Below are 144,179 nucleotides of genomic sequence, written 5' to 3'. Positions count from 1 at the left end.
AGAGGAGACACAGGACTGTTCCCAAGGCAAGAAGAGAGGAGATGAATTGAAGAAATTGATTTGTGACACAAAGCCAACTGACACAGTCCTGGAGCAAACGGAGCCTTACAGCTCTCCAAAAGGTGGGGAGGTGGGGGAAGGAAAGGAAAGTGTGTGCATGTCCATAAATAATGCATATACGGAAACCTCTTTTCTTTCATTGTGTGTGTGCATGTGTGTGTATATTTTAATTCCCACAGTATTGCTGTAGAACTGGTCTCAATAAAAGAAAATTCAACAGAACTTTTTCTGGTTCAATGATTAAAGAAGTAGGTGAGATGCATTTAGGTTTTTTAAAATTATTTTTTCATTTTTTATTGTTTTTGGTATCATTAATATACACTTACATGAACAACACTGTGGTTACTAGATTCCCCGCATTATCAAGTCCCCACCACATACCCCATTACAGTCACTGTCAACCATCAGTGTAGTGAGATGCTATGAATCACTACTTGTCTTCTCAGTGCTGTACTGAGATGCATTTAGTTTTGATCTTTGTCAACAATGGCTACCAACAGAATATCAAAATGAATGAAGAAATCTGGCTGAGGCAGGAAAACACACACACACACCATCACACACACACACACACCATCACACACACCTGGAATAACTCAGTTGCTGCAACACTAAAACCCAGACCCTCTCCTCATTATAAAGGAGCTTGTGTCTACAAACTAGTCCACTTGCTCCCTCCTTGTTTTATCTGGCACTGGTCCCTGAACAAAAAAAATCAATCTCCAATTCCTTTTAATGTTTCGTACTAAATCCAGAAAGCAAACCAAAACTTGGGAGTCTCACATTTATTATGGAACCTCTTTTATCTGGCTGGAGGGCAGCCTTCTAATCAAGGGAATGAATAAACAGTCACTTACTTCCTTTCAGGGAACAGAGGAAGACAGCTCAATCTTCTTGAAGCCTGGGTAAGCCAAATGGGCCTCCAATTTGTAAATCAAAACATTAGCAGCTTGTTAATCTAGCCTGGCAAGTATGAAGATGTAAAGAAGTTTGTATTACCGTGTTTATTGATGGAGGTTATAGGTAGGAGCAGAACTAATTATTTTTCTTTCTTTGTGAAAGAAAAATATCTAGTAACTCAGACTAAAAGGCCTTTTGGGGGATTTAGGGAAGCTTTTAAAAATGTTTATTTTCTTGTTTCTTAAACACAAGAAAAAAAAGGAAAAAGAAAAGTCAGCAACCTAAACAACAAAAGTATACACGATGTTGCTCCATCATTTATTCTGAGGTACGATCTGAGAAGATGGACAAAAGGTATGTTACTGGTTAAGGGTTTCACTTTCTAGCTGAGTAATGACAATGCATTGCAGTTAACAGGCACACAGACAAACACACATAGACACACACATGTGCTGTCTTGTGTTTGCATCTTCATTACAGTTATTTATTTGTCCATTTCTTTATTTCTGCACATTGAACCTTTGCCCATTTCTTTATCCACAGTAACTGCACCTGTGTGCGGTGTTTCACCTACAATTTGCATTCACCAAAGTAGAAAGAACTCTGTATGTCATACCTCCAACAGGGCAGAAAATGTAAATCTTTATGTTTCATGTGGTAGAAATTGAGAAAATAGGGTGTTTTCATACAACCAGATGGATATCCAGCATTTTAACTTAGAGGGTTTTTCTGATGAGGGTTTTATTTATGCCTCCATTTTACAAGCCTAAATCAAAATAGTCTCCCATTAATTCTTACCCTCTCACGTTTCTCAGGTTTATTTCATTCAGTGAAGCTGAAGGGGACATGCTAGTGGAATGAAGATGTCTGCTTTATGCATTATCTGGTAATAAACAAATTAAAATGTGATGGTTTAAAAAGGAACTAGGAGAAAATATTAGCAAATCCTTCAACAATTTCATGGTAGTGAAAGACCTTATAAACAGAGCTTCCATGTTAGAAGGCCAAATGGAGAAAAAAATGGGTAGATTTGATGAACTGAGGAAAAGAGTATTCCACAAATTAAAAGATAAATAAAGTCAGAAAATATGTGCAACATATATGACTGATATGCCACTGATATCCTTCATAGAATGAAAAGTCTTTAAAATTTTTTTTAAACATGGACTATTATATGTTCAATGCTATTATTATCTCTTATTCTGATATACTGTGGGGGTCCTACTGACATCACAGGGCAAAAACCACCCCCTGTAGAGTAGACAAGGATATATTTGCAGGATGAATACTGTCAGTGCTAAAGTTTAACACTCTTCTGGGTGTGATAGCTGCAGTACAGTATACATGCATATCAAATCAGCACGATGTACCACTTTAAATATCTTACAACTATATTTGCCAATTATTTGTTGATAAAGCTGAAAGTTTTACAATGTCATGTGAAATTTATACACAATATAAAAATACAGTGCATTTATGATAATCCTCCTGTTCCAGCCATTTATTTCTTTTTTTTTCCTGCTCTCACTATTAGAATATTCAAAGACCACAAATTTGTCCCACAACACAATACGAAACCAGGTCATTAAAAAATATGTGAAAATTTAAAAATTAAAAAAGAAAATAAATAGATTAAGAGATATGGACAAAAAATGAAATTAGCAAAATCATCTTGTATGTTCTATGATTGAACCTGAGAAATACTGCTTGACTTTACTTCCCCTTAACATCCAGAATCACCTTAGTTAACCCTGGAAGCGTCTCTGTGCACCCAGTGTAAAGAGTGGCCTGATGGCATTTTAAATTTGTGGAGCATGATCTTATTCTTTTCATGGAAACATTCCTTCTTAGATTATTAAACCTTAAATACTGTAGTCACCATAATTATGGAAGTAGACACCAAATATTTTATATGTTCATCATTGGGTGTATCAGTGTAGCTCGATCCTGACTTCATCTCCTGGGTTCTAGACTCACATTCTGGTTACAGCAAGAACTAGTTCAAATGTAACATATCACTTCCTGATGGGAAGTCACTTCAACTCTAAACACAGTGTTATTTTAGAGGTGACGCTATAACTACATCTTCTAAGGAACAATTCCATTCTATAAGGTCAACTGCTTCTGATAAATGGGTACATGATAAAACCCATGAATGTCACTGGCCTTGGTCCTTTGCAAAACAGGATTTGCTAACCCGAGTTCCTTGATCTCTGGTAATACTGTGTGTGACATTTCGGCAATGGCATAAGGTATTCCACAACTCTGTCAACAGTGGTGCTGGCAGAAGCAAGACAGAAGGGGGGAAAGAAAACCTGGTGAGGAAAATTACTCCCCATAATCTGTTGAAATCAGTTTGCCACCTGGTGGTTTGTTGATCATTTCTAAATAGCACACTACCTTGGGGTCTCAGAGTTGCTAATGGCACTTTTAGCACCGGGCAGTGGGACCTCTCAAGTCAGTCATAGTGAATCCATGGTTTTAAACCAACACTTAACTGCCATTGCTGCCATAAGAAATATTGTTTTCATGAGTCCTTTGAACAAGCAGTTGAGTAGCTGAAGGAAATTAGTTAATATCCATAGAGGTTCACCTTGTCTATGGGTTTATGGGAAGTACTGTCTGCAGTAAGGGTCTATGTCATATGTGAATGCATTTAGCATTCAAATGAAACACAGTTCTGAAACTCATATTCTGAGCCCATTCTCCTCAAGTTTTCTAATATATTCTGTCTTGACCTCCATATCCAGCCAATCAGCTGGTGCTAATCTGTGTACATAAATTCATACCTCAGTTTATACCTCCATGTGGAACAAATGGAAAATGAAACAATCTACTTGATCTGTCAACTGGAAGAGTCTGTCTTTCCACTCTTAGGAACAAGTTTAAAGAGAGCTGAATACTTCAGCAGTCGCCTGCACTTAGTGTCAGCATGCCACACAGTACTATCTGTGCATTGGACCCAGTTAATATTTTTTTCTGTAGTCAACAACCAAGTCAGAGCAACTTGGGGATGTCAAAAAGTTAGCAGCCGTGAGACACACAGGGAGTAGAAATTAGCTGCTCATGCATTATCCTTGCTTGTGAGCTTATCAATTTTCTGAAGAAATGCCCAGGAATGGGGGATGGGTCTCCACCATATATGAGATCTTCAAAGCTGTCTTCCTCTAGCTCAGATGGGTCTCTCTTTGTCCCTTTCCCTCTCTTTATATTTCTGTATTCTAGTTCTAAGAAACTTTGCATGATCTTCTGAATGGGTTTAAGCATTAGAAATAACACAGGTTGCCAAGGTGAAACTGTTTTAGCACACACACTTGTGCTTGCTATTAAACCACCCACCTCTCTTAAAGACCAGAAGCAAAAGTTCTTTACCTACTTAAACAGGACCAGAGAAAGGGAAAACTACAGAAAGGAAACATTTTTGAAAACTACATCATGCAATATACTAACAATTATTGGTCACATGTAGTTTTAATTTTTTAAAGTATGGCCCGTTGCAGACGGAAAAAAAGTCAGTAAGAGTCAACATTTAGATATTTTCATATTATGTCACCTTGTTATTCCATAAGCTCAGCAACATGATCCCCATGAATACTCAGCTGGGCATTGCCTCTCACATGGGGTCATGGTGCAGGTGTGCACTGTTTTGTCTTTCCACTATGAATTAGCTGTTTGCAAAACTGTGAAACACAGGAAGTGCACTTGCAGATCCACTCCTTCCTATTTCTCCATTTTAAACTCCCTTTTCCCAAACGCCTGCTCTTCTTCCCTGGTTCTGAATAAATTCACACTATACAGTATGTGAATTACTATTTATTTCTCTTCCAAGTATGCCTTCCAAGCTTAGCCGAAAGTCAGTAACATTTCACGAATGGTAGATTTCAGGCAGTGGCACTCGAGAGTGGCTTCTGAAGTTACTATTCCTGACCCTCCACAACGGGACCCACATGCATATCCGAAGGCATGATCTTTTAGAAAGATGTGTTGGAAAATCGAGTTCCTGGCAAGGAGAAAGCTCTGTCTATTAAGCAATTATTCCCAGCAAGAGTTTTCTCCAAGCTGTAAGTTGGTCTGGCTCCTTGAAAGCCCTCTTATAGTCCATTAGGCAGCATTAGAGCCCCTTGAGGAGTAATGCTCACTGATGATCACATTGCTGATGCAGTTAAGATCCCCACAACTAGGGACTTTAAACATCTATTGTTGTGTTCTTGTCATTTCCTGAAATTTTTCTTTTTTGATACTTGTCTAAGCATAAGGTTCATGAAAAGGTGAATGTTAATCGCAACATTTGAGAAAAATCCCCTAGCTCATTATGTGTGATGAATATGTGAAAATATTCTTAAACCACTGCCAAAAATACTTCTTATGACTTTTTAGTTAATTATGATAAATTATGAAAATAAAAAAAAGACAATTTTGAACTTAGTGTTTCGTGTAAGTCACCCCAAGCTAGGAAATCTTGCTTTTCTAAATTTAAACATTTTTCATTTTCCTGATTTCTATAACTATTAAATCCTAACTTTGATTCAACATTATTTTTTTTTAACATTTTGCTATTAACATAGCTGACAGTCTGGATAAATTCATCCCTCATTGAAATCAATGGAGACTTTTAATGCTGAAAGTACCTAAAGACTCAATTTGTGATTAATTAAAAATATTTTTTTCAAATAAAAGGAATGTTCAGGGCTTCTGCATTTATATAATCATTTTTTCTTTTAAAATCCATTCACAATATAAAGGACTTAGTGCAATATAAATTTAATTTTTATAAATTGTATGCCGAAGAAAATATGTCAAAAATGATCATTTTTAGACAGAAAAACACATGGTTACATTTTAAATATTGAATATTTTATTCATTCAGTAGTTTGTTTTTAAAGGATTTAAGATATTTAATTATATTTGTGAAATTACTTATATAGTAAGCATGTATCTAACGATGTTCAAAATAAAAATGATTGTATTGGGGGCTTTTCAATCTGGTAAAGAATTTATTTCTGAATTGCTTCTTGTATTTTTTAGGGAAGCTTTGCTTAATGTACAGGATGAAACTAATGTCTGCACAGTTCCAAATCAATTATAATTTTTGTTTTAAATAAGTTTGGGAGTATGTGTGTATTATCCTTAAAACTGTTCATAATTGATTTGTTTCTACTAAGGGAATAACATGATAGTAAAGACAATCTAAATATTTGTCCTTAGGCAGAAACTAATTGAATACGTAATTTTTTTTAACTTTTCATCAACTGTTCGGGTGTCATGCGATGGCTTAACAAGTGCCCAACCATCCCTGGCTTTCCAGCAGCCCTTGGCTACTTCAAGGGAAAAGCAAATACAGTAACACAATGAAGGATTACGCCTTCTAATCTATTGTTTTAGTTTTTGTTGGCTCACTCCCTTGCCAAGATAAACATAAAGGAACTTTAAGTTGCCAGTGAAGTGTTGACAGGGTACAAATGGTCATTTTAGGAACCAAGACGTATCAATGTTTATTTTATGTAAAAATAAGCTTCTTCTTATCTTTGTTACGTTGATTTTAAACCTGAGGCTGAAAATAAGATAATTCACTCTGAAGTATGACAAAATGGATTCTGTTATTTCCAACACAGTGACAGGGCACCGAGCAAGTGCTCTGCAAACACTTGCAAATGCTGTCTTTGCATTTGAGTACATAGCACTGATACATATTTTCATATGATATTTGTCATAAAAATATTAAACCATGTCACTGTTAATTATTCATAATGCACAGAAACAGCTCCTCATTCCCAAGCCGCAGCTCTCCTTTCCTAGCGTTATCTCACCCATAGAAATCCAGCATGTGATCTACTGACCTACTTTTCTGTAGCCATGTATAGAACATGCCTCTCATTGGCTCTTGCAGGAAGTTTTTGGCTTTGCTGAAAACAGCTCTGAGAGAACTGTCACTGTGATCTCTTGAGTAAGATTAATTCTAGGGCTTGCTGGCCTCTTGGCCAGGTTTATTATTAATAATAAATCACAGTTGGGCTACCCGCACCCTCTGTCTATTCTCTTTTCAGTAGTCTCCTGTAATCTTCTTTAAACCTGGCTGTCATGATGCTCAGGATTTAATAGGTCTTTCTCCGGCCTGATCCACTTTAAGAACTCTCCCATTAATTTCAATGTACAGGTTCATGCTTAAATAGAATTAGTCAACAGATTCTGAAGCATTAGCCCAGACTGTCAAATTAATCAAATTTGAGCAGATGTTGCATGAGGAGAATTAAACAATAAACAAATTCAGAAAAAAAATTGTTTATTCCTTGGAGTTATCTCCTTCACATATCTGTAAATTTTAAAGCAGAGTTATTTCATTCTGAAGCTGTCTTCTCATTAAAATTTCATTTTATATTGATGTGGAAAGGAGAGTATCTATATTTCCTGAGTTTTTTTTTTAAATAGCATTACGTCTACAAACTTCAACTGTAATGCAGATGACTTCTTTAGAGCTGCCATGGATTAGATGTGCTAGTAATCTACACAACTCTTTCTCGTCCACTTTCCTGTTTAGCAGGTTTTTAAGCCATATCTCTTTGCTAACTCTTAACATACTCTTATGGAAGGAAGTTTTGTCAACCTAGAATTACAAATATAAAGATACCATAGATGTACCTAGCTGTAAATAATATCTTTATTCTTAAATCTGGTATTTTGATTTGCCAATTCCTTTTCTTTTGTTTTAGGAAGATCAGTTAAAAGCCAAAACCTCGGTGTTCATTAATCCAAACCCTTGCTTGCCTATCCAAATGCAATTCTGCCCATCTTTCGTAAGAGCAATTGGATCTTGTTCAAACTAAACTAGCAATATATTCAAGGAAGATAGCTACTCACCTTCTCCTTCTTGCCCCTCCCTGACCATCAAAGGTCTACCTTGATTTGATGAGTGTATCCATCCAATTCTTCATTTACAGCAATTGTGAGCAGAAGATCCACTGGTGCAAATAAAATGAGGAAGCTTCCTGGAGGCTTCTGAGAAGATTTCCCTGCATTATGAGAAGACAGAGAGAGAAATATGGGAAGAAGTGACTGTCACTATCTACTTCCCCTCCTTTCTTTTTCCTCTCGCATCTTCCTCCTTGGCTGTTCTGCTGGAAGCTTCAAAGCTGTTGCAGCCATCTTCCAACCATGAATCAAAGCCATGCTAAATGGGGAAAAGTTGGCCTTGACATCATGTACCTGGTGAATTAGCTAATCCAAGGAAGCTAGTACTTTTGCATATTCTGTTATGTAGTTTTTTGGGGGTTGTTTTGCACTGTTTTGTTTTTACTGAAACCAAAAATATCATTGTTGACACCAAGACAAATCTTTAGAGATCGATCAAAAATTAAGATATTCAGTGTCTGTGTAGAAAAGCTCTCTGTGAAAAACTTAAATGTTTATGAAGCATAATGAAGGGGAACTTTCCCTACCAAGTGTGGAGGTTGTTCTCTCAGAAAACTATGTCTGTGACACAGAACTACTCAATCTACATTGATCTAAAATACAGAACCCCTCACCTCTGGTCTGATGCTCAGCATTGGACTCATACCATGTCTTGATTATAGAACTCAACTCACCATGTGTTTTTGTTAAGTGCAAGATCTGTTCATCTCTCTTACTAGTCTGTAAGCTACTTGGTATTTTAATAACTGAAGTAGCTTTCTTTTGGAATATACTCAGAAATTATTGAATGAAGCTGAAAAGCCATATATAAAAAATCTTTTCATAGTCTTTTTCCTCCCCAAGCTTAATTACTCATAAGGGGCAGAAGATAATGCTTAGAATTAACTAGGCATATATGTATACTTTTAATGTTGATGCTGAAGCCCTACTTTATCTTGTGTCAGGGTTTAGTGAGCAGGGTTGGAAATCTGAATTATTATGATGAATCATCGCAAGTATATCATTGATCAGTTTTGAAAAATGCTTAAGAATAGGAAATAGAGAAGCAATAACAAATTGTATCTGGAAGATCTAGGTTGTTGCCACTAATATAGTAATTGAAAACTAAAAGAATGGTCAATAATGAATGCCATGCTTTCTAGTATATCTGATGACTTCTAATGCAAACAACAAATTCAGCAGTTTCGGATGGCATCCAGCTGGTCTCCGGACTCACTGATTTTCTTTATTACCTTATTAGCATTCATATCATTTTCACTCATCATGTGCCTAACCTCTGTCTCAGTTTAATGGATTTCCAACTGGGAAAGTGCAATATCCCCACCTATCAAATACAGGTTTTTTCAGGGGTTTGGCTGCCGGCAGATTTCACTTATCATCCACTAATCATTGAATGTCAATGAGAGTGACTTCAAGCCCAAGTGAGTCATACTTTCAGTTACTCTAAGCCTGTGTCTATTCTGGGCAAACTGAAATCGAGCTGAAACTCCATCAGAGAAGAAAATAAGGGCTGCTGTCAGTCAGAGTTCATTATCATGATATTTTTCTGTGATGCTTCTAAATTGTCCTTGTAGATAGAGTTCTTTACACAGCTCTAGTTCACTTTAGTTGTTTGAGATTATTTCTAGAGTAAGGGTCTCAGTAAGGGCCCTCAAGATACATTCAAATGAATGGAAAGTTTTGGTTACAATATTTTATGCAAATAGACCCTTCCAGAAGACCTTAAATGAAGGTAAACCAAGGAAGGCAGCCTTGTACATGAAAAATAAGGTCACTGGAATTAGATTCCTGGCTCTGCAAATCAAGTCATTTACATTTCTCTAAGCCTCAACTTTCTAACCTGAAAAACAGGGATAATAACATTTATCTTAAATGTTCATTTTGATGGCAAAGAAAATACCTACAAAAACGTGCTTGGTATGTGGTATGTAAACATGCCATAAAAGTCAGCTAATGTCGCTGTTATTCATATTTCCTCTATTTTAGAATGATTTGGTGCAAGTACCTGGTGGATACATGACCATAGTTTTGTATGGTTTATGACAAAATTATCACAGAAACATAAATGTAAACAGGGGAAAATAACTAACATGAGATAAAAAAACAAAATAATAACATATGAACTAAGTAATTTTATTTGTTCTTAAAGAGTTCATCAAAAACTCAAACATTATTCAGGAACTGTTTTCCTGATTTGGATTCTCTGATAATCATTTTCTGGGTTAAAGCTACTTAATGAATTCATTCTTCTAAAAATTATTGTGCATATACTTAGCAAAAAGTGGTCTGTTTTGAACCATAGGGCATGGAAGTATAAAAAGCACTCTTAGCTTCACAGCTCACAAACTAATAACAAAAAACTAAATAATAGTTTTATATAATAGTAACAACATTTTTGAAAATAGGAAATATAAAGTTAGACACAATTAGACATGATGGAAGACTTAGTGGAATATATCCTATTTTTAAGGGAATCACAAAACAAAAAGTAGATGTTATTGATGAATTGATTATGAATTAGATTTTTAACAAGGGATGATCACTTAAGGGATATTGTTGAGGATCTTGAAGGCAGATTAGAATTTATACAGCTGTAGTTGAACTGTTATTACAAGTTAGAGAGACAAGTATGAAGAGAAATTAATTCTGGAGTTACAAAATTCTTTAGTATGTTTAATACTATTTTTAATAGACAAGAACAAGATAACAAGCTTGATTCAGATTTTATCATTGGAGACCTATCCAGGTAAAGGTTAATACAAGTTTATAAATAGTGATTTAAGATATTTTTTGATTTAAAAAAATGACAGTAAGTGTATATACTGATGTGCAGAAAGGGATGGATACACACAAATTAAAAATTAGGTAAATAGAACTGTATAAAATTTTTGAAAACTAAAAAGCAAATAGAGATTTGAAAAAAGATTTTAACATATATATAGACACATTTCAGAATAAGTATCCTTTAGGAATCAATAAGAATGATTGTTTTTTTTAATACTATGAAAGACAAGTGAACAAAAAGACTATATACCAAGTTTATAAATAAAAGTGCATCAAATAAGACATAAAAATCTCAAATAACCACATGAAAAATTTCAAACAATAAACAAATGAAATTGAAACAGTATATATTTATTTTACCTTTTAAGCTGATAAATATTTATTTTAATTATGTATGATATACAAGTTAAGCTACAAGAAAAAGGCAATGTCACACATATCTGGTAGGTGAGACAAATTTGTCCTTTTTGAAAAAATAATTTATTAATATTTACCAAATGACTTAATATTTCCTCCTCATCCAAGCAATACAGGACTTTGTTCTAAGCAATAATTATGAGTGTGCTGAAGGATCGTATCCTTAAAGATGTGCATTATATTGTAATTTAATAATGAAAACAGAATTATTGAAAATAGATTTGAGGCAAGGACATAAAGTACAATAGACACTTGATTACAGAGAACAGCAATTCACAAAAACTGTAATACAAACAGATAGTCCTAGAATTTTGCAAAGTGGTGGTTCTGATTCATGATACTATTTATGTAAATTTTTGAAGTATATATACACACACACAAAGGAATTATATTTATACATTAAAATTGATGAAAATGTTATCTGGAAATATGCATATATATTAAATGAAAAAAGCATCTTAGAAGATAATATATACATTATTCAAGAATAAGAATAAAGACAAATACTCATAAAGTGAACACACACTTCCAGTACAAAAGTCTTCAGACACAAATAACTTCTAAAAACATATGAATAGTATATTTGTTTCCATTTTATGTTCTTCTGCATTTTCCAAATGCATATTTAATTCATGTATGTTTTGAATTATGAAAACTAAAAATGGACAGCCTGAAGAAAAGGATAAAGCAATCTAAATATTTAAATTATTTTCCTTATTTACATAAGAGAGAATTGTGTATGGGATTAGGACAGTATCAGTTTCAAATGGAAAAAAGGATGTGGGTGGGAGAGCTTTTTATAAAATATTCTCTTCTGAACTTACAGGAGTATCTAGATTTGGAAATCTGCCTATAGACAATTTCTTGTAGCAGAAGGTTTTGAGGTTTTTCCTAAGACTTTTAGGAAATTTATTGGAATCCTATAGGAAGACATCAGTCTACAGAGGTTTTTAAAAAAATTCTGTACTTGACATGTTAGCTCAGCCTGGGTGAATATGCTATTTACATTTTAGGAAGAATTGGGAGTAGAATTTTACATTCCTGTGTTACCTGAAAGGTTACTATTCTGAGTTCACTACCTCAGCTTGCAGACAATAGAGGCTCTTGTTCAGTCCAACCAGACTGCAAATTCTAATACTTTGAAGTATTGGTGTCACTGAGGGGCAGATGCTCACTGAATAAAATTTCCTCAAGGGGATCTCAATTAGTCTTCTCAGAAAGCCCTAATAAAAGTCAAAGAAGAATTCCCTAATTGTAGATGTAAATCCCACTGACAGGCCCTTCAGATTGGAGAGGCCGGGTTTCCTAGTGTTTTAAGACCATCACAATCTCTCTGTCTTCAAGCCCCCATCTCAAAATTGCACAGTTGTCTCTTGGAGTTAGTTATTTTTAACTGGATGTTTTTATAAGGTAATTACCAAAGAATCTTACTTATCTCCAGTCAGAAACACACACACATTGTATGCATCTGAGACAGCTAAATGTTCTTAATTCTAACTTCTCTATTTCAATGGGAAAAATATGAATATTGCAGAGCAAACTCTCCTCTTATTTGCAAACATATAAAAACTATTGCAGTGAAACCCCACCTTTGATATTTCTCATCTACAGTAAGTGCTTTTTATGTATGACACAAAAGCCTTAGCTGGAGTGCCTATTAATTCTGTCATGGAGAAAATTACCTTGATACCACAGTGTCCAGGTACACTATCAGGAGAGTTGTCCTAGGGAACCGGGACAGAAACAATCAACAGACTGAATTAATAATGCTTGCACTGAATGATTTATTCAATCCATTTGAAACACAGATGACGAGAATCTAAGAAAAAAGAGATGGGGTAAGTTAGCTCACATAGGATACAGAACAGAGGAGAAGGACCACACAGATCCTGATACACACTCTTCAGCTGTCCTTCCTCTCTCAAGGTGTGGAGGGCGCTTGATGACACACACGTGTTCTCTCTGAGGGTTAGCCTGGCCGCAGCCACAGCTCAGCGAGCTGGCTGAGCCGCTCTGGATTTTATGTGCTTCCTGGAGACAGGACACTTGGCAAAAGAAAGGGTGTCACCAATGGGACACTTAATTAAGACTTCCTGATTATTATTAAGACTTCCTGATTATTGTGTGTCTCATGCATCTTATGTATATGTAGTGTCTCATACATATTGAATGCCTTAGGTACTTCATGTATATTTCATGCCTGATGAACATTAGTGTCTTTTCAAATCTCATGTATATGGAGTGTTTTTAGTGTTTCATGCATATCGGGTGTCATTTCAATCTTTCATCCCTTCCTACGCACACGGGCGCTGCTCAGTGACTCACCTATTCTAATTCATCTTGCTAGTTTCGTCAGACCCATCTGTCTTCTGCCCTCAAAAACGACTTGCACATTCTCAATGAGTACAACGTCCACACATCACAGACGACAAGTAATATTCGTATTGCTCTATGTCAAAAATATAAGACATGGTGTCTTCTTTTTCTTAAAAATGCCCTTAAAATAGAAGGAAGTCATCGTAGTCTCTAAAGCCCAATTCTTTTTTAACTACTTTCTATTAGACAACTAAGTGTGCTTTGGAAAAAAATAATGCCAGACAATATACAAATTATCATGAGTTTGGTTAGTTCATGCAGTTCATCTGTACGATTCATACATAAATATGGATATTTACACACACAGATATATATTAATGTGGAGAAGGATGTAGAGCTGCTTCCATGTTTGGTAACAATTCTTGTGGGAATGACTTCCATATGAGATGATAATTTAATCATGCCATGTTTACAGGCTTTAGAAAAAAATACAGTAAGGGCTTACATTATGCAGATCACAAACATATACCTGCAGGGTGAATTGCAGGAAATGTCAGAATATCCTGCAAGTGAGAATTTGTATTCTTGGACAAATATTCTCAGTAGCAACAATACGGTTTTAGAAGTGCTGTCTCTCAAAAAAACTAGAATTGAATGAGTGTTCTTGGAGCTAGAGAGATAATGAAGTCAGAACATGGCCCTAATGTTGATGAAGATACTGATGTCCAGGATTCACCCTGAGAAGCTGAAAAATTGTTCCATGATCCGAAATGACAGAAAAAATGATCCAAATCGTATCATGTAAAATGTGATTTTTGTGTATGTTACTGAAGAATAAATATTACAAGTAGATGTGGACTATTTCCTCTGCATTCTTAAATGTTTACATATTCAAGTTGGCCAAGAATCTCTTTTTATAGTACAGTAACAAAATGACAGATTGCCTTCTATTCTAATTCACCTTAAATCTGAAATTAAGGCCATCATAAGTGTAACATACAGTCATTATAGAACCTGAGAGTGATATGAAACATTGGGGAAAGGCTTCAAAAAAGGCCTCACCCACAAGTAACTGCCATTACTTTGTGGTATTTCCCAGACATTTTTTTCTAAACATATTTACATTTCTATAATTAGTATCAATATAATATAAATATTTATTTATGTGGTAACTTGTAACCATGTAACACAACTAGCAATTCAGTTCATTTTGTGCAAAGACAAGGTCATTTTCCTGGGGAAGGCATGTCAAAAACCAAAAAAACACCACAAAAACCATTAAACAGTGGTTTGATCTCTGCTTCAATATTGTAAAAAAAATACCCTGCTAACCTCCACTTACTCCTGTTTTTGAGCTCTTCAAAGCAGTGCTGACTTAAGTTTTATTGCTGCCAATATGATTAAATTAATAACTTCTCCGGATAACCGAAGCACAGGCATTCTTGTGTTCTAGGCGAAGAAAAGTTACCAAAATTTTACCGAGGTGCGATACTAAGTGGCATTACAGACATACTTCATTTTGTTGGACTTTTTTCTGCCATGCTTCACAGATCCTGCGTTTTTTTTTTTACAAATTGAAGGTTTGGGGCCATCCTGTGTCAGAAAATCTTTTGGTGAGATTTTTCCAACAGCATGTGCTCACTTCATGTCTCTGTATCACATTTCACTAATTCTCACACTATTTCAAGTGTTTTCATTATTATTATAATATGTTAGAGTGACCTGTGACTGGTGATTGATGCTACTATTGTAATTGTTTTGGGTGCTACAAACTGTGTCCATATAAGACTTCAAACTTGACCATGACTGTATGTTGTGACTGCTCTTCCAACTGGCTGTTCCCCAATCTCTGTCCCCGTCCTTGGGCTCCTTATTCCCTAAAACACAGCAATATTGAAATTAGCCCCTACAATGACCTGTTCAGTGTTCAACTGAAAATAAGAGTTGCTTGCTTCTCCCTTTAAATCAAAAGCTAGAAATGATGAAGTTTCATGAGGAAGGCATGTTGAAAAACAAAATTAGCTGAAACCTCATGATATCTTGAAAAAGAATCTACTCCTGGAGAAAATGCCATGGAGATTGCTGCAATGACAAAGAAGGATTTAGAATATGACATAAACTTAGCTGATAGAGCAACAGCAGGTTTGAGAGGACTGACTCCAATTTTGAAAGAAACTCTACTGTGGGTGAAATCCTATCAAACAGCATTGCATGCTACAGAGAAATTTTTCATAGAGGAAAGAATCAGTGGATGCCCCAACTTCACTAGTGACTTTCTGAAGAAATTTCCTCAGCCACCCCAGCCCTCCTGCAGCCCCCACCCTGATCAGTCAGCAGGCATCAGTGTTAACACAAGACCTTCCCACAGTAAAAAGATTATGACTCGCTGAAGGCTCATGTGATGCTGAGCATTTTTTAGCAATACACTATTTTAAACTAAGGTATGTACATTGCTTTTTAGACATACTGTTATTAAACAATAACTACAGCATAGTGTAAACATAACTTGTATATGCATTGAGAAAAGAAAAATTTCATTTGATGTGTTTTATTCAGATACTTGCTCTACTGTACTGGTCTGCAACCACAATATCTCTGAGGTATGACTGTATTTTTCTTTCAAAAATGCTATGTTAAATGACTTCAGGAAATTCCAGTAAATAAAACAGCTAACGATATTACGTGGTCAAATCTCTACATTGTACCATTCAATTTTTATATATAAAATCTCTCTCCTGAGTCACTGAATATGAAAATATTTCATCTTGTGAACAAAAACCAGTAGTTCTGTATAGACAGCAGTAAAATCATGTGTTTCAATACAAAACTCCCTTTTTGTATCTAAAACACTGTGTTCAGTAGAAGTAGGCTCTGAAATACTATTTATTAAGCAGTTTTAAACTCTGACTTAATACAAGCTGAGAATGATTAGGAGACCTGATTTCTTCCTTGGTATTTTGTCACTCTCAGAGTGAATGAGAATAATGTTCTTACCTGTAGCTAAGGCTGTTAGTCTGCGTGGTGCCAGGTAAAATTCCATCTCTGAAAGCGTTTTGTAAAGCGCAAGTTCTAGATAAACATCAGGAGTTGATCTGGGAATCAATAATTGGTAAGATTATATATTCTGTATAAATGGAAAAGGAAACCTTGATGCCGTGTCTCCCACTATGCATTGTAAAAGTCTGGCCGACTGTACTGTGAATACCCCACGCACCTCTTCCACTGTCCACAGGATGCCTAGATGAAGTTTTTAATTGGCTTCACCAGGACTTCGAGCAGAGTCTCCCAATTATCTGTGTTTCTCTATAGGGGCTAAATGGTGAATGAACACAGAAATGCTCATTTTTATGTTGTTCTTGTTTTTGGTAACAATGAATCAAGGGAAAAAAAGAGGAAAGTGAAAAGTAAACTAGATTGGAATGCTTTGTTGTTATCGTCAAATTCATTCAATAAGGCAACTTAATGTGGCAATGTAGTTGCAATAACTATTACTTTAATGTAATAGTGCCCATCCTAACTGGTGTGAGGTGATATCTCACTGTGGTTTTAATTCGCATTTCCCTGATGATTAGCAATGTGGAGCATCTATTCATGTGCCTGTTGGTGATCCGTATTTCTTCTTTGGAGAAGTGTCTGTTCAGGTCCTCAGCCCATTTTTTAACAGGGTTATTTGTTTTTGGGTGTTGAGGCATATGAGTTCTTTATGTTTTGGATGTTAAGCCCTTATTAGATGAGTGACTTATGAATATATTCTCCCATACTGTAGGATGCCTTTTTGTTCTGCTGATGGTGTCCTTTGCTGTACAGAGCTTTTTAGTTTGATGTAGTCCCACTTGTTGATTTTTTATTTTGTTTCCTTTGCCTGAGGAGATGTGTTCAGGAAAAAATTGCTCATACTTACATTCAAAAGATTTTTGGTTATGTTATCTTCTAAGAGTTTTATGGTTTCATGTGTCACATTCATGTCACATGATCCATTTCGAGTACTTTTGTGTATGGAGTTAGACAATGATCCAGTTTCACTCTCTTACATATGGCTGTCCAGTTTTCCCAATACCAGTCATTGAAAAGACTGTCTTTTCTCCATTGTATATTCATAACTCCTTTATCATATATTAATTGACCATATACGTGTGTGTCTATATCTGAGCACTCTATTCTGTTCCCCTGATCTATGGGTCTGTTCTTGTGCCAGTACCAAATTGTTTTGACTACTGTGGCTTTGTAGTAGAGCTTGAAGGTAGGGAATGTAATCTCCCAGCTTTGTTCTTCTTTTTCAGGGTTTCTTTGGCTATTTGGGGTTAACAAAGGTAACTTTTTAATTGCACTATGTTTGGGAAAGTCTTATGATTGGCTCAATTGCTCTGAGCTTCTAATTCTATTTTTAAAATATTATTTCTGGAATAATTACAATGGTTCCCTGTTGCCATGCATCAGCTATGGGACTCAGAACCCATTAAACATTCATTATTTTGGTTGTTTCAACTTATTTTCCTCCTCCTTTTTTCTTTAATCTGCTGCCTAGAACTAATTGCATAGAATATTTTTTGAAGACTTCAAACATCGCTTAATTCTCATTATTTTTGGTTTGCCAGTTTATTCATTAAACTTCATTTTACAGATTCTGGGAATGCAGTGTTGGAGACACCAGGTGAATTTATGAAGCCCCAATCCTATATAAAGAAGAATATATGAAAGGCCACTTTATTTTGACCATGCGAGATCTGAAGCAGAGGAACTGGCTGAGCCCACCCATCCTTCTGACCTACAGAACTATGAAATAATCAATTTGTATTATTGGAAATCGCTAAATTTGTGGTGACTTGTTATAGCAGCAATGGAAAACTAATACATACTATTTGTTATAATATTTTTTCCCTTTCCAGGATGATAACCTGCCCATTTTCAAGTGGGAACAGCATGAATGATTTATGTTTCTCTGCTTTGCCTTGGTTTCTGAATTCAGTTATTCAGTTGAAAGCCTTTTAGGCATGTTGTGAAAAGCTGGATTTTACTTTATAAACGGAGACTTGAAGGAAGTCTGTGGAGTGTGATTTTTATTGTCAGAGTAATGAGTATTTAAATTTATATCTTTTCTTATCACCTATATATCAAAACATACCCCAAAAAGCTTACTAAAATAAAACAATGAACACCATGACATGTAAAGCAATTAAGCTGATTTGCACGGATATTACCTTCCTCTGGAAGCCTGACAATATTCTTTCGGATGGAGTTAGTCTCTTGAGTGCAGTTGAAAATAAAAAAAGTATGTAGTTGAGCTGTATTTGAATATATAAACATGCAGACACACACACACACACACACACACACACACACATACACCGACATACAGGAACTTTGAACAAATGTAAATATCTTAATTAGTAAAGTAATGTAAAACCAAGCCTGATAGAATGAATTTATTCAAGTTGTTATTTTTTAATGAGATTGATATGTAGGAAATTAAGAAATGAATCAGACTTAACATCCTAACATTTTCTCCCTTAAATCTCACAAATCCATGTCTTTGTGAGGCAAGGCAATGGCAGTTGGCAGGGGTGGATGAAATATAAAAGAAAAATTCAAAATTTGATAGAAAAGAAAACTTGCTGAATTTTTGAAGTTTATTCAGTTAAATGTGATAAACATTAAATGAAAATATATGACTTTTTTGTTTATGTACTTTTGTATAAATCCATTCTTTACTGCATAATATAACAACAACCATATGTTTTAGGGTTGAATCCACCACTTGCTTTTTGACTTTGGGTAAGTACTTACCACCCCTGAGCCTCTTGCTCATCTGCAGTGAGACTGCACATGGATAGCATCCAGAGGGGGAGATGATGACTGCAAATGCTACAGCAGAATGTCTGGCACCTGTGCCCAGTGGGTAGTTGTTTCATTTAGTGAGAACCTGCCAGGTAACACATACTGTTTAGATGCTTGGGAGGAAAAAAGTGAAAGATGTGTCTCCAGCTTTGAAAGAAGCCACTATCTAGCCGTAAATTAGAGCATTAGAGTAAAAGAGGTCAGTGCCAGGAGGGATGTGTGTGCAAAGCTTTGTGAGGATATGAGAGTGTACATTGATTCAGGCTCATGAGAAATCAGAGGGGATTTCTGGAGTAATGATTTCTGAGTAAAATGGACTTGACATTTACCAGATGAAAAAATTTCAGCAGAACAGCACAACCAGAGATTTACAGTACTACTATTATATATAGTACTGGTCGAACAGGTGTGAATGTGGGAAGACATGAAGTGAGGAGACAGCGTCATATGGTCAGGGAATGGTAAGTATTGAGGTATCACCTTTCTGCACAAGACCTGGGGATAAAACTGCGTTCTTTGCTTTCATGGCTTTGCCTTTGGACAGATTCACCTCCATGTGTCCTCTAGAGCCAGAAGGACACATTCAGTCAGTGCACTCCTGAGTCATCTCATTAGGCAGCTGCTCTTTTTCAGAGAGCCAGGTTGTAAAGATGTGTGTGATGGTGCAGTGTAGATGGGTGACCTGATATATGCCAACCAAATCTGTGCCTGAGAAAGCAGGATGAAGACACCAGTAGAAAGGTCTGTCTTAGTGAGTGAACAGGCAGACAATGACCAATGCATATATTTAAAGCCTGGCACAAAAAGTTGTTATATTTACATGGAAACAAACTGGCTCTACACTTGTACGTCTGTGAGACTTTGACACTATATGTCCCTATGTTCCACTTTACTAATTTCCTGGTATGAATATCATATGGTAGGAGCAAAGTCAAGTTTTATCTGGAAAACAAAAAGGAATAGTTAGAAATTCATAAAAGAGGACAAAAGGCAATTTTCTATGTAGGACAGTGTTGAACAAGATTCAAAGTTATTTTGCAAGTGCAATTAGTGCTGTTTTCCTTTGACTGGATTGAATTGAATTGTAATATAGTAAGTATCCACCTGGTGCCCAGCCCAGCCCAGGCAGTGATACAAAAGGCAACCAAGTGGTTCTGGTTCAGAAGGAGGATGAGTTCATTCCAGGGAACACATGACAGTTGAACACCTGATATGACAGAATAGTACACTTTAAACTAAGGACATAACTGTTGGGATGTCTAGTGCCTTCAACTTCATGGGTATTTATTCATGTACTGCCATGAATAAAATGAACCGACAGAACAGTCTTAAAATCCCCCTCAGGCTGACTAATCTTTAGACAGCCTTCTTTGTCTCCAGCCACTGAACTCCCTTTCATTAGAGCATTTACCTTAGAAAATTCCTTCTTTGCCCCTCTAAGATATCTTTTTTAAACCTCTTGCCAGTTTTACAACCCAGGACTGTCTTACTCAAAGACCCGGAACAATCTCTTTGAAATGTAATCACCAAGGGAGATAGCACCTCTAACTTCCAATCTCTGATACAGTAGGAGCCTAGCTTTGGTGGGGTGCCTTGCCTAAGTTATAAAACTATCTGCTGTCTTGAAGATATTCAAAAGTTTTCTTTTTCTTTGGGTAAAGCCAATTAGTGGACACATATGGCCTCCCTCATCCGAGCTCTTAAAAATTTCTGTCTTTTGTTTTAGCAGAGTTAAGTGCAAACTGAATTCTGGCCTCTTTCCCATATTGCAGTAATCTTAAATGAAGTTTTCCTTGCTTTTTTAATTTTGTGAAGTTTTTGCTTTGACAGAGCCTTAAACTGAATTATCTAATAGAGTGAATTGGGGGTAACCTAGTGTGTGAGGTAGGACAAGGACAATTAAAACAGAAGTCACAATAGGGATCTGAGGGGATCTATGAGTGTGAGGTGGAGTAGATGGCTGTCAAGGAAGTGAGGAGAGATGAGAGAAGCAGAGGAGAATGGGGTGAGTATATGTATATGTGCAACAGCAAACATCCTAACTGAATACTTGCCAATCATGTATAGACTTTTTTTTTCATGCTCTCTTCTTATTTTAGGGATAATTAATAAGCAAAGTCAATTAATTTCCTTGAGACTTGCCAGCCAGATAATATAAAACAGGAAGTTGAATCCATTTCCTATTTTCAATCAGTATGCTTTCTACTCCCACACATTTTTTGTTTCAAAAGGAAGAAAATGAAAAACTGTTGGAGGAAAGGCTGTAAACAGCATATGGTAGTTCCAATTTAGAAACTTCGGTTATCAGGACCATCAGTGGTTCAGAGATAAGGGAGATATCTGAGAGCTGGGGTAAGAAAGAAGGATCCTGATTAAACAGGTAAATCTAATGAACTAACCAGGATATAGGTGCTGGTTTAGGAGGTGAGGAAGTTAATGGACGGTCCTCCAAAACACATGAAGATGTATAAAATGAATAACATGTATAAGTTGTCAGTTTTGGGGATTTATTACAAATTAGTACTGTTGGTTAAAAAATGGGCAGAAGTGATTGTGGGTAAAAATTGTAGTATTTACAGAATATCTCACCTGGCTTTAGTGTATCTGCATATCAACAGGCATTCCTCAGGGGTGGAGAGTTGCAGTTGCTCATCTCCATATCAGTGGGTAATTACCTGGGTGACAGAAGGCTTATCTGAACCTGAGAGGTTAGAGGGAGGTCTTTGTTTGCTTCTGCTGGAGCAGGAAAGAGATGGCCCTGGACTGCAGTTTGTAAGCAATAAACAGGTTTTACACTTTATTTCTCCCTGTTACTGATTTTGGTTTTAGAGATATTTTGCCCCAAGATTTCCTTTCCCCAGAGTTACATCTGGCATAGTCAGCACGACCTCTGAACCTGAAATCTCTCTATGTGGGTGAAACGCTTGGGCGAGCTGCCTCTAGAGATGGTAGGCAGGCCCCAGTGCCTGCAGCACTAGAGGGTGCAGCTTCACCCAGGAGCCCCCTGCCTGTGGGGCTTCCAGTTGGGGAGTCCCTAATGGGGAATTAGTCTAGGCTAAAGCACTTCCTAGAGGGGTGGAGCCTTCCCCAGAATTGGGGAAGTTTGGGGACTCTGGAAGCTGCAAAATTAGCCATCTATGAGACAGAGGGCTGCTTAGAGGGCCTGAGTGGCCATGTAGCAGCTGGGATTGTGGGATCTCTTTTCCTCAAGGTACTGGAAAATGTTACTGAGGAGAGAGAGAGACTTGGTCTGGAGAGAGACACACTTCAGCATCGCTTGGAGGAGCTGAGCAATGACCTATGCTATGCTCTTAAGGAAGAAAGACAGTTATTGAGAAGACAGTCATGCTCCTGGAAAATTCCTTAGCAGCAGTGAGGGGGGAGGCAGCAGGAGAAGCTGCATTGCAGGAGGCCATGAGGGAGGGAGAGGAAAGAGCGGTGCCATCAGCCCCAGAGACGGTAGAGGAGGTGTCAGGAAAGGATGAGGGCCAATCTCTTGCGGAGGCTACACCACCTGAGGCACCACCTCTCCTATATTAAAGGCCCACCTGGTTGTAATTGAAGAAATTAAAAACAACCTTGGGCTCCTCCCGGGGGGGAAGAGCCGCCACTTCCCAGGTTGTGGAGCACTCCATGCTCCACCCCTATACCCAGGATGAGCTGGTGGACATAAGCGTCCAGTATAGGAAGAAGCCATCAGAATCTCTGCCTACGTGGCATTTATGTCTTTGGGATATGGGGGAGGAAAATATTGTTATGTTGGGTTCTGAAATGAGTAGACATTTCCCTGACGACTCACCCTTCTCTCCACCAGCGATTGCAAAGTGCCCATCACACCTCAGGGAATCAGGGATTGGCTGACAGCTGCCATCAGGGAAGTTTGGTCTAATCAGGGTGATTTATCCTACTTACCCACTAGCTGGAAAACTATGCAGAGCTCCAACAGGTGTTGTGGGAATTGGGCGTGAAAAATATCATCTATAATATGGACCCCCAGGGCCCTGATAAGGAGTTGTTCAATGTAGGAATGAGAAATCTGGTGCTGCATACAGCTCTCCCATCGCTCTTTGGGTCCCTAGAGATTACTCTTGCCCCCACAGAGGGAAACCCATAAGTGAGGCTACTTGTACCTTAGCAGATCTGGGGGAGGTTGGAACAGTAAGAGCACAGAAGAAAGTATGGGCTACAACTGAAAGGAGAGGTGCAAAGGGCCCTGTGATGGTCTTGAGGACTCAGCTGTGGGTTGATTTGATAAAGGCTGGGGTAATGAAAGAAAAACTTGATTGGCAGCTCAATAGGATCCTGTTAGAATTGTGGCACCAATTAAAGCCAGAGCATCAGTTCCAGCCACTGAGGTCCCAGACACGGAAGCCATAGTCAAAGCCCCATGCCTGGCCTATGTCTCTGCAAGACTTCATGGGGGACAATATTCAGGCTCTGCCTGGGCCCTCACCCCCACAGGAGGACAACTGGGCATTGTGGTTTGACTGAGGTGGGGTCTCAAGGTCCCCACCTTGGGGGATGTGGTGGAGACCAGAAGCCACATGTAGAATTAGCAATTCATTGGTCCCCTCTGAATATACAATGTGTCCTGGCGCTGGTAGACACAGGAGCTGAATGTTCTCTCATGTATGGCAACCATGAGTATTTTCCCAGGACCCGTGCTGTGATAGATTAGGGATAAGGCAATTAGAGTGAAGAAAGCCCAAATCCCGTTGGGGATGTGCACTTACCCCCAAAGGAGTTTACCGTGTACATTTCTTCCATCCCAGAATATATTTGGGGGATAGATATCCTGCAGAATCTGTGGTTACAGACCTCTGCAGGTGAGTTCAGTCTGAGGGTGTGTGTGGTGAGGCAGTTCTGAGGGGACATGTTAAGCACCCACCTGTAGCTCTGCCTGTACCTCAGCAGATGACAAATACTAAGCAGTATAAATTGACTGGGCAGAGGGCACAAGGAAATTGGAGAAACTCTACAGGAGTTGGAGAAGATGGGCATTGTAAAGCCCACTCATAGTACTTTTAACTCCCCAGTGTGGCCAGTGAAAAAGCCAGATGGGTCCTGGAGTATGTCCATGAACTGCAAGGAACTTAATAAAGTCACACCACCTTTGCATGCTGCTGCCCCCTCTATAGCAGCCCTTACGGACACACTAAGTCATGAATTAGGGACATATCATTATGTTGTGGACCTTGCTAAAGCTCTCTTCTCTATTGACATAGCACAGGAAAGTCAGGAACAGTTTTCCTTAATGTGGGGAGGCGGGCAGAGGACTTTCACTGTCCTTCCACAGGGATACCTTCACAGTCCCACCATCTGTCATGGACTTGTAGCCTAGAACTTGGCCACGTGGAGGAAACCACAAATGGTGCGGCTGTATACACTACATTGATGATATGCTCACATATGATTCTATTGCAGATTTAGAAAGGGCAATTTCTAGACTGCTGCAACATCTACAGGAAAAAGGATGGGCTGTGAACAGCACAAAGTTTCAGAGACCTTGTTTGTAATGTTCTTGGGGGTTGTCTGGTCAGATAAAACTAGTTATTCCTGAATAAGTCATAGACAAGGTCCAGGCTTTCCCTACCCCTACCACTGTCACAGAATTACAAGAGTTTCTGGGTCCTTTGGGCTACTGGAGAGTGTTTATCCTGCACCTAGCACAAATTCTGAAGCCCTTATACCGGTTGGTATGAAAGGGCATCAGTTGAAACTAGGATGAAACATCTGCAGCTGCTTTTACTGCTGACAAGTGGGCAGTCAAGGCCATACAGGCCTTGAATGTAATGGACTCATCAAGGCCCTGTGAACTACATGTTCATGTAACCGAAGTGGTTACGGATGGGGTCTTTGGCAGCAGCTTGAACAGACACGCCAACCTATTGGATTCTGGTCACAACTATGGAAAGGAGCAAAGGTTCGATACACCTTGATAGAGAAGCAACACACCTTGCTGGCTACGGAGCCCATCACCAGAACAGCTCCGAACAAGGAAATAACCACCTATTCCATTGCAGGGTGGGTGCAAGCCTGGTTCCAAAGGCCATGGACTGGTGTGGCAGATGTCTACACTGACCAAATGGGGCACATATTTACAGCAGTGTAGCACCCTTTCTACGAGCTCCTTAAGTGCAGAACTCCAATGCTTATTAGGGCCAGTGACAATACCAGTGGAAAATAGGAAGAACTTGCTTTTGAGCCATTGGTAGCTGAGAGTCTTTATCAGGAGGGAAAAGCCCCTATACCTGAAGATGCTTGTTATACAGACAGCTCCAGTTGTGGGCATCTCCCAAAGTGGAGGGCTGTGGCTTTCCGTCCTAAGACTGAGACAATATGGATGGAGAATGGAGAGGGGAAGAGCAGCCAATGGGCTGAGTTGTGGGCAGTATGGCTTGTGATCACCCAGGAACCCTCCCCTATAGTTGTCTGCACTGATAGCTGGGCCATCTATTGGGGCTTGACCCTGTGGCTACTGACATGGTACCATGCCAACTGGACGGTTGGTCACCAGCTCCTTTAGAGGCAAGAGTTGTGGCAAGACATATGAGCCCCTGGTCAGACTAAGACTGTTACCATATATCATGTGACTGGCTATTTGCCTTTGGCATCCCCAGGGAATGATGAAGCAGATGCATTGATCCAGGTGTGTTGGATATGGCTAGAAGGAAAGCCTTCCTCTGATGTAGCCCAATGGTTACATCAGCGTTTGTTGCACACGTGGCGAAGGACAATGTGGGCTGTAGCCCGTCGGTGGGGCTTGCTGTTAACCTTTGAAGAAGTCAGCCTTGTGTGCTCTAAGAGGGAGTTATACTGAGTCCTCAAAAATATGGGACAACAGTAAAGGGGCTGAAATCCCTTGTCAGGTGGCAGATAGACTATATTGGGTCTCTGCCCATATCAGAAGGTTACTGGTATGCCATGACTGTGTGGACACAGCTACTGGCCTGCTGGTTACTTTTCCTGCACATCGTGCAAATCAGCAAACCACCAAGAGGACCTAGAGCATCTCTTTGCAGCCTATGGCCAGCAGCAGGTGATTGAGAGTGATCAAGGCACCCACTTTACTGGACATGCATTACAATAATGAGTGCAGCAATTAGGAATAAAGTGGAAGTTTCATGTACCGTATAATCCTACTGGGGCAGGCATGATAGAGAGGTACAATGGTTTGCTGAAATCTGGCCTGAAGTCAGACACCATTAGTCTTTGGGACTGGTCAGTTCACTCATGGAAACTGCTATGGTGTTTGAGTGAGAAGCACTGAAAAGGAGCCTTGAGCCCTGCAGATATGCAAACACACAAGGCTGCCTCTCCTCTAAAACTGTATGTGCAAGCCAAAGAGAAATTATTCAAGCCAGGATATGGACAGTAGAGCAACATCCTGCTGCCATCCCATACTGCATTAAACCCTGGAAACACTTGAATGGACGTGGCCCTGTACATTTTCACACATGGACTAGCGATGAATGGCCCTTCTGGCACCTTTGGGAAAAGGCCTGGAAGCTGGCCTCCTCTGTATTCCTGGAGGAACAGCAGAATGGCCCCCAACAATCAAGGTAGTGTAGCCAAAACGTCCAGGAGGTAAGAGCATTTTATGGGGAAGTTTTGTTTTATGTTTACAGCCAGTGTATGTACCTCCCATAGCCCTATGTATCCACCCATCTGTAACTCCCACAGCAGGGAGATGTAAGTCTGGTACACTAGACCAGGATGAGATCCCATTCCTGCCAGTTTTATCACAATGCCACTCTCTTGCAGGTATCCTACCTGATGGACAAGATTTGCTTATGCTGGTGTCATTAAACCATGTATCTTATCACCCTCAAGATATAGTCCCTATGCCCCGGATGCGCCCCCTGGCTGCAGCTGCCACATGATGATTGCTCTGAACTCCCTACCTCTTCAGCTACTGACTGCCTGAGGGATGGGCCAGCTATGGACTTAATCTGCATAGAAGTTTGAGCCTATTTGAATCCAGTGGCTTGAGGATTATCATGATTTTATTGCTGTTTTTATTGTATGTTATTAGTCTGGTTACAATGCACCAGTTATCTCAGAGAGGGGCCATTGTGGAAGATGGGAAACAAGTAGATAGTAAGGTGAGATTTCTGGAGGGGTGTGCTCTGGGTAAAATTGAAATATTTCCAGGATCTCTTGCCTGGCTTTAGTGCATCTCCATACAATGGGTGTTTTTAGGGGGTGGAGAGAAGTAGTCGTCTCCATATCAATGGGCAATTACAGGGGCCAGCGAGGGCTTCTCTGGACCAGAGAGGTAGGGTGAGGACTCTTCTTCTGTAGCCAGGTCACAAGAGACATGGGGGAGCAGAAGTGGATGACTGCTTATAAGAAATAAACTTTATTTCTCCTTTTGACTGACTTTGGTTTCAAAGGTATATTGCCCCGGACTTTCCCCTGAAATTACAGATGTGCATCTTGAGTTATTATACTCTCTTATATGTTTTGTAAATTGTTCTTTAATAATAGAACTAAAATATAAGAGAAGGCAAAACAAAGTAGAATGTAGAAAGACTGGGAGAGAATAATCCTTTTCTGAAGACATAAGTAGCATTTTGAAATGCATACTTTTAAACAGAAGACAGCTTAATTGCCTGAACATTCTGATTCCTTGTTTTCCGGGGCTTCTTTGTGCCTATCATCTATTGCTCCAGTAATGGAGAGTTAGGATTAAAGAAAGGCGCCCGTCCTGACAGTTCAGCTCTGGGTGTGCTCATAAATGGCAACAGCCAATTGGATTAATTTCTTTAGAATCACTAACAATCAAAGAATAGAACAGAAGATATACAAAAGAAAATGAGAAAGAAGTCAGAGCATGTCAACGGAAAATTTGATGAAACAAAGGAATGCAGCAAGAGAAGAAAAGGTGGAGAAAAGAGCAACAAGAAACAAAATAATGAAACACCAATAGTAAATCCTACACTATTGGCAATTACTTGAAATATAATTGGATTAAACTCCTCATTCAAAAGACATAGAGTGGCTGAATGGATTAAAAAACAAGATTGAACTCTATACTAACTCTAAGAGATCCACCTTAGGTGTAAAGTACACATAGGTTACAAGTGAAAGGATGGAAAAGATACTCCATCCAAACAGTAATCAAATAAAAAGCAGAGATGGTATGGTGAGGTGTGGAGAAAGTGAACCATTATGTGCTTTTGGTGGGATTATAAAATTGTGCAGCCAGTATGAAAAACTAAAAAGGTCCTCAGAAATTTAAAGATAGAATCACTATTTGAACCAGCAATTCCACTTCTGGCTATATATCCAAAAGAATTGAAAACAGGATCTTCAGGAGATATTTTCACACCCATATTCATTGTAGCATTATTCACCATAGCTAAGATGTGGAAGCAATCTGAATGTCTATCGATGGTTAAATGGAAATGTGGTATATAAACACAGAGGATATTATTTGGTCATAAAATAAGAAGAAAGTTCTGTCCCATTCTACAGCATTAATGAACCTTGAGAACATTACATTAAGTGAAACAAGGCAGTCAAATAATAATGCATGATTACATTTACATGACAGATCTGAAGTAATGAGATGTAATGAAACAGAAAGTTGAATGTTGGTTAGGTCGAACATGATGTCAGGATTAGGGGAGAGCGTTCACAGTTGTTCAATGGATGTAGAATTGTAGTCACGTAAGATGGAAGAGTTCTAGAAATCGATTGTACAACAATGTGCATGTAGTTGGCAATAGTGAGTGTATACTTGAAAATTGTCAATGAGGATATTTTTATGTCATGCATTTTTTAATCACAATAAAATTTGCTAGAACACTCATATTTGGAAAGACAGCATAGCAATTTTCATATTCTGGCTCAGCCTTAAAATTGCATTCAGGTTAAAATTCTGTAATGTCATTTTGGTTTTTTGGCTAATACCCATTAAAACATGTCATTTATCTTTTAAAACATCAGTTTGGCACTATGACAAGCTTACAAAGCTTAGGAAATTTTACTTTGTATCTTTTTTGATATTATTTTAGTGCTCACTGGCATGGCTGGATGTGTTTCACACTTCCATCTTCCAAACCTTAAATATTTTTTAATCCTTAGAACTATAGTGAGAACTCTCTTCTGCTGTTTCTGGCCTGATATAAGGATTGAAAGTTACGGCATTTCACATATGTCCTCATAGAAAGACCTTGAATGAATTGTATCTCCTTGGATCTGTATGCTTGTGTGTGTGTGTGTGTGCAGGTGCATGTTATTTTTCCAATTGGTAAGGGGGAACTATTTGGGAGGGAAAAGAACATACAAAGTTTTGTTTTTTCAGGTCACGTTAGCTGACTGATTTTCCACTGCCTTCAGTGAGAATTCCAAATCAGCCTCCCCTTGGGAAATAATTGCAGCAGGAACAATGGTACAGCAGCAGGAATTCAAGTGTGAGTTTTCCTAACAAATGTATTCCTAGCACCCCTTCTTTCCTTCTGTTCCCTCCCTCCCTTCTCCTGCCTTCCATCCCAATGCCTCAGCAAATTGGAACAGCAGAGTCTACTTTTGTAGCTAGCGACTTTCCATACCTTCCCTCTGCTGTTTGCGGGCACTGACTTGCCCTTTATTCCTTCTAAACCAGGGAGTCAGTACTCTTGTTTCTCTGCCTACACATCTAATATTTCTATTATTGCTTTTCAAGTTATATAGTGGAAAAGTGACATTGAACAAATCCCTTAAAATCATTTAAAAAAACTGTTAATTTTGAAATAATTTTAGATTTATGGAAATGTTATAGTGCAACATTCCTGTATACCTTTTGCCCAAAATCCCCTAAAACTAGTATCTTATAAATCTTATAAAATCACAGTACATCTATCAAAACTAAGAAATCAACATTGGAACAAAGCTACTAAACTACAGACTTACTCATATAGTTCATCAGGTTACCCTCTAATCTTAGTATCAGTGTTTACATCCTTAAAATGGGTGTAATATCATCTACCTTGTAAAGTATTTGTGTGGACCAGAGAGAATGTAGGTGAAATCCCTGTAGCATGCGCGCGCAGACCTGTAACTCCGGCGGGTGCGCAGTAGCTGCAGGCACCGCCCCCGCCGTATTCAGGAGTCAGTAGCGTCGCGAGCGCCGTCGGGAGTAGCTTCTCCCGCGGCTGTGTACGTGCTGCGGTCTGCGGTCCCTGTCCGGGCGCATCCTGCCCTCCGTCCCGTCCAGTTCCACCACCTCCAGCCTGGCGCCATCGGGCGGCGCGACCTGGACCCCCGCAGCCGCCGCCGCCGCCGCGGGGCAGAGGCGCAGGAGCAGCTTGTCCGCCGCCGCGCGTGGGGCCGCCTGTCCCCCACCAACCGTCTCGCCAAGGGCGTGGAGAGCTGGCCGGGAGGCGGTTTTCGCCGCCGCGGACCTGCAGCGGAGCGTCCAGAGCGGTCCCCGCTTCAGGGGTGAAGACGACAGCGACAACTCTACGGGCCGGAAGGTACGTGGCCGCGGGGCTCGGCGCGGCCCGGACGGGGCGCGGGGACCCCTGCCTCCCCCTGCGAGCGCGGCGGACCCGTGAGGGAGTCGGCTGTGCGAGTGGCTCGGCGGGCGGCCGACGCGCGTGGGGTCCTCGCGGGGCCCGGCCGAGGCCGCAGGCGGAGGGGCCGGGCCGGGCCGCGCACACGGGGAGGCCGGCGGGCGTCTTGCCGCGTGTGCCGTGTTTCGGCGGCGGCCTCGAGGGCGAGGGCCGGGCGAGCTGAGGGGCGGGTGGGACCCGTGGCGCGGCGGCGGGGGAGAGGCCGCCGGAGGCAGCAGCTTCAGAATGAACAATTTGTTTCGTGAGCCACCTGTCGTACTTTTGATTTGGGGTTACCGCTTCAATTTCCTTGCTGGTCATTGGTCTGTTCAGATTTTCTGCTTCTTCCTGGGTCAGCCTTGGAAGGTTGTATTTTTCTAAAAAGTTGACCATTTCTTCTAGGTTGTCCAGTTTGTTACCATATAATTTTTCATAGTATTCTCCAATAAATCTTCATATTTCTGTGGTGTCAGTAGTGATTTTTCCTTTCTCATTTCTGATTGTTTATGTGTGTAGACTCTCTGGATAGGGGTTTATCTATTTTGTTTATTTTCTCGAAGAACCAGCTCCTGCTTTCCTTGATTCTCTCCATTGTTTTATTCATCTCGATTTTATTTATTTCTCCTCTAATCTTTATTATGTCCCTATTTGTGCTGACTTTGGGCCTCATTTGTTCTTCTTTTTGTAGTTTAGATAATTGTGAGGTTAGACTGTTCATATGGAATTGTTCTTTCCTGAGGTTGGGCCCGTATTGCAATATACTTCCCTCCTAGCACCGCCTTTACTGTGTCCCACAGATTTTGCGTTGTCGAATTATTGTTGTCATTTGTTTCCATATATTGCTTGATCTCTTTTTATTTTGTCATTGATCTATTGGTTATTTAGGAGAATGTTGTTAAGCCTCCATGTGATTGTAGGCTTTTTTGTCATCTTGTAATTTATTTCTAGTTCTATACCCTTGTGGTCTGAGAAGCTGGTTGGTACAATTTCAATGTTTTTGAATTTACTGAAGCTCCTTTTGTGCCCTAGTATATTATCTATTCTTGAAAATGTTCCGTGTGCACTTGAGAAGAATGTGTATCCTGCTGCTTTTGAGTGGAGAGTTCTGTAGATGTCTGTAAGGTCCATCTGTTCTAATGTGTTGTTCAATGCCTCTGTCTCCTTATTTACTCTCTGGTTCATCTGTTCTTTGGAGTGAGTGGAGTGTTGAAATCTCCTAAACGAATTCATTGCATTCTATTTCCCCTTTTAATTCTGTTAGTATTTGTTTCACATATGTAGGTGCTTCTGTGTTGGGTGCATAGATATTTATAATGGTTATATCTTGTTGTTAAGTTGACGCCTTTATCATTATGTCATGTCCGTCTTTGTCTCTTGTGACTTTCTTTGCTTTAAAGGTTATTTTGTCCAATACACATACTGCAACACCTGCTTTTTTCTCCCTATTAGTTGCGTGAAATATCTTTTTCCATCTCTTCAGTTTTAGTCTGTGTATGTGTTTGGGATTGAAGTGAGTCTCTTGTACGCAGCATATAGATGGGTCTTGTTTTTTTTTCCACTCAGTGACTCTATGTCTTTTGTTTGGTGCATACAGACAATTTACATTTAGAGTGATTATCGATAGGTATGTACTTATTGCCATTGCAGCCTTTAGATCCGTGGTTACGAAAGGTTCAAGGGTACCTTCATTAGTATCTTAGAATCTAACTTAACTCACTTAAGTGTGCTATTACAAACACAATCTAAAGGTTATTGTTCTTTTCCTCCTCATTGTTTATGTATTAGGTATCATATTCTGTACTCTTTGTCTATCCCTTTTTGTTACCTCTGGTGACAGCTGTTTATTTTAACCTTAGGAACACTTCCATCTATAGCAGTCCCTGCAAAATATACTGTAGAGATGTTTGGTGGGAGCTAAATTCTCTCAGCTTTTGCTTATCTGGAAATTGTTTAATCCCTCCTTCAAATTTAAATGATAATCTTTTTCTTTAAAGTTTTTATTAAGTTATTACTACTATTATTTTTTTGTATGATTCATCTACAGTTACATGAGCAACATTATGTTTACTAGACTCCCCCCATCAATAAGTCCCCCCCCACATACCCCATTACAGTCTGTCCATCAGCATATTAAGATGGTATAGAATCACTACTTGTGTTGTACAGCCTTCCCCATATCCCCCCTACATTATGTCTGTTAATAGTAATGCCCCTTTTTTCTCCCTTATCCCTCCCTTCCCACCAATCCTCCCCAGTCCCTGTCCCTTTGGTAACTGTTAGTCCTTTCTTGGGTTCTGTGAGTGTGCTGCTGTTTTGTTCCTTCAGTTTTCTTTTTCTTTGTTCTTATACTACACAGATGAGTGAAATCATTTGGTACTTGTCTTTGTCCGCCTGGCTCATTTCAAAGAGCATAATACCCTCTAGTTCCCTCTCTGTTGTTGCAAATGGTAGGATTTGCTTTCTTCTTATGGCTGAAAAATATTGCATTGTGTATATGTACCACATCTTCTTTGTCCATTCATCTACTGGTGGACACTTAAGTTGCTTCCACTTCTTGGCTATTGTAAATAGTGCTGCAATAAACAATGGGGTGTATGTCTTTTTCAAACTCGGCTGCTGCATTCTTAGGGTAAATTCCTAGGAGTGGAATTCCTGGTTCAAATGGTATTTCTATTTTGAGCTTTTTGAGCAACCTCCATACTGCTTTCCACAATGGTTGAACTAGTTTACATTCCCGCCAGGCCCACTTGTCCATTTTTCCTTTTGTTTCCCTTGCCTGGGGAGATATGTTCATGAAGAAGTTGCTCTTGTTTATGTCCAAGAGATTTTTTCCTATGTTTTTTTCTAGAAGTTTTATGGTTTCATGACTTACATTCAGGACTTTGTTTAATGCATTTTGAGTTTATTTTGTATATGGATTAGACAATAATCCAGTTTCATTCTCTTACATGTAGGTGTCCAGCTTTGCCAACAACAGCTGTTGAAGAGGCTGTCATTTCCCCATTGTGTATCCATGTCTCCTTTATCATATATAGATTGACCGTATCTGCTTTGGTTAAAATCTGGAATCTCAATTCTGTTCCTCTGGTCTATGGCTCTGTTCCTGTGCCAGTACCAAATTGTCCTGATTACTGTGGCTTTGTAGTAGAGCTTGAATTTGGGAAGGGAGATCCCCCGCTTTATTCTTCCTTCTCAGGATTGCTTTGGCTAGTCTGGGTCTTTTGGTGGTTCCATATGAATTTTTGAACTATTTGTTCCAGTTTGTTGAGTAATGGTGTTGGTATTTTGAAAGTGATTTCATTGAATCTGTAGATTGTTTTAGGCAGGATGGCCATTATGACAATATTAATTCTTCCTACCCAAGAGTATGGGATGAGTTTCCATATATTAGGGTCCTCTTTAATTTCTTGTAAGAGTGTCTTGTAGTTTTCAGGGTACAGGTCTTTCACTTCCTTGGTTAGGTTTATTCCTATGTAGTTTATTATTTGTCATGCAATTGTGTATGGAATTGTTTTCCTGATTTCTCTTTCTTCTAGTTCATCGTTAGTGTACAGGAATGCAACAGATTTCTGTGTATTCATATTGTTTCCTGCAACTTTGGTGAATTCAGATATCAGTTCTTGTAGCTTTGGAGTGGATCCGTTTGGGTTTTTTATGTACAATATCATGTCATCTGTAAACAGGAAGAGTTTGACTTCTTTCTTGCCAATCTGGATGCCTTTTATTTCTTTGTGTTGTCTGATTGCCATGGCTAGGACCTCCCAAACTGTGTTGAATAAAAGTGGGGAGAGTGGCCATCCTTGTCTTGTTACCGATCTTGGAGGAAATGCTTTCAGCTTCTCACTGTCAAGTATGATGTTGGCTGTGGGTTTGTCATAAATGGCCTGTATTATGTTGAGGTACTTGCCCTCTATACCCATTTTGTTGAGAGTTTTTATCATGAATGAATGTTGAATTTTGTTGAATGTTTTTTCAGCATTTGTGGAGATGATCATGTGGTTTTTGTCCTCCTTTTTGTTGATGTGGTGGGTGATGTTTATGGATTTTCTAATACTGTACCATCCTTGCATCCCTTGAATAAATCCTAGTTGTTCATGATGAATGACCTTTTTTATGTATTTTTGAATTCTGTTTGCTAATATTTTGTTGAGTATTTTTGCATGTATGTTCGTCAGGGATATTGGTCGTTAATTTTCTTTGTTTGTGGTATATTAGGGTGATGCCAGCATTATCGAATGAGTTTGGAAGTATTCCTTCCTCTTCTACTTTTTGGAAAAGTTTAAGGGGGATGGGAATTAGATCTTCACTAAATGTTTGATAAAATTCAGAGGTGAAGCCATCTGGTTCAGGGATTTTGTTCTTAGGTAGTTTTTTGATTACCAGTTCAATTTTGTTTCTAGTAATTGGTCTGTTCAGATTTTCTGTTCTTTCTGGGATAGCCTTGGATGGTTGTATTTTTCTAGAAAGTTGTTCATTTCTTCTAGGTTATCCAGTTTGTTAGCATATAATTTTTCAAAGTGTTCTCTAATAATTCTTTGTATTTCTGTGATGTCCATAGTGATTTTTTCTTCTCATTTCTGCTTCTGTTTTCTGTGTGCAGACTCTCTTTTTTTCTTGATTAGTCTGGCTAGGGGTTTATCTACTTTGTTTATTTTCTCAAAGAACCAGCTCCTGCTTTCATTGATTCTTTGTGTTGTTTTATTCTTCTCGATTGTATTTATTCCTGCTCTCATCTTTATTATGTTCGTTCCTTCTTCTGCTGACTTTGGGCCTCATTTGTTCTTCTTTTTCTAGATTTGTTAACTGTGAGTTTAGACTGCTCATATGGGATTGTTGTTCTTTCCTCAGGTAGGCCTGTATTGCAATATACCTCCCTCTTAGCACCGGCTTGTCTGTGTCCCACAGATTTTGCGTTGTTGAATTATTGTTGTTATTTGTCTCCATATATTGCTTGATCTCTGTTTTTATTTGCACATTGATCCATTGGTTATTAGGAGCATGTTGTTAAGCCTCCATGTGATGGTAGGCTTTTTCATGTTATTTGCATAATGTATTTCTTGTTTCATACCCTTGTGGTGTGAGAAGCTGCATCATTTTCGGGAGCTCGTCCGGGATAACTTTGGAGGTGAGTATCACCATCCAAGCGTACCTTTTCTTTCACTGTCCTTATAGAAGGAAGCCGTCTAAGGCACACAACATCGGGCACTCGTCAGCCACTTAAATGGGACTAGCCCGGCTGCCGATCTCAAAGTCTCGAGTGACAGGTTCCCCTGCGTCTCCCTCAGTGGATCCCCCATCTCCCTTGGGAGCCAGGAAAGTCACCTGAGTTGAGGCCAGGATTCCCCGTCAGAGGCATCTCCTTGGATGTGAGGGACTGAGGAAGGCTGTGGGCAACTGAGAGAGCCTAGGCTCAGGCTACACTTCAGCAGCTTCACAAAGGTCCGCGTGTCTGGAATCAGACCCTGACAGCCCGACTGGGTATCCATGAGGAGTGTATTACTTTCTGTCTCCCTCTGACTTCCAGCCTGCTATTTCAGGGTGCCCTGCCTCTAATTGAGGCAGGGGGCATTCCTGACTCTCTTCTAATTTCATCAATTTTACGGAACCCGATGCCGACCACCACAAGGTAGGAGATGTATTCTTCACTTTTATTCTTGTCTAAATGCTGTTCTTTTTCTCTCAGAAAAATGTATCTGGGCACCCGTTAGCCACCTAAAAGACAATTATCGTCGGTTACCAGTCTTAACTCTCATATGAAAGGTTTCCTGGTGTCTGCTGCTCCTTGATCTCCCGCCTCTGGATGGATGGAAATGTTGGGGAGTGGCTGAGCTGATCTCCTACTTTCCTGTCCTAATCTGCAGACTGCGAGGGCAGACTGGACTGGTAGATAGTGGTCCTTGGACCTTGGCTCTGACTCATCGATCCAGTGAGCTAGGCTAGGCTGCTGCCTATGTGAGAGTCGCAGATGACTCCTGAAGTCTTTTTTCACAGATCAGATTTCTTACAGTGGTTGAATAGCACGATGATTCCCAGGCAGTGGCAGAAACTGGTGTTTGAAGAGGATAGACCCCCCTGCCCCCATAAATGTCTGTGGCAGCCTGTGAATTTTATCTCTGGCTTTGGAGAAAGTTCCCCTGCCCCTCATTCAAAGCAGTCCTCCTAGGACTAAGCCACTTTCTCCTGTATAATGTAAATGAAGTTTGTGAAATAGTCAAGCTGAAATCTTGAGTCCAACTAGTAAATGGGTCTATTCTATTGATCTCCCTTCCTTAGAGACAGCCATCCTGGGACTATGGCATTTCCTTACCTGCAGCCCCAGGGAAGCGAAACAGGCTTGTGACTCTGACCAAGGCTCTGGCAGCGAGAGGTCACAGGATCCCTGCACTTTTTGGACCGGCAGGGGGCACTCAAGGAATGATCCCGAGTGTACTTGCTAAAGCTTGTGCGGAGAAAACTAGAGTCTAGGTTAAAACTCCCAAAAGTTGTAAAGTAGGATCACACTGGTAAGGTCCCACTAAAAGTCCAGAGCTCTGTGGTGACTCTTACTTAGTGGGAAGGCAAGAGGGAAATCAAGGCAAGGAGCAGGCCACGGTGGTAAGGAGTGGTGAAATCCATTAGGCCTGGCAGAGGAGGTGATTGACTACTGTTACCCAGGCTCCAAGGTGAGGGGACCCCCTTCACAGAGAGAGAGGCTGACCAGGTGCTAGATGTGGGGCCCCACACAGGGAGCACCCTGGCTGGCCTGAGGGGTCGAGGCAGGTGCAGGCCCAATAGGTCTTTGTGCCTGTGCGCTGATGTCACCCCCGTGGCCCTGCCTGGTTTGCCCATCTCCAGAGAGCATGGGTAGTCACAGGTAAGGGAGCCACCTTTTGGGGACACCAGTTGCTGGTGTCGTTTAGTGGCCCTTGGACTTGCTGAGGTGGCAGCCAGTTAGCTTGCTGGGAAACTGCTCCCCTCTCTGCTGTCAAGGTGGAGGTGGTGCTTCACTGAATTTAGGCATTTAGAGGTGAGTGAGGTGTATTTGAAATGGAATAGTAGCCTTTAGAGCTCTGTTTATTTCTGTTTGTATGAAAAAGGTGCTGAGCCTAAAGACGTGAGTGAAGGTGGCAGGAATTCTAAGAATATTTATGTCCTTGCATTGATGTTCAGAGAAGTGATTCTGAAGTAATTTTTTACTCATGTATGAAGTTGTTGAGTAAGTCACATCAGTTGTGTCGAGATGAAGTGACGTAGTAGAAATAAAGACCCTACACCTTGGCCTGATACATAGGAGACACACCATTGGTGCTCCTTGCTCTCCTGTCCTAGTTTATTACCTTAACTACCTCTGTGGTTCAGAGTGGTCCCAACCACATTTCAAGCAAAATCTTTCTAAAACTGCATAGAAACACTTGGCAGGATATCCCCAGAGGCTAGTGGAAAAATTATTCTTTCTGATCACTGCTTGCCAGTTGTCTTCTCTATGCCATGTTCCTTTCCTATTTTTGCACTGCCTGTGATTGTAGACAGATAGGGGCGATGGTGTGCGTCTCTGCTAGATGAGCCTCTGGGGCTGTTTGGGGGCTGTGCTGCTGTGGTGATGGCAGTTTTTTACCTTAGACATAGCTTGTCCTCTGACGTATTCACACGGGGTTACTTCTCTTATGCAGTCAAAATTGTAGGAAACCCCTTAGTTTTTTATGTTCTCGGTTTTACTTGAGATCTAACCCTATTTCTTAGGCATGTTATATATTCCTTTTGCATTGTAAGCATAAGGCGGCAGATCATTTTTCATGTTCACCTACATCATTAGCTATAAAGAATTACATCAACATGTAAGTTTTATCAAATTGTGGAGCATACCAGTGTTGTAGCTTTGAATGATTCTGTGTAATCGCTTAAGAATCACTTACGTCTGGCACACAGTGTACCAACACCTACCATCATTTGCAGGAATGTTTGTCAGTTCTAATTTGATTTTTTTTCACTGTTTGCTCACTTTCACCTACGAGCTGATGTTTGAATATATTTTAGACACTTTGTGATTAGAAAATATCGAGATGAAACATAGAATCTCTTTATGGTCACACATTCTGTTCTCGTTATTGTAATCTGAGTATTTGACTTACAGAGACTCGATGTTGTTTCAATACTGCTGAAATATAGAAGTATTCTTGGAGTTTGTGAGCCTTCACACTAGACCATTTTATTTTATGTTCTTATAAGCAGTCTTTTAAATATGTTCTGCCATGAAGTGAAATACACACCATAGTACCTGAATCTCTACATGTATTTATGAAGACATTTTTTCAGAGGGACCCCAGGGCACAGCCATACCAGTGAAACAATGACTTAGAAAAGACCCTGCCAAATAAAATTATGTATAATAAGTAAATATGTACATGCATTCTCCATTAAATGTGAATACTGTAACATAGTTTGGAAATTATGTATATTCCCGGGTTAAATATTTCTCTGTGACATAAAAAGTATCTTTAAAAAACAAAGCAGTAGAACTTGTTGACAATCAAAATTAATAGTAATTTCTAGCAGATAGTTTGATGATAATAAGTGTTAAGCTATAAAAAGTGTTTTAGTACGTTTTTATTTTAAGATAGTTCTAGATTTACAGAAAATTTGAGTTACAGGGTTGGGTTTTCCAGTTTGCTCATATCACTTCCCCTCTTACTACCGTCATTATAGTTCATTGTTACAGTTACAAGCAGTGATGGCGTACTGTCACCATCCACCATCCATTCTTTCCCTCAGATTTCCATAGTTGGACCCTTTCTCGACGATCCAGTTCAGGATACCTCATTACATTCAGTGATCTCGTCTCCTTAGCGTGTTGTTGTTGTTTGTTTCTGAGACATTTTTTGCTTTGGATGATCTTTTCCATTTTCAAGATTCTTTGACATTAATATTGTAGAGTTTTCCCCAGTTGCATTTAACATGACATTTTCTTGTAATTACTTGGAGTTGTGTTTTATGGGGAGGAAGGTCACAGAGCGCAAGTACAGTGCACAGCACCTCATGTCAAGGGCAAGTGCTCCGAAGGAGAGTTGATATTGCTGATGTTGTCCCAGATGGCAGGATTTTTTTTTCTTTCTTAAAGCTGAGTGATATGCCACTGTGTGTGTGTGTGTGTTTCACTGTTTATCCATTCATGTATCTACGGACATTTAGGCTGCTTCTGTATATTGCCTGTTGTAAATAATGCTGCAGTGAACATAGAGATGCATATGTCTTTTCAAATTAGTGTTTTCACTTTCTTGGGGTAGATACATAAAGCCAAACTGCTGGGATATATGGGAGTTTTATTTTGAATTGTTTGAGGAGCCTCCATAGTGTTCTTCACATTGGATATGCCAATTCCCATTCCCAACAATCAGGGGCTTCTTTTTCTCCACATCCCTGTCTAGTTACTTTTTGTCTCCAATTTGAGCTTCCATTCTAACAGATTTGAATTGAGATCTCATTGTGGTTTTGATTTGCATTTCCCGAATGGTTAGTGATACTGAGATTTTTTCCATGTGTCAGTTGGCCATCTATATGTCTTCCTTGGAAAAATGCCTGTTTAGGTCCTCTGCCCATTTTTTTAATTGGATTGTCTTTTCAATAGTAGTTGGAGGAGTACTTTATATGTTTTGTATGTTAACCCCAAATTGAATATTTCATGGGCGAACATCTTCTATCATCCAGTACATTATTCTTCTGTATGGTTGATGGTGTCCTTCACAGTACAGAGCATTTTAGTTGGATGTAGTCCCATTTGTTTATTTTAGCTTTTATTGTCATCGACTCGGGAGAGAGATTAAAAAAAAATGTTGCTGAGAGCAGAGTCAAAGAGTTTGCTTCCCCTATATTCTTCTTGGAGTTTTGTGGGATCAGGTGTTACATTTAAGTTTTAAATTCATTTTGAGTTTCTTTTTGGATGTGTTTTAGGAAAGTAGTCCTCCTTTTATGTAGCTGTCCAATATAACCCACACCATTTATTGAAGAGACTTTTACAAAACCATTATATATTCTTACCTCCTTTGTCATAGACTAACTGACCATGTAAGTGTGGATTTAATTCTGGCTCTATATTTTGTTCCATTGATGTAAGGATCTGTTTTTGTGCCAGTACCATAATGTTTAGGGAATTTTTTTCTTCAGGATTATTACCTTCTTTATATTCTCTTTTTGTTGGTGAAGGGGATAACTTGGTACATTCTTCAAATTATAAAATAATTTAGTCACAAGAATGGAAATATAGCATAGGTAATGTAGCTCATAGCATTGTAATATCTTCTTGTGCTATGAGTACTTTGACAGAGATTGCATTGAATCTGTAGTTTGTTTTCCATAGTGTGGACGTTTTCACAATACTAATTCTTCCAATCCATGAGCGTGGTTTATCTTTCCACTTATTTTTGTACTTCTGTTTCTTTCATTGGTGTTTTATGGTTTTGAGCATATAGTTATTTTACTTCTGCGGTTAAATAGATTCCTAGATATTTTATTCTTTCTGCTGCATTTGTAAGTAGGAATGATTTTATAATTTCTTTTTCTTGCACTCATTCTTAGTGTATAGAAACACAACAGACTTTTGAATATTGATTTTGTATCCTGCACCTTGATTGAATTCATCTATTACTTCTAATAGATTTTTGATGAATGCTTTGGAGTTTTCTACATATAGCATGAAGCCATCTGCAGACAGTGACAGATTTACTACTTCCTTTCCAATTTGGATATCTTTTATTTTTCTTGGCTAATTGCTATGGGTAGGACTTTGAGTATAATGCTGAACAAAAGTGGCAAGAGAGGGCATCCTTGACTTGTTCCTGTTCTCAGAGAAAAGCCTTCAACTTTGCACTGTCGAGTATGATAGCTCTGGGTTTGTCATATATATCTGTTTTTATGTTTAGGTGTGTTCTCTTTATACCCACTTTGTTTCAAATTTTTATCATAAATGGATGTTGAATTTTGTCAAAAGTTTTTCTGCATCTGTTGAGATGATCATATTTTCATCCTTCATTTTGTTACTGTGATGTGTCAAATTCATTAGTTGTGGATATTGAACTATCCTTGCATCCCCAGAGTAAATCCTACTTGATCATGACGCATGACCTTTTTATTGTATTGTTGAAATTCCCCTTTCTGGTCCCAGCCTATATGTGACCTCCTGGAAATGACTTCCTTTTGCCTGGTTCTCCTTCCCATCAGGAACTGCTACCTCAGTGCCCTGTTTAGTGACTTAATGAAACTGGTTACAATTGGATCTTTTCTTGTTTGTTTATCTTTTTTCTCACTTTGTTAACTTTGGTCTTCCTTGCATGCTGAAGACTGGTCTTGTGTGATTGTACTCCCAGGGCCTGGCACAGTGAGCATAGCACAAGTAATGAACATTATTTTGAATATTGTGATATAATGACTTATACAACATACATACTTGGTCATTCAGTAACCCAAATATATAATTGCTGGGTATATTTCTTCCTCTTACACACTTCCTGAAAACACTGCAGAGCCTTAAAGGAGAAGTGGGTGTCTTGTCATGTTAATGAGAGACTTTTGGACCCCATCTGATGGCAGAGGCCGGAGGTTGAATCAGCCAATGATAGAGTCAAACATGACTATACAGTGAAGCCCTCAGCAACATCAGGGAGATGAGTATGTCTCTCTGTCGGAGAGAGCTTCCACTCTGTGGAGCCAACAAGATTCCATGTGTAACAGAGCTAGTCCCGAAGCCACACCCCAGCCTGTCCCTGAGACCATTCGGGTATGTGTGAGAAAAGTGGCCAGGGGGAGGAGTAAAATGGCCCTGGGAGTCCTTGGTTCAGGAGCCCAATGCACTGTAAATCCAAAACCTCTTGGTGAAGTCTTAGCAGGGGCTAAGGTTAGATTGGGAGGATATGGAGATGCAGTGGCTGATGGTATTGAAGTGGAAGTTTGGATGTAAATTGGGTGTTTGAGCAGGTGTTGCTTGAGGTGGCTGCATCCCCTTTACGTGAAAATATTATTGGGGTGGATATTATGTGTGACTGGGGTTGGCTTCCCCTGCCTAATACAGTAAAACAGAAGGTATGTAAGCCCGTCCTCAGGCCTGTTTAGTTGGACATTCTAAATGGGGAATGGCTGGAACTGTGCGAACCCACAGAGGCAGATAACTTGACAAACATATCACCGTTCATAGGAGTGACATGCTGGAAGCTGGAGTGGTGGTATCCACAGATTTGCTGTACAGTAGTCCTGTGTGGCCTGTGCAAAGGTGGATGGGACATAGAAACTCTTCAAGCTCAGGTAATGTGGGTACTGCCCATAGTCCCAGCAGTTCCAGGCATGATATCAGCCATACAAAATGTATAGCAGGTTGAACGTGGCTGGTACTCCTGGATGGACCTTGCAAATGCTCTCTTCTCTGTCTCAATTCCTGAAAAGAGCCAAGCCCAGTTTGCCTTCAGGTGGGAAGGACCCCACTTTGCCTCTGCTGTGCTAGGCGGGGATCTGAGCTCCCTGGCTTATTGTCACTATGTGGTCAGGAAGGATTTGAACTCGGTGCAATGCTTGAGTGTAATAATACATGATGTTGGTGACATTATTAATACCAGAAACAGAGGAGCTGGCCAGGAATGATTTGAATGCAACAAGGACATATGTGACCAACCAGGGCTGGTTAATAAATCTAGTGAAGGTCCAAGGTCCTGCTCAGTGAAATTTGTAGGAATAATGCGGGCAGAAACCACCCGGGATATTCCACAAGTGTGACTATCAGTAAACTGCTGTCACTCTCCCACCAGGTCCAAACAAGAAGCCGAGCACTTTTTTGGTTTATTTGGATTTTGGAGGACTCGTATTCCACACCAGGAACTATTTGTAGCTCCTGTCTGTAAGACTCCATGAAAGAAAGCTGCATCTGAGTGGGGTCCTGAACAGAAGCGGGCCACATCAGAATTACACATGGCAGCTGTGCGCTTGACAGCATCCGGCCCTTGTGACCCCCACTCAGACATGATTTTGGAAGTGTCTGTCCCCCACACCCATGCAGACTGGAGCTTGTGGCAAAAAAAAGAAAATGAGCACCTCCCAGCTGTGACCCTTGGGATTTTGGACCAGAAAATTCCCCCATGCTGCTGCCTGGTACACACCACTTGAAAGAAAATTATTAACATACTTTTGGTAATTATTCAAGACTGCCTCAGTGACCGAAGTACATAAAATAATTTTGAAACCTGAGATACCCATAATGTGTTGGGTGATGTCAGAGAAACACCCTAATAGGGAAGGCAGAGCCCCGAAGAGTCCCCTAATCAAACGGATATGGTTCATACAGTGGCAGGCTGCCAGGGGGTTGCAAGGAGGCCTACACGAATCCCTGAGCAGGCAGCCTCATTTCCTCTGGGACCGATGCTGGAGCCCCTGGGGAGCTGCATGGACAGTGTCCTAGGAACAGCTCTCAGCTGAACAACAAAGAGCTGCTTGGTTACAGGTGACAGTTCCAGGAGGCATGGACAGTATCCTGGTTGGGGAGCTGCTGCAGTAATACCAGAGGATGACAAGACTGGCCTGGAGGAAGGAGAAACAAATGATTTCAGTGGGCTGAATTCCATGCCCTTTTCTGGGCAGTGACGGCAGAATGGAGCAGTGAGGAAAGCCCCTCATGCTGGGTTTCTTATGACCTGGTACTGTGGCCACTGGCCTGGCTGTGTGGTCAGGAAGATGGGAAATGTGAAACTGGACTATGAAAAGAATGCCCGTGTGGGCGACGGCCTTATGGATTTTGATTGCCCTGGGAATTTGAGGGGCACGTTAATGCAGGCCATGTTGGTTTGCATCAGAAGAAGCCTGTCGAGGAATGGGAGGTGATTCAAGCCACCAGGTGGGCCTGCTGGTGCTGCCCTTGGAGATGGCTTCCGGGGTCCATGGGAAACTGCAGCAGCGCACACACAGGCTGAGTCTACACATGCTCCTCTTGCACCCTGTGAGGCACAGAATGCCAGCAAAACCTGTTCTGACTGTCAGCTAAAGAACAGAGACTGCATTTGGCTGTGGGGAAAGTTCTCCAGTGGCCACGCCCTCCACATAGCTGGCCAGTGGGTTACATTGGATCAACACTAGTACCTCTTGGAGGCTGTACGTGGGTCGTTAGCAGAATAGACACTTCTTCTGGACTCCGCTTCGCATACCCAGTGGTACATGCAAATGCTGAAGATACCATTTAAGGTTTGGAACTGAAGACTCTGTACCAGTTAGGACAACCAAGTTACATCTCTGACCAGCGGACACCCTTTACAGACCATGGTGTTCCACGGAAGGCCAAGAAACATCCCATCAGACGGATGTACACGGTTACATGTCACTCTCAGAGCAATGGTTTAATAGAAAATTGGAGTGGGCTGTGGAAACATTGGCTGCCTAAAATGGGAGGTAAAGGTGCGAGGGGCTGGCTTACATGCCTTCGAGAGTGGGTGCTCACACTCAACATGAGGCGGGCAAGGGAGGGTAGATTCCTCTGCTTCTCCAGGGGATCTGGGAAAGGGGGTTTGGGAGAGGTTGCTAGGGCACTATTCCTTTCTTCCCCACATTATCACAACTGTGTTTTTTCCTAACCGATTCAGTGGTTCCAGGAACACAGCTGCTTCTGAGGGTGCCAGAAGCAGTGAACTTTACCAAGCAAGAGAATGTAACCACACCCTTAAATCTTTATGCCATAATTCCTAAGCGCCTGCTGAGGTGAATGGTGCCTTGACCCCAGGTATCGAGGTCAGAGCTGACAGCACAGCTGTGCTTCCCAGTGGCCGGAAAAGTCCCCCAGCTCTGCTTGTGGGTAACCCTAACTTCCGTGGGTGGGTGGGGCTGAGGGGAGGCACTTGTGAGACTGGTATTGCTGCCAGCCATCTGGACCAGCACAGAAGCCAGACCTGATGTCCCCTCCACAGGCGGAAAAATCTGGGTAAAGATAAACGGCAAATGAAGAGAGGAAGAAATTACAGTTGTGGGTACAGGGATGAATAAGTCTGTTATGCCTTGAGAGAAATCCAACATTTTACTAATACCTCAATAGAACATCAGACCAAGAAAACTGTACCTGTCAGTCAAAACACACCAGATGTCCCGAAGGGTGAAGCTCTGTGTTTGCCAAGGCCACCACTGTGTTTGCAGCCTGGCAAGGTTGAATGGCAGCCTGCACACGGAGTTGCATCACTCTGGGAGAAACTCTTGTCATGAGATAACATTGACAAACTGAACCAATATAAAATGCTTATAAGGAGTTTATAGGTCATGTGAGTTATCACTGTAAATCTGCCCCAAACCCACACTGGCATCTCCAAATGTCTGGCCTATTTGCACTGGTACTATTGTTCTATCTGTTGTATGAATGCTATGCCACATGTAAGGGCTGCGACAGGCATGATGGCTTTGCTGTGAGGAATCCGTGTTTTAGACCAAGGAGCGCGCTGCACGAAAATGCCCTCCTATTACTCTGCTGTGTTCTGCACGTACTGCCATCTGCCCTGAATTCTCGCTTCCCTGGAATCATCCTCACCACTGCAACAACAGCGCAGAAGGTGTTTAGCTCCATCCTGCACCTGAGCTGAGAGGCAGGCGAGGAGGCAGAGGGAGCTGGCATTGCTGTGGGGCTGGGTAGCTGAGGACTGGTCCAGGGAGGGGGTGGCTCATCCTCTGAGGCCAGAAGGTGGGTCAGATTGAAAAGGAACAGCTGGGGCAGGGCCAGAGCCTGGAGGAGTCCCGTGTGACTGCTGCAGAGGGGGCTCGGGCAGTGACCACCTTCACCTGCACCTGTGCCTGCCAGCACACCTCTGGGCCCCATCATGTGGCCTGTCTGACAAGTTGTTTTCAGAGGCTTTAAAAGAAGGAAAGAAAATGCTGTTGTAATTCTCTTCCTGGTTTACTAAAGAACCTGCATGTAAACCACAGAGCATAATAACAAAGCAAACCCATTTCTCCCTCTCCCTGAATTGGGTGGGGACTTGGCCCGGCCCCACTGCTGTGTAGTTACTGCTTGTCTTACGGCTCCCCCGATGCTCCGTGGGAGAGATGGACTTCAGTCTAAGCTGTTCCTTCTCTCCTGCCTGGCTTCTGGGAGGGTGTGTGGCTGCCCTCCTGATCACAGCTGGGTTGGGCTGGGGCTTCTGGATACAGGGACAGGGATGTCTGTCCCCAGTCCTGGCCAGGACCCAGGCACAGCTCTCTTAACTTCACCTGCCAGGCCTGCACAGCCCTGAGGTGACCCAGCTTCCAGTTCCACTGACCAGCTTGAGGTTTCCGTATCGTATCTTCTTTTGCCCTCTACTTGCCTCCTGGAACAGCTCCACTTAAAACTTGAGGGTATCTGAAAATGCAGGGTTTAATCCATCCAGGTTATAGCAAAGGATCACTGGTATTTTGTGATTTTGTGTGTGTGTGTGTGTGTGTGTGTGTGTGTGTGAGAGAGAGAGAGAGAGAGAGCCGGGGGTGGCAGAGAGAGGGAGAGGAGAGCATAGCTAGCAGGAGAGCTATTTAACGGGTTTATCCAGTTTTCCCAGCATAATTTGTCAAAGATCCTATCCTTTCCCCATTCCTATTTACACTTGGTTCCTTAGTAGTTGATTGTGTATGTTTATTTCTGGGCTCTCTCTCTTGTGTTCCGTTGAGTTACATGTGCATCATTATGCCAGTACCATACTGATTTAATTACTGTGACTTGTAATATAGTTTGCAGCCAGGAAGTGTGATTCCCGCCATTTTGTTCTTTCTCAAGATTGGTTAGCTCTTTGTTGTTCCATATGAATCTTAGGTTTTTAAAAAATATTTTTGTAAAATAATCATTGTGGTATTTATGGGGACAACATTACATCTGCTGATCACTGTAGGTCAGATGCCCCAAAGCGCAAGTCACAAACATAAACAAACAAGAGGGGCTGCATAAAACTTAAAAGCTCTGTACTGCAAAAGAATTAATCAAATGGAAAGGCAGCCTACAGATTGGGGGAAATTCTTGAAAATCGTGTATCTGATAAGGGGTTAATATTCAGAATATGTAGGTAATTTCTACAACTCAGGAGGGAAAATAATTGGAACTTGCATAGATACTTCTTTAAAGAAAGAGAAATGGGAAAGATTCACATGAAGAGGTGTTCAACATTACTAATAATCAGAGAAATGTAAATCAAAATCAAAATATAATTACTCCTCATTTAGAATGGCTATTATAAAAAGAAGTGTTGGCAAGGATGTAGAAAAATCGGAATCCTTATACATCCTTGGGCTATGTCTGCATCTGTCTGTGTCTCAACAATTGATGTGGGAGATTCTTCCTCTGTCAGTAATTATTTGTAAATCCTGATTGCTGTGTGGGGTTCCATGGGGTGCAGAGAGCACTGTGTATAACCATTCCCTGTGCATGAGCATTTGGTTAGTTTCTCGAACAGTGATTTTGACTCAGGTTGTTGGGACCAAACAGGTGCACAATATTGGGGATATTTGTATGCAGGGACCACCGTAGGTGTGTATACAGCCTTAGTAGATCCTGGCTGTTTTCCAAAGAGGTTCTACCAATTTAAATTCTCACTAGCCCTACATGAATGATCTGATTGTTCTAGAACCTGGGGAGAATGTATTCCTGGTATTTTTTAATTCATCTCATCTGATTTGTGTCCTAAAACAGCTGATTGCAACTTTTATTAGCGTTTCCCTGAAATTAAACAGGGTAAAGCTTTTAAAAAAAAATTTAGTTATTTGCTTATCCTCTTTTATCTAATGTCTTTTCTACCTTTGGCCGTATTTTTCTAGTGGGCTTTCAGCACTTTGTATTATTGGATGGTATATTTACATAATTTGGCTTGATGTCCTTTACCAGATGCAGGTAATCTGAGTCTCTCCCACCCAGGCTTTCCACTGCTCTATCTCACTGGTGAATTTTGATAAAAGCCAGCTCATAATATATCTTAATATGATCCAGGTTGTCATTTTCTTCTCTCTGTGTTTCTCTGAATGAGAAGGAAAATTTTTTTTCTCCTCATTGTGAAATGAAAGAGCTCTGCTGTGTTCCAAATTAAGGCTATGGTTTGTGTTTATGTTAGAACTTAAGTTAAGAAATTAAATTAAGAAGTGATTGATTCCAGCAAAGGCTGGATTCCTGAATGGCAAGACAGTTGAAGAACAAGTATCTCAACAAAAGTGCAGTGTCAGGACAGAGTGGAAGGAGAAGTGGGATATGATTGAAAGAGGAGCAGAGGGAATGAGGGGTAAGGAATTGATACCACAAGTGAAAATACACAGCACACTCCCCACCGATGAAGGACAGCAATCCACAGATGCAGTTTACATTCAATAAGCACAATATTTACACTCTAAACCATAGGGGGTTACAGTATGATCGAAAAACCAGAAATACATACAGACTGTAGGGAAATCAGAGTTGAAATAAGCAAGAAAAAGGCTGATAGGTGATGTCTAAACATATATACACACGCCAAATAGATATTAACACAGCACCATTTTTAAAATGCTAAAAGAAATTTTCATGTCAAACCAGAATTCTACACCCATCAGCAGTATCAACCACAAAGATATTCTAAGAAAAAGTTAAAGTGAGACACTTCATAGTTGGTAGCCTTGAATTAGAAGAACTACTAGAGGGAGTTCTCAAGTTCAAAGGAAAGTAATCCCAAGTTGAAAACCGACAATGCAGGGATAAATGAAGAAGAAAGGACCAGGCAATTTATGAACAGAGGTGAATTTTCATCTATGAGTTCTAGAATGAACTCTTGTGGAGATTAAACTATGTAGAATTAAAATGCCTGATAACAGTAATAAAAGTCAGGAAGGTTAGGAGAATTGAAAGTGTTCTAAGGTATTAGTTGGCATTTGGGAAAGTGGTAAAGTAATAGACTGTCTTCATTTTTTTAAGTTTATTATTTTTATTTTGGTGTCGTTAATGTACAATTATTTGAACAACATGGTTACTAGACTCCCCCTGTCACCAAGTCCCCACCACATACCCCATGACAGTCACTGTCAATCCGCGTAGTAAGATGCCATAGAATCATTACTTGCCTTCTCTGTGTTATTCCCATGTACCCACCTTCCAACCCGCTACATTATCTTTGCTAATCATAATGCCCTTTTCCCCCTTATCCCTTCCCACCCATCCTCCCCTCCCACCCATCCTCCCCACTCCCTTTCCCTTTGGTAACTGTTAGTCCATTCTTGGGTTCTGTGAGTCTGCTGCTGTTTTGGTCCTTCAGTTTTAGCTTTGTTTTTATATTCCACAGATGAGTGAAATCATTTCACACTGTCTTTCTCTGCCTGGCTTATTTCACTGCCCATAATACCCTCTAGCTCCATCCATGTGGTTGCAAATGTTTGGATTTGTATGATATAATTTTTCATAGTATTTTATAAGAATGATTTGTATCTCTGTGTTGTCTGTAGTGATTTTTCCGTTCTTATTTTTGATTCTATTTATGTGTGTGTACTCCTTTTTCTGATAAGTCTGACTAGGGGCTTATCTATTTTGTTCATTTTCTCAAAGAACCAGCTCCTGCTTTCACTGATTCTATTATTTTATTCTTGTCCGTTTCATTTAATTCTGCTCCAATTTTTATTATGTCCCTCCTTCTGCTGACTTTGGGCCTCATTTGTTTTTCTTTTTCTCTTTTTTTAGTTTCATTAATATGGGTTTAGACTGTTCATATGGAATTGTTCTTTCCTAAGGTAGGCCTGTATTGCAATATACTTCCCTGTTAGCATCGCCTTCGCTGCGTCCCACAAATATTGCAGTGTTGAATTATTGTTGTCATTTGTCTCCCTATATTGCTTGATCTCTCTTTTTATTTGGTGTTTGATCCCTTGGTTATTTAGGAGCATGTTATTAAGTCTCCATGTGATGATAGGCTTTTTCATTTTCCTTGTGTATTTTATTTCTAGTTTCATAGCTTTGTGGTCTGAGAAGCTGGTTGGTACAATTTCCATCTTTTTAAATTTACTGAGGTTCTTTTTGTGGCCTAGTGTATGATCTATTCTTGAAAATGTTCCATGTGCAGTTGAAAAGAATGTGTGTCCTGCTGCTTTAGGGTAGAGAGTTCTGTAGGTGTCTGTAGGTCCATCTGTTCTAATGTGTTGTTCAGTGCCTCTGTGTCCTTATTTTCTGTCTGGTTGATCTGTCCTTTTCGAGTGGGTGGAGTGTTGACATCTACTAGAATGAATGCATTGCATTCTATTTCCCCTTTTAATTCTGTTAGTATTTGTTTCACATATATGTAGGTGCTCCTGTGTTGGGTGCATAGATATTCATAATGGTTATATCCTCTTGTTGGATTGACCCCTTTATCATTATGTAATGTCCGTCTTTGTCTCTTGTGACTTTCTTTGCTTTAAAATCTATTTTGTTTGATACAAGTACTGCAACACCTCCTTTTTTTCTCCCTATTAGTTGCATGAAATATCTTTTTCCATCCCTTAACTTTTAGTCTGTGTATGTCTTTGGGTTTGAAGTGAATCTCTTGTAGGCAGCATATAATTGGGTCTTGTTTTTTTATCCATTCAGTGACTCCCATGTCTTTTGATTGGTGCATTCAGACCATTTACATTAAGGTTGATTTATTGGTATGTATGTACTTATTGCCATTGCAGTCTTTAGATGTGTGGTTACCAAAGGTTCAAGGGTAATAACTTCCTTATTAACTAAGAGTCTAACTTAACTCACTTAGTATGCTATTCCCAACAGAATCTAAAGGGTTTTTTTTTCTCTTCTCCATTCTTTATATATTAAGTATTATATTCTGAACTCTTTGTCTCTTTTTATTACCTCTGGTGACAGTTATTTAATCTTGGGAACACTTCCATCTATAGCAATCCCTCCATAATATACTGTAGAGATGTTTTGTGAGAGGTAAATTCTCTCAGCTTTTGCTTATCTGGAAATTGTTTAATCCTGCCTTCAAATTTAAATGATAATCTTGGCAGTTAACGTATTCTTGGTTCGAGGCCCTTCTGCTGAGAAGTCTGATGGTAGCCTTTGGTTTTTCCTTTGTATGTGATCCAATTTCTCTCTCTGGCTGCTTTTAATATTCTGTCTTTATCCTTAGTCTTTGCCATTTTAATTATTACATGTCTTGGTGTTGTCCTCTTTGGGTCCCTTGTGTTGGGAGATCTGTGAACTACCATTGCCTGAGAAACCATCCTCTCCATATTGAGGATGTTTTCAGCAATTACTTCTTCAAAGACACTTTCTGTCCCTTATTCTCTCTCCTTCCTCTTCTGGTACCCCTATAACATGAATATTGTTGTCTTTGGATTGGTCCCATATTTCTCTCAGTATTCTTTCATTCCTAGAGATCCATTTTTCTCTCTGTTCCTCACCTTCTTTGTATTCCTCTTCCCTAACTCCTATTTCATTTATCATCTCTTCCACTGTAGGTAACCTGATTTTAATACCTTCTTTTGTTATGTTCAGCAATTGGATCTCTCTCCTAAATTTGTTCCTGAGTTCTTGAATATTTTTGTGTACCTCCATGAGCATGTTTATGATTTTTATTTTGTAATCTCTTTCAGGAAGACTTATTAATTCAGTGTCACTCAATCCTTTCTCTGGCATTGACATTTGGCTTTGTTCCAGGTTCCTTTGACATTTCATATTAGTATGTGGCGTCCTCTAATGCCCTGCAGCTGCTCATCTGCTGGAGTGATGTCGAGCATCAAAGGGGAGTGGTGCTGGTGCCTGGGGGGAGGAAAGGGCTGGTTCCACTTCCTGGCTGCTGTGCCTTGCTCAACTACCAGAACCAGTGGCCGAACACACAGGTGTGAAGCCTCTATGCTTTGTGTTTGTAGATACTGTAGGTGGGGTTTCCCTCTGACTGGCCTGCTGGTTTGCAAGACAGGTGCAGGCTAGCTGGGAGGAAGACACAGCAGGCTGCATGTCACAGTGGGGGGCCTTGGAGCTGCATCCAGTAGGATGTAGCAGTGAAGATCATTTAAGTTCCCAACCTGCTGGGCAGAGTGCACCTGCACAATTTTGTCTACCTGTCCTTTGTCCTGAGCAGGAAGCTCTGTGCAATCCTTGCTGCTTTATCAGCCCTCTTGCTTTTAGGAAATCTTTCAGACTGCCCATCCAGATCAGCCGGATATGAATCCCTGTTTTCCACAAGCAACTGGACTCTCCATCTCTCCAGATATTCCACCCGTCTTAGCTTTCCAACCCCACTAATCACCAGAGCACCATGCAATGTAGGTTCGTGCTCCCAAGCCAGATCTCCAGGGTGATCTCCAGCAGTCCCAGGCCTCCACTCCCTCCCTGGTCTGTGTCTCTTCCTCCCGCTGATGGGCTGGGGTGGGGGAAGGGTTGCGTCCCGCCCCATCATATCTTTAGTACATTACCCTGTTCCGTGAGGGCTGCTCTTACTCTCCAGATGTATTCAGTCTGGTGTGGCCATCTTTCCTGGTACTCTTTCATAATGAGTTATATTAATTATATTTTTGTATCATATGTGGTTTTAGGAGGAGATCTCTGTCTTGGCTGTCACACCGTATGTTTAATCCCTAGCTTGGCAATTTTTCAGGGATGAGCGAAGGAAGTTGCCCAGGGGGCTCCCCTGGGAGCATGCGCTGGAAACCTGCGGTGGCCAGCCACCCCTGCATCCTCACATGCCTCTGCTGGGCACCTTGGTGGCGGTGGTTCCATGCAGCACTGTACCGTGTCCGTATCCGTCCCCATCCCGAGAAAGGCTGGGCCCGGTGAGGACAGCCCCACCTCTTCCTGGAACCCTGTGGCTACAACTCTGTGGCCGACAACACCCAGGCAGCAGGTGGCATCAACAGTGCGGGAGGCCACCTGCAGAAAGGGGAACATCCTCCACCTGGAGGGGCAGCTCGCCTCTGTCCAGCAGGCCCCAAGCAGAGGGGTTGACACATTACGAAGGTGGCCACATTGGCTGCAGCTAGGTGCTGGTCCTTGAGGATGCAGCGCAGTGTGGGGAGCTGCCCACGTCTGCTGACGGATTAGGTGCCACAGCACCTACCCCAACAGAGGCTCAGGATGAGCAGGAGAGGGAGGGGAGCAGGAAGCACACTAGGGTCCTGGGGCGCAGGGTGCCGCCTGCCCGAAGGGGAAGGTCTCGTCCACACGCAGCTAGGATACCAGCAGGGTCATGGGCCCAATGACAGCAGCTACAGGGCCACACAGGTGAACAGAAGAGGTAGGTTATCCCGGGTTCCCCCCATTATCCTGCTTCCACCCCATCCGCATTGTCCTCTGTCCTCTGGTCCCTGTGTGGAAGGTCCTGTCAGTCACCGATACCTGTTGTGTCCCTGTCATGGGAAAGCTCATGGGCATCACCTACTCACAAAGGAGGTGGCTGGGTCCCAGAGGGGGAGAGGAACCACCCTTCAGTCTGACACAACTCGTGGGCAGTGAACCTGGGGTCCCATTCCCACCCATCTTTAGTACACCCCCACACCCAACACGGCCCAGAGCTTCCCTGAGGCTGAGCAGCTGCCCACCCCTTGCTGATCATGCCAGCCCAGAAACTCACCTGGCCCTGGTCAGTAAGTTTAAACGTGCGACCTGGAGAACTACAGTCCCTTTCCCCCGGCCTCCTGGCCTGGGGGCTCCAGCTGGCAGGACAGGGCGTAGCTGCAGGACAGAGGGCCACCTGTGAGCCCCTGGAGCCACACATCAGGGGGCCCTTCTCCCAGAGCCTGCTGGCAGCTGCAGGCCTCACCTCTGCTCCTCATGCAGGGGCTCCCCAGCGTGGAGAAAGGATACAAAGCGCTCCTCAGGCTCCAGGTCATACAGCACAGCCAGCTCCCTCTGCATCATGATCTCACTTTGGATGATAGCGACCTGGGGCAGAGCAAGGACAGGGTACAGAGAAGGAGGGGTGTGAGGAGTGGGGCCCTAGGATGGTCCCTGATCTTTGCTCACGGGAACCCGCCTTCCTTCCGATGTCATCCAGCCCTGCCAGTTCCCACTGTTGTGTCTCCAGCTCCTCCTCCAGGAAGGGGGCCTTGATCCCACACCCCATCCCCCACCTGACAAAGCCTTGAGTGTCCTCAGCTCTGCATGTCTTAACTCTCTCAAGACTCATTAGGCCCAGGGGATGCGCTGGACAGGGTCCTGCCCAGGGGATCTTGACGGTAGGAAAGAAACCTACTTTTCAGAAAAGTGCATCAGAAACAGCCCCCAGATCCCAGAACAAGGCCAGAACATCCCCACCCTTTCTCAAGTTGAAGGACCACCAGGGCCCTGCAAGGGGCAGGCCTGCCCAGAAACAGCACCCGGCCCTGGCCTAGTCTCAGGCCTACCGAGAAGCGGGGACTGGACTGGGGAGCTGACGCCTCAGGCGGAAAGGCACTGCCAGTCCCTGATGTGCTTTCTACCCTGAAAGAGCAACATCCCTCCCCCTGGGCAGGTCCTGAGGGGGAGGCCAGTCCTGCTCAGAAGCTGGCCTCTGTAGCCCTCAGCCCCACCTGCCCTGGGGCCAGGACCAGGGCTTAAGTGGGTCCTTCTGGCACTCCTCTCCAAGAAGCGCAGCTACTGGGGTGGAGGGGAGACTCTCAGGAATGGGGGCCAGCCTGGTGCTGGAAGGTCCGGGCTCACTGGGGGCTCTCTCCTCTGTAAATCTCACCATCCTGCCCCCCTGTGCCCCTCTGGGCTCACTCACGTCCTCATGGTGTTCCAGGAGTTTGTCTACAGGCACATCGTCCGGAAACATTCCGAGGAAGGGGACCATGTCCTGTGCCACCAGGGTGGGGAAGTGATGAGTCCCCGCCTGCCTCAGGATCACCCACAGCACCTCCCCTGAACCCCACACCTGCTGTCCCCAGCTCCCTTGGACCACCCTGTGCTGTGTTCCTCTCCTCCCTTCGCTCTGCGCTCCTCTTTCCAGGGCTTGCTTTTGGCCAGTCTCAGGACCTGTGGTCCCTGCACCTGTCCTCCAACTTCTCCCTGTACCCAGCTGCTCTCGCCCTCCTGCTGGTCACCCCAGTGCTGGCAGCTCAGGACTGGTGGCACCAGGAGCAGGTGGAGCGTCACCCCCACTGCCCCGACCCTATCCGCGCCACTCTCAACTTCCTCTTCCTCTCCTGGGGTCCCATCCCACGTGGCCTCCCACAGCCAGACCTTGGTTGATGGATGCCTTGCTTGAGTCCCCTGGCCCCTGTGCTGTCCCCACCTCCACCAGGTTCTCAGCCTAGAGTGACCCCAGCTCCAGCACACACAAACCCATTGGTGTCCTTGGGCCGTGGCCCACCGCCCTGAGAGGGTCAGGGGAGATCCCTCTACTTCCCAGGGTGCTGTGAGGTCTCACTGTCATCTGGCTATCAACACGGCTCCCCTCACATGACCAGGTGGGGTGGGCAGAAAGTTGAAGCCCATCTTGTGCTGCCTTGACCCTGCTCACCAGGGAGGCCCAAACCCCAGGGTGAGAACAACCCTCCACGTCCAGATGAGGAGCCCGAGGCCACAGAGGGGGCGGTGACAGGCTGAGGGTATCCAGGGGAGAGGCTGAGCTTGCTCAGTGACAGGCCTCACCCCTGCTGCCGACCCCATGCCAGCGCCAGTCCTGTCTGGGGTCTGTCCTCTGGGTCCTCACTGGATGCCAGGCCCCCAGTCATGTGGAGCCAGGGAGGGAGACAGAAAAGGCCCTCGGGGGCCTGGGCAAATCTACCTCCCCCATCAGCTTCCCCTCTCACCCCGCAAACCTCGAGTCTGCCCCAAGGTTGAGCCACAGTGCGTCAGAGGTCTTGCCCCACGGACTGCCTCCCTTGCAGACCTCTATCCTCCACTTACCTCGAAGAGCTGCTTCCTATGAACCCACTTGTCCTCCGTTTGCAGGTTTTCATATAAAATCAAGCTGGTGCTAAGGGGAGGGGACAGGAGGAGGGAGACATGTGGCCAGCAGGTGGAGAGTTTGGGGGCAGACCCCTTTTCCTGGAGATCCTAGAAAGTCCACTAGCCTGCATGAGGCTTTCCACCACGGCCCTGAGCCCTTGGGAATCTATGGCCTGCGGAGGGCACTCCCATGTTTCTGCCCTGGGCCTCCATTTCCCAGTTCTCTCAGGGCCGAATCTGCTTTGGGCCAGGTCGCCGTCCCTGGGGCAGAGACCACCTGCTGCAGAGCACATGCTCAAAATCTCCAATTAGCTTCAACCCACACCTGACATTGTAGGGAACTGATTCCTGCAGGGGAACCCATGGCCTAAACCACAGGGGCTCAAGAGCCCGCCATCCCTGTCCTTAGGCTCTGCAGCCTCCCAGGGAAGTTCCAGCAGGCTGAAGGGACACTGCCAGATGTAGGTGTGTCCCTGTCCACTCAGGGGCCCTGGTCCCAAGGACAGGACTACCCACCAGGCAATATATCCCCAGGTGCTTTCCAGGCAACATACGGCAGGACTCTGCAGGGCCGAGAGAATGGCATGGAGGGCAGCATAGTTCTTGAGTGGCCGACACTCCTGGGAGAGAAGACAGAGCTGAGAGTGTGGCCTGCTTCTCTGCTGTGTCCCCCCATGAACTCCTGTTCTTGACACAGAAACCCAGAGAGCCCAGCACACCTGGTACCTGGTGAGCATCCCTCCTGGGTAGAGGACTGTAGCTCAACACAAGGAAGGGGCCGGGGGTGGCTGTCCCACCCCTGGGGCCTGCCAGTCCAGGTGTGCACTCCCCTGGCAGGAGGGGCCCAGGAACCATGCAGGGCAGACCGCAGCACCCATCCTGAGAGCTGGCCAAGGAGAGGAGCAGGTCCCAAGATGGCAGGATGGACCCAGGGGGCCATCCCATGACATACCATGGCCACCTGGATCCAGAACTCCATGACTCGGGCCCTGTCCTGGGCCATCATGCTCGGGGTCCCGAGGCAGGTGGTGGTGACCAACTTAAGCAAGGTGTCAAATTCCCCGAGGAACCCATGCACGGTGGGAGCCAGGCGCTCAGTGTCCATCCTGACATACAGCCCCTGGGGATCACAAGGGAGGGTCATGGCAGCCTTGCCCCTGGTGCCCCTGTGCCCAGGCAGAGTCACCGGTCAGAGCTGGAGCCCAGGCAGCTGAGGATGTGCTGTGAGCCTTGTGGCCATCCGGGATTCAGACCCCGTCCACTGAGGTGCCCAGGACCGAATGCACAGGACCCCACAGTGGTGGGGAACAGAGGGGCTCTGCTCATAGGTAACCTCACTCACCTCCTCCCTGCCGCACAAGGCAGCTCACTCTACCCATCCTGGGGCATCTGCCTCCCATTCTGCTACCTCGTGGATCCCACTACCCACTCAGTCACAGTTTCCCCTGAAACAAGTCCACCCAGGGCCTTTGTTGGTGTCTGTGTCTCCCACACAGTCAGGTACATAGCAGGGGATTCTGACGTGTGGAGGCTGTGGAGGCCTGACGGGCCAATGATGACCCAAGAACCTAAGGACCTGGCATCATCTCCCTGAGCACCTCTCCCCTCCTCCCCTTCCCCTCCAAGCCAGGCCAGGCCCTGCCCACGTTCCCTCCACTCCACCTCATTGATCTGCAAAGATCCCTAAGTGCCAGCCCTACTGTCCTGTGCGTCAGTGAAGGTTTGGGGATAAGGAGAATCTCTCAGGGCACATGGTGAGTCCGTGGGGAAGCTGGGACGTGGGCCCAGATCACAGGAGTCCATGTCAGGGATGGCAGATCTGGGGCAGCACATGACACAGGGAAGGCCCACCCCTGACCCCCAGAGCCCGCTCCGCTCACCACAAAGACAAGAGTCAGCTGCTCGGCCACCAGGCAGGGGCAAAATGCCAGGATGGCTGGCTCCTCCTTGCTCGTCACGTTCTGTGTGCTCACAACACCGGGGTGGGCAGGCTCCGATCCTGGCTCTGGCTCTGCTAGGCCTGGTGCCATTCCTGCAGGTGTCACGGGCCCCGGGCCCAAGGGCTCATGGGGCTTCAGCTCAGGGCCTGGCACCAGGGCTGAGGCCACTGCTGGGATATCCCCTGGGTCTGCAGGGACTGAAGCAGGTGACGCCGGCTGTAGCTCCAACACAGGGGGCTCAGGGAGCTCCTGAATTGGCTCTAGCTGTAGCTGGTATGAGAGATACCGGTTGTGCCAATTCTGCTTCCTGCGACCTAGTGCTGGAGGAGGACACAGAGACAGGGTCACCCCGGGGCTGATTCCCCATGCCTTACCAAGGACAGAAAAGACCTCACGTCCTTGAAGTGAACCCCAGTCCAGGAAGCCTACCCTAGACGGTCCCCTGGCTGCAGCCCGTCACCTTTCAGCTTTGCCTCCAATTGCCTCAGGTTCTCCTTCTGGGCCAAGTGGTGGAGGATTTGGCCCCTCAGGGTGGATGAAGTCTGGCTTCCATGGAGGACACTGGGCACACGCTTGGGCTTCCAGGCGTGGTGCCTAGCCCGTCCCGTCCTTGGGCTTGGGGATGACCTTGGGGTGGCAGAGTGAGAAGCCTGTTTTTTCCAGCCACACTGCCCTCCCGGCACACCCTTGTGTGGGCCTGGCCGCTCTGCATTCCCCTGCCTGTCCAGGCGTCTGCCCCTCGCCCTTCCTGACCCTGTTTGTCTGTCCTGGGACCTCATCCTCTCCCTTACTCCCAGATAGGATGTCCCCAGTCATCAGCCCTCCCATTGGACCCCACCCACCACCAAACATGGGTTACCTGCTGGGTTCTGCTCTGCGCTCCCTGCCCCAAGCCCCAAACTCCGCCTCCCCCCATTCTGTGAGATGGGCAGCACACCCTCTGGGCCCAGTGAGAACTCATATTATCTGATCCTCAGGCCCCTCGTCATGCCCCCTGTTCCTTGAAGAGGCCGTGAGGGCATCGCCCGTGATGCTCCCTGGCCGTGTCCTGCGGATGACGCCTGAAGTGACTGCCCGACTCCACCCGGGACGGGGTCTTAGTATTGTGTCTGCTTCCTTCACTCACTTATGCTGAGTGTCCCCAAAGGGCCTGCACAAAGTCTCTGTTGCCCCCAGAGGTCCATCATGTGACCTCAGTGAGTACAAGGACCGGGCCCAGCCCCAGGGATCTCATGCCTCCGTTGCAAAGGCTGCTTTCCATGTGCTTTTCCAAATTGAGGCCCCTGACACGTTTTTCATCGGGTACAGAGAAGTAATATCCCCAAAGTGGCCCAGCATGGACGGCAGGCCTTTCTGTAGCACCCAGTGCCAGGGGAGCGCCTGTAAGCCTCCTCCCGTATTCCCCATGGGCACCCTAACGGGCTGATCCCCAGCCACCCTGCCTATCACAGGAGCACACTGTGGCTCCTACACATGTGGGGACACTCAAGACACACAGCGGGCTGTGGGCAGAGACCCGACTGTGTCAAGGTGGGGGTGGATGCTCACCTGGGAAGCCGCTGGCTCTTGGCCGGCTGGTCAGCGTCCGTTGCAGGGAGTAGGGACAAAGAAGCGTTCAGGCTGAGAGATGCACCTGAAGACGACCTTCTTGCCCTGAACCGTCCCTGCTTCTCCTTCGCACCTGCCAACTGGTGAGCATCCTCGGGAGGGAGTGTGGACTCAGGAGTGCTCCGGCTGATGTTTCTAGCTGCCTCCACTCGTGAGGTGCACTTTCTCCCCTTCCTCATCACGCCTGTCTGGGGAGCCCTGCGCTGGGGGACCTTAGTCCCATGGGTAGTTGACTCATGTTCAGGCTGAGGGGGCAGCGAGGATATAGTCAGTGGGAAAACCAGGAACCACCAGGACGAGGGAGGTTTGCAACTCCCCCGAGCACCTCCAGCCCCCTGGGGTGCGAGCAAGGAGAGGGACGGGGTGCCCTCAGGGAATGAGGTTCCAGGCCCCCTGGAGTGGGACTGTCAGCCACTCTCGTGGGGAAGCCCTGGAAAGGCCCTGGCAGGTTGCCAGGTTTGGAATGGGTGGGTTCTGGGTGTAGACAACCTGCCCCAGGTCCAGGAGCTGGTGAATCTATCCACCAGGTCCTGCATGCTCTCCAGAGTGGAGCTGTGCAAAGCCAGATCCTAGTAGCTGGGTAGGAGGCACCCAAGGCTTCCTGGACCTCCCCGCAGGGGGCAATGTGGACCCCAAACCCTGCCCCCGAGATCAGGCACACAGGGCCATCTGCATAGACATCCAGTCCCTCGGGGAAGGAGAGGACACCCCCCGGGCTCAGGATCACCATGTGGGTGGAAGTACCTGGTCCCAATACTCACCTCCACATCCTGAATGATGAGACCAGAGCTGTAACACTCATCGTGCCAGGGGACCACCACCTCATAACATGCTACCACCCAGGAACGGTCCCCCTCCTCCCCAGCATTCAGTCCCACCCATGACATGAACAATTTGTTTCGTGAGCCACCTGTCGTACTTTTGATTTGGGGTTACCGTTTCAATTTCCTTGCTGGTCATTGGTCTGTTCAGATGTTTTGCTTCTTCCTGGGTCAGCCTTGGAAGGTTGTATTTTTCTAAAAAGTTGACCATTTCTTCTAGGTTGTCCAGTTTGTTACCATATAATTTTTCATAGTATTCTCCAATAAATCTTCATATTTCTGTGGTGTCAGTAGTGATTTTTCCTTTCTAATTTCTGATTCTGTTTATGTGTGTAGACTCTCTGGATAGGGATTTATCTCTTTTGTTTATTTTCTCGAAGAACCAGCTCCTGCTTTCATTGATTCTCTCTATTGTTTTATTCTTCTCGATTTTATTTATTTCTGCTCTAATCTTTATTATGTCCCTCTTTCTGCTGACTTTGGGCCTCATTTGTTCTTCTTTTTGTAGTTTAGATAATTGTGAGGTTAGACTGTTCATATGGGATTGTTGTTCTTTCCTGAGGTAGGGCCCGTATTGCAATATACTTCCCTCTTAGCACCGCCTTTACTGCGTCCCACAGATTTTGCGTTGTCGAATTATTGTTGTCATTTGTTTCCATATATTGCTTGATCTCTTTTTATTTGATCATTGATCTATTGGTTATTTATTAGAATGTTGTTAAGCCTCCATGTGATTGTAGACTTTTTTGTCATCTTTGTGTAATTTCTTTCTAGTTCCATAGCCTTGTGGTCTGAGAAGCTGGTTGGTACAATTTCAATGTTTTTGAATTTACTGAGGCTCTTTTTGTGCCCTAGTATATGATCTGTTCTTGAAAATGTTCCATGTGCACTTGAGAAGAATGTGTATCCTGCTGCTTTTGAGTGGAGAGTTCTGTAGATGTCTGTAAGGTCCATCTGTTCTAACGTGTTGTTCAATGCCTCTGTCTCCTTACTTATTTTCTGTCTGGTTCATCTGTTCTTTGGAGTGAGAGAAGTGTTTAAGTCTTCTAAACGAATGCATTGCAGTCTATTTCACCTTTTAATTCTGTTAGTATTTGTTTCACATATGTAGGTACTCGGGTGTTGGGTGCATAGATATTTATAATGGTTATATCCTGTTGTCAGGTTGACCCCTTTATCATTATATCATGTCTGTCTTTGTCTCTTGTGACTTTCTTTGCTTTAAAGTCTATTTTGTCCAAGACAAGTACTGCCACACCTGCTTTTTTCTCCCTATTAGTTGCGTGAAATATCTTTTTCCATCCCTTCAGTTTTAGTCTGTGTATGTGTTTGGGTTTGAAGTGAGTCTCTTGTAGGCAGCCTACAGATGGGTCTTGTTCTTTTATCCATTCAGTGACTCTATGTCTATTCATTGGTGCATTCAGACCATTTACATTTAGGGTGATTATCGATAGGTATGTACTTATTGCCATTGCAGGCTTTAGATGCGTGGTTGCGAAAGGTTCAAGGGTACCTTCCTTACTAAGAATCTAACTTAACTCACTTATGTGTGCTATTACAAACACAATCTAAAGGTTGTTGTTCTTTTCCTCCTCATTCTTTATATATTATGATATTCTCTACTCTTTATCCCTTTTTGTTACCTCTGGTGACAGCTGTTTAACCTTAGAAACATTTCCTTCTATAGCAGTCCCTCCAAAATACACTGTAGAGATGGTTGGTGGGAGCTAAATTCTCTCAGCTTTTGCTTATCTGGAAATTGTTTAATCCCTCCTTCAAATTTAAATGATAATCTTTTTCTTTAAAGGTTTTATTAAGTTATTACTATTATTATTTTTTGTATGATTAATCTACAATTACATGCGCAACATTATGTTTACTAGACTCCCCCCATCAGCAAGTCCCCCCCCACATACCCTATTACAGTCAGTGTCCATCAGCGTAATAAATGCTATAGAATCACTACTTGTCTTGTGTTGTCAGCCTTCCCCATATTCCCCCTACATTATGTCTGTTAATAGTAATGCCCCCTTTTTTCCCCCTATCCCTCCCTTCCCACCAATCCTCCCCAGTTCCCATCCCTTTGGTAACTGTTAGCCCATTCTTGGGTTCTGTGAGTGTGCTGCTGTTTTGCTCCTTCAGTTTTCTTTTTCTTTGTTCTTATACTCCACAGATGAGTGAAATCATTTGGTACTTGTCTTTGTCTGCCTGGCTCATTTCACTGAGCATAATACCCTCTAGTTCCATCTATGTTGTTGCAAATGGTAGGATTTGTTTTCTTCTTATGGCTGAAAAATATTGCATTGTGTATATGTACCACATCTTCTTTGTCCATTCATCTATGGATGGACACTTGGCTATTGTAAATAGTGCTGCAATAAACAATGGGGTGCATATGTCTTTTTCAAACTCGGCTGCTGCATTCCTAGGGTAAATTCCTAGGAGTGGAATTCCTGGTTCAAATGGTATTTCTATTTTGAGCTTTTTGAGGAACCTCCATACTGCTTTCCACAATGGTTGAACTAGTTTACATTCTCCCCAGGCTCATTTGTTCATTTTTCCTTTTGTTTCCCTTGCTTGGGGAGATATGTTCATGAAAAAGTTGCTCTTGTTTATGTCCAAGAGATTTTTTCCTATGTTTTGTTCTAAGAGTTTTATGGTTTCATGACTTACATTCAGGTCTTTCTTTAATCCATTTTGAGTTTACTTTTGTATATGGGTTAGACAATAATCCAGTTTCATTCTCTTACATGTAGGTGTCCAGTTTGCCAACAGTAGCTGTTGAAGAGGCTGTCATTTCCCCATTGTGTATCCATGGCTCCTTTCTCATATATAGATTGACCGTATATGCTTCAGTTAATATCTGGAATCTCAATTCTGTTCCTCTGGTCTATGGGTCTGTTCCTGGGCCAGTACAAAATTGTCTTGATTACTGTGGTTTGTAGTAGAGCTTGAAGTTGGGAAGGGAGATCCCCCGCTTTATTCTTCCTTCTCAGGATTGCTTTGGCTAGTCTGGGTCTTTTGGTGGTTCCATATGAATTTTTGAACTATTTGTTCCAGTTTGTTGAGTAATGGTGTTGGTATTTTGAAAGTGATTTCATTGAATCTGTAGATTATTTTAGGCAGGATGGCCATTATGACAATATTAATTCTTCCTACCCAAGAGTATGGGATGAGTTTCCATTTATTAGGGTCCTCTTTAATTTCTTGCAAGAGTGTCTTGTAGTTTTCAGGGTACAGGTCTTTCACTTCCATGGTTAGGTTTATTCCTATGTAGTTTATTATTTGTCATGCAATTGTGTATGGAATTGTTTTCCTGATTTCTCTTCCTCCTAGTTCATCGTTAGTGTACAGGAATGCAACAGATTTCTGTGTATTAATATTGTTTCCTGCAACTTTGGTGAATTCAGATATCAGTTCTAGTAGTTTTGGAGTGGATCCGTTTGGGTTTTTTATATACAGTATCATGTCATCTGTAAACAGGAAGAGTTTGACTTCTTTCTTGCCCATCTGGATGCCTTTTATTTCTTTGTGTTCTCTGATTGCCGTGGCTAGGACCTCCCAAACTGTGTTGAATAAAAGTGGGGAGAGTGGCCAACCTTGTTTTGTTACCGATCTTGGAGGAAATGCTTTCAGCTTCTCACTGTCAAGTATGATGTTGGCTGTGGGTTTGTCATAAATGGCCTGTATTATGTTGAGGTACTTGCCCTCTATACCCATTTTGTTGAGAGTTTTTATCATGAATGAATGTTGAATTTTGTTGAATGTTTTTTCAGCATTTGTGAAGATGATCATGTGGTTTTTGTCCTCCTTTTTGTTGATGTGGTGAGTGATGTTTATGAATTTTCTAATACTGTACCATCCTTGCATCCCTTGAATAAATCCTAGTTGTTCATGATGAATGACCTTTTTGATGTATTTTTGAATTCTCTTTGCTAATATTTTGTTGAGTATTTTTGCATGTATGTTCGTCAGGGATATTGGTCGTTAATTTTCTTTTTTTGTGGTATATTAGGGTGATGCCAGCATTATCGAATGAGTTTGGAAGTATTCCTTCCTCTTCTACTTTTTGGAAAAGTTTAAGGGGGATGGGAATTAGATCTTCACTAAATGTTTGATAAAATTCAGAGGTGAAGCCATCTGGTTCAGGGATTTTGTTCTTAGGTAGTTTTTTGATTACCAGTTCAATTTTGTTTCTAGTAATTGGTCTTTTCAGATTTTCTGTTCTTTCTGGGATAGCCTTGGATGGTTGTATTTTTCTAGAAAGTTGTTCATTTCTTCTAGGTTATCCAGTTTGTTAGCATATAATTTTTCAAAGTATTCTCTAATAATTCTTTGTATTTCTGTGATGTCCATAGTGATTTTTTCTTTTCATTTCTGCTTCTGTTTTCTGTGTGCAGACTCTCTTTTTTTCTTGATTAGTTTGGCTAGGGGTTTATCTACTTTGTTTATTTTCTCAAAGAACCAGCTCCTGCTTTCATTGATTCTTTGTATTGTTTTATTCTTCTCGATTGTATTTATTCCTGCTCTCATCTTTCTTATGTTCCTCCTTCTGCTGACTTTGGGCCTCATTTGTTCTTCTTTTTCTAGATTTGTTAACTGTGAGTTTAGACTGCTCATATGGGATTGTTGTTCTTTCCTCAGGTAGGCCTGTATTGCGATATACCTCCCTCTTAGCACCGGCTTGTCTGTGTCCCACAGATTTTGCGTTGTTGAATTATTGTTGTTATTTGTCTCCATATATTGCTTGATCTCTGTTTTTATTTGCACATTGATCCATTGGTTATTAGGAGCATGTTGTTAAGCCTCCATGTGATGGTAGGCTTTTTCATGTTATTTGCATAATGTATTTCTAGTTTCATACCCTTGTAGTGTGAGAAGCTGCATCATTTTTGGGAGCTCGTCCGGGATAACTTTGGAGGTGAGTATCACCATCCAAGCGTACCTTTTCTTTCACTGTCCTTATAGAAGGAAGCCGTCTAAGGCACACAACATCGGGCACTCGTCAGCCACTTAAATGGGACTAGCCCGGCTGCCGATCTCAAAGTCTCGAGTGACAGGTTCCCCTGCGTCTCCCTCAGTGGATCCCCCATCTCCCTTGGGAGCCGGGAAAGTCACCTGAGTTGAGGCCAGGATTCCCCTTCAGAGGCATCTCCTTGGATGCGAGGGACTGAGGAAGGCTGTGGGCAAATGAGAGAGCCTAGGCTCAGGCTACACTTCAGCGGCTTCACAAAGGTCCGTGTGCCTGGAATCAGACCCCGACAGCCCGACTGGGTATCCATGAGGAGTGTCTTTCTTTCTGTCTCTCTCTGACTTCCAGCCTGCTATTTCAGGGTGCCCTGCCTCTGAGTGAGGCAGGGGGCATTCCTGACTCTCTTCTAACTTCATCAATTTTACAGAACCCGATGCCGACCACCACAAGGTAGGAGATGTATTCTTCACTTTTATTCTTGTCTAAATGCTGTTCTTTTTCTCTCAGAAAAATGTATCTGGGCACCCGTTAGCCACCTAAAAGACAATTATTGTCGGCTACCAGTCTTAAGTCTCATGTGAAAGGTTTCCTGGTGTCTGCTGCTCCTTGATCCCCCGCCTCTGGATGGATGGGAATGTTGGGGAGTGGCTGAGCTGATCTCCTACTTTCCTGTCCTAATCTGCAGACTGCGAGGGCAGACTGCACTGGTAGATAGTGGTCCTTGGATCTTGGCTCTGACTCATCGATCCAGTGAGCTAGGCTAGGCTGCTGTCTATGTGAGAGTCGCAGATGACTCCTGAAGTCTTTTTTCACAGATCAGATTTCTTACAGTGGTTGACTAGCATGATGATTCCCAGGCAGTGGCAGAAACTGGTGTTTGAAGAGGATAGACCGCCCCCCCCCCATAAATGTCTGTGGCAGCCTGTGAATTTTATCTCTGGCTTTGGAGAAAGTTTCCCTGCCCCTCATTCAAAGCAGTCCTCTTAGGACTAAGCCACTTTCTCCTGTATAATGTAAATGAAGTTTGTGAAATAGTCAAGCTGAAGTCTGAGTCCAACTAGTAAATGGCTCTATTCTATTGATCTCCCTTCCTTAGAGACAGCCATCCTAGGGCTATGGCATTTCCTTACCTGCAGCCCCAGGGAAGCGAAACAGGCTTGTGACTCCGACCAAGGCTCTGGCAGCGAGAGGTCACAGGATCCCTGCACTTTTCGGACCGGCAGGGGGCTCTCAAGGAATGATCCCGAGTGTACTTGCTAAAGCTTGTGCAGAGAAAACTAGAGTCTAGGTTAAAACTCCCAAAAGGCGTAAAGTAGGAGCACACTGGTAAGGTCCCACTAAAAGTCCAGAGCTCTGTGGCGACTCTTACTTAGTGGGAAGGCAAGAGGGAAATCAAGGCAAGGTGCAGGCCACGGTGGTAAGGAGTGGTGAAATCCATTAGGCCTGGCAGAGGAGGTGATTGACTACTGTTACCCAGGCTCCAAGGTGAGGGGACCCCCTTCACAGAGAGAGAGGCTGACCAGGTGCTAGATGTGGGGCCCCACACAGGGAGCACCCTGGCTGGCCTGAGGGGGCCGAGGCAGGTGCAGGCCCAATAGGTCTTTGTGCCTGTGCGCTGATGTCACCCCTGTGGCCCTGCCTGGTTGCCCATCTCCAGAGAGTAAGGGAGCCACCTTTTGGGGACACCAGTTGCTGGTGTCGTTTAGTGGCCCTTGGACTTGCTGAGGTGGCAGCCAGTTAGCTTGCTGGGAAACTGCTCCCCTCTCTGCTGTCAAGGTGGAGGTGGTGCTTCACTGAATTTAGGCATTTAGAGGTGAGTGAGGTGTATTTGAAATGGAATAGTAGCTTTTAGTGCTCTGTTTATTTCTGTTCGTATGAAAAAGGTGCTGAGCCTAAAGACTTGAGTGAAGATGGCAGGAATTCTAAGAATATTTATATCCTTCCATTTATGTTCAGGGAAGTGATTCTGAAGTAATTTTTTACTCATATATGAAGTTGTTGAGTAAGTCACATCAGTCATGTCGAGATGAAGTGATGTAGTAGAAATAAAGACCCTGCACCTTGGCCTGATACATAGGAGACACACCATTGGTGCTCTTTGCTCTCCTGTCCTAGTTTATTACCTTAACTACCTCTGTGGTTCAGAGTGGTCCCAACCACATTTCAAGCAAAATCTTTTCTAAAACTGCATAGAAACACTTGGCAGGATATCCCCAGAGGCTAGTGGAAAAATTATTCTTTCTGATCACTGCTTGCCAGTTGTCTTCTCTATGCCATGTTCCTTTCCTATTTTTGCATTGCCTGTGATTGTAGACCGAGAGGGGTGATGGTGTGCGTCTCTGCTAGACGAGCCTCTGGGGCTGTTCGGGGGCTGTGCTGCTGTGGTGATGGCAGTGTTTTTACCTTAGACATAGCTTGTCCTCTGACGTATTCACATGGGGTTACTTCTCTTACGCAGTCAAAATTGTAGGAAACCCCTTAGGGTTTTATGTTCTCGGTTTTACTTGAGATCTAACCCTATTTCTTAGGCATGTTATATATTCCTTTTGCATTGTAAGCATAAAGCGGCAGATCGCTTTTCATGTTGACCTACATCATTAGCTATAAAGAATTACATCACCATGTAAGTTTTATCAAATTGTGGAGCATACCAGTGTTGTAGCTTTGAATGATTCTGTGTAATCGCTTAAGAATCACTTACGTCTGGCACACAGTGTACCAACACCTACCATCATTTGCAGGAATGTTTGTCAGTTCTAATTTGATTTTTTTTTCACTGTTTGCTCACTTTCACCTACGAGCTGATGTTTGAATATATTTTAGACACTTTGTGATTAGAAAATATCGAGATGAAACATAGAATCTCTTCATGGTCACACATTCTGTTCTCGTTATTGTAATCTGAGTATTTGAGTTACAGACACTCGATTTTGTTTCAATACTGCTGAAATATAGAAGTATTCTTGGAGTTTGTGAGCCTTCACACTAGACCATTTTATTTTATGTTCTTATAAGCAGTCTTTTGAATATGTTCAGCCATGAAGTGAAATACACACCATAGTACCTGAATCTCTACATATATTTATGAAGACATTTTTTCAGAGGGACCCCAGGGCACAGCCATACCAGTGAAACAATGACTTAAAAAAGACCCTGCCAAATAAAATTATGTATAATAAGTAAATATGTACATGCATTCTCCATTAAACGTGAAAACTGTAACATAGTTTGGAAATTATGTATCTTCCGGGGTTAAATATTTCTCTGTGACATAAAAAGTATCTTTAAAAAACAAAGCAGTAGAACTAGTTGACAATCAAAATTAATAGTAATTTCTAGCAGATAGTTTGATGATAATAAGTGTTAAGCTATAAAAAGTGTTTTAGTACGTTTTTATTTTAAGATAGTTTTAGATTTACAGAAAATTTGAGTTACACAGTTGGGTTTTGCAGTTTGCTCAGATCACTTCCCCTCTTACTACCGTCATTATAGTTCGTTGTTACAGTTACAAGCAGTGATGGTGTACTGTCACCATCCACCATCCATTCTCTCCCTCAGATTTCCATAGTTGGACCCTTTCTCGAAGATCCAGTTCAGGATACCTCATTATATCCAGTGATCTCGTCTCCTTAGCGTTTTGTTGTTGTTTGTTTCTGAGACATTCTTTGCTTTGGATGATCTTTTCCATTTTCAAGATTCTTTGCCATTAATATTGTAGAGTTTTCCCCAGTCGCATTTAACGTGACATTTTCTTGTAATTACTTGGAGTTGTGTTTTATGGGGAGGAAGATCACAGAGCGCAAGAACAGTGCACAGCACCTCATGTCAAGGGCAAGTGCTCTGAAGGAGACTTGATATTGTTGATGTTGTCCCAGATGGCAGGATTTTTTTTTCGTTCTTAAAGCTGAGTGATGTGCCACTGTGTGTGTGTGTATTTGTGTGTGTGTGTGTTTCACTGTTTATCCATTCATGTATCTACGGACATTTAGGCTGCTTCTGTATCTTGTCTGTTGTAAATAATGCTGCAGTGAACATAGAGATGCATATGTCTTTTCAAATTAGTGTTTTCACTTTCTTGGGATAGATACATAAAGCCAAATTGCTGGGATATATGGGAGTTTTATTTTGAATTGTTTGAGGAACCTCCATAGTGTTCTTCACATTGGATATGCCAATTCCCATTCCCAACAATCAGGGCTTCTTTTTCTCCACATCCCTGTCTAGTTACTTTTTGTCTCCAATTTGAGCTTCCATTCTAACAGATTTGAATTGAGATCTCATTGTGGTTTTGATTTGCAATTCAAACGGTTAGTGATACTGAGATTTTTTCCATGTGTCAGTTGGCCATCTATATTTCTTCCTTGGAAAAATGCCTGTTTACGTCCTCTGCCCATTTTTTTAATTGGATTGTCTTTTCAATAGTAGTTGGAGGAGTACTTTATATGTTTTGTATGTTAACCCCAAATTGAATATTTCATGGGCGAACATCTTCTACCATCCAGTACATTATTCTTCTGTATGGTTGATGGTGTCCTTCACAGTACAGAGCATTTTAGTTGGATGTAGTCCCATTTGTTTATTTTAGCTTTTATTGTCATCGACTCGGGAGAGAGATTAAAAAAAAATGTTGCTGAGAGCAGAGTCAAAGAGTTTGCTTCCCCTATATTCTTCTTGGAGTTTTGTGGGATCAGGTGTTACATTTAAGTCTTAAATTCATTTTGAGTTTCTTTTTGGATGTGTTTTAGGAAAGTGGTCCTCCTTTTATGTAGCTGTCCAACATAACCACACCATTTATTGAAGAGACTTTTTCAAAACCATTATATATTCTTACCTCCTTTGTCGTAGACTAACTGACCATGTAAGTGTGAATTTAATTCTGTGCTCTATATTTTGTTCCATTGATGTAAGGATCTGTTTTTGTGCCAGTACCATAATGTTTAGGGATTTTTTTTCTTCAGGATTATTACCTTCTTTATATTCTCTTTTTGTTGGTGAAGGGGATAACTTGGTACATTCTTCAAATTATAAAATAATTTAGTCACAAGAATGGAAATATAGCATAGGTAATGTAGCTCATAGCATTGTAATATCTTCTTGTGCTATGAGTACTTTGACAGAGATTGCATTGAATCTGTAGTTTGTTTTCTATAGTGTGGACGTTTTCACAATACTAATTCTTCCAATCCATGAGCATGGTTTATCTTTCCACTTATTTTTGTACTTCTGTTTCTTTCATCGGTGCTTTATGGTTTTGAGCATATAGTTATTTTACTTCTGTGGTTAAATAGATTCCTAGGTATTTTATTCTTTCTGCTGCATTTGTAAGTAGGAATGATTTTATAATTTCTTTTTCTTGCATTCATTCTTAGTGTATAGAAACACAACAGACTTTTGAATATTGATTTTGTATCCTGCACCTTGATTGAATTCATCTATTACTTCTAATAGATTTTTGATGAATGCTTTGGAGTTTTCTACATATAGCATGAAGCCATCTGCAGACAGTGACAGATTTACTACTTCCTTTCCAATTTGGATATCTTTTATTTTTCTTGGCTAATTGCTATGGGTAGGACTTTGAGTATAATGCTGAACAAAAGTGGCAAGAGAGGGCATCCTTGACTTGTTCCTGTTCTCAGAGAAAAGCCTTCAATTTTGCACTGTCGAGTATGATAGCTCTGGGTTTGTCATATATGTCTGTTTTTATGTTTAGGTGTGTTCTCTTTATACCCACTTTGTTTCAAATTTTTATCAAATGGATGTTGAATTTTGTCAAAAGTTTTTCTGCATCTGTTGAGGTGATCATATTTTCATCCTTCATTTTGTTACTGTGATGTGTCAAATTCATTAGTTGTGGATATTGAACTATCCTTGCATCCCCAGAGTAAATCCTACTTGATCATGATGCATGACCTTTTTATTGTATTGTTGAAATTCCCCTTTCTGGTCCCAGCCTATATGTGACCTCCTGGAAATGACTTCCTTTTGCCTGGTCCTCCTTCCCGTCAGGAACTGCTACCTCAGTGCCCTGTTTAGTGACTTAATGAAACTGGTTACAATTGGATCTTTTCTTGTTTGTTTATCTTTTTTCTCACTTTGTTAACTTTGGTCTTCCTTGCATGCTGAAGACTGGTCTTGCGTGATTGTACTCCCAGGGCCTGGCACAGCAGTGAGCATAGCACAAGTAATGAACATTATTTTGAATTTTGTGATATAGTGAACTATACAACATACATACTTGGACATTCAGTAACCCAAATATATAATTGCTGGGTATATTTCTTCCTCTTACACAATTCCTGAAAACACTGCAGAGCCTTAAAGGAGAAGTGGGTGTCTTGTCATGTTAATGAGAGAGTTTTGGACCCCATCTGATGGCAGAGGCCGGAGGTTGAATCAGCCAATGATAGAGTCAAACATGACTATACAGTGAAGTCCTCAGCAACATCAGGGAGATGAGTATGTCTCTCTGTCGGAGAGAGCTTCCACTCTGTGGAGCCAACAGGATTCTATGTGTAACAGAGCTCGTCCCGAAGCCACACCCCAGCCTGTCCCTGAGACCATTCGGGTATGTGTGAGAAAAGTGGCCAGGGGGAGGAGTAAAATGGCCCTGGGAGTCCTTGGTTCAGTAGCCCAATGTACTGTAAATCCAAAACCTCTTGGTGAAGTCTTAGCAGGGGCTAAGGTTAGATTGGGAGTATATGGAGATGCAGTGGCTGATGGTATTGAGGTGGAAGTTTGGATGAAAATTGGGTGTTTGAGCAGGTGTTGCTTGAGGTGGCTGCATCCCCTTTACGTGAAAATATTATTGGGGTGGATATTATGTGTGACTGGGGTTGGCTTCCCCTGCCAAATACAGTAAAACAGAAGGTATGTAAGCCCGTCCTCAGGCCTGTTTAGTTGGACATTCTAAATGGGGAATGGCTGGAACTGTGCGAACCCACAGAGGCAGATAACTTGACAAACATATCACCGTTGTTAGGAGTGACATGCTGGAAGCTGGAGTGCTGGTGTCCACAGATTTGCTGTACAGTAGTCCTGTGTGGCCTGTGCAAAGGTGGATGGGACATAGAGACTCTTCAAGCTTAGGTAATGTGGGTACTACCCATAGTCCCAGCAGTTCCAGGCATGATATCAGCCATATAGAACGTATAGCAGGTTGAAGGAGGCTGGTACTCCTGGATGGACCTTGCAAATGCTCTCTTCTCTGTCTCAATTCCTGAAAAGAGCCAAGCCCAGTTTGCCTTCAGGTGGGAAGGACCCCACTTTGCATCTGCTGGGCTAGGCGGGGATCTGAGCTCCCCGGCTTATTGTCACTATGTGGTCAGGAAGGATTTGGACTCGGTGCAATGCTCGAGTGTAATAATACACGATGTTGGTGACATTATTAATACCAGAAACAGAGGAGCTGGCCAGGAATGATTTGAATGCAACAAGGACATATGTGACCAACCAGGGCTGGTTAATAAATCTAGTGAAGGTCCAAGGTCCTGTTCAGTGAAATTTGTAGGAATAATGCGGGCAGAAACCACCCGGGGTATTCCACAAGTGTGACTATCAGTAAACTGCTGTCACTCTCCCACCAGGTCCAAACAAGAAGCCCAGCACTTTTTTGGTTTATTTGAATTTTGGAGGACTCATATTCCACACCAGGAACCATTTGTAGCTCCTGTCTGTAAGACTGCATGAAAGAAAGCTGCATCTGAGTGGGGTCCTGAACAGAAGCGGGCCACATCAGAATTACACACGGCAGCTGTGCGCTTGACAGCATCTGGCCATTGTGACCCCCACTCAGACATGATTTTGGAAGTGTCTGTCCCCCACACCCATGCAGACTGGAGCTTGTGGCAAAAAAAAGAAAATGAGCACCTCCCAGCTGTGACCCTTGGGATTTTGGACCAGAAAATTCCCCCATGCTGCTGCCTGGTGCACACCACTTGAAAGACAATTATTAACATACTGTTGGGAATTAATCAAGACTGCCTCAGTGACCGAAGTACATAAAATAATTTTGAAACCTGAGATACCCATAATGTGTTGGGTGATGTCAGAGAAACACCGTAATAGGGAAGGCAGAACCCCGAAGAGTCCCCTAATCAAATGGATATGGTTCATACAGGGGCAGGCTGCCGGGGGGATGCAAGGAGGCCTACACGAATCCGTGAGCAGGCAGCCTCATTTCCTCTGGGACCGATGCTGGAGCCCCTGGGGAGCTGCATGGACAGTGTCCTAGGAACAGCTCTCAGCTAACGACAAAGAGCTGCTTGGTTACAGTTGGCAGTTCCAGGAGGCATGGACAGTATCCTGGTTGGGGAGCTGCTGCAGTAATACCAGAGGATGGCAAGACTGGCCTGGAGGAAGGAGAAACAAATGATTTCAGTGGGCTGAATTCCATGCCCTTTTCTGGGCAGTGACGGCAGAATGGAGCAGTGAGGAAAGCCCCTCGTGCTGGGGTTCTTATGACCTGGGACTGCGGCCACTGGCCTGGCTGTGTGGTCAGGAAGATGGGAAATGGGAAACTGGACTATGAAAAGAATGCCCGTGTGGGCGACGGCCTTATGGATTTTGATTGCCCTGGGAATGTGAGGGGCACGTTAATGCAGGCCATGTTGGTTTGCATCAGAAGAAGCCTGTCGAGGAATGGGAGGTGATTCAAGCCACCAGGTGGGCCTGCTGGTGCTGCCCTTGGAGATGGCTTCCGGGGTCCATGGGAAACTGCAGCAGCGCACACACAGGCTGAGTCTACACATGCTCCTCTTGCACCCTGTGAGGCACAGAATGCCAGAAAATCCTGTTCTGACTGTCAGCTAAAGAACAGAGACTGCATTTGGCTGTGGGGAAAGTTCTCCAGTGGCCACGCCCTCCACATAGCTGGCCAGTGGGTTACATTGGATCAACACTAGTACCTCTTGGAGGCTGTACGTGGGTCGTTAGCAGAATAGACACTTCTTCTGGACTCCGCTTTGCATACCCAGTGGTAGATGCAAATGCTGAAGATACCATTTAAGGTTTGGAACTGAAGACTCTGTACCAGTTAGGACAACCAAGTTACATCTCTGACCAGCGGACACCCTTTACAGACCATGGTGTTCCACGGAAGGCCAAGAAACATCCCATCAGACGGATGTACAGTGTTGCATGTCACTCTCAGAGCAATGGTTTAATAGAAAATTGGAGTGGGCTGTGGAAACATTGGCTGCCTAAAATGGGAGGTAAAGGCACGAAGGCTTACATGCCTTCAAGAGTGGGTGCTCACACTCAACATGAGGCGGGCAAGGGAGGGTAGATTCCTCTGCTTCTCCAGGGGATCTGGGAAAGGGGGTTTGGGAGAGGTTGCTAGAGCACTATTCCTTTCTTCCCCACATTATCACAACTGTGTTTTTTCCTAACCGATTCAGTGGTTCCAGGAACACAGCTGCTTCTGAGGGTGCCAGAAGCAGTGAATAAGTCTGTTATGCCTTGAGAGAAATCGAACATTTTACTAATACCTCAATAGAACGTCAGACCAAGAAAAATGTACCTGTCAGTCAAAACACACCAGATGTCCCAAAGGGTGAAGCTCTGTGTTTGCCAAGGCCACCACTGTGTTTGCAGCCTGGCAAGGTTGAATGGCAGCCTGCACACGGAGTTGCATCACTCTGGGAGAAACTCTTGTCATGAGATAACATTGACAAACTGAACCAATATAAAATGCTTAAAAGGAGTTTATAGGTCATGTGAGTTATCACTGTAAATCTGCCCCAAACCCACACTGGCATCTCCAAATGTCTGGCCTATTTGCACTGGTACTATTGTTCTATCTGTTGTATGAATGCTATGCCACATGTAAGGGCTGCGACAGGCATGATGGCTTTGCTGTGAGGAATCCGTGTTTTAGACCAAGGAGCGCGCTGCACGAAAATGCCCTCCTATTACTCTGCTGTGTTCTGCACGTACTGCCATCTGCCCTGAATTCTCGCTTCCCTGGAATCATCCTCACCACTGCAACAACAGCGCAGAAGGTGTTTAGCTCCATCCTGCACCTGAGCTGAGAAGCAGGCGAGGAGGCAGAGGGAGCTGGCATTGCTGTGGGGCTGGGTAGCTGAGGACTGGTCCGGGGAGGGGGTGGCTCATCCTCTGAGGCCAGAAGGTGGGTCAGATTGAAAAGGAACAGCAGGGGCAGGGCCAGAGCCTGGAGGAGTCCCGTGTGACTGCTGCAGAGGGGGCTCGGGCAGTGACCACCTTCACCTGCACCTGTGCCTGCCAGCACACCTCTGGGCCCCATCATGTGGCCTGTCTGACAAGTTGTTTTCAGAGGCTTTAAAAGAAGGAAAGAAAATGCTGTTGTAATTCTCTTCCTGGTTTACTAAATAACCTGCATGTAAACCACAGAGCGTAATAACAAAGCAAACCCATTTTTCCCTCTCCCTGAATTGGGTGGGGACTTGGCCCAGCCCCACTGCTGTGTAGTTACTGCTTGTCTTACGGCTCCCCCGATGCTCCGTGGGAGAGATGGACTTCAGTCTAGGCTGTTCCCTCTCTCCTGCCTGGCTTCTGGGAGGGTGTGTGGCTGCCCTCCTGATCACAGCTGGGTTGGGCTGGGGCTTCTGGATACAGGGACAGGGATGTCTGTCCCTAGTCCTGGCCAGGACCCAGGCACAGCTCTCTTAACTTCACCTGCCAGGCCTGCACAGCCCTGAGGTGACCCAGCTTCCAGTTCCACTGACCAGCTTGAGGTTTCCGTATCGTATTTTCTTTTGCCCTCTACTTGCCTCCTGGAACAGCTCCACTTAAAACTTGAGGGTATCTGAAAATGCAGGGTTTAATCCATCCAGGTTATAGCAAAATATCACTGGTATTTTGTGATTTTGTGTGTGTGTGTGTGTGTGTGTGTGTGTGTGTGAGAGAGAGAGAGACAGAGAGAGAGAGAGAGAGAGAGGTGGGGGTGGCAGAGAGAGGGAGAGGAGAGCATAAGCTAGCAGGAGAGCTCCAGTTTTCCAGCCATAATTTGTCAAAGATCCTATCCTTTCCCCATTCCTATTTACACTTGGTTCCTTAGTAGTTGATTGTATATGTTTATTTCTGGACTCTCTCTCTTCTGTTCCATTGAGTTACATGCGCATCATTATGCCAGTACCATACTGATTTAATTACCGTTACTTGTAATATAGTTTGCAGAATCAGGAAGTGTGATTCCCACCATTTTGTTCTTTCTCAAGATTGGTTAGCTCTTTGTTGTTCCATATGAATCTTAGGTTTTTAAAAAATATTTTTGTAAAATAATCATTGTGGTATTTATGGGGACAACATTACATCTGCTGATCACTGTAGGTCAGATGCCCCAAAGCGCAAGTCACAAACATATACAAACAAGAGGGGCTGCATAAAACTTAAAAGCTCTGTACTGCAAAAGAATTAATCAAATGGAAAGGCAACCTACAGATTGGGGGAAATTCTTGAAAATCGTGTATCTGATAAGGGGTTAATATTCAGAATATGTAGGTAATTTCTACAACTCAGGAGGGAAAAGAATTGGAACTTGCATAGATAGTTCTTTAAAGACAGAGAAATGGGAAAGATTCACATGAAGAGGTGTTCAACATTACTAATAATCAGAGAAATGTAAATCAAAATCAAAATATAATTACTCCTCATTTAGAATGGCTATTATAAAAAGAAGTGTTGGCAAGGATGTAGAAAAATCGGAATCCTTGTACATCCTTGGGCTATGTCTGCATCTGTCTGTGTCTCAACAATTGATGTGGGAGATTCTTCCTCTGTCAGTAATTATTTGTAAATCCTGATTGCTGTGTGGGGTTCCATGGGGTGCAGAGAGCACTGTGTATAACCATTCCCTGTGCATGAGCATTTGGTTAGTTTCTCGAACAGTGATTTTGACTCAGGTTGTTGGGACCAAACAGGTGCACAATATTGGGGATATTTGTATGCAGGGACCACCGTAGGTGTGTATACAGCCTTAGTAGATCCTGGCTGTTTTCCAAAGAGGTTCTACCAATTTAAATTCTCACTAGCCCTACATGAATGATCTGATTGTTCTAGAACCTGGGGAGAATGTATTCCTGGTATTTTTTAATTCATCTCATCTGATTTCTGTCCTAAAACAGCAGATTGCAACTTTTATTAGCGTTTCCCTGAAATTAAACAGGGTAAAGCTTTTAAAAAAAACTTTAGTTATTTGCTTATCCTCTTTTATCTAATGTCTTTTCTACCTTTGGCCGTATTTTTCTAGTGGGCTTTCAGTACTTTGTTTTATTGGATGGTATATTTACATAATTTGGCTTGATGTCCTTTACCAGATGCAGGTAATCTGAGTCTCTCCCACCCAGGCTTTCCACTGCTCTATCTCACTGGTGAATTTTGATAAAAGCCAGCTCATAATATATCTTAATATGATCCAGGTTGTCATTTTCTTCTCTCTGTGTTTCTCTGAATGAGAAGGAAAATTTTTTTCTCCTCATTGTGAAATGAAAGAGCTCTGCTGTGTTCCAAATTAAGGCTATGGTTTGTGTTTATGTTAGAACTTAAGTTAAGAAATTAAATTAAGAAGTGATTGATTCCAGCAAAGGCTGGATTCCTGAATGGCAAGACAGTTGAAGAACAAGTATCTCAACAAAAGTGCAGTGTGAACAATATTGGAGATGTCAGGACAGAGTGGAAGGAGAAGTGGGATATGATTGAAAGAGGAGCAGAGGGAATGAGGGGTAAGGAATTGATACCACAGGTGAAAATACACAGCACACTCCCCACTGATGAAGGACAGCAATCCACAGATGCAGTTTACATTCAATAAGCACAATATTTACACTCTAAACCATAGGGGGTTACAGTATGATCGAAAAACCAGAAATACATACAGACTGTAGGGAAATCAGAGTTGAAATAAGCAAGAAAAAGGCTGATAGGTGATGTCTAAACATATATACACACGCCAAATAGATATTAACACAGCACCATTTTTAAAATGCTAAAAGAAATTTTCATGTCAAACCAGAATTCTACACCCATCAGCAGTATCAACCACAAAGATGTTCTAAGAAAAAGTTAAAGTGAGACACTTCATAGTTGGCAGCCTTGAATTAGAAGAACTACTAGAGGGAGTTCTCAAGTTCAAAGGAAAGTAATCCCAAGTTGAAAACCGACAATGCAGGGATAAATGAAGAAGAAAGGACCAGGCAATTTATGAACAGAGGTGAATTTTCATCTATGAGTTCTAGAATGAACTCTTGTGGAGATTAAACTATGTAGAATTAAAATGCATGATAACAGTAATAAAAGTCAGGAAGGTTAGGAGAATTGAAAGTGTTCTAAGGTATTAGTTAGCATTTGGGAAAATGGTAAAGTAATTTTATTAGACTGTCTTCATTTTTTTAAGTTTATTGTTTTTATTTTGGTATCATTAATGTACAATATTTGAACAACAACATGGTTACTAGACTCCCCCTGTCACCAAGTCCCCACCACATACCCCATGACAGTCACTGTCAATCCGCGTAGTAAGATGCCATAGAATCATTACTTGTCTTCTCTGTGTTATACTGCCTTTCCCATGTACCCACCTTCCAACCCGTTACATTATCTGTGCTAATCATAATGCCCTTTTCCCCCTTATCCCTTCCCACCCATCCTCCCCTCCCACCCATCCTCCCCACTCCCTTTCCCTTTGGTAACTGTTAGTCCATTCTTGGGTTCTGTGAGTCTGCTGGTGTTTTGGTCCTTCAGTTTTAGCTTTGTTCTTATATTCCACAGATGAGTGAAATCATTTCACACTGTCTTTCTCCGCCTGGCTTATTTCACTGCCCATAATACCCTCTAGCTCCATCCATGTGGTTGCAAATGTTTGGATTTGTATGATATAATTTTTCATAGTATTTTATAAGAATTATTTGTATCTCTGTGTTGTCTGTAGTGATTTTTCCGTTCTTATTTTTGATTCTATTTGTGTGTGTGTACTCCTTTTCCTGATAAGTCTGACTAGGGGCTTATCTATTTTGTTCATTTTCTCAAAGAACCAGCTCCTGCTTTCACTGATTCTATTATTTTATTCTTGTCCGTTTCATTTACTTCTGCTCCAATTTTTATTATGTCCCTCCTTCTGCTGACTTTGGGCCTCACTTGTTTTTCTTTTTCTCTTTTTTTAGTTTCATTAATATGGGTTTAGACTGTTCATATGGGATTGTTGTTCTTTCCTAAGGTAGGCCTGTATTGCAATATACTTTCCTTTTAGCATCGCCTTCGCTGCGTCCCACAAATATTGCAGTGTTGAATTATTGTTGTCATTTGTCTCCCTATATTGCTTGATCTCTCTTTTTATTTGGTGTTTGATCCCTTGGTTATTTAGGAGCATGTTATTAAGTCTCCATGTGATGATAGGCTTTTTCATTTTCTTTGTGTATTTTATTTCTAGTTTCATAGCTTTGTGGTCTGAGAAGCTGGTTGGTACAATTTCCATCTTTTTAAATTTACTGAGGCTCTTTTTGTGGCCTAGTGTATGATCTATTCTTGAAAATGTTCCATGTGCAGTTGAGAAGAATGTGTGTCCTGCTGCTTTAGGGTAGAGAGCTCTGTAGGTGTCTGTAGGCCCATCTGTTCTAATGTGTTGTTCAGTGCCTCTGTGTCCTTATTTTCTGTCTGGTTGATCTGTCCTTTTCGAGTGGGTGGAGTGTTGACATCTACTAGGATGAATGCATTGCATTCTATTTCCCCTTTTAATTCTGTTAGTATTTGTTTCACATATATGTAGGTGCTCCTGTGTTGGGTGCATAGATATTCATAATGGTTATATCCTCTTGTTGGATTGACCCCTTTATCATTATGTAATGTCCGTCTTTGTCTCTTGTGACTTTCTTTGCTTTAAAATCTATATTGTTTGATACAAGTACTGCAACACCTCCTTTTTTTCTCCCTATTAGTTGCGTGAAATATCTTTTTCCATCCCTTAACTTTTAGTCTGTGTATGTCTTTGGGTTTGAAGTGAATCTCTTGTAGGCAGCATATAATTGGGTCTTGTTTTTTTATCCATTCAGTGACTCCCATGTCTTTTGATTGTGCATTCAGACCATTTACATTAAGGTTGATTTATTGGTATGTATGTACTTATTGCCATTGCAGTCTTTAGATGTGTGGTTACCAAAGGTTCAAGGGTAATAACTTCCTTATTAACTAAGAGTCTAACTTAACTCACTTAGTATGCTATTCCCAACAGAATCTAAAGGGTTTTTTTTCCTCTTCTCCATTCTTTATATATTAGGTATTATATTCTGAACTCTTTGTCTGTCTCTTTTTATTACCTCTGGTGACAGTTATTTAATCTTGGGAACACTTCCATCTATAGCAATCCCTCCATAATATACTGTACAGATGTTTTGTGAGAGGTAAATTCTCTCAGCTTTTGCTTATCTGGAAAGTGTTTAATCCTGCCTTCAAATTTAAATGATAATCTTGGCAGTTAACGTATTCTTGGTTCGAGGCCCTTCTGCTGAGAAGTCTGATGGTAGCCTTTGGTTTTTCCTTTGTATGTGATCCAATTTCTCTCTCTGGCTGCTTTTAATATTCTGTCTTTATCCTTAGTCTTTGCCATTTTAATTATTATATGTCTTGGTGTTGTCCTCTTTGGGTCCCTTGTGTTGGGAGATCTGTGAACTACCATTGCCTGAGAAACCATCCTCTCCATATTGAGGATGTTTTCAGCAATTACTTCTTCAAAGACACTTTCTGTCCCTTATTCTCTCTCCTTCCTCTTCTGGTACCCCTATAACACGAATATTGTTGTGTTTGGATTGGTCCCATATTTCTCTCAGTATTCTTTCATTCCTAGAGATCCATTTTCCTCTCTGTTCCTCACCTTCTTTGTATTCCTCTTCCCTAACTCCTATTTCATTTATCATCTCTTCCACTGTAGGTAACCTGATTTTAATACCTTCTGATGTTATGTTCAGCAATTGGATCTCTGTCCTAAATTTGTTCCTGAGTTCTTGAATATTTTTCTGTACCTACATGAGCATGTTTATGATTTTTATTTTGTAATCTCTTTCAGGAAGACTTATTAATTCAGTGTCACTTGATCCTTTCTCTGGCATTGACATTTGGCTTTGTTCCAGGTTCCTTTGACATTTCATATTAGTATGTGGCGTCCTCTAATGCCCTGCAGCTGCTCATCTGCTGGAGTGATGTCGAGCATCAAAGGGGAGTGGTGCTGGTGCCTGGGGGGAGGAAAGGGCAGGTTCCACTTTCCTGGCTGCTGTGCCTTGCTCAACTACCAGAATCAGTGGCCGAACACACAGGTGTGAAGCCTCTATGCTTTGTGTTTGTAGATACTGTAGGTGGGGCTTCCCTCTGACTGGCCTGCTGGTTTGCAAGACAGGTGCAGGCTAGCTGGGAGGAAGACACAGCAGGCTGCATGTCACAGTGGGGGGCCTTGGAGCTGCATCCAGTAGGATGTAGCAGTGAAGATCGTTTAAGTTCCCAACCTGCTGGGCAGAGTGCACCTGCACAATTTTGTCTACCTGTCCTTTGTCCTGAGCAGGAAGCTCTGTGCAATCCTTGCCGCTTTAGCAGCCCTCTCGCTTTTAGGAAATCTTTCAGACTGCCCATCCAGATCAGCCGGATATGAATCCCTGTTTTCCACAAGCAGCTGGACTCTCCATCTCTCCATATATTCCACCTGTCTTAGCTTTCCAACCCCGCTAATCACCAGAGCACCATGCAATGTAGGTTCGTGCTCCCAGACCAGATCTCCAGGGTGATCTCCAGCAGTCCCAGGCCTCCACTCCATCCCTGGTCTGTGTCTCTTCCTCCTGCTGATGGGCTGGGGTGGGGGAAGGGTTGCGTCCCGCCGCATCATAGCTTTGGTACATTACTCTGTTCCGTGAGGGCTGCTCTTATTCTCCAGATGTATTCAGTCTGGTGTGGCCATCTTTCCTGGTACTCTTTCATAATGAGTTATATTAATTATATTTTTGTATCAGATGTGGTTTTAGGAGGAGGTCTCTGTCTTGCCTGTCACACCGCCATGTTTAATCCCTAGCTAGGCAATTTTTCAGGGATGAGGGGAGGAAGTTGCCCAGGGGGCTCCCCTGGGAGCATGCACTGGAAACCTGCAGTGGCCAGCCACCCCTGCATCCTCAGATGCCTCCGCTGGGCACCTAGGTGGCGGTGGTTCCATGCAGCACTGTACTGTGTCCGTATCCGTCCCCGTCCCGAGAAAGGCTGGGCCCGGTGAGGATAGCCCCGCCTCTTCCTGGAACCCTGTGGCTACAACTCTGTGGCCGACAACACCCAGGCAGCAGGTGGCATCAACAGAGCGGGAGGCCACCTGCAGAAAGGGGAACATCCTCCACATGGAGGGGCAGCTTGCCTCTGTCCAGCAGGCCCCAAGCAGAGGGGTTGACACATTACGAAGGTGGCCACATTGGCTGCAGCTACGTACTGGTCCTTGAGGATGCAGCGCAGCGTGGGGAGCTGCCCATGTCTGCCGACAGATTAGGTGCCACAGCACCTATCCCAACAGAGGCTCAGGATGAGCAGGGGAGGAAGGGGAGCAGGAAGCACACTAGGGTCCTGGGGCGCAGGGTGCCGCCTGCCCGAAGGGGAAGGTCTTGTCCACATGCAGCCAGGATACCAGCAGGGCCACGGGCCCGATGACAGCAGCTACAGGGCCACACAGGTGAACAGAAGAGGCAGGTTATCCCGGGTTCCCCCCATTATCCTGCTTCCACCCCGTCCGCATTGTCCTCTGTCCTCTGGTCCCTGTGCGGAGGGTCCTGTCAGTCACCGGTACCTGGGGTGTCCCTGTCATGGGAAAGCTCATGGGCATCACCTACTCACAAAGGAGGTGGCTGGGTCCCAGAGGGGGAGGGGAACCACCCTTCAGTCTGACACAACTTGTGGGCAGTGAACCTGGGGTCCCATTCCCACCCATCTTTAGTACACCCCCACACCCAACACAGCCCGCAGCTTCCCTGAGGCTGAGCAGCTGCCCACCCCTTGGTGATCATGCCAGCCCAGAAACTCACCTGGCCCTGGTCAGTAAGTTTAAACGTGCGACCTGAAGAACTACAGTCCCTTTCCCCCGGGCTCCTGGCCTGGGGGCTCCAGCTGGCAGGACAGGGCGTAGCTGCAGGACAGAGGGCCACCTGTGAGCCCCTGGAGCCACACGTCAGGGGGCCCTTCTCCCAGAGCCTGCTGGCAGCTGCAGCCCACACCTGACTCCTGCCGGCCTCACCTCTGCTCCTCATGCAGGGGCTCCCCAGCGTGGAGAAAGGATATGAAGCTCTCCTCAGGCTCCAGGTCATACAGCACAGCCAGCTCCCTCTGCATCATGATCTCACTTTGGATGATAGCGACCTGGGGCAGAGCAAGGACAGGGTACAGAGAAGGAGGGGTGTGAGGAGTGGGGCCCTAGGATGGTCCCTGATCTTTGCTCACGGGAACCCGCCTTCCTTCCGATATCATCCAGCCCTGCCAGTTCCCACTGTTGTGTCTCCAGCTCCTCCTCCAGGAAGGGGGCCTTGATGCCACACCCCATCCCCCACCTGACAAAGCCTTGAGTGTCCTCAGCTCTGCATGTCTTAACTCTCTCAAGACACGTTTGACGCAGGGGATGGGCTGGACAGAGTCCTGCCCAGGGGGTCTTGACGGTAGGAAGAAACCTACTTTTCAGAAAAGTGCATCAGAAACAGCCCCCTGATCTCAGAACAAGGCCAGAACATCCCCACCCTTTCTTAAGTTGAAGGACCGCCAGGGCCCTCCAAGGGGCAGGCCAGCCCAGAAACACCACCCGGATGTGGCTCAGGCTCAGGCTTACTGAGAATCGGGGACTGGACTGGGGAGCTGAGGCCTCAGGTGGAAAGGCACTGCCAGCACCCTGATGTGCTTTCTGCCCTGAAGGAGTAACATCCCTCCCCCTGGGCAGGGCCTGAGGAGGAGGCCAGTCCTGCTCAGAAGCTGGCCCCTGTAGCCCTCAGCCCCACCTGCCCTGGGACCAGGACCGGGGCTTAAGTGGGTCCTTCTGGCACTCCTCTCCAAGAAGCGCAGCTACTGGGGTGGAGGGGAGACTCTCAGGAATGGGGGCCAGCCTGGTGCTGGGAGGTCCGGGCTCACTGGGGGCTCTCTCCTCTGTAAAGCTCACCATCCTGCCCCCCTGTGCCCCTCTGGGCTCACTCACGTCCTCATGGTGTTCCAGGAGTTTGTCTACAGGCACATCGTCCGGAAACATTCCGAGGAAGGGGACCATGTCCTGTGCCACCAGGGTGGGGAAGTGATGAGTCCCCGCCTGCCTCAGGATCGCCCACAGCACCTCCCCTGAACCCCACACCTGCTGCCCCCAGCTCCCTTGGACCACCCTGTGCTGTGTTCCTCTCCTCCCTTCGCTCTGCGCTCCTCTTTCCAGGGCTTGCTTTTGGCCAGTCTCAGGACCTGTGGTCCCTGCACCTGTCCTCCATCTTCTCCCTGTACCCAGCTGCTCTCGCCCTCCTCCTGGTCACCCCAGTGCTGGCAGCTCAGGGCTGGTGGCACCAGGAGCAGGTGGAGCGTCACCCCCACTGCCCCGACCCTATCCGCGCCACTCTCAACTTCCTCTTCCTCTCCTGGGGTCCCATCCCACGTGGCCTCCCACAGCCAGACCTTGGTTGATGGATGCCTTGCTTGAGTCCCCTGGCCCCTGTGCTGTCCCCACCTCCACCAGGTTCTCAGCCTAGAGTGACCCCAGCTCCAGCACACACAAACCCATTGGTGTCCTTGGGCCGTGGCCCACCGCCCTGAGAGGGTCAGGGGAGATCCCTCTACCTCCCAGGGTGCCGTGAGGTCTCACTGTCATCTGGCTATCAACACGGCTCCCCTCACATGACCAGGTGGGATGGGCAGAAAGTTGAAGCCCATCTTGTGCTGCCTTGACCCTGCTCACCAGGGAGGCCCACACCCCAGGGTGAGAACAACCCTCCATGTCCAGATGAGGAGCCTGAGGCCACAGAGGGGGCGGTGACAGGCTGAGGGTATTCAGGGGAGAGGCTGAGCTTGCTCAGTGACAGGCCTCACCCCTGCTGCCGACCCCATGCCAGCGCCAGTCCCATCTGGGGTCTGTCCTCTGGGTCCTCACTGGATGCCCGGCCCCCAGTCAAGTGAAGCCAGGGAGGGAGACAGACAAGGCCCTCAGCGGCCTGGGCGAATCTACTTCCCCCATCAGCTTCCCCCTTTCACCCCGCAAACCTCGAGTCTGCCCCAAGGCTGGGCCACAGCGCGTCAGAGGTCTTGCCCCACGGACTGCCTCCCTTGCAGACCTCTAGCCTCCACTTACCTCGAAGAGCTGCTTCCTATGAACCCACTTGTCCTCCATTTGCAGGTTTTCATATAAAATCAAGCTGGTGCTAAGGGGGGAGGGGACAGGAGGAGGGAGACATGTGGCCAGCAGGTGGAGAGTTTGGGGGTAGACCCCTTTTCCTGTAGATCCTAGAAGGTCCACTAGCCTGCATGAGGCTTTCCACCACGGCCCTGAGCCCTGGGGAATCCATGGCCTGCGGAGGGCACTCCCATGTTTCCGCCCTGGGCCTCCATTTCCCAGTTCTCCCAGGGCCGAATCTGCTTTGGGCCAGGTCGCTGTCCCTGGGGCAGAGACCACCTGCTGCAGAGCACATGCTCAAAATCTCCAATTAGCTTCAACCCACACCTGACATTGTAGGGAACTGATTCCTGCAGGGGAACCCGTGGCCTAACCCACAGGGGCTCAAGAGCCCGCCATCCCTGTCCTTAGGCTCTGCCGCCTCCCAGGGAAGTCCCAGCGGACTGAAGAGACACTGCCAGATGTAGGTGTGTCCCTGTCCACTCAGGTGCCCTGGTCCCAAGGACAGGACTACCCACCAGGCAATATGTCCCCAGGTGCTTTCCAGGCAACATACAGCAGGACTCTGCAGGGCCGAGAGAATGGCATGGAGGGCAGCATAGTTCTTGAGGGGCCGACACTCCTGGGAGGGAAGACAGAGCTGAGAGTGTGGCCTGCTTCTCTGCTGTGTCCCCCTATGAACTCCTGTTCTTGACACAGAAACCCAGAGAGCCCAGCACACCTGGTACCTGGTGAGCATCCCTCCTTGGTAGAGGATTGTAGCTCAATACAAGGAAGGGGCCGGGGGTGGCTGTCCCACCCCTGGGGCCTGCGAGTCCAGGTGCGCACTCCCCTGGCAGGAGGGGCCCAGGGACCGTGCAGGGCAGACTGCAGCACCCATCCTGAGAGCTGGCCAAGGAGAGGAGCAGGTCCCAAGATGGCAGGATGGACCCAGGGGGCCATCCCATGACATACCATGGCCACCTGGATCCAGAACTCCATGACTCGGGCCCTGTCCTGGGCCATCATGCTCGGGGTCCCGAGGCAGGTGGTGGTGACCAACTTAAGCAAGGTGTCAAATTCCCCGAGGAACCCATGCATGGTGGGAGCCAGGCGCTCAGTGTCCATCCTGACATACAGCCCCTGGGGATCACAAGGGAGGGTCATGCAGCCTTGCCCCTGGTGCCCCTGTGCCCAGGCAGAGTCACCGGTCAGAGCTGGAGCCCAGGCAGCTGAGGATGTGCTGTGAGCCTTGTGGCCATCCGGGATTCAGACCCCGTCCACTGAGGTGCCCAGGACCGAATGCACAGGACCCCACAGTGGTGGGGAACAGAGGGGCTCTGCTCGTAGGTAACCTCACTCACCTCCTCCCTGCCACACAAGGCAGCTCACTCTACCCATCCTGGGGCATCTGCCTCCCATTCTGCTATCCCGTGGATCCCACTACCCACTCAGTCACAGTTTCTCCTGAAACAAGTCCACCCAGGGCCTTTGTTGGTGTCTGTGTCTCCCACACAGTCAGGTACATGGCAGGGGCTTCTGACGTGTGGAGGCTGTGGAGGCCTGTCGGGCCAATGATGACCCAAGAACCTAAGGCCCTGGCATCATCTCCCTGAGCACCTCTCCCCTCCTCCCCTTCCCCTCCAAGCCCGGCCAGGCCCTGCCCACTTTACCTCCGCTCCACCTCATTGATCTGCAAGGACCCCTAAGTGCCAGCCCTACTGTCCTGTGCGTCAGTGAAGGTTTGGGGTGAGGAGAATCAGGGCACATGGTGAGTCCGTGGGGAAGCTGGGACGTGGGCCCAGATCACAGGAGTCCACGTCAGGGATGGCAGATCTGGGGCAGCCCATGACACAGGGAAGGCCCACCCCTGACTCCCAGAGCCCGCTCCGCTCACCGCAAAGACAAGGGTCAGCTGCTCGGCCACCAGGCAGGGGCAAAATGCCAGGATGGCTGGCTCCTCCTTGCTCGTCATGTTCTGTGTGCTCACAACACCGGGGTGGGCAGGCTCCAGTCTTGGCTCTGGCTCTGCTAGGCCTGGTGCCATTCCTGCAGGTGTCACGGGCCCCGGGCCCAAGGACTCATGGGGCTTCAGCTCAGGGCCTGGCACCAGGGCTGAGGCCACTGCTGGGACATCCCCTGGGTCTGCAGGGACTGAAGCAGGTGACGCCGGCTGTAGCTCCAACACAGGGGGCTCAGGGAGCTCCTGAATTGGCTCTAGATGTAGCTGGTATGAGAGATACCGGTTGTGCCATTTCTGCTTCTTGCGACCTAGTGCTGGAGGGGGACACAGAGACAGGGTCACCCCGGGGCTGATTCCCCATGCCTTACCAAGGACAGAAAAGACCTCATGTCCTTGAAGTGAACCCCAGTCCAGGAAGCCTACCCTAGACGGTCCCCTGGCTGCAGCCCCTCACCTTCCAGCTTTGCCTCCAATTGCCTCAGGTTCTCCTTCTGGGCCAAGTGGTGGAGGATTTGGCCCCTCAGGGTGGATGAAGCCTGGCTTCCATGGAGGATACTGGGCACACGCTTGGGCTCCCAGGCATGGTGCCTAGCCCGTCCCGTCCTTGGGCTGGGGGATGACCTTGGGGTGGCAGAGTGAGAAGCCTGTTCTTTCCAGCCACACTGCCCTCCCGGCACCCCCTTGTGTGGGTCTGGCCGCTCTGCATTCCCCTGCCTGTCCAGGCATCTGCCCCTCGCCCTTCCTGACCCTGTTTGTCTGTCCTGGGACCCCATCCTCTCCCTTACTCCCAGATAGGATGTCCCTAGTCGTCAGCCCTCCGGTTGGACCCCACCCACCACCAAACATGGGTTACCTGCTGGGTTCTGCTGTGCGCTCGCTGCCCCTAGCCCCAAACTCCGCCTCCCCCCATTCTGTAAGATGGGCAGCACACCCTCTGGGCCCAGTGAGAACTCATATTATCTGGTCCTCCTCAGGCCCCTCGTCATGCCCCCTGTTCCTTGAAGAGGCTGTGAGGGCATCGCCCGTGATGCTCCCTGGCCATGTCCTGCGGATGACGCCTGAAGTGACTGCCCGACTCCACCCGGGATGGGGTCTTAGTATTGTGTCTGCTTCCTTCACTCACTTATGCTGAGTGTCCCCAAAGGGCCTGTACAAATTCTCTGTTGCCCCCAGAGGTCCACCATGTGACCTCAGTGAGTAAAAGGACCGGGCCCAGCCCCAGGAATCGCATGCCTCCGTTGCAAAGGCTGCTTTCCATGTGCTTTTCCAAATTGAGGCCCCTGACACGTTTTTCATTGGGTACAGAGAAGTAATATCCCCAAAGTGACCCAGCATGGACGGCAGGCCTTTCTCTAGCACCCAGTGCCAGGGGAGCCCCTATAAGGCTCCTCCCGTATTCCCCATGGGCACCCTAACGGGCTGATCCCCAGCCACCCTGCCTATCAGAGTAGCACACTGTGGCTCCTACACATGTGGGGACACTCAAGACACACAGCGGGCTGTGGGCAGAGACCCGACTGTGTCAAGGTGGGGGTGGATGCTCACCTGGGGAGCCGCTGGCTCTTGGCCGGCTGGTCAGCGTCCGTTGCAGGGAGTAGGGACGAAGAAGCGTTCAGGCTGAGAGATGCACCTGAAGACGACCTTCTTGCCCTGAACCATCCCTGCTTCTCCTTCGCACCTGCCAACTGGTGAGCATCCTCAGGAGGGAGTGTGGACTCAGGAGTGCTCCGGCTGATGTTTCTAGCTACCTCCACTCGTGAGGTGCACTTTCTCCCCTTCCTCATCACGCCTGTCCGGGGAGCCCTGCGCTGGGGGACCTTAGTCCCATGGGTAGTTGACTCATGTTCAGGCTGAGGGGGCAGCGAGGATATAGTCAGTGGGAAAACCAGGAACCACCAGGACGAGGGAGGTTTGCAACTCCCCTGAGCACCTCCAGCCCCCTGAGGTGCGAGCAAGGAGAGGGACGGGGTGCCCCCAGGGAATGAGGTTCCAGGCCCCCTGGAGTGGGACTGTCGGCCACTCTCGTGGGGAAGCCCTGGGAAGGCCCTGGCAGGTTGCCAGGTATGGAACGGGTGGGTCCTGGGTGTAGACAACCTGCCCCAGGTCCAGGAGCTGGTGAATCTATCCACCAGGTCCTGCACGCTCTCCAGAGTGGAGCTGTGCAAAGCCAGATCCTAGTAGCTGAGTAGGAGGCACCCAAGGCTTCCTGGACCTCCCCGCAGGGGGCAATGTGGACCCCAAACCCTGCCCCCAAGATCAGGCACATAGGGCCATCTGCATAGACATCCAGTCCCTCGGGGAAGGAGAGGACACCCCCTGGGCTCAGGATCACCATGTGGGTGGAAGTACCTGGTCCCAATACTCACCTCCACATCCTGAATGATGAGACCAGAGCTGTAACACTCATCGTGCCAGGGGACCACCACCTCACAACATGCTACCACCCAGAAATGGTCCCCCTCCTCCCCAGCCTTCAGTCCCACCCATGACCCACACCCACCGCGCACACACAGCAGGGTCCAGCGGGAAGGTCAGCCCGAGATGGGTCACCCTTGTGGTCTGGCCCTGCTGTGGCCCGCTCTGGGCCGCCATGTGTTACCTCGGGCCTCCTCAGACAACACAGACAGAGGCGTTGGAGGTGGTCTCTGAGCCAACGCCCACAGCGAGCAGGAAGACTGTCCCTCTCCGCTTCCGTGACTCTCACACCCTCAGAAGGCTCCACACAACAAGACCACATGTTGCTCTGTCGAGCGTCTCTGGTCAAGTGAGCAGGACTGGGGTCTGTGACCAGAAACTGGGCGCCGGGTCACAATTCAGGTTCTACTGGGCGTGTCGTCAGTGACATCACTTCCTGAAGGGTCCATTTCTTGGGCCCCTCCCTGCATTCAGACACACTCCCAGGCCCCTCTGGGCAGCTGACTGCCCACCCTCCTGTCCCTTCCCATGCGTCACTACACACATCCCCACCAGAGCCCTCCCCTCCACTCTTAGCCGTGTCACCAAGGTCCCAGCTCTGAGGAGACAAGAGCTAAGCTCAGCCATCTTTTTCTCACCAGTTCCCTGTCCTGCTGAGGCCACGGCACCTCCCAGGAGCTGCCCAACGTCCCAACCTGCACAGGCAGGGTCATGTTATACATTCCTCCCTAGGGACGTCCTCAGGGATATATGGATGACACCTCCAGCTTCTGGGGGCTGGTGTCATGTGTGTCTGATGCAGAGACTCAGAGATGGAAGAGTGCCAACCAGGCTTGGCACGGAGCATGGAAGAGCATGCAACTCAGGCCCAGGTTTCGGCCTTGTGATCTTGGGCAAGTCGCACCCCCTCTAGGCCATTTTCAGGTGTGCAGCTTGAAGGAGCAGCAATGAGATTCGATCCAGGTGGTGTCATCTACTGGCATCCACCTTCCAAAGGTCCAGGCTGCTCTCAGACTAGGTGCTTTTCAGACCAGTCAGTGAATGGATCAGAGTAGCACACTGGAAATGAAGTCTATGCTGCCTCTGAAATCCGAGGTGGTCCACCAGGCTGCTGAACTCTTGTGTGTGTGTGAGGAGGGGCCAGATACAGTGCTTATTCTTCACCTTGGAAGGTAGAGCTTGGCGTGGCCACACGATAGACTTGTAGAAACTTCTCTAAGGCAAAAGGCCCCTGAATTTTTGTTGGGTTTATTTCCCGCCTCTGACATGTGTCTGTGCTATCAGTATGCCTACATGAGTTGTACTTCTCGATCACTGGGTCCAATCAGCATAATACCATTAATGGGATGGGCCAGTGTGACGTCTTCTGGAAGGAAAAGGAGATGAAGGTACCTTCTGACTAAACGACAACCTGAGTCTGGAGATTTGATATACCTCTGAGATAGTTTTCTCTCCTTTCCGGCTGAAAGCTCACTGCTCTGCTGGTCTTTACTCACAGGAAGAGAACAAAGAGCATTTTCCTGATGAGTAGTTACACACTGGGTGCTTGGGGATCAAGTGATGAAGCCCCATGTGCAGCAGTAACTGCAATTTGAGACACTGATTACATTGACAATCATGCCACTGTCATCTCCAAGATTCAAGCGTTTTCTGAATAGGCCAAATGAGTGACTTCAATAAGGGTATATGGAAATGACCACCCCTACATCTTTCAAATCCTTGGTGGTGACACCGGTTTCTGTAACCTCTCCTGGAAGGCATTAGTGCTTTCAATGTATACTTTAGAGGGAGTTCTAGAGGCTTGTACTTGACCTGCCACACAGCATGACTTCCTTGCCGGTACAGGTACAGTCCCCTGTGGCTACCAAGGAGGAAGCCGGGAGCTCTGTGTCCCTGACAGCTCAGCCCTGTGGGCTGTGCCACTGAGCACTGCGGGAACTTGCTTGGGGTGGGGGCATGCTGCTTCTGATACCAAACGAGGTCCTGTCCCTGAGGTCAAATCACAAAACACTATGACAAGGTTTTGGGGGAAGGAAAGAATAGTTTATTGACTTGCTAGCAAATGAGGGAGTGAAAGGCTCCTGCCTTAAAGAACCACCATCCTCCTGACACGAGCGGTCAGGGCTTTTCGAGGGGAAATGGGAGAGAGGCTTGGGTGTAGACATGATTTAAAATGGCAGTGACAGTTAAAACCACTACTTCATTTAAAATGTGATAATCCACTTCTATTTTCCAAGACGTCTTTCAAAACAGGCATGTTTTAAGTGCACATTACATACATAGGCGTGTTCGTCACTCCACCCAGAAAATAATTGCCCCATTTTTTGAAACTTGAAGCCCTTTTATTCTAAGTTACACATTTCCATATTTGTTAGAAGCTTAGACATGGAAAAATATTTCTTCATTGCAAAGAAAATCTATTACATTTTAGCAAACATCCGGACTGAATGATGGAAATGCAGGTGACCTGGAAATACAAGGACATCTCAAGGGGACAGAAGCTCCTTAGTGCCAGCTGATGCTGGCCATGAGAAATACCCTCCCACAATCCCCAGATTTAATTCTATCATGTGAAATCTCCCAGTTTTTAAATACATCTCAATTTTCAGAAAGTATTGAATCAAATGATTTACTTCTTCTGGCTAGGTATGCAAAGGCTGGCAATTTGCATTTTCTGATTTGTAAAATCAAGTTATGCCCATTCCATTCAGTGAAGGCATGGCATTGACCCTGAAGCACAGGATGGTTGAGTTATAGTAGAAGCAGCAGGTGCCAGGAGACATCCTGCTCTCCCAGCTTTTATTTTCCAGGAGCTGCAGCTCTTTGAGTAGGCTATGCCAAGGGTAAGGTGGGGGTATTAGGAGAGGCATGTGGCCTTTGATGGTCAGAAGGGATTCCTAAACTCTCAAAGAGGAAGAGAGGTCTGGCATTCCATGAATAGTAAGGACCAGCAGCCTATGAACCCACGGCATCCTGGCAAAGTGGCCAGCATCTCACTGGGACGGAGGACAGGTGCAGTAGACTTTGCATAGGGCTTTTTGTGAGGCTGGACATTAGGTTTATGGTTCCAACACCAAAATACAGAACTTAGTACTTTAAGGGGCTCTGTATGCATAGAAAACAGAACGCTGTGATTCTCAGGTGAACTGAACACTGGCAAAGATCTTTTATAGTCTGCACAACAGTTCTAGGCCTTTTCATGACCCATTGCAGGAAAGCGTTTTCCACGACCTTTCATGAGTCAGCCCTTCATATCCAAAAGAAGTCCTGGGCACACAGTTTCACAGAAGTAAAAACAGATATGGATTTGATTTCATTTAATGAACACAAAGAAATGCACCCACATTTGCAGAATAAATTTTATACAAATTCTAATGCATGCATTAAGTAAAATTCCGTGGCTGAACACTGAGGTTTGGGCATCCAGCAGATCTATATTTAAATCCAAATTAAATCCAAATGATTACATGTACGTTCATCTCTCTGAGCTTCATTTATAAAAGATGGATGAAAATGGTACCTACCTCATAAATAGTATTGAGAATTAAATGAGATAACATATTAACACACTTAGTGTGGTGTCTGGAACACAGTGATTATTAAATAAATACCAGATGGATGAAAATGGTACCTACCTCATCAATAATATTGAGAATTAAATGAGATAACATATTAACACACTTAATGTGGTATCTGGAACACAGTGATTATTAAATAAATACCAATCATAATTAGGATTCCAGATACCTTTGCAGATATCTTTGCAACAGAGCCAGGCGAGCCTCTGGTCTGGGGCAAGGTAGGCATTTGAGCAGGCCTTGAACGGAGCAGGATGTAGACAGAGGAGGTAGGAAGAGAGATGCGCTTCAAAGGAACCATGGGTTGTTTTGCTGGGGCCGGTGAGAGCTCTGGCTCTCACATGGCGCTGAGGACACCCACACCCCAAACTATGGTTCATAAGACACTTGGAGCCCTAATTTGTATTCTAGTCATGTAATTTAAGACTGGGAAGACCACAAATGTTTTAGGGCATGAGCTGAACGCCTATAGTGGATACCTGGGAAGGATGGGGGCCGTTTAAGCAGCAGAAAACTGGAATTTAGGAAAGGGAACTGCAAGGGAATCTAAGAGTGTAGTCTTTGAATAGTGGTGAATTTTTACCAGTTGATTTATAAGGAAGATGCTTTGCTCTTGAAAATTCTGAAACATGTTTGCTGTACTTTACTTGGTAATGCTGGAGTCACTGGCTAGCTTTGCTGATAAACCTCCTGGAAGCTCTAACTCAATAACATTCATGATTCAGTCCTTCATACTCCAGAAGAGTCCCATGCGCACAAACCTAGAGAAGTGAAAAACAGGTAGCAGTGTAGCTGGGCAGCAGAACTGGGAACTGAGGTACAGTATTTATGACAACAATTCCTGGCAAACCATAATAAATCCATGTAGTTTTCTCCCCCGGACCCCAGTCTCGCCACCTTCCTTTTCTGTGCTAGCAACTCATGCTCTGCAACAATGTTAATAAATTAATATTTCGGAGCTAATGACTTGAGGAAATTACATAACATACTGTGCTCTGATTTCTCTATCTTTACAGAAAAGATAAAAGACATGGCATGGCATAGGTCTTTATGAGGATTAAATGTAAAAATGCATACAAATGCCTAGTATAAAGTTGGCTTATAATAGTAGACCAAAGTTTATTCTGTTAGCATTCTATTTTACTCCAAAAGTCTCTGATTATTTTTTTCTAGGACCAAGACTGAAGCATTTCCTTTGGAAAGCTCTGCTCATTCCAAAGATAATGTTTTCTTCAGCTACACGTAATCTGACTGGCCATAGGACTACTATTCATGCAACAGCCTATGCTTTGTTTATTTGTGCATTTTCCAGTCAAGATTTTAGGACAGTGTGATAACCATTTCTGGATCCCTCTGAGTTTGCATTTATTAAATTTCTAGAAAGGGGCAGATGCAGGGTTTAAGACTTGGTTGCTGCATTATACAAAGTTATCAAAAAGTAATCTTAATCTCTCACAGTGTTTCTGATCTGTTTGGTAGCAAGAATGGGATTTCAAATCATGTTGGCAAGGATGTGGAAATCACATGAAAATTTGATATCCCCAAATGTGCGCATTTTCCTTAATAATACTCAACTTAATCCTCAGCGATCCATTTATTCATTCATTCATTCATTCCCTCTGTGTTTATTTTCTAAGAAATATTTATTCAGCATCTACTCTGTGCTATGCAGGGGCTAGGCAGGGGTGCAGGTGTGCAAGGTAAATATGGTCAGCTGCACCCTGTACTCTCAGAGCACCTAGTCTAGCAAGGAAGACAGGGACAAAAATATAGATTCTTATAAATGTTATGGAGGGAAAATACTTGATTTATTTTCTGGCTAAAAGGAAGGCATTTGAGGCAAGTTTCCTAAGGAAAGTGGTGTTTAATTTGAGACTGGCATGACATGCTGGAGCTCGACAAGGAAGAGGGGATTGAGTGTTCCCTGCAGCTCACTTATTGAGGTGTGGATGAAAAAAGATTTATTTTTGGAACCTGATTGGTGTTAAACGTTTTAATATGCTACATGATTCCCAACTTATTTCCTCTTCTCTTTCCTCCATTTCTTCATGTGACCTGGTAGTTTTGGGATGCTATTGTGGCAGTAACTGTCCCAGTTACTCCGCTCTCCCTGTACTCACCCCCTTTGCAATGTGCTTTTTGTAGCTCGTTGTCAGGAGAAAGGCCTATTTCCTGCCCCTTGACCCTGGGTTGGCCTTGTGTCTTGCACTGACCAATAGAATGAGATGCAAGTGACTTTGGGCCAATTCTGAGCCCCAGACTCAAGAGGCCGTGAGGGCTGGCTCTTTTCCAACCCTTGGGAGGCTGTGCATCATGTAAACCAACTTGAGCTAGCCAGTTGGCCAATGAGATATATGTGGAAGAAAGCCAACAGCCCTCAGCCAGCCAACCCCCAAACATGTAAGAAAGCGCAGTATGACATAGCAGGAACACCTAGTTAGCCCACAGCTGACTACAGATAGACGAGTGAGCTCAGCCCAAGACCAGAAGCACCACCAGCTGATCCATAGATTCGTGAACAAAACTAAAATGAGCGTCATTTTAAGTCACTGAGTTGGGGTGTCGTGTGAAATAAGTAACTGAGAAGTACCCTGGTCTATTTGAATTTTGCTGGCTTTCCCTCAAATAGAAATGCCTTGTTATTATGACCTTATGAGTAGAGCATGCTCACTCAGAAACGAACAGTCAAAACAAAACCGGAACATCCACCCTCCCATCTTTTGCCTCACCATCTCACTTTTCAAAGCATCACTTTTAACAGTCATGGTTGCGTCATTTAGGGCCTGTGTATTGCTAAGCACCACGAGGTCTCTTATATTTATTTTTACTATGCAACAGGAACAAGAAGTCACTCTGGAAGAGTTCAGGCCTCTACTGTAGTTGGGGCTTCGCTGTAGAAGACTGACTAACTTCCTGCTCGGCTCCACATCAGCCCCAGGCAGCTGGGGGCTTCAGTGTCTGTGACCCTCCAGGCTGTCATTCTGTACTGTCAGCTCAGGCAGCAGAAGAGTTTTCCACATCTGCTCTCCTTCCCAGTCATAATTGGGTGCTTGCTTATTTCCTCAGGGAACACTGGCCAGATCCCAGATGCTAGGTTCTGCTTTGCATTTTACACACTAGAGGTGGACTCTCCCTTTCTGAATTCTAGTAGTGAACACATAACAGAATTCTCATTTGGACAGTCCTTAGAGAGTGATGCAAGCCATATCCCCAGTAGCCCCACTTTTATGTGTCTGTGGAAAACTAACTTGTGCCTGCTAGAATTTGCATTCATCAGAGAAATAGTTTTTTTTTGTATTCCTCCTGATACTGGTGATACAGCTTTGAGAAACAACCAGAAAAGGAGAACTTGGAATGAGTTAACCATTTTAAATAGCCAAAGTATATCTTTATAGGGTTTGAATGTAAATAAACAGGGTATAAAATGTGGAAGGCTAATTTAAAAACTGATAGTAGGCCATGACTGTCACGTTCCAAGGCAAAAAACTGGACTATGGAAGCAGAATTTGCAAAAAGGAAGTGATCAAAATGAATTTTTCGGTCCTTAATTGAACTCTCATCTCTAGTCTCAGAAAATGGTTACAAGCTAAGAGGCTAGACACCAGGTATTAGACTTTGTGATAGAGTTTGTACATGTGTGTGTGTGTACGTGTGTGTTTGATGAATCTCCATCCATGACAGAGGAGGGATGAGAAGTGAGAAGCGTCTCCCCCAGTGGAAAATAGAGTGAGAGACTTTAGTGGGACCTGGAAATCTTATTATTTTAATCATTGGAGGCATATAGTAAAAAAACGTATCAGCAGTTAGGTAAATGATCTATGACCACAGAGCAGGAAGTTGCTTGGCAAGTTACTCCAGCCACTGATGATGGGTTAAAGATGTGGGCCAAATGTGCCTCCTATGGGCCCAATTAGGCCATGGAGAGCAACCCTGGAGGTGGCTACGTCATGTGACTGTCCAGAGCGACAAGGACTCTTGGTGCAAGGTCAAGCTGCACTTCGGGATGCTCAGTAGACAAACAGCAAGGAGATCTCCAGGTGGAGATCACGGGAGGTCTTCAGGATCACGTGAAAGCAGCCCCAGAGTGAGAGGTGTTCACCTCTCTTTCTGTCTCTGCTAAATACCTGCTATAGCCAGAGTGCGAGATGCGAGTACATGCTAGTGCCAGTCAAGAACTTTCCTGTTCCCTCTCCCCTGCCCTTCATCCTACCTCTGCCCCTGTGGGGGCAAACACAGGAGGGACCAAACGGGCGGCCATCTCCTCTGTGTGCTAATTAGCAGGGCTAAATAGGCCAGGAGAGTAGTGTTTTCTTGTAATAAAGTACCAATTGCAGTTAATGCAAGGAGCTAGGCATTTAAATTACTTCCAAAAGACATTCTGGAACTTTAAGAAACTGAAGGATTTTTAATTATCAAAATGCAAAGGAAAAGCTCTGGGACTTGGCATAGGATTCATCCAAAGGGCAAGAAAGAACTGCCCACCCCACCACCAGGTAGTTGGAACTGTTTGTGGGGAGCAAAGAATGACTGTTTTCTGGTTGTTTCTAAGGTGTTCCACCTTCAGACTGTGTGTAAGGTCTTCCATGTTCAAACTAACAGCTAAATGAACAAGTTTAAGGAAAATAGGACCTTACAGAATTACAAAATTTGCTGTAAGATTATTGCAAATTACATTTACCCTGAATTATGAAATTTAAGTTTATCACCTTTCTGGATCATCTTTGAGCCTTTGAAAATTATGTGACCAAGTTGAAGCTCATGAGAAATCAAATATATTATGTAGACTTTTGATAAATAGCGGATTCTAGTGGATTTCAAGTTCCTGATCCATACTGCTGCATTTTCCCCATGATTTAATTAGGTTGGGGTTCCCTATTCCCACCTCCATGATCATGAATCCATTCATTTATTCAGCCATTCATTTATCCACTTCTTTTTTTTTTTCTATATCAAGTACTAAACATTGAGCATGTGTCAATGGGGGTGGCAGCTACTAATCACGAAGGTTAAAAATGTAAATTACATTCTGTGAGAAAAGCCCTGAACCAAGAAAAGTGACATCATACTATATAGTCCCTGTGGACTCTGTTACATGACTTCCTGACAACATGGGAACTGAGATGCCAGGTGAATTAGGAGAAAGAGTGATCAAAGGAGAGGACCAGGAGCTGCAGTGACCCTGTGATGCTAGGATGTATGTGGGAGAGTGGCTGGGAAGAGGAGAGCAGGGTAGCATGGCTAGTGGGGAATCCTAGTGCCTGGCAAGGGCTGGCCGAGGTGGCCACATTGGTGATGCTGGTCTAACCTAAAAAATGACAGGAAACCATTTATGGATTTTAAACTCAGGGTTTGTGTGAAGTGATTTACAAAGTCAGGGAATGTATTATCATCTTAAACCAAGGGAAGCAGAATTACAAAAATAAATATGTTGCCCCAAATAACCCTCCTCAGAAATCCAACATAGAAATGATTTCTCTGTTCTCCAGCCCATGAAATTTCTCTGTTTCTGTAACTAATGGAGAGATACTTATAACTGATTGTTTTGATATAGCTAAAAATTAATTCTAGGGAATCTGAGTGCTCAGTCTTTTCCCCTAAATAATAGCACTGATGGTGTCTGCCTTCAAGGAGCTTCTGTACCTCTGATGGGGATGGTGTTTTAAAGCAAGAAGGCATTTTTGCCCCCTCATTCAGTAAGACAGGACACTAGACTTTGTTTTTCCGTAGTTCACGGAATTTTTTTTGAAACCGCTCATTTTATTTTTCCTATTTTTCTTTTCCTAGCAAGATTGTTAAAGTTCCAGGAGCAGTTGAAAATCAAGGGATTTGGTGACATTAACTGACATGTATGTGTGTTTAAAGCCATGTATGGGTTTTAAGCTTGGGTCTTATTTGGTTTAGTTTGCAAAGTCTGATAACTTATTTCATATACTATATATAACTATATGTGTGACACACACGCGCAGACACACACACACACACACACACACACACAGAGTCCCTTAAACTTAATTTTTACTAAACATGGGCATAGCCCCTGAGATTATACCCTATACTACACCATAAAACTGTTGGAAAGAATACGACTGGTTAGTAATTTCATTCTTGTTGAAGAAATTCTAAATATCCAACTACTCTCTGATTCTCTTGGGGAAAAATTATTAACCAGGAATAAGCAGTTCAGAAAATCTAGAAGGTGACTTCATCTTACTTACCCCTCAATAGATTAATCCTGGTTAAGAACCATGATCACAATGCGCAGGCTCAAATTCTGGCAGTAATGCCAGCTCCTTGTGTCTTTCACGGCAGGGAACCTGGCCCCACCATGTGCCCTCTGTGCCAGGAGTCCTCCCTGACATTGGTCCTAGTTGGCAGCTGTTGGCTTTCTTTGGAAAGGCCCTGCAGGTACGATGCACCAACAGTATTCACAAAGAATGCCTGTCTCGGTGAAAAGCCATAAAAAACATCATAAAGAAAAAGGATCAGACTTCATGCTGGATATTTACAGGGACACGTTCTGGAATCTGTAAACCAACGAGGATCTATGTCAAATAATATTTGCACTGCCGTCTACTGTCCAAGAAAGGCACTGCAATTTCCTCTTTTTTTAAACATTAAAATCAACAGAAGTCTCTTCTGTATTTTGGGAAGTTGGCAGAAACGTGTTTTTTTTTTTTAAGAGAAATGTATAAATACTTCATCTTATGCTGGCTTCATTCTATTAAATGTGGTTTAAAACAATTCATTCAATAAGCACTTCGTGAATCCTTACCAGGGATCAATTAATTATGTTACTCAGGAGAAATACAGTGTGGAATGAGATAGACAGGAAGCTTGTCCTCACTGAGCATTCAGGTTAGTATAGGAGGAAAGGGAAGGAAGGGGGAAGGAGAGCATGATTAAGCTCCTAGAATGAAAGAAGACGTGCGGAACTTTCAGAGAACTTAATGCGCTATGGTGGGGGCAAGACTGGAGATGACCTGATTATGTAAGCTGAGCCATGTGTCCCACTGTGAGGAAGCAGTTTAGATTCTATGATATTATAAGAAGAGGAGATGAAAGATCAGATTCACCTTTTAATAGTAAAACCAACTAACATTTCTTGAGCTCTTATTACATGCACATCACTGAGGTGAAATCTACATTTATTATCTTATTTTATTCTTACAATAATTTTATGAGTGAAGTCAAGGGTTAGAATGATGGACTGGATGGACCTGAGTCACAGGGCCACTTCTGCAGCTGGAGTTCAGGCAGCCCCTGCAATAGAACCATAAAATCTGAGGTTATTGTCTCGAAAGAAAATTCAAACTACTGTGTCAGGAAAAAAAAAAAAAGAGTCAATAGATTCTGTACAGGTGAAAATGACAGATGACCATTATTCCCCAGCCCAATAAATTAAATTTTTTAAAATATAGTTTTGCTGTGTTTAACCATTTATTACCAAAACTTTTGCCAACAATTTCATAAAATTGTAGCAAATAGCAAACTTGAGTTGTGCATAATCCTACCAACATTGTTACAGAAAATGCACACAAAGCAGGCCAGAAAGGAGTTTTAAAAGTAGTGTGACCTTTTTCAACTAGTTCATGATAAATCAAAAATATTTTTGAAGTCATGGCAATTATCCCAAAAGATTTCATTTGTGAATATTAAAAAATCAATGAAAGAATCTTGGCATTTGCTTCTAATTATAAGTGTTGAAAAAATGGCCTTAGAATGTGGATGTCTTCCCTCAGGTCTCATGGGCAGGCGATAGCTTTTCTTGGACATCGCTATGGAGATTTTTCTAGGGCAGCAATTTAAAATTGGTGGTTCCCAAATCTCCTGGCGTTTCAAAGTTTTTCCCACATTTCATGGTATTTTCTTTGGTTTCAAGTTTTGTGTTTTAAATCACACTGGCAAATCGGTGGTATAAAAAGTTACCTTTTTCAGAAAGCTCTTTGGGGATTCAGAGTTTGGAGAAAGCAACAGTTCTCAAACTCTTCAGTCTCGTGACCCCTTGTGTTCTTAAAAATTATTGAGAATCCTGAAGAGCTTTTCTTTTTTGTGGATTAAGTTCAACGATATTTCTCATATTAGAAATTAAAATTGTGAATTAAAAAATTATTTATTCATTAAGATAGTAAGCGCATTATATATTAACAGAATGAACGTTTTTTTCATGAAAAATAACTATATTTTCCAAAACTGTAACAAGTGGTCAGCCGATTGAGATTGTTTTACTTGTTTGCAAATCTCTTTAATGTCTGGCTTAATAGAACATAGATTCTTGTATTTGCTTTGCACTGAATCAGTTCTGGATTCAATCGGATATATTGCTTTGGTGAAAATACGTGAAGGAAATTTGGCTTTGTATAGATTCATAATTGAAAAGGGAGGATATTTTAATAATCTTTTCTTATAATTGTGGATATTCTTCTTTTATACTCTTCCCAAACTCAACAAATAGCAGTTTCATAAGGGTTAGTTGCATGTCCATAACTCATCATATTCTGTTACATTAAAATCCATTGGTCTAACTTGCACTTCAAATGGATCTTTTTCCCATGCATGATTTATAAGATCATGCTTTAGAAAATATCCAAATCTTCCTCATGTGGACACATTTTGCTATATAAATCAATACATTGCATTAATTAATATCACCACTGATATCATAAGAAAAGTCCTTGAAGTATTAGGATGCTGTCAAGCTCACAGTAGTGGATACAAGCTTTTCAAAAATTTTGCTTGACAGCTCAAATTTATCAGTGTCAACAAATTCTGTCAGTTGTCTCATTAAAGCAATAAGCTCATTTCATTCATTTCTGAGAAAATGTCTACTAAATAGGCAAGTCTATGTAGCAGTGAAAAATACATGATTATTAGTACAGCTTGATGCTGTAGCTTTGATGTGCTAAGGTAACAGCAGCACATTTATCCATCATCGTTTTTGGACTTTGAGTGCATTTGTCAATACACTGAGGAAAGACAAATAACACCTTAGTATTTTTATGAAAATAGTTTTGACTTCATGTTCTCACTTCCCCAATGGGTCTTAGAGATCTCCAGAAGTTCTGCTGTAGGGTGAAAAGACATGACTGTTACTGGAGATCAGACTGAAATCTCCAGCCGCAGTGGTTTTGACCATGTATGGTCTTTGATTAGTCTTGTTCCTAGACACATACATATATTGCTTAATTTATGCCTATAATGGGCAATGAGTGGCTTAAGGCAGAAGCACAAATACCATGACTATTGAAACAGAACATGGTATCAGGACCACAAAAATTAGAATATCTGGTCATATTTTGTCTCAGAATAGTTTGTTCTTTGACAAACCACAAAAACCATGGTATAAAGAGGACATGTCACTAGTGTCATGTCCAGTTTTCATTTTCACTTATTAGGAATAGAATTTTCACGTTAATAAGGTAGGCGATACAGAAAATTTAAGCGAGGATTCTCCTTCATTTTGTTAGTTAGAAACAAAGTGTAACATGTTTCAAAAATAGGTGAAATAGTTTTTGTCACGTATTCATTTCTAATATCCAGTGATGAAGTGATTTTATTCTATTTTGTTTGTTTGTTTATTCTTTTTTTGATATCATGACACAAAGTGAAATTTCTCCCCCTATGGTGAGATACATTGGATCCTGATACAAATCATGGTATGTCTTTTCAAATTTATATCTTGGCAGATGGATTTTCTTTATGCAATGATTTTAAAGATAATTAAGAAGCACATATTAGTTATTAGATAGGTAAAATATGTTGCTTTGTACACACATAGTTTAATTTTCTTCTAATGTGAAAAAAAGTATTTTTTTAAAACAAAAGTACGTTTTCATATTTAGCTGAAGTGATGAAGATCCTAAGGGTGTTTCTGAAATTATACATTAGAATAAAAGAGGCTGTCAAATAAAATAAAATAAAAACTGTTAATGCTCTGCTGTGCTATGTTGTGTTGTTGTAAGGAACCAACCATATCTTGCAGCATCTCAGGCATCCCTATGTGATGAACAGCATTATTTATATTCTGTCCGCATAAGAAAGTGGAAGACAAGGGAAATCCCAGTTAGTCAGATAGAGAAAGCATACAGAGGGCACTCCTAACTCCATATGCATGTGATTCTCTCTGTCTTCTAAACAGTGGGTCCTGTAGTTCTCTATGTCCATCACTGGATCATAAATTCTACCCATCACATGGCTGCCTCGCTTCTCTCTGGTTTTCAGGTCTTCACCAGAATTCTAGTATTCCTGAAATGAATTAACAATTACTTAAGCATCAGTAATTTTACTATCTGACCCTTCCAGAAACGCTAGGATCTTGCTCCATGATTATAGGAGAGTGGGACTCATGGAAAGCTATGTAAGTCTTAGGTGCCTCCTGAGAAGAAAGCTCCATGGAAAGCTGGAGAGAAAGAATTTCTACTCTCAGGGTAGTTTTGCATCCTGCTGATTTTCTTTTTCTGTGGTCACATCAGCAAAATGATCACAGCAATGATCAGATTTGTTTTATTTTTTCAGCATTCAAAATCACAACCCCTAGGCCTATGAGTATCTTAGGGGTCTATAAAAATATTTGATATTAAAAAAATAGCGTCAAAATTCCAAAAGAGACCACCAAATCAACATTAATGAATAATTAAATCAATACCAAGTTTTACATTAGGTCAACCTAATTAATTATTAAATTTAGTTATTAAAACAATTTCACTACACTTCAAAACAATTTCTAGATTAGACTAATAGAGCAAAAATTTCTGAGTATGCTTGATTGCTGTTTAGAAATCATAGTCAACCATGAATTAATTAGGTTATTCACAGTCCGACAATTTTAAAGCAAAATTATAACATTTCATTCAAATTATATACAGAACAAGTTGCATTTATTATGAGACAGGAGGGTATTGTATATGTTTGTTGTCATGTATGATAGAAGCTTTAAAAGAAAGTATTTGGAATCCATGACATTTTAACATAGTCCTCACAAAATTGCCTCTTACTGTTTAAACACCAATTTCAAAGAAAAGGTCTGCTCCAGAAATGAAAGTAGAGTTTGCAAGAAGCATACTTTGGTATATCTGAAAAGTTCTCTCTGTGGCTTCTCTGCAGCCTAGAGTCATTGAGTGGAAACTTTCAACAGTATGACTGACTTGGGAAAATCATGATATGTCTCTGCTAGTAAAGAAAAATACTGTGTATTTAAAAAAAAATGGAGAAAAGATTATATCTCCTCAGAATTTGTGTGATTTTATTTCTTTGATGCTAGATGAAAGTTATTTCTTTGGTGAAAAGGCGCAAATCTCGTGTTGCTGGGTAGATACAGAGGCTGAGAACAGCCATTTGTCTTTGCTTTCTGAAAGCAGAGAGAACTCCGATGCTCCTGATGACAGTGCTGGACACTTCGAGATTATCTGGTAACAATATCAAGGGACATAATCCTGAACAGAAATTCAGTTCATCTTAAAGCAAAGATGAGAAATGATTGAGAAATGACTACCTTTAAAAAAAACAAAAGAAAACAAAGTGATCATAGGTTGTATGCACTAAGAATAAAAAGAAAGAACTATTAAGTAACACATTCCAATGTGTACTTACTTGGTAGAAACTTTACTATAATGATGAGTTATCCTAGAAACATCTCATGATAATATCTTGATATTGGTTTATTCAAATAAGTTAAAATTAGTTCCTTCCTCCCTCCCTGCCTTCTTTCTTCCTCTTTCATTCTTTCTTTTCCCATCTCCCTCTCTTTCTTTCTTAATCTACTAACCCTTCCTTGTTCTCTTTACACTTGATCTTCCCTGAAATTTCACAAACAACATGGGATTGTTACAGACAAGAGTTTACAAAGGAAGGGGATTTTCCTTGGGTGTAGGAAGGACAGATGCCTTCTAGTTTATAATTAATCTCTTAATGGAATGATGTTCTCTTGGGGGAGGAAAGCTGTATCCTAGATCTCTTTTGAGGGATATGTCCATTGTTTTTGATCCCCCAAAGCCTTAGCAATTTTCAGATTAGCAAAATTGAGGATGGCAACTTACTATTTTTAGTTTCAGGCTCCTAAGCCTCACTGTTTAAGGCTCAATGCAGTATTATTCCCAAAGGTAAGTGAGCAGGACAAATTATGATGCCACAGCCCTAGAGAGGCCTATGATAGGATTTTCTTGGATTTGGGGGACTTCTTCAGATAATTCTTTTGAGTTCAATTCAGTTGAATGTGAGGAACATTCAATATTATTTTCCTAGGGAAGGATGGTAAGAACACTTCAAGAAAAAAAAAACTAAGTTTATACAGCTAGTTGAAAAGACTGAAAGTCATATCTAAGTCTAAAGCCCATTTATCAAATTTTTTTTTCACCACTTAAACCAGAAGCACAGGTAAAAGACTATCTGCTTTACCAAGAAAGAGGCTCTTAGTGCTCCTTAATAATTACAATATGGAGGTGAGACAGTTGTTTAGTAGGTGGAAGCAGAGGTAGGAGAGGAAAGGGATGTGTGTGTGTGAACGGGCATCAGCTTGTCTTATTCTGTATCTGTATCTGGTGGCTGTGAGGAGTGGGGAGGACCTCTTGGAAGACAGCTGGCAGAGTCTGAAGTTGGCAGTTAAGAAATCATGTGACATGGACATAACAAAGCTCTTTTCTGAAGTGTGTTTATATAGAAATGGCAGGAAGATAGTGTTCCTATATAGTGGCACAGCCCATTTTTTTCTCCCAACAGAACTGGGCACATTCCTGCTCTGGCATCAGTGTGTCACATCAGTAACTTAGTGATGTAACATCATGTGAAGCCAGTTGTTCAGTGAGTTTAATTGTCAAGTCAAATGTATAAAGAAAGGCTTTCTGAAATGCACTTGTGTATTTGCAATGCGATTATTAACCTTGCTGAGCCTCAGTCTTGTAATTTGTACATGGGGAGCTCTCTGAAACCGAAGTGTGTCTTTAGGATTACAGATGGTGTAAGTAATTTAAATATAGCCAGACTAACCAAGCACTCAGAAACAAACAGCTAATATAATAGTTTGGGATAAAAGCACAGATGCCAATTTTTCTTTTTATGACCTCCCCTCTCCTTTATCAAATATCTTCAAATATATCTGAAAATCGGTACACCAAAAATTCTATGCATCTTGGTTGAAGAAAATTTCCATCCCCAAATTCTCATCTCCATAGTATCCTGCCAATGACCTATGCAGCTCTTTGGGGATCCTTAAGTAGAGAAAGAGGTAGGGAGTGATTTTTAATTTTGAAAAAAATGAAGGTCTTAGAAATGGTTATAAAATTTATAGGGAATGAAGATAAATTTAGAGAAATGTTGCAATGAAAACATGAAAGCAGCCAGCTCAGCACAATGATGATGAAAGAAAGAAGGGAAGAAGGGAGGAAGAAAACGGGAAGGGTAAAGAAAAGAAAAGAAAAAATTGCAGGGTGTGGAAAAGACATTTTAGGACTTGGGAGACCTATGAACCAAAGCGGAAGCAAAACATTCCCCAAATGGCCATGTCACTCGCTCTTCCCCATGGGATATTGTTCCTCTAGTAATATAGAAACTAACCCCAAAGGGGGTCAGGTGTACAGGAGAACAAGACCTCTGTTTCCACAATTTGTTCTTTATTCCCAGGAGTTGATCTGCAAATAAAGCTTGTTTTAGAGTCCATTGTTATGAAATTGTTTCATCACCTGCCAACTATTAGCAAACATCAGAAATATTTGGTGATTTGAAAGAGCAGGCAGCAGACAAGCAGAGGCTCTGAGAGCCGTTCCATCGCTGCAGACATTACTAGACTAATACTTTTTCTCTGCTCGTGTTCACAGAACTGAAAGTAAGCTGCAAGGTGGGCTGGTCGGCGTCCACATCTGGCGTGCCCCCACCGTCAATTACTCCTCTCAGGCAAGCCAGTGACCTGCAGCAGAGTCAGGTACCACCATCGTTAGCCAGTCGTGATTGACTGCCTGTAATGTGACATGCCAATTGCTTCCCACCTCTGTCTGTCATGTGTTGCTGTAGGCAACTTTCGCATTTGCTTTTCTTCTCTGTGTGTATGGGTTGAGGGGATGAGTTGTGGCAGTCTGTGTTTTCATCCAAAAAGGAGTCTTTCTTCCCTGTGATTGGTGACCCTTTCTTTGCTTTCTGTTACCAAATCGTTTTTTGTTGTGGTTTCCATCATTCTGTAATATAAATGTAGTAAACTTGTATTAATAGTTCTGTGTATCAGTATACTATTCCTGGCTTATATAAAAGCAGATTTATATCAGTGTAAAGGATGCAAACACAGGTCTAAGGCATTTCAAAGCACCTGCCTAGTGACTTTGTCTTTCAAACTCTCTGCTGGCCTACAGGACCAAATGAAGTATCTCTGAAGGCTGGTTGACCTAAGGCTCATTGGTTTACAACTATATGGTTCCTAATATTTAGTTCTTCCCAGAGATAAAATGAGGAATTGCCTAGCAGGAAAAAATAACTAAGGCTCACAAAGGTGGAGAAATAGCAAAAAATCCCGAATAAAAATAGTTGAGAATCAAGAGGCTAAATGAGCTACTGTTGCTTTCTCCAGTTAGCTGTTCTAATGGTTGTTGATCATGTACTCTAGTGTATGGTGATGGTCTTAGAGTGTTACAGCCGAAGGGATATGGTGACATGAAGGGTAGAGAGCTCTATACACGAGGTCATCACTTTTACAGATGCTGCTGGAACCCAAAGAGTCTGAGTGAGTCTCAGTGATATGTGCCAGGAACCTCAGTAAGTTTGCAGAAGGACCAGGTCTAGAACCCAATTATCACATGTCTTATAGTAGCTTATTATTTGATATTAGAGACTGGAATATAAATTTGCTCTCCGTTTTGTTTCTACCAAGAAGAAACTCGCTTTGGATGAGTGTCTATGAAAATCATTCATTAACTTGGGGGTCTTTCCCCTTTGGTCAGTCTGTAGGAGCTGCCTTATTGGCCAGCTGCATGGAGCTAGAATGTACTGAGGTCTGTCAGCAACGGGACCAGGACGGGCTGCAAGAACCCAGGTGACTGTTACGGTGAATGCTGGAAAACAGGGAGGTGTCTTTTGTTTTTGCTTTAACTTGTTCTTAATTGCTTTGGGTGCATTAGAGAAATATACCCACTGACATTTGAGCCAGTGACAAGTGACCTCCAGCAATGCCTTTAATCTTACCTTCCAAACACTTCTGTGGCCTCTTAGTCAAATACCATGCGGAGTCTAATTCCTAGTAAGATTTTCAGTGGTATTTATCTCAGGTATGTTCCCCATTATCTTTGTTGCCTAAATAAATGATGTGTTTTATCACAGAAACTGATTTGATTAAATGTTGCTTTCTTTACTTCCATTAGTAGTTGTAGAACTGTAAGCTATAAAAAATAAACAAAAAAGAAAAACTTTTGATTTACTGTACTGTTCCCCACTGTTATCTCTTTCTCCAATTCATAATAAAGGAGTATTTTAGTGGCATTGAGGAATATTGATTTAGATGTTCCTGAACCAGTAAGTTATGTTATGAGATTTGTGCCTAAAACTTCTGTTCACTATTGTCTCAAAGTATGCAAAGCAAACTTTGCTAATCTATGTTTTGCCCTTGTTAGGTCTGTTATTTCTAGTTGCTACTGTTCACTCAGTTCTCCTCCTTTGAAGCATTTAATTTTCTAAGAAAATTTCTAAAGAACATTTAGGATACTTAAAACTAGAATTGGGTGTTTTGCTTTAGTTAAGACTTACTAAATTTTCATCAAATTTGATGATTTAAAACGGGCACAAACCTTCAAATATCAATTCAGGTTGATTTTGTAGTGATTTCTTTAAATAAGAAAACTTCTTGACACGTGAACTCCTATCACAAGTAGTCCATCAGTGGAAGAAGCCAAAACAGCTTCAGAACCAAATACCCGCATTAGATTAAAAATGTATCAGGCAAAAATCCTCAAATGTGAGATGTATTTTTTTTAATCATTCCATTAAAAACAACAAACATCCTCTTATACTGATGATGTGGCCGGCCAGTGGTCAGGCCTCCTGTATTGAGAAAGACAATTTTTAGGAATACGACTAGCAAAATCAAAGACCGAAAGGCGGTGCAGCCTGCACTCTGTCAGCAAGGACCTCAAGAAACCTGTGGTTTCTGGCTGTGCTGCTCAGGGCTGGGGCAGCCTGAACAAGCAGAGACACCTGTAACAATTCACAGTAGTCTTCATTTCCATTTGTCCCTCCCGACCCTACATAATCCTGTGGGCTTCATGGATAAGTAAGGCAACGTATTTCATTTCCTCCACACACTTTGAACAAAATTTTTTTTCTGCCTTTCCAAATTATAAGTACATTTGATGCGTACATTAAGTTGAGCTGTTGCTTGACATTCAAATGGAGAGCATTTGAAACTAAACATTCTCAAGCTGAAAGAGATCTCAGAGACAATTCATCCAGCCCAGCATTTCATCAAGGATGAACCCAAATCTCAGGAGGGTAACGTGGCTTTTCCAGTGTGTCACCATTAGTGTGTGACAGAACCAGGGTCAGTCATCAGCATTTACTTATTCCTTCTCTGGTCTGGTTTTTGATGAGTCACACAGACTCAGGCGTGGACCCTCCCTGTTACAGATCACTATGTGAGAAAGGGAAGCCCAGAGAGGCTGCAGACACATGAGTGTGTATAGTGCCATGCCCACATAACTTTTTTTTTCTCCAGTGGAATATAGCCAGGGGTTTATTCCTTGTTTTCATTATTCCTGAAAAACATCAGAAACACCGGAGATATGCTGTTGCCATAAAATACATATGCAGCGTAGTTCTCAAAAAAAAATAAAAGCTTAAAAATCGAATGTGTGAACTTCATTCATATGGATCCTGTGGCTGCCGTGCGAATATGCCTTGCAGAGCACTAACTGCTGAGAGTCACTGGCCAAGGCTGCACTCAGCAATGTCACTGTGTCCTATGGAAACCAGACTTTCCACTGAGGATGATGTGCGCCAGGGAACCTGAGGCCAACCTAGTCCCAGAGACCCAGGACTCTCGGGACAATGGAATTTGGCTGCAGGGCTCTCCAGTGATCTTGCTGAATTTTTCTTAGACTACAGGGCAGTGGGTGGGACCAAGGACTAGTGTAGGGCACTTCCATCCATCCTTCCATCTCTATTTCCATCCTTCAGGGTCAGCCTTGCTTCACAAACAGGTCTTCTGGTCCTTTCTCAGCTCCTTCCCCCTAGAAATTTCCTCTAATAAAAATCTTTGCATGTGTAACTCTGAGCTGGAGAGTTTTAAGAATCATCTCCAGGTTGCCAGAAAAAGGCCTTTTAACTCACTTGTTGTTGTTCAGCATCTTTGTTGTTCTTTCTTCTTTTTGCCTCTGTTAACTAGATAGCAACTTCTATCCCAGTGGCCTGCAGCCTGGTGTCTGTCCTGTCCACTCCTAACATGCTTTGCGGTACATAGGTCATTAGATCTCAATGTTGCTACCCTCGTCTGTTTTCCCAGGGGCGTCCTTGCTAGGCTGTCCATCTGCTGCCAAGATAAGATTAGAAGGATGTTAGTGGAAGCAGCAGGAAGTATTTTCAGGCTGTTTCATCCTAGCAGTTTTCTTCAGTCATAATTTAGGAGAAGCAACCACACTTGATAAAGAGGCTCCTTAAACTGACCCATCTTCATAGTAGATATTTTGTATTTGAAATTATAATAAAAATCTTTGAAGTCAGACAATTCAAGCAGAGTGCTTCGGGGAGAAGGAAAGAATGTGCTACAATTAGTGCCTGACTGGTGACTACCTACAGATGGCCACCAGAGGAGTCAGGGGGAAATACTATCACTGGGTTCCAGCAAAAAATAGAATTGAGCGGTAGGGAGTAGGTTGTGCAATATCAGAACAACCACAGTTGGAAAATAATGGCACTCATTTATAATACCCTAAGTTATTACTTGGAAAAAGAGAAAATAAAAGGCTTACCTGTGAGATTGAGGGAGGTACATAATGTTAATAGCCTGCTATCAAAACATCGGAAAAACAGCCTTCTGTATTCCCAGCTCTCCGCCTTATTCTGAAAGCAGAGATGGCATCAGGTCCCTTTGTATCGCCTTTTATGTGAGGTGCTCTCTCTCTCTCTCTTTCCATATATATTTTTTCTGGAAAGACATTTTATTAACGAATTTACACACATAAGGGGTGATTTACATCACTGCGATTTGTGTGAAGAGGTTTCACTTGTCCTTTACAAAAAAAGTTTGTCATGAAAATACTCAAATACACTAAACAATAGCCAGAGAACTCTAACAGACCCCCATAAAAACCACCATCGAGCTTCATCATTTACCAGGATTTGACCAAACTTGCTTCATCCACCTTCTTTCCTCCCTCCCATCCTCCCTTCTTCCCTGCGTTCCTCCTCTCTTCCTCACTCCACCTCCACTTCTTGCTGTGATAAGTGAAACTCCAGACATATGGGTCCTTTCATCTCTACATCTTTGTCTGTATGCACTTTTGAAAAAACAGAGACCTTTGCCTGCATAACCGGTGCTGTCTGGGCACTTGAATGGGAACAATAAGCCCTTGGTAATATCATCACCTAGTCCCCCAGATTTAGATTTTCCTGACTGCCTCAAACATGACTTTTTCCACTTGGGATTTTTACAACTTAAGCTTTGTTGTGTCTACACTGATTAGTAAGAGGAGAGCTCATGGAGGCATTTGCATGGCTAATGCTAGATTGGAAAGGGGGAAGGAAATTAAGGACAACCCCTGGGTAGCTATTACTGGTGCTGCGTGTAAGTGGCCATAAAAGTGATTCTGTTTTGTGTTCACTGCCCTATCTTAGGACACCATGGACTCTTGAGGTGGTTCTAGGAAGATGAATCATTTGCACACTAAATCCCAGTCAAGCCCCTGGGACAGTGGGGTTCTTTGCTGTAGGCAGGAGTTAGAGGTAAAATTCCATGATTTTTCTTTAAATTGTGCCTGCTATGTTAGACCATTATGACCAGCAGGCTTGTACAATCACTATAGCTCATGGCTCTATGTATTGAAGCATATACGGTATATTTATTTCCATTATCTGTATTGGAAATTATGTAATTAGAAAACACAGAATTAGGAAATGTTATTTGCAACTATTTGGATGAAATTGAAGGATACATGCTAAGTGAAATAAGCCAGAGACAAAGACAAATATGGAACAATCTCACTTATATGTGAAATCTAAAAGAGTTCAACTCGTAGAAGCATAAACTCGAATGGTGGTTGCCAGTAGTTGGGGTTTTGGGGAATTGAGGGTGGAAAGCTTCAACTATGCAAGATGGATAAGTTCAGGACATCTAATGTAGAGCCTGGTGACTCTTATTATTGCTGTATTCATCCTTGAAATTTGCTGTGAGTGGGTTTTTAAGTATTGTCACTTCACACACACAAAAGGCACGTATGTGAGGTGACTGAAATGTTATTTAACTTGATTGTGGCAATCATCTCACAGTGCTTTACATATACCAGAAGAGCAAGTTCTACACCTCAAATATACTTACATTTTTAGTCAGTTACACATCAAAACTGAAAGAAAATTGAGATAAAATTAAAGAGACACAGAAATAGCATAGCAGATACATAGGGAAGAAGAAACTGATATATAGGACCTGGTAAGGACATTTAAAAGAACAACACTGATGATGATGATAATATTTGGAACAATAGCTAATCATTAGAGAGAGCCCTTAGTCCTTTTTTTTTTTTTGCCTTCTCTGCTACTTTAAGTCTTATTCCTCACCCTTCCCAACTCCGAAGAACGAATTTTCAGTTTTCGGTTACTACCTCAAACCACAGATGTCTGTGTGTCATCCAAGAAGCAGTGGTTGGGCGCCTACCTAGTGTCAGGCAGTAGGGATTGTGATCAATAAACTAGGGCTCTTCCTTCCATGAGATCAGTCTAATGGGGAAGAAAAACGTGCTCTAGAATGAGAAGCTAAGAAAATCAAATTCCAGTAGGTAGGGGATTGGCCGTGCTTGCTCCAGTCGGGAGGTGGAAGGTGAGCGGGACACAGGGACCTGTGTTCAAGTGAGAATGTCAGCACCTAGCATTTACAGGGGCTCTCCGCGCATGGATTGGACACAAGGCTGCCAATGCGCGCGAGCACGGCAGGAAAGGCTTAAATGGGGCCGTTCCCAAGCGGGACGAAAGATGAAGCCGACTCCGAAGGCAGGTGGACTCCTCACAGCGAAGGTGCGCCCATGTCACAAACTCTTGCCGCAGGCTCTCCTCCCTCTCCCTGTCCAGGAGGCGAGGCCATGGCTTGTCGCCCCTGTAGGGGCGCGAGGAGCGGCCGAAGCGAAGCGGGTGCCCCGTGGCGCGGAGGAAGGCTCTCGAGCACGAGCGGCTGGGCTGCTTTCCGAGGCGCGGCTGCGGCCGCCACGCTGACTGCTGAGGCCATTCCGGTCCCGGCCGGAGAGGTGCTCTAGATTTTGAAGATCACTATACCCACAGGGTAGCAATTAAATCCAAATTAAAAGACGCAAAGTAGTTATTGAAGGAAGGAGTCCCTGTCGTCATCAATTCCAAACATTCCTCACTTTTCATAGGCACTTGGGTTCTCTGCTGGTCTGGCTTTCCTCCCCATTCCTTCAGTGACCAGGTTTAATTTATGGGAGCTCCAGCTTTGTCTTCAGAAAAATCCTTTTAGGAATAGTAGGGATTTTGTGTGTGTGATTTTGTATGAACCTGAAAGCCGGTACTATGGGTCAAAGATATAACCAATAATAACAACAAATTGACACTACTAATACACAGTGCTTGAAAGTCTTTTTTTGTACTTATATGTTCTTCACAATAACCATTAAGATATTGTCATTATGTCCACTTAATAGAAGTGAAAATTGACACATAAGGTTAAGAATTTACATCAGAATCACCCATTTTGTCCACACAAAATCACATCTTATGTGTTGTTCACAGAATCCCACTTGAGCGGTGGCATGGCCAGGAGTCAACCTTAGGAATCTGATTCCGGATTTTGCACTCTTTGCTCCAGGACTCTGGAATCCATGCTTTCCATCATTATCACTTCTCAAAATATCCCCTTTATCTAAAATACTTTTCAAGGTCTCTTTCCAAGTACTGCTTCTCATCTGCTCTCAAATAAATACTCTCTGCTCTCCCCAGTCCTAAAAAGCTGTTCATTTGAATCCACCACCTGTATGTGGGCTGCCCCCCATATTGCCCTCATTCCTTCAGTTTTCCCACTTGACCTGCTATGTCCAACCTTTCCTCCTCCCCAACCCCATCTCTTTCTCCCTCTTGACTCTCCCACCAATACCTAAGTAGCTGCCTCTGTGAAAGACGACCTGCGCTCTTCTACTCACTAAATTCAGAGGCTATGTCCTTGAGTTAACTGCGAGCAGTATCTGCCATTACGTCCTCCTGGTCACTCTTGATCCCTTTTCCCAGAGGTTATACCATCTCTCCTGGATTTTTCTTCTTCCTAATTTTAGTTTGTCTGTTTCCTTTTCCATTCCCTCACTCTAGGTATGTGGTGATATATGCTCTCTCCTCTGCGCTGTGCATTTCTCTCTGTAGTTTCACTTTCTCTGCATGGTCTCCTCACTAGATCTTCCCAAAATCTACATCTCCACAAGATGTAACTAAATCAGTTACAAAGCAGCCAAATCTGAATCTTCAGGTAAGGCCTGAACGTCATGTATTATTAAAGCTACTCAGGTGTTTATAATGCCCTGGCAGGGTAGAATAACAGTGGCAAAGGTCTATGTATTGACATTTAAGTGAATTTTATTAAGAGAAAAGTAATTGCACAATTTATAGTGTAGCTACTGTTATAGTCAAGTACTAGTATTAACTATTCTACTAGTACTAACCTAGCTACTAGTAGAACATAGGTAGAACAAGTTTCTGTGGGAGGGGCAGCTCCTGCTTTCCATGGTCCTCCCCAGCTGTGAGCCACAGCATTTGTTATTTAAGTTGCAGCATTTCAGGAAATGAATTATCTCACCATCTGACGAACGGTGTCCCTCTTGTATATCATGTTATCAGAGACAGAGAAAATCATCTGTTTACTTGATTTCCATAGACAGACTCTCCGAATGTATGCTTTCCTAAAAATTAGGGGAGATGCCTATGGTTTGTAATGCCCAACAGGAACAATTACAAAGATAATGTTATGTAAAACATCTCATAAAATATCTTCAGCCCACCCTAGAATCATGTCTCACTGTTCTCTAAAGACTTTTCTTTTATTTCTTCTGGGAACCTCCTTCCTTTGGCTTCCTCCAAATACCATCCTTCCCATTTTATTTTCCTGGGCAGTTTAGCTCTGAAGCCTCTTCACAACTACAAGCCTGACTTTGCAAACCAAAGGATTCCACTATGCTCTGCCATCTAGCTTTCCATCTTTTAGTCAAACAAAAAAAAAAACCCCAAAAACCAGAAGGAAAAAAAATGAAATGGAAAGGCTTAGACATTTTCATATTCTCCCACCTGTGCCTACAGGAAATACACTTATATTGTCCATTGATATAAATCATGCGATGTGCTGTAGGATATAAAAGGAGTCACAATAAAATTTGGTTTAAAATAGCAATTTTTCCTGAGAGATTTGCTTTTATGGATGGGTATAAAAAATGTTAATAACAATGTTTATCTCTAGGTAAAGAAGTATGGATTTGTATGCTGTATTACTTAGAAGATAAAGTTCACTTATCTACTAAATATTTTATTGTATGTTATATATAAATCACAAATTTATATAAAATATTTTATAAATATGCATTTTTATATATATCATATATGTAAATTATATTATATATACATTTTATAACCAGAAAAGGCATGAGTACAGAAAACATTCTAGTCTCTTCTGTCACCTGCCATTCAGCTGTTTCAAAATTATTACAAAATACTTCCAATAGACTGATCAGAATTCATAAATACTCCCTGACCTCTTATACCAACTTCCTTTCCCATTACTTCATGTAATCTCCTTTCATTTTTGACTTAGATCTCACCTTCATTTTCTTTCATTCGTGCATCTATCCATTCACCCATTCAACAAAGATTTATTGGACCTCATTGCAAGAGACACCATGCTTGGTACTGTGTAGCCAGTCTATAAAATCTTCATTTTCTCCTTTTTAAATTCTTTTCTTCTTAAAAAGAGTCTGTGTTCAAATTCCAGCTCCCCCTCTTTCTAGTGGTGGAATCTTGTACAAGTTACTTAACTTCTCTGTAAGATATTAATAATAATTTGAGCAAGAAAACTTCTTTAAAAATACGTATTTCAGCATAGAACTTTAAAAAGTATAGTCTATGGAGATATATTTTAAAAAGAAATATGTTAGGAGAGGAAAAAGAGTCTATGATGCAATATAAGCTTTAGCACAAACTCTGAGGATTGAGGAACAAGTGGGAGAGTTTCATCGAAGTTGTGTTGACTGGCAACATTCCCTAAAGTATAGACAAAACAGAAGTTGTGGTAACTAGGTAACTACACATTGTGGTGAGCGTTTAGTGATGTATATAATTATCAAATCACTATGTTGCACACCTGAAACCAATAAAATATTACATATTAACTCTGCTTCAATTTTTAGAAGTCCTAAGGAAGGTTTTTTGCTGGAACATGGTAAGAAAAGCTTGTTTCAGCTCTGAAATAGATGCTAATAGATGCCTGGCAATCAGTCTTTAGAAAATTCCTATTACTGTGTTACCCAAAGATTTTTTGTTTTCTTCCCCCAGCCAATTTCAGGGTTCTCTTCCTTGAGAAAAATGTAAACAGAGGATTGAAGGTGGATAATTATCTTTTCTAAAAACTCACATCCATCAAAAGAATCTTAAAAGCTAAAGATGGCGAATAGACATTTTCCCATGTGTAGGGTTTCCCAGCACTGTATTCAGACACCTCCAGCCTCGTGGTATGCCTGTTATCTAGGCTGGGAATTGAGATTTCTAGAACTCATTGTCCTCATCACAGAGAAACACATGTGCCCTTCAATATCCAGAGGCTGAGGAGCTTTTCTAGTGTAAAATCTTATCACTATTGTGCCGGAGTCCAGCTCTAGCTGAGGTGTGGGTCACGAAGGAAAGGACAGTGTTGGTGAGTAAGGAGATAAATGAGGAGACGAAACACCCAATTAAGGTTGTAGCATCTCCTGACATCAAGCAGCAGGGTCTTTATTTTTATATCTTTTTAAGGTTTCCATAATGTTAAAACATTTTTCTTTAATCGTAAATAATACAATCCTTTTTCTGTCAGTTTACATAATTCCAGCTTATTACCCTTAAGTAAGTATCATCATTTCTTCTAATAGTAGCCATTTAACATGTAATTTTTAACTTTCCCCTAGTCTTATTGTGATTACTAATTCATGTAAGCTACATGCTAAGTACTAAACAGAAAATGGCATGAGACAGTGTTTGGGCTAAGTGTGTGGGCTATGATTTTTACTTATAAGCATGTAAAATTATATAGAGTTTAAGATATGTGTCTAAGGCTCTATAAAGTTTAAGCAGGTTATATAAATGCAAGCTGTATGTCTTTTGGTTATTAAGTGTAATGCTATATTATTAATTAAATTCTATCTTACACATGTGGGTTAAAGCTTACCTCTAAAATCTAGGGATGGTCCTCTTATCACATAAGTTTTAACATTCCTCAACATTCCTATGAATACAATAAAAACGCCTTATTCTTTCATAATATTCATTACCCAATTTCAGATGTTTACACCTTTCCTCCTGCATCTACAGGCACTAGGGCCTTGCAGTCCTCTTTATCTTTTATATAATAACACTAAATCTGCTCTTACTACCTTACCATTAATATAATAATATTTTATAAATTTATTATAAACTTCTATATATGGGATAATTATAAATGTAAATCTTCCTATGTTGCTCATAAATTCTTTCTATGAGGGGGATACCAAAGGTGTGTTCTAATATTATAAAGCAAAATAAGGGGGGCTCTGGGCAGTGGGGACTATCTTTATTACTTTGCTGTTTCATATAAGTTTATTGGGAAAATGGGTTTTTCTATGGCCCAGGTTCCCATAACTTCTTCTCTGGCAATATTCTAAAGAAATCCTGGTTAGTCATGTTTCAGTTCTTACAAAGGGGAGGACAAACTGCATCTATCTACTTTTAAGAGAGGCCTGGGTTGTCCTGCCTCACTTATATGTGGCAGTATGCCTGGAACAGTTGGTCCCATAACATAGTTTTTGTTTCCAGAATTGCTGCTTTGATCAATATTTTGGGTTATGTTATTTACTAAAGATCAATAAATCTTAAATACAAAAGATTTCCCATATATGAGCCCAACCACCAACATCGTAACTGCAAAACTAGGTGCAGGAATTAGCAGGGGCCAGCTATGAGGTTTCCTGTGTCCAGGATTCCTCCTCGTGCCTGGACCTTGTCAAACAGCACGAGCAGCATGGCCCACGCCACCAGTGTGTTTCACAGATCATCTCACGGTCTGATGAAGGATAATGGTTTTTTAATCCAATTAGAAAACTGCTCTTACATTGAAGGGAGTGCTTCAATAGAAATAAGCAAATAATACTTTTGTGCAAATTAGATATAAATTCAGCCCACTTTTCATACTTGCACTTTAGTAGTTCTGTGCAAATGATCCACAGTCACAGGATATTTTCTCTTGGCACTAACAGCCAGTAAAAACAAGAGGTGTTCCAGTAAATATTTGTTGACCTAATTTGCTCTCACCCCACAATGGAAGAAAGAACTGCTCTTAGAGTGTTTGATTTTTGCATCTAGCCTGTTTTCATATGAGGCCACTTGCTGCCATAGTGGCCACTATTGATCTACTGATCCTTGGTTCCTCACCCAATGGAACTTATCTCCACATGTAGATGGACCCAGTCACTTCTGATATGTTCCCACATGTACTATTACAGCTTTAAAATATTTTAATAAAATTTTAGCATTGGAAGTTTAATTTAAAAAAGACTTTTATTGTTTCTTGAACACACATTCAGTAAATAGAAGAGAGTAAGATAAAAAAGGGACAGGAGGAAAAAGCAGTGCATCTGAAAATCTAAGGCAACTTCCATCACTTTACCCACCAAAACATCTACATATCGCTCCCTATCCCCCTCCCTCCCTGCCTCCCTCCTCCTTTCTCCCTCCCTCTCTCTCTCTCTCTCTCTCTCTCTCTCTCTCTCTCTCTCTCTCTCTCACACTCTCTCACACACACACACACACACACACACACACACACACACACACACACTTTTCCAGTGGGCTCCATCACTATTTTTTGTTCTCTCACACTCACTTGAACGACACAGCCATAGTAAAATCAGTCTTCTAAAAACCATTTCACACTTTTGTTTAATAAAAGCCTAATTAATAGAAAACCAAGTTTCCAGACAATTTTGAGGGACTGCAATGCTCCATAGTTACTTTACATGCCCTTAACTCAATATCTTAGGTGCATTTACGACCATATCAGGAAACGTGGAGCAAAGAAAAAAATTAACCCTACTTCCCTTGACCATGTTTCCTGTTCAGAAGCCCTCTTAGAACTTCTTAAACATCCGTGGACATGACAGCACTCCCCAAAGAATATTTTTTCATATCAAGTCAAGACCACCTCATCAGTGATGGGTAAAGAAGGAGACTAAGCAAAGGACGTGAAAACACCTGTTACTGGAGCACGTGGGCTCAATACAGAGTTGATTTGAGGTTATTGATACGCACATCATCCTCTTGGATATCAGTGTGATTATGAAATCCCAGTCTTGCTACCATGCCTAAAAGAAACTTTAAACTGGGTGGATACAACAAGTTTTCTGAAACTCCAGGATTGCCTGAAAATATATTTTATTGATTCTACTTTGCTTCCAAATAAAGCATAACAAGCAGAAAATAAAATGATGTGGAGAGAAAAACACTGGTCCCTGTTTACTTCTAGGGTTGTTCTATGAATGGTGCTTTCAAAAAAAAGCCCTGACCTGGAAGTGAGGCCTGAAGGCCTTTTTATTCAGCTCTGTCCATCCGGCCCTCTTTCTAGCTCGCTGAACTCATAGGTCCATCATGGCGCCTTTGCCAGTGGTTCTGTGAGTTTCAGTCTCTTTTGTCCTTTCAGCCTCTTAGTTATTCTGTGCTAATACACTAGTCAACCCTTATTTAAAAAGTCATTCAGTTTTATTTTTGCAACTTCTAACCCATCTTCCTGATTGGTGGGAAAAAAAGTCTTCTTGAGTCTGAGAAGCATATGATGTAGTAAATGCTTTAGATGTTTTTTTTTATTTCAAGAAAATATGGATTGACAACAAACAATGTTAAGGACTTCTGCTCTTATTGTAACCAAGAGGGTCAGATCATCTCTCTGCATGCAGCGACTATCATTGTGTCTTCTGTATTAGAAAGAAAAGGAAAGTCCAACTTTCACCCCAATGTGAACATGAGCAAGGAACTCTACAAGGTCTCTCACATTCTTAACTGTCAGCAGCATAGGTCACAGCCTATTAAATGTTAATGCAAAATTAAGTATTTTCCCAAGTGATCTTGTTTCCAAATCCTCCATCCAATATGAAATAAACATGACATGACATCCTTTTTAAGTGATCCAAATCATACCAGACCTCAGAAGAAACAAATCACAGACACTTAATAGTTATGCAGCTATTGCTTTCATTTATGTATTTGTTAAGCTATTTTAAAAATGCATCTGCAGTGATGTTCACAGAATAGATTATGTATTAAGAATTAGGGCTTTCTCTTCTGAAGGTAGGAACAAAGGTCAACAATTTAATTACAAAGCCCTTGCCTAGGCTATGTGTAGGTCATTTTTCAGTGAGGAAAAGGCAGTTCTAAAGAACTGTTTCTCTTGACTCTATTTCAGTGCTGGAGAGTCAAATATCTCTTGTGTTAGAATAAAACAAATGTTTACAAATTCCCTTAAGGAAAAGCAATGATTTTTCTTATTAAAATTACCATTGTTGGGGATTATCATGACTCGACTATTGGACAGCTACTCACAGCCAAGAGCCTACTCCTCTTGCACATCACTTTTATTGCTCTGCATACATGTTTTTCCTGAAATAGAAAAAAAGTGAATACTGATTTTGAGTCAGCTCAAAATTCAGTCAAGCTGAGAATCAGCTGAGAAACGCTGTCAGTTAAGCGAACAGACAACAGCCACAACGACAAGGGCTCACGCTGCTGGGCTGCATAATGTCCAGCCTGGGGGAGAGCAGAGGTCAGAAAGTTCTTTATCTTTGGCTCCCCTCACAGCTGTTCCCATCTTGGCCACTAGGAGGAGCTAGTGAAAAGGCAAAGCTGTTAAGCAGCTCTGCCTAGCTCAGAACTGCAGTAGCTTCTCATTTTCTTTAGGACAAACAAGAAGTTCTTTCCTAAGACTCACTAGGATTCTGCAGGTCGGGCTTTCTCTTTTTGGCTCTCTGCAGCGTTCTCAATCCTTTGCTTTCTAGGTTCAGTCATATGCTTTCTTTTAGCGTTTTGATCTCACGGCCCTCTTACTGCAAGGCTATTATTGCACATGCATCTGTGGAGGCCTCTGGCATTCTCTACAGAACATTACCCCACCAACCCATTCTCCATCAGTCCTCTGTTTATTCTTTTTATTCCAACTGATAACTGTTTCTCTGGGAAGCAATGTGACATTGCCTCTGTGACATCCCAGTCTGGATCAGAGTCTTCTGTAATAAACTGTCAGAAAATGGCTGGTCTCCTTTACACTAATATCAAGTAAAATAAACTTATTCTTTTAGTTTTTTTGATAAATTCTATGTTCCCCAATAAATATGTAAGTTCCATGAATTTTCATTACATAAGAGAGTGACTGACACAAAGTGGCACTAAATAAATAGTTGTTTAAGGAACACAGAAATTAATCATTGGCGAGTATTGTAGCAAGGCAGATTTCCTTAAACTTACACTAGTCTGAATTAACCAGTGCTGGTGTTTCCTCCTGGTACAAAATGCCTTCTGGCAGAAGCAAGACTTTCCCCAGGAACTTTCCAGCAAGAAGAATAATGGAGTTAATGACTTCATGTCAGATAATTCATTATTAGCATGGACACAGATACAAGTTTCACAGAAAGAAACTACAAGATAAAAATCCCTCATGTTTTGTTCTTATTACATGCATAAAATCAATTTAAAAAGTTTACACTTTTTCTTCCCATAGAAGTTAATAACAGGATTTAGGGTAAAAGATGGCAGTGTACGAAGGCAAGGCAAAAACCTTCTCCCAAAATCACATAGAACATGAAAATACAGCAAATACAACTAGCCCTGAAAACAACCTGAAGACTACTGACTTCCTACATCTGGGGAAGAAGACCCTACAGAAGAAGGTAAGGTGGCAAAGCCATGATCTGCTGGGACCCAAGCCCTTCCCCCACTCTGGCCAATGGGCAGAAGGCAGAGGAAAGGAGAGGGTAGGGAGTGGAAGCCCAGGATCGCTGAATAGCTGGCCCTGGAGATCTGCTCTGGGAACATGAGCCCACATTGCATGATGCCCTGGTGATTGGTGGGGCTGGAAACACTTGGGGAGGAACACTTGGGGAGGCTGAGATACCAGCCTCCTGTGCAGAACAGGCATGCTCTACTGGCCTTCCTGAGAAAGAAGGCAGAGTGGGCAGTTTGAAAGACTTCCAGGCAGTGAGAGGGGTGACAGAGGGGCAATGATTGCACAGTGCTCTCTGCTTAGGAAAAAGGTTAGGTGGACATAATCTCCCAGCCCACCCTCAGCCCAACAGGCTGAGGTTTTGGTAGTTTGCATCTTTCATAGAACTGGTCCATTTAATCTAAATTGTTAAATTTGGACTATAGTTGTTCATACTACTTATTTGTTTAATGGCCATGGAATCAATAATGATTATCCCTTTTTCATTTATTGTATTCATAATTTGTGTTTTACTTTCTTTATTCCTGTCTTATTATGTTATTTTTGCTTGCTTTACTCCTTTTCCCTAGTTGCCTAAAGTGGAAGCTTCGGCTACTGGCTTTAGATTTCTTCTTTTCTAACAAAGACATTTAATGCTATAAATTTCCATGTAAACACTATTTTCATTGCGTCCTCTAAATTTTGATGTAATATTTTCATTTTCCTTCAATAAAAAAATTTTTTAAATGTCTCTCAAGACCTTTTTTTTGAGCCAGTGCTATTTAGAAGTGTGTGGTTTAATTTCCAAATATTTGGGATTGTCCATGTTAGGCTGGAGGAAGGAAAAACAAGGACATGCAAACAGAACAGAGAGATGCCATAGGGGGAGAACAGACCAGACCCCAAGGTCCGTGCCTTATATGGAAAGGAGACATCTCTTCCTGAATTCCATCCTTCTGATGTGCCAGCTAAGACCCGAATGTCAGCCTCCTCCTTCTTGGAAGGAAAAAAGTTTCTAGTTGTCTATTATGTCACCTTTAGCCAATCATACCTCTCCTTGCCCCCTAGGATAGCTTGCCCACTCCTCCCCCTCCTAATCCCTTATAAGCCCCCACCTCCCTGACCAGGTGTGACTTCCCCGACCTGTAATACCCAGACCGCGGAACATCACCTGGGAGTTGCACTAAATAAATAGTTGTGGCCCTTTGTTGCCTCTCTTCGTCTGCTTATTTCGGCTAAAATTTATCTTACACTCCAGATGTGTTTCTGTTTGCTAATACATTATATACATTATATTACATTATTATATAATACATTATTATATAAATTTTTTATAATACATTTTTATTATAAAAAACATTATTTCTAATAATGTTATTATAATACATTTTTATTGTTCTTGCTTTATCTATTGGGTGAATTAAGACCAAGAAACATACCATCTGCAAAAAATGACAATTTTACTTCTTCATTTTTTATTTGGATGCCTTTTATTTCTTTATAAGAGTGGTGAGAGTAGGTACCCTTGTCTTTTTCTGATCTTAGAAGAAAAGTTCTTTTCTTTTTTTTAACATTGAGTATGATGTTAGCTGTGCGTTTGTTACATATGAACTTTATTATGCTGAGGTATGTTCTTTCTATACCCAATTTACTGAGGGTTTTTTTCTTTTATCAAGAAAGGATATATTTTGTCAAATGGTTTTTCTCTATTGATACGATTATATGATTTTCATTTTTCATTGCATGAATGTGGTATAGCACATTTATTCATTTGCAGATGACATGATCTCATACACAGAAAATCCTAGACTTAAAAACCTGTTACAACCAATCAAAGAATTGAGTAAAGTTGAAGCATACAAAATCAAAATATAGAAATCAGTTGCATTTCTCTATACTAGTAAAATATATGAAAATGAAATAAAACTATCCCATTATAATAGCATCAAAAAGAACAAAATACCTAGGAATAAGTTTAACCAAAGAAAGAAATGAAAGATACGTACAAGGAAACTACAAGATTTTGATGAAAGAAGTGTTAAGAATCCGTAAGCAAATCTAAAGAGACTGTGTTCATGGATTGCAAGAATGAATATTTAAAAACGTTCATACTACCCAAAGCCATCTATATAGTCAATGCAATCCGTATTAAAATTCCAATGGCATTATTCACAGAAATGGAAAAACAATCCTAAAATTCATATGGAACCGCAAAAGGCCTTGAATAGCCAAGCAATCCTGAGAAAAAAGAACAAAAACAGAGACATCACACTTCCTAATTTCAAACTATAACAAAAAGAAGCTACAGTAAGTAAAACAGGATGGTACTGACATTTAGATAGACACACAGACCAATGGAATGGGATAGAGAGCCCGTAAATAACCCCCCACATATATATTTGACAAAGGAACCAAGAACACTCAAGTGAGGATAGCCTCTTCAACAAATGGTGATGGGAAAACTGATTAACCCATGAGGACAAATGAAACTGGACCCTATCTTGACCACTCACTGACAGAAGTAAATATCAGGTGGAAACACGTAGGAGAGAAGGATTTAGTGAGACTCGTTGGAAGTCCTCATATTTAGGTCAATTAATGTGCTCAGTATTTTATTACTGAAAACTGTAAAAGGGGAAGATTAGTTGTTTTCTAATTAGAGGGTTTTTGAGAAAAACTCCATATTTATGAAGTTATCGGAAAACATGTTCATCCCCTTGTATTCAATAAATTGCTCACAGACTATGATTAGGGATTGAGGATCTTGTTAAAAACCAAATCACTTCTAGTATGGTGGGAACAGAGGTCTCTGGGTGGGAACAATTTCTGCACTCCCAGGTGGCGTTTCTATCTGTGGCAACACTGGCAGCAGGTATGTGTGAAGGATGGTGTTAAGACACAGCAGGTTAATATGCCAAAGAATGAGAAGTGTTGCCAGGTAATACATGTGTTTACACATTTCTAGGTAGTGATGTATGTTCCAGAAATCTGAGAATAAGTTAACCATCAAGACTAAACATGTGAAAAGAGCCTGATACACAGATTCAAATGCTTTTGAGGTATTGCTTATGGACCATGAATTTATTTTAAACCTAAATAGATTTTATCACTTGCTACTGAGCTGCCAAATGTCATAAACGGGTGACTTATGTTAATAAGATACATTATGCACACCTGTGAACATGTCTTTGAAAAATATGCTAACGCTTGTTAATTAACGTGAATTTGGGGGGGAACTGAATTTCTAAGTCTGTGAGTAAAAGATAAAATCTGGATGATTAGCCTTCAGAGAAAAAGTAAGAATAAATTGGTAAGTATCTAAGAAAACCTATTTAGAAGAAAATAATCTGATTTAAGGAAGAGAATCTTAGTAATTTATTTTTTATAATGAATTCTTCCTTACATCTTTTTACTTGAAGAATGACCATTTTGTATCACCTAATTTCTTTATCAGCCAAAAAGGCAAATTGAAAGCTGTTTTTATTTTTAACTGTTGGGGTTAATTCTCTTAGGAAAACAAACTTATTCTTATCAGATTAAATTTGTCACAGTTTGTCATAAACCTGTCATAAGAAATTGCTATTTCTGGAAGAAATTAGAATTACAAAATTTAAGCACAAGTAATTGAAGATTTGATTTCAGAGAATAAATGCACAGTTCATTTAATTAACCAATAATTCACTTAAATTTAACCATGATATATGAATAGTATCCTTCCGCAGAGGTTAATCAGATAACCCTGGTCATCTTGTTTTGGGGATTTGTAATTTGTTGCAATTGGATTTTATCTGCTGACAATAGTTTATTATATTCATGACTGTTTAATTTGAGAGAAAATATAAGATAACAAGTTTGATACAAAGGATCTATGAAATACAGTAATTTTTTTGTTAGTGCTTTATTTTAAAAGTTTTATTAAATACCAACAAGATCGGAAATGAAATTATCTCAAAGTAATTTGCCTTTGTATCATTTAGTAACTGATTAAATTTTCATTAACTCAGTGAAGGAGAAACAGGCCATCTGCTCTTGTAAATATAAATAAATAACTTGGCAGTTTCTCAAGGAAAAAGAAAGTCTTGTCTTTTAATCTGTGATCCTATATTCTGTTTCTGTGAAATGGATAAAAAACCAGGGAACATCATGAAGATGGGGACACAGGATGTTCCTGAATTTCCCTCCTCCCACAGATGCACCAAATACAGAGCTACACACACAACAGTTTCTTCTGGGAGAAATCCAGAAATTACAAGAGTGACTCCTACACATCGGGCAACCAAGAAAATACCCACATCAAACCTGGTAGGGAAGGCTGAGACACATGCTCACCATCACCCACCCCCAAGGCATGGCACCCTGAAGTTAGGGGGGAGGGAGCCCCAGCTCCCAGCTTCTCCCTGAGGTGTGGCAGGTGTGGACCACACATACAGTACTCCAGCTTTTAAAGCTGCCACGCTAGGGACAGGCTCCAAATCACCAGCAGTGAGAGCTATGAGGGCTTGTGATCACGATTCCCAAGGCACTGTAACAAAAGAAGCAGTGTCTCTGAAATGGGCACATGTGCACTACCCACACCTATCCCCCTCACCCGCCACCGTCACCCTCGGTGCAAAACTCCAATCTCCCAGTTTCTTTCCTAGAGGGAGTTTAACTGAACGTTCTCCCAGTTTTTTTCCTGAGGGTCTAGCTTCTAATCCACGCACGCTTGGGAGCCGCCTGGGAGGCGCCTGTGAGCCTGGCCCAACTGGTAGACAACTGCCCCTCCTTCTCCCTGCGGCCCCCTCCAGCAACAACTCTGTCACCAGCGTCCCCTGGGAAGAACTTGCTCACACATCTAGCATACCTACTTTAACATCTACCACTAGAGAGATGGGCCCCAATCACCCAGCTCTGAGAGCCAATGGGGCTTGTACTCCTGAGCCCCACAGCGCTATGGCAATCAAAGGAACAGTTTTCAAACAGACGTGCAAGTACGCCATGCAGCTATATACCTGGGCTCAGTACAGAAGGAGGAAAAACACTCGTCTTCCAGTTTCTCCCTAGGAGTTTGCATCCTTTTCCAGCTGCTGCCAGTGGGAAGAGCCTGTAAGTAGCCTACTTCTAGGTGCTGACTGAGAATCTCCTGTGAGCCTACAGGAGTGAGGGGGCACCTCCTCCACCGCCTTCTAGGGCTCCCTCCAAGAGTAAAACCACGTCTCCAGTTTCTCCCTGAAAGAAACTTGTGCGTACACCTGGCGGCCCTCTTTTGGCTGCTGTCTGAGGGTGAGTCCTCCAGTTTCTTAACTGACAGCCAGTGGGTTTAAGCATCCACAAGTCCCACAGGACCATATTAAACAACAAAAAAGTACTTTTCTAATGAACCACAAGCACTTCCTGCAGCTATGGCCCCCGGGCCCAATGCAGAGGGAGCAGGCTAAGGGGTCCATTCTCACTGGAAGGGATTTGACTGCATACTTTCCCAGCTGCTGCCTGAGATTCCGGCTTCTAATCAGCCTGCATGTGGGAGCAGACTGCGATTTCCTTAGGAGCCTGGTAGAGCTGGTGGGCACACCCCCTGCTGTCTTTCCCCCACCCGCAGTAAAGCCAGGTCTCCAGCTTCTCCCTGGAAGCAGATTGCCCACACATCTTGCACCCCAACTGTTACAGCTGCCACCCTACTGACTCCCAAATTACCTAGCTCCAGTCGCTGATGGGGCTTGGCATTCACAAGCCCTCTGGGACCACACAAAATAAAGAAGTGGTTCTACTTGAGTGCACAGCACTTTGAGAGACTCTTCTCTTCGGTTCAGCACAGAATGAGTAAGTAAAAACGCCCAGCTCCTGTCTGTCCCTGTGATTGACTAGATTGCATAGCCAACATCGTGAATTTTCCACATGTTACGTGAAGGTCAGGTTGTGTCTCCCACATCCTATCATATAACTTTATTTTTTATAATATTTGCTTTGAGAATGATTTCATAAATCATGTCTCAGAATTCTTAATTTAATTGGTAGTAAGCTGTTTTGTCTTTTTTCTTCTTTTTTTTTTGGTTTTCCAATAGATACCCTCCACTTCTAAGCTCAAGAAATCCCCAGTTACGGGTTTTGACCCTGTGAGAGTGCTGAACTGCTATTTGCGCTCAAATACATCTTTTCCCTTTTCCAGGCTCTCCCATTTATCACAAGGGCAGGACATCAGAGAACCACATTTTTGAGAATTCCTTTCTGGTAGAGGTCTCACTACATACTTCCCAAGATGCATGACACAAAGTTTAGAAAGTTGAGAGGAACCAGAAGCTCCTCCTGGTCCAGCAGCAGGACGTCTGCAATGAGCTTCCATTGACATGGTTTTAGGAACATGAGCTAAGAATTCCACCACAAATTCTCTGCCCAAATGGTGGAGGCTGTTGCCATTCCTGAATGAAGTATTTGGCACATCTTGAGTGTCTGGAGGATAGAAATGTGAAAGCTGGAGGCAGTTACCCTCATTTTCTCATCTCAGGCTCTGTAGGGTTTTCTAAGAACCTGAATTCCTATACTTTTTCCTTACTATATACTGACCAATACAAAGGAATTGTCCACTTTGTATTACAGAAGTAGTGTACACAAGTCCTAATTACCTCTATGCCCTTGCGGACAGGGCTTCAGTACGTGAACTAGCTTTGTCCAGTGCTCCTTCCTGGGAAGCAGAGATGAAGGAGCAGGAGCCAGCAGGTGATGTGGTACCCAGGCTAAACAATTACTGATGGTTTTCCTAAATAAAAGGCATTGCACTTTTTAAACTTTGTATAACTACTTAAGTTTTGGCCAACTTTACAAGTCTTGTGTTCTACTCTATTATTAATTTTATACCTTTCCAATATATATTTTTTTCTTTCTTAAGAAAACAGAAGGCAATTTCTTTTGCTTACAACCAAATTTTGCTGCAAAAGGAAACAGAAGTCGTGTCATCAGATCTGTTGTGAATTATGGAATTCCTTAGAAAGCTTTTATCTAGAAAATTGAAATATGGTGGATGAATCCATATGTGCTTTCAGAAATCACATATGAATATAAGCTTAACTATTTGCCCTGGTTATGTGAAAGGTGGTCTCACTTACCAAAATATAAACATCATAGCATCAGTGTTCCTATTTCTCTAGAGAGAGAGAAACTGGGGGTCTTTAGAATCTAGTCTGAGAATATTCTTAAAGGACAATTGGTAAACCTATTTTTGGATGACAATAGTACTTGTGTGATTGATTTTAAAGTAAGTTTTCAAAACACTAGAAGATTGATGATGAAATTTGTTATTTAAAACTTCTCTAACTCCACAATATTACTCGATATTTGCTTTCACCTTTTATTCAGAACCAGTCTATCATTTAATGATAAAATACTTAGTTATCAAAAATCCTTTTCAGAATTTCATATTAACTATTTTTACATCTATTTTTAAAATATGCTATTTATTTCACATTTTCATAAAGAAAAGAAACCTAAGCAATTTCTTTCCATGCTTATTATAAGACATGTAATTTTTAAAATGCTACTTTTTCTTCAAGATTTGGAAACTGTCAAGTGGAATTTTCTGTAACTGTAATAAAATGCCACTTAGAAGATTTTTGCCCCATTTCAGAGTGGGACAGAAGAATTCTTAATGAAGTCTACTTTGTATTTACCATATGTCTCCCTTTAAGTGTGACTTTTATTTTTCTCATGATCAATCTAATTATTTTCCTTGAACATTTTCTTCAGTTTTTAGCATTTCTGCAGATTACCTTTTGTCTTAATATCTGATTCATTTAATATGTAAACTCTAAATTAGAAAGTTGTAGCATATTGGCTGTATAGACACTTTAAAAATCTTGTAAATGTTCAGGATATTTTTCTCTTCTTTAAATTCTCAGACATTGAGGTATACACACTGGCATTTGTTCATTATTTAGGTGGTTCAACCCCAATAAAGCAAATATGGTACTCTACAGACCCCAGCTTAAAACTCCAGCCCTCTGTCTTCATCTTTTGTATTGATCATAAATGTTTCTTCTAGACACATTTCTGAAGCAATTTTAAAAGATAATTTTGAAATGTCACACATATTATTTAGTTAATTCTGTTCAATTCCCAGTTAGTAGAATATCGGTGGTATGTGGATTCACTAGGAACCCATTACTTCAGTCATAATTACCCAATTTGTCCCAGTGACATTTTTTCTTTCATTTCTAGGGTTTGTTGTTCAATCTATCTCAATTACCTGTCAATTTAAGTTCCAGTATGTCTCACAGATAATTCTTAATTGCCACCTGGAAGATATACTTTTGTCTCTATTAAACCACACTGAGATGTTGTGAAAGTCTTCCAGATTTATTAATATTTTAAAACATCATTCTCCCTGAGCTGATTATTATACAGAGCTTCTTTTTTTTATATTACAACAGCAATAGTAAGTTACTGAGAAGCTCACTTGATAGTCTATTGCTTTGCGTGTTACAGCCAATTACTAAGCCATCTATTTCATCATATTTATATTAGTCAAAATGAATCTAGTTAAAATTAGTTAAAATGAATCTAATTTTGTCATGCTCATTAATCTTAAGTAACATGAACATACAGTATATACTATAAGATTATTTTTGTTATTATTACCATCAGCTAACATATGTCTTTGCTAAATGCATCATGCGTAGTATAACAATAACCTACTGTGTTATGAGCATGAGCTCATTGAACTTTACCACAATATCACTAATGAAAACAGGACAGACCGCATTTGCAAATGTGCACACCTAAAATGCTGTTTAGAACCCAAGAATGGACTAACAGGTACCAAAGGGAAAGGGAGTGGGGAGGATGGGTGGGTAGGGAGGGATTAGGTGGGGGAAGAAGAATGGGGGTATGATTAGCATCCATAATGGGGGGTAGGGGGGGAGAAAGGGGAGGGCTGTACAACACAGAGAAGACAAGTTGTGATTCTACAACATTTTGCTATGCTGATGGGCAGTGACTGTAAAGGGGTTTGTGGGGGGTACCTTGTATAGGGGAGAGCCTAGTAAACATAATATTCTTCATGTAATTGTAGATTAATGATAACAAAAAAAAAGAAAGAAAAGGGGGATTTCTCCCTGATAGGATAAAACTAACTATAAATCAATGATTAATGCATGCTTTAAATATCCTTAATTTTGATCATTTAAAGGGTGTCAGATGATCAGCTATGGAAGTACATTTTTCTGATAATATTCCTTTCTCTTAAAAAAAAAAAGCAGTTCCTGTGTGGTGATCTCCAATAAATTCTTCACAATAATATAAAGGGCATATCAAAGTGTGGGCAACGGGTTTGTTTTTGTTTATACAGAGGATCAAAGCCTAATTTGGCTACCCAGAAAACGAATTAAGATATGATATGAAGAAGAACTTCCAACATCAACATTCTCTGGAAGAGTCATTCCTCTAGATGATCATCAAAAAACTTCAACAAAGATCCTGGCGCTGTTGCAGTTGTAGCTGCATTCATCCCACCGGTTCCTGGACTTGCCATTGGAATGAAGAAGGAGATATCTAAGCTGGCCTGTGCATACAGTAAAACAACAAATTTGACTGGATCTATACTGTCGGAACTCAACCAAGAATTAGGAGAAGTGCAAGTTGCGGCGCTCCAAAATCTTGTGACTACAGACTATCTACTGTTAAAAGAACATATGGGATGTGAACAGTTCCCAGGAATGTGTTGTTTTAATTTGTCTGATTTTTCTCAAACTATTCAAATTCAGTTAGACAATATCCATCATATCATTGATAAGTTTTCACAAATGCCTAGGGTGCCTAACTGGTTTTCTTGGTTTCACTGGAGATGGCTGGTAATTGTATGTCTGCTTTGGTTATGTAGCTGTATTCCTATTATGTTATGTGTGTGCGTAATTTAATTAGCAGTTTAAAACCTGTACATGCAATAATCAATCTTCCCATGTTTTCTTCTGTCTGCTACTTCTATAGCCTTTCTTCTTCCTTCCTAATTACAACCCTTAAGTAGAATTCGTGCCTCATATCGAAATTACCAGGTATCATCATTCTTCCAAGTGGTAAAGATAACTCAAGACAACTGCTGGGCATAAAAGCCACAGGGTGTAAATCCGCAAAGAAGTAAAAAGCTAACCTTTTCAAACAATATTGCTTCTCTCTCACTTACCAACTTTACATTTCCCTGTATGGCCCCGGAAGATGACTGGTTAGCCATAGACGGGTAAGATTCCTCAAAGGAGGAACAACCTAAGACAGGCACAGTCGCAGGGGGGCCATCAGGTGACAAATTGGGGATCAACAGAGGTGAGGCTTAGAACCTCACCCCCCCCCCTGTTTTGAGAGAAATCTTCTGCATCCTTGGATGTTTTGTTGCCCTTGTCTAGCTTGAATTAATACTTAGTCTATAGGCACACACCTGATCATATATATTTGCCCTCTTACAGCACTAAACTGTTTTCTACCTTTATCTTGCATCTACCTACCACTTCAGCATTTTATTAAAAAATAATAATAATAATAATAATAAGGGAGAAATGTGGGATCACATATAAATTAAGTATAAAACTCAAACGAATATTCATATTTGACCTGATTGTTTATAGTTCATAATGCGTGATCAAAACCGAAAGTTTCTGTGATGACTGCCCTTGTACTGTTCACCATGTGAGAACTTATTCACTATGTAAGAATTTGTTCACCGTATAAGAACTTGTTCGTTATGCTTCAGAAGATTGGAGACTGATGAGAATTAGGCTTGAGATGGATTAATGATTGTGCATTGAGCATTGACTCCCCTATACAGAATTTTATTGTTGTTAACAACCATTTGATCAATAAATATGAGAGATGCCCTCTCAAAAAAAAATTGATTGCTTCAAACTGAATCAATAATTTTCTAACTATGCTGGATGTTTATCAGAAATAAACAGGAGGAAATAAACTACGCATCTTTCTTCTACTCCATAAATGTGTTCTTACTAATTGGTAGGTGCCTTGCCCTCCTGAAACATTACTGATTCTTACAGAAAATTCTTGATCTAAACACAATGCAACTTATTTGCTGAAAACATGTCTTTGTGCTGAAAAAAAAAATGTACTCAGGAAAAAAGTATCTTTTAGTCTAATGCAAAGTAGTTGACATGAAGAAAAAGAAGGAACAAGAAAAAATAAGGAATTATAGATAGTAAATACATATTTCATTTTCTCCTCTGCCTGCTGGGGAACTGGAATGAAGAATGGGTCAGATCATTTCCTCCAGGTGCTAATGATTGGTTAGACAGTCCTGTTAGGATTTTATCCATGACCAGTTTCAGTATTTTGCCAAAGGGTTGGTTTTAGAATTCTTTCTGCAAGAACGTGCTAATGCCAGAGCCAGTCCATCCCCCAAAGATCTGAATGAAAGATTCAAGTCATAGACCAATTGGAAGGTACGTAGAAGAACCAGAATTGAATGGGAGGACTGGAAAGAGGAATTGCTCATGTAAAGGTTTCTGAGAGAGCTCAAGAGGCTTAAAGCTCTTTACACATTTCTGCCACTTGTGTGGCAAGCCCAAGACATTGAAGGTGACCCATTCATGTAGGACAGATGTTTCCCATAGGGTGTTCTGAGAAAGCACTAATTCCTCAGAATATACTAAGAAGAAAGGTGGACACTGCATTTCTTAATGCCACAATGTAGAATAATTTAAATTAGCATTCTGGCTCCTATGTTATTATAACTGGAAACTTAAATATTTATTATTTGAAACTATATCATTTATATATGCAGGAAACTGTATAAGTCTCTGTGACGGCTCCTTGGTATTTTAGCATTTTTAATCTTATTTCACATTTAGTAAGTTTCTTGCAATAGCCCTGTATAACCAGAACTAGTAAATTATTGTGACTTTCTTAGATTCCTTTTCATCAAAAATGATTTTTAAAATTTTATTAGAAAGAAATATCATGAGCTCCTGACTGTTCACTCTCCAATATCCATTGCAGTCACATAATCCCATTCCTTTTGGCCTTAAATCCCAATTATGATGGATGAAGTGTAAAGAAAGTCTGAGTAATCCAGGGAATGTTCCCTCATGCTTAGAATGATATGGAAAGAGACAGTTGCTCCTTTTTCTTTGGATAATCTCATTTCTGTATGGGATATCAGGCTAAGCTGTTGATTTGCAACAACAAGGGTAAAATCCCAGACCCTTCACTGATGAAGACTGACTGTGGAAGAGTATGGGAAGGTAATCAAGAAGAAAAGCACAAGGGAGAACATAATAAGCAGGAGGGGCAAAGGGCCCTTGGAGACAGCAGAGAAGGTCTGGAAACAGATTGACAAATTCTGACCATTAGAGAGGAAGGATGTGGTAGGAAGAATTTTAATGGAAGGGTGTGTCCCAATGATCCATGCTCTTGTACAATCCCCTCCCCCTGAGTGTGGGTGTGACCTGTGAATAGGAAGGGGCATTACTCTTATGATGGGGTTGAATTATGGCAAAGATGAAAGAATTTCACAGATGTAATTAAGGTACCCCATCAGTTGATTTTGCATTAAAGCAAAGAGAAATTTTCCTGGGTGGGTTTGATGTAATTAGGTGAGTCCTTTAAAAGGAGGTCTAGAAGCAAAAAGAAGCTACAGAGACACCCTTCTGTTGATCTTAAAGAAGAAACGTGCCATGTTATGGAATTGGGCATATGGCAAGGAATGGTAGATGGATTCAAACAGGCAGGGACCTCAGTCCTGTAACAGGGAAAGAAACCTTAATTCTGTCAAGAAACAACCAATGAGTTTGGAAGAGAGTTTGAGTTTCAGATGATTCAGCCCCAGTCGACACCTTAACTGAAGCCTTGTGAGACCCTGGGCAAATGACTGAGTCCTACATGGACTCTTGATCCACAGAAATTGAGATAATAAATTTTAGTGCTTTAATCTGTTAAATTTGTGTTAAATTGTTATTCAGCTATAGAAAACTAATACAAAGGAAAGAAAAAAAAGGATACTGAGATATACTAATTTTTCTTTTAACTTCTTCTTAGAATATCAGATCATGCCCAAGAAGGCAAAGAGAAAGATGGCAGGTAAAAGATGAGTGGATAATGAAAAGAGTTTAAAATGGTCCTGTGATAAATTCAGTGAGTCCAGACAGCCTGAATGTGCTTGTGTTTTTGTGATATCGTATACCACTGCTGAAAAGAAAATCGTATCATAGACTCCATTCTACATTTTGTGCTCATGAGTCATTCGCAAACTCTTGCTTGCAAACATCCTGTATTGCAGTTCACATATTGCAGACATCCCATCGGTAGCCGAGGTTTTCATTCTCTTCCAATATTTAGGCAACATTCAGTTCTCCCTCACTTTTCCCAAATACAGATCTAACTTCACAAATGCTTACACAAGAGTGTGTGGTTTTTGCGGGAGATGGGGAAGCCTAACAAGGAAGTGAAAGTCCTATACTCTGAAAACTACAAGACACTCATGAGAGAAATAGAAGATACCAATAAATGGAAACACATCCCATGCTCATGGATAGGGAGAATTAATATTGTCAAAATGGACATCCTGCCTAAAGCAATCTATAGATTCAGTGCAATTCCTGTCAGAATACCAACAGCATTCTTCAATGAACTAGAGAAAATTGTTCTAAAATTCATTTGAAACCACAAAAGACCCCGAATATCCAAAGCAATCCTGAGAAGGAAGAATAAAGATGGGGGGATTATGCTCCCCAACTTCAAGCTCTACTACAAAACCATAGTAATCAGGACAATTTGGTACTGGCACAAGAACAGACCTATAGACTAATGGAACAGACTAGAGAGCCCTGATATAAACTCAACCATATATGGTCAATTAATATATGGTAAAGGAGCCATGGGCCTACAATGGGGAAATGACAGCCTCTTCAACAGCTGGTGTTGACAAAACTGGACAGCTACATGCAAGAGAATGAAACTGGATTATTGTTTAACCCTGTACACAAAAGTAAACTCAAAATGGATAAAAAACCTGAATGTAAGTCATGAAACCATAAAACTCTTAGAAGAAGACAACATAGGCAAACATCTCCTGAATATAAGCATGAACCAATTCTTCCTGAATGCATCTCCTCGAGCAAGGGAAACAAAAGCAAAAATGAACACATAGGACTACATCAAACAAAAAAGTTTCTGTATGGCAAAGGACACCATCAACAGAACAAAAAGGCATCCTACAGTATGGGAGAGTGTATTTGTAAATGACATATCTGACAAGGGGTAAACATCCAAAATATATAAAGAACTTACACACCTCAACACCCAAAAAGCAAATAACCCAATTAACAAATGGGCAGAGGATATGAAGAGACAATTCTCCAAAGAAGAAATTCAGATGGCCAACAGATACATGAAAAGATGCTCCACATCACTAATCATCAGGGAAATGCAAATTAAAACCAGAATGGATATCACCTCACACCAATAAGGATGGCCAGCATTGAAAAGACTAAGAAAAACAAATGCTGGTGAGGATGAGGAGAAAGGGGAGCCCTCCTACACTGCTGGTGGGAATGTAAGCTAGTTCAACCATTGTGGAAAGCAACATGGAGGTTCCTCAAGAAACTAAAAACAGAAATACCATTTGACCCGGGAATCCCACTCCTTGGAATTTTCCCAAAGAATACAACTTCTGAGATCCAAAAAGACATATGCACCCCTATGTTTATTGCAGCACTATTTACAATAGCCAAGATACGAAAGCAACCTAAGTGGCCATCAGCAGATCAATGGATAAAGAAGAGGTGATACATATACACGATGGAATACTATTCAGCCATAAGAAAGAAACAAATCCTACCATTTGCAAAAACATGGATGGAGCTGGAGGATATTATGCTCAGTGAAATAAGCCAGGTGGAGAAAGACAAGTGCCAAATGATTTCCCTCATTTGTGGAGTATAACAACGAAGCAAACTGAAGCAACAAAATAGAAGCCGACTCACAGACTCCAAGAAGGGACTAGAGGTTACCAAAGGGGAGGAGTATGGGAGGGTGGGTGGGGAGGGAGGGAGAAGGGGATTGAGGGGTATTATGTTTAGTACACATGGTGTTGGGGATCATGGGAAAACAGTGTAGCACAGGGAAGGCAAACAGTGAATCTGTGGCATCTTACTACACTGATGGACAGTGACTGCATGGGTGGCGACTTGATAATATGGGTAAATGTAGTAACCACATTGTTTTTTCATGTGAGACCTTCATAAGAGCATATATCAATAATACCTTAATAAAAATCAATCAATCAATTAATTAATTAATTAATTAATTAATATTCCTTGGGGCCCTCAGTAATTTTTGAGAATAAAGAAGTTCAAAACCAAAAAGAAAAAAATTTTTGATTATTTATAACATTATGGCATGAAAAAGTAAATATTAATTACATATATGCAGCTCATCGTTTGGTGTTTGGATCTCTAAGTGAATCTTCTAAAAATTGGTTACTTTTCCTCTTAAAACAAAAAAAGAAGTTGAACAATATTTTTAATTTGCTTTTAAATGACAGTTTTTCCCCAGAATAGTAATTATTCATAATCAGCATCTATTTAAATATCATGGCAACAGCACTAATGCTTTTGATTTTTCTGAATGCCTATGTTTTCTCCAAAAGTAAACTTTCCACTTTAATGTTATTCTTTTTTCAAAAGAAAATACAGCTTTCTGACAAACAGAAAAAAACACCATTTTTTATGCCATTGAATTGATTAAGTAAGTATTTACATTTTTCCAAAAGTTGTTTACTTGTTTTTACCATGGCTAAACTTTAGGAACTCTAATATGAGGAATGTGCCCATTTTAGAAAAATGGCTACAAAACATGGGATCTTTTGTTTGAATGTCTTCTTAGTAGCAATATATCATACAGAAAAAAATGGGGTAATCAAAATTAGACAAAAATTTGAAACCTATAGCAGAAAATATTTAAAAATATGAAATTGCTTGATTTCAATGTAAATCACACAAAATGAAAGTATGACTTTCATACTTTAAGGAGTTACGGTGAATCAGCGTGGTTCCATGAGAGGTTTTTCTTTTTGTTTTCAACTTTTCATCACTAAAAAAACAGGAATACCTAATAAATATTGTGCTAACTGGTTTTGTAATTCAAAAACATTTGACCTAAATCCTATCCCACATGTAGCTGGAATGCTGAAATTTGGTTTTAATTTCTCCAAAAACTTGATTGCAGCTTTACATGTTTTCTGGTTTCAAAGTCCAGTGCCTTATGTGTTTGTTCCACATAGTCTTTTTCTTTGCATTCTGTCACCAGGACTACCAATCAATTATTGACTATGTTTATTTGACTACTGAGAAATGGTCAAGTAAGTAAAAATGCTTTCAGGGGAGAGCAGAGTTAGGGCATTCATTCACAGCAGGGAACTGACCTCCTGGGGGAGCTCCACACTGGGGAGGCCTCTGCTTATTACCTGGAGCAGAGGACGCCCAAACAGACTGCATTTTTTTCTTTCTTCATCTCTTTTATACTTCTCTTTCCCCTTCTCTCCAGTTCCTTCATTTTTCTCAAAGACGTAACCGAAATATTTTGACCTCCTTTTCTTCCCCTTAACAAGAAGTAATTTCCACTCAGTTCTTTCATTATTTCAAAAGCTTTAATAATTTTTGTACATACCTTTGAACATGAAGTTGAAAGCTGTGTGATATTAGTTGTATTTGTTCAAGTGAAGTGTCTGTGTATAAAATTCTCTGTTTGGAAAGAAGTTATTATCCTAAGTGTAGAATGATGAATTACTTTAAAAGGCTTTTAAAATGTGTACATTTATGGAGTAGTCATGAATCAAATTAAGCCAATAATCGAACTATTAAAATATCATTTAATATTGAATGCATGGGAATTATTTTAGGAAAGGATTTATGCACTGTTAAGTACTAAATTTCAATCTCCCCCCAATTCAGATGATGCAGATGTGTATTTCAACTTAGATTTAGTCCTTCTTCTTTTGATTACTTATGCATAATTAGGAACAAAAATCTTAAATCAACATTTTCTGATATTTATTAAAAACATTCTTCTGTGTAACCAAAATCTGTGAGTTGGAGAATACTTTCAACACCCCAGAAAGTTTCTTCATCTGGGATGGTCAAAACCCTCCTATATTCTCTGCAGAGGCAACTGATGGTCTGTTTTCCAACAATAAATTAATTATGCCTATGCTAAAGCACCCTATAAGTACCATACGCAATTTATATTGTTTTGTAATGATTTTGGATCAATCCATATCTTTCTATGAATCAGTCGCCTATTTCTATCTATTCATGAGTCATATTCCATTATATGAATTTTTTACAGTTTATTCTTCTAATGATACCTGAGTTATTTCCAGTTTTGGGTCATTATGAATAAAGCCTTCATGAACATTCATTTAAAAATCTTGTAAACACATCTTCATCTCCATTGTGTCATGATCGAGAACTGTAATTGCTGGTTCAGACGTTAAGTGATATTAACTGTATTTGTTCAAGTGAATTGTCTATGTAAGAAATTGCCAGATTTTCCCCAAAAAGCTGCACAATTTTTCACTCCTTCCAATAATGGATGAGTGTTTCAAATACTTCTCATACTCTCTAACAGTGGTGTTGTCAGTCTTTTAAAATTTACCCATTAAGATGAGTGTGAAGTATTATGTCATGGGGTTTTTACTTTGCATTTCCCAGATGAGTAATGATGTTGAACACATTTCCATATGCATATTTGCCATTTGTATATTTCTTTTTGTTAAGTGTATGTTCACATTTCCCCCCCATTGTTCACTGAGTTCTTTTGTTGTTCTTGTTATTGAATTGCAGGAGTTCATATATGCTGGACACCAATTTATTGTCAAATATTTGTTTTGAAAATATTCTACTCTGTCACTTGCTTTTTCATCTTCTTAAGCGTTTTTGTTAATATGAGTAATTTATCATTTTGTAAAACGTAATATATTGACTTTTATTGTTTTTGCTTTTTGTGACCTAAGAAATATTTGCTTACACATGATTCATGACTGTATTCTGCAATATTTCCCTCTACAGGTTTATGTTTTTAGGTTTTATACCTAGGATCTGATGAACAACTGCGTCAGGTCACATTGGTGCTACATCCCCTAATCCCTTCGCACATTTCTGTGCCCTCCTTCCCTGTCCCCTCCCCCAAACTCCTACTCCTTGACGTTCAGTGTGTTTTCAGTGGCCAGATCTGGGGCTCTTCCACAGCCAGCTGCCCTATGCCTGCCTTATGTGCTCCACCAATCTCATGTGGGAATATTAAATTTCAGTTTCCTCATCTCTGGTGGGGACAACTAAGGTGTACTTCATGTTCCAGAGTTCCGCTGCAGGATCAAGTTGGAGCTACACTCAGTGAGACTTCTGCCAGAGACCACACCTTCCTCTCTCATATGGCTCCCACTTACTTGCGTACTAGTACAGTAATTGATGAACTCTAACAAGACTTAAGCCTCCTTCTTGAGGCTGAAAGAGGAAAAGAACACTCAGTTATACCTCAATTCTACCTGCACTTTGGGTTGAGGAACCCCATCCTCCACTGTTAAAAAGAAAGCACGTTTAGAAATTTTAAAGAATTTTAAGGAAGGTAGCAAACTCATTTGTGATTTGTTTTTTGAAAATCCTGAAGGTGGCATAGTTTCCTTTTTAAATTCATCCCACTAGAAACATGACCAAGGAGCTAAAAGCTGATTGGGAGAAATGGATATGATATTGATAATGACGCAGTGCAAGAGACTTTTTCTTAGAACATTAGACCTTTCAGATAAGTAATGGAATGTTTTAAAGTAGATGCTGATCCTAGGTTCCACCTAGGAAAACAATTATATCATCATAAAGATGTGAACTCTTCTGAACTGACCCAGTTTGCTTGTGGTTTCTCTTACCAAAACATTGCCAGAGGCAAAAATATTTCCAGATCTGCTTTTTATTGACCTCAGAAACTGTCATCAAACTTCATTATATCCCATTTAGTTTTCTCTAGCACATTGTTTATTAAAATACTTTTGTACAGATTTATTTACATGGGCCATAAAAGGTCTCACATTTCTGTTACAGTTGGCTAGGTTCCCACCCTCACAGAAGACCACTATTATTAGTATTTTATGTATTCTTCTAGAGTTTCTTTGTGTAAATATAAGCAGATATAGGCCTGATTGGTATCCCTTCCAGCGTGCTGATGCCCAGGTCTAGAACAGTTCAGCTGGGAGGCAACCTGTGAATAGTTGCCGCTATGGAGTATAGAGATGGCTCTTCCATGAGTGCAAGTAGGATACTGAGAATTCTTTGGACCTCAGCTTCGTCTTCCCGGTCAAATTCCTCTTGTAATAGTATCAACACAGGTGTATGGGGATCTTTTAAATTTTCTCAGGGACACATATTGAATATTAGCTTTCCATTTTACTTTGATGGTAATAAATTAAGATGGATTCTATGAATGAGCATGTAAAGTTTTCACTTTCTGACATCTAACACTGACCTGTTCAATTCCACATGTCAGTTTTCACTGTGTATTTTGCGGTATCAATTATTAAGACCTTGAGTGTACTCAGTATATTAGATAAACTATTTTCTCTAAGCAAAAGTGAGACAGGCAAATGCCTATGATAGGGAAACAGAAAGTCTTGCATGCACAGTCCCATAGGCTTTGTCTTTGAAACCTACAGAGAATGGAGAAGCAAACATTAATTTTTAAGAAAGAGAAATATTCTTTATAATCTCTCTCCAAAATAATTTTTATTTTTTAACTAGGAATTTTAATTATAATTGAAGGTATAAAAAGTAATGCATTAGTACATCCTCATTGTTAGAAAAATCAATGATACATAAAAAGCTAAGTTACAACTTGGTGACTTTTCAGCCCCTACAGACTCCATCCCTAAAGGAAGCCCCTGCATGCAGTTTCACCTTTACTCTTTCACACATTTTTCCAGTATACTTATGTACATTTATGCATCTATAGACATAATAGCTTTGTTTTTGCCTGAATATAGGTGCTAATTTTCATGAATGGAGTCATACTCCACAAAATGTTCTGTCTGCTTTTCCCATGTAGAGAGAAAATTTGAATTTTGTAAATATCATAACAGATAGATCCTATCTATTATTCTGACTTTGGTTAATTTGCTTAACTTTTTTTACCTTAGCTTTTTTTAAAATCTATATAATGGCAATAGTAATAAGACCTCCCCCCATTGAAATATTGTGAGCATTGCATGAGGTAATGCTTATGAAATGCAAGTAACACTTCCACCCCTTCAAATGCTTATGTGTATTTCTCTAACTATAAAGTGCCTATTCGTGTCCTGATTTGATCCTTCTACTTGATTATTTTTCTTATTGACCTATACATTTTTCTTATTGACTTACACATTTTCTCTCTGTCATTGATTAATTAGTCTTATGTGATCACATGTATGCAAACACTTTTTTTTCACATCTTGCATATTTTCTTTTGACTTTGTTTACAGCATATGGATTTTTGACTATGGGCAAAATGTATTCTTTCATCTAAGATGTGTAGGTGTAGCATATTAATATAAATATTATTGTTCTCATAAAGCTTACATTCAAGAGATGGAAATTTTAGAAATAGACATATAATTTCATGTCGTTAAGTGTCTGGGAAATGCCAAGTACATTAAGGACATGCAGAGCAAAGATATAGG

The 144,179-nt window shown here is 42.2% G+C and overlaps 1 long non-coding RNA gene across 3 annotated transcripts; it reads left to right on the top strand.

The window, feature by feature from the left end:
- Window positions 1-30,036: 30,036 nt before the first annotated feature.
- On the top strand, window positions 30,037-124,263 carry LOC140845113 (uncharacterized). 3 transcript variants are annotated; one of them, XR_012123820.1, is made up of 6 exons: window positions 30,037-30,680; window positions 107,970-108,073; window positions 109,080-109,171; window positions 112,960-113,067; window positions 115,081-115,804; window positions 120,667-123,303. It is a non-coding gene; the product is annotated as an uncharacterized lncRNA (long non-coding RNA). The 3 variants fall into 3 exon arrangements; XR_012123821.1 differs by lacking the exons at window positions 112,960-113,067; window positions 115,081-115,804; window positions 120,667-123,303 and adding exons at window positions 123,311-123,479; window positions 124,102-124,263 and having other exon boundaries at window positions 30,052-30,680; XR_012123819.1 differs by lacking the exons at window positions 112,960-113,067; window positions 115,081-115,804; window positions 120,667-123,303 and adding an exon at window positions 123,311-124,263 and having other exon boundaries at window positions 30,064-30,680.
- Window positions 124,264-144,179: the final 19,916 nt, after the last annotated feature.

This window comes from Manis javanica, chromosome 12, assembly GCF_040802235.1.
Source record: "Manis javanica isolate MJ-LG chromosome 12, MJ_LKY, whole genome shotgun sequence".
NCBI classification, from domain to species: Eukaryota; Metazoa; Chordata; class Mammalia; order Pholidota; family Manidae; genus Manis; species Manis javanica.
The sequence above is the reverse complement of the archived record's forward strand: the minus strand, read 5'-3'. Positions and strand labels throughout refer to the sequence as shown.